This window comes from Orbicella faveolata, unplaced genomic scaffold, assembly GCF_042242905.1.
Source record: "Orbicella faveolata isolate gen_17 unplaced genomic scaffold, um_ofav_v1 contig_13, whole genome shotgun sequence".
NCBI classification, from domain to species: Eukaryota; Metazoa; Cnidaria; class Anthozoa; order Scleractinia; family Merulinidae; genus Orbicella; species Orbicella faveolata.
Window position 1 is genome coordinate 4,792,694 of NW_028301540.1, and position 142,698 is coordinate 4,935,391.

At 40.0% G+C, this 142,698-nt stretch overlaps 7 protein-coding genes and 1 pseudogene across 14 annotated transcripts; 3 read left to right on the forward strand and 5 right to left on the reverse strand.

Moving 5' to 3' along the window:
- The first annotated feature begins 6,604 nt into the window (after window positions 1-6,604).
- On the forward strand, window positions 6,605-8,651 carry LOC149114714 (uncharacterized). Its single transcript, XM_089284184.1, has 3 exons — window positions 6,605-7,048; window positions 7,287-7,602; window positions 8,114-8,651. The coding sequence occupies exons 1-3, from the start codon at window positions 6,907-6,909 to the stop codon at window positions 8,373-8,375; spliced, it is 720 nt and encodes a 239-aa protein (XP_089140310.1). The 5' UTR covers window positions 6,605-6,906; the 3' UTR covers window positions 8,376-8,651.
- Window positions 8,652-11,231: 2,580 nt separating this feature from the next.
- LOC149114715 (uncharacterized) lies at window positions 11,232-13,455 on the forward strand (annotated as a pseudogene). Its single transcript, XR_016205878.1, has 2 exons — window positions 11,232-12,097; window positions 12,354-13,455. The product of XR_016205878.1 is annotated as an uncharacterized LOC149114715 (transcript).
- A 1,709-nt stretch (window positions 13,456-15,164) lies between these two features.
- Window positions 15,165-28,526, reverse strand: LOC110047937 (synaptotagmin-1-like). 3 transcript variants are annotated; one of them, XM_089284192.1, is made up of 7 exons: window positions 28,152-28,526; window positions 22,319-22,562; window positions 21,594-21,763; window positions 20,791-20,921; window positions 19,128-19,482; window positions 17,339-17,471; window positions 15,165-16,023 (listed from the first exon to the last, which is right to left on the reverse strand). In XM_089284192.1, the coding sequence occupies exons 2-7, from the start codon at window positions 22,503-22,505 to the stop codon at window positions 15,608-15,610; spliced, it is 1,392 nt and encodes a 463-aa protein (XP_089140318.1). In that variant the 5' UTR covers window positions 22,506-22,562; window positions 28,152-28,526; the 3' UTR covers window positions 15,165-15,607. The 3 variants fall into 3 exon arrangements, with proteins under 3 accessions (XP_089140318.1, XP_089140319.1, XP_089140317.1); XM_089284193.1 differs by lacking the exon at window positions 28,152-28,526 and adding an exon at window positions 27,106-27,636; XM_089284191.1 differs by lacking the exon at window positions 28,152-28,526 and adding an exon at window positions 24,132-24,277.
- A 1,264-nt stretch (window positions 28,527-29,790) lies between these two features.
- Window positions 29,791-45,946, reverse strand: LOC110047923 (synaptotagmin-2-like). 4 transcript variants are annotated; one of them, XM_020753672.2, is made up of 9 exons: window positions 45,808-45,946; window positions 44,183-44,375; window positions 40,171-40,345; window positions 35,532-35,799; window positions 35,252-35,354; window positions 34,470-34,528; window positions 33,561-34,191; window positions 32,796-32,985; window positions 29,791-32,189 (listed from the first exon to the last, which is right to left on the reverse strand). In XM_020753672.2, the coding sequence occupies exons 4-9, from the start codon at window positions 35,786-35,788 to the stop codon at window positions 31,837-31,839; spliced, it is 1,593 nt and encodes a 530-aa protein (XP_020609331.1). In that variant the 5' UTR covers window positions 35,789-35,799; window positions 40,171-40,345; window positions 44,183-44,375; window positions 45,808-45,946; the 3' UTR covers window positions 29,791-31,836. The 4 variants fall into 4 exon arrangements, with proteins under 4 accessions (XP_020609331.1, XP_089140315.1, XP_089140314.1 ...); XM_089284189.1 differs by having other exon boundaries at window positions 35,252-35,799; window positions 40,175-40,345; XM_089284188.1 differs by having other exon boundaries at window positions 35,252-35,799.
- Window positions 45,947-47,773: 1,827 nt separating this feature from the next.
- On the forward strand, window positions 47,774-54,555 carry LOC110047921 (ubiquitin-conjugating enzyme E2 Z-like). Its single transcript, XM_020753669.2, has 7 exons — window positions 47,774-47,934; window positions 48,582-48,654; window positions 49,870-50,057; window positions 50,833-50,944; window positions 51,309-51,421; window positions 52,063-52,153; window positions 52,905-54,555. Exons 1-7 carry the CDS (start codon window positions 47,789-47,791, stop codon window positions 53,052-53,054), a joined length of 873 nt encoding a protein of 290 aa, XP_020609328.2. The 5' UTR covers window positions 47,774-47,788; the 3' UTR covers window positions 53,055-54,555.
- A 1-nt stretch (window position 54,556) lies between these two features.
- LOC110047938 (tuftelin-interacting protein 11-like) lies at window positions 54,557-74,028 on the reverse strand. Its single transcript, XM_089284194.1, has 26 exons — window positions 73,585-74,028; window positions 71,904-72,026; window positions 71,606-71,645; window positions 71,032-71,089; window positions 70,164-70,295; window positions 69,456-69,542; window positions 68,806-68,853; window positions 68,070-68,126; window positions 67,629-67,728; window positions 66,740-66,839; window positions 65,688-65,810; window positions 65,400-65,502; window positions 64,821-64,865; window positions 64,344-64,498; window positions 63,919-63,981; window positions 62,866-62,983; window positions 61,356-61,434; window positions 61,150-61,262; window positions 60,641-60,746; window positions 60,080-60,174; window positions 59,934-59,986; window positions 59,111-59,169; window positions 58,727-58,838; window positions 57,694-57,742; window positions 57,426-57,497; window positions 54,557-56,259 (listed from the first exon to the last, which is right to left on the reverse strand). The coding sequence occupies exons 1-26, from the start codon at window positions 73,838-73,840 to the stop codon at window positions 56,086-56,088; spliced, it is 2,520 nt and encodes an 839-aa protein (XP_089140320.1). The 5' UTR covers window positions 73,841-74,028; the 3' UTR covers window positions 54,557-56,085.
- A 2,853-nt stretch (window positions 74,029-76,881) lies between these two features.
- Window positions 76,882-85,479, reverse strand: LOC110047913 (glycerol-3-phosphate dehydrogenase [NAD(+)], cytoplasmic-like). 2 transcript variants are annotated; one of them, XM_089284195.1, is made up of 11 exons: window positions 85,337-85,479; window positions 85,000-85,180; window positions 83,401-83,469; window positions 82,772-82,843; window positions 81,906-82,034; window positions 80,763-80,904; window positions 80,097-80,209; window positions 79,730-79,770; window positions 79,451-79,637; window positions 78,822-78,928; window positions 76,882-78,333 (listed from the first exon to the last, which is right to left on the reverse strand). In XM_089284195.1, the coding sequence occupies exons 1-11, from the start codon at window positions 85,462-85,464 to the stop codon at window positions 78,246-78,248; spliced, it is 1,257 nt and encodes a 418-aa protein (XP_089140321.1). In that variant the 5' UTR covers window positions 85,465-85,479; the 3' UTR covers window positions 76,882-78,245. The 2 variants fall into 2 exon arrangements, with proteins under 2 accessions (XP_089140321.1, XP_089140322.1); XM_089284196.1 differs by lacking the exon at window positions 81,906-82,034.
- Window positions 85,480-86,313: 834 nt separating this feature from the next.
- On the reverse strand, window positions 86,314-93,554 carry LOC110047932 (uncharacterized). The gene is made up of 7 exons (XM_020753687.2): window positions 93,229-93,554; window positions 92,848-93,123; window positions 91,233-91,417; window positions 90,496-90,760; window positions 89,744-89,839; window positions 88,677-89,470; window positions 86,314-88,205 (listed from the first exon to the last, which is right to left on the reverse strand). The coding sequence occupies exons 1-7, from the start codon at window positions 93,266-93,268 to the stop codon at window positions 87,987-87,989; spliced, it is 1,875 nt and encodes a 624-aa protein (XP_020609346.1). The 5' UTR covers window positions 93,269-93,554; the 3' UTR covers window positions 86,314-87,986.
- Window positions 93,555-142,698: the final 49,144 nt, after the last annotated feature.

Genomic DNA, 142,698 nt, shown 5'->3' on the forward strand with positions numbered 1-142,698 from the left:
ATCTTGAAAAAGCAACAAGACGATGATTGTTAACGCTGTTTAAGTGTATTTCTAACAATGTGTTTCGCACCACGGATCAGGGTACTACTCGAATTGAAGACACACCAGGAAAATAAAGTCCACGGGATCTACCAGTTGTTTTGAACTAGTTTAATCAGCACAAGCTAGCTAGTCAACTGAAAGCAAAGGCATACATGTGGGTTGACTATAGCAATTCTAAAAAATCGGATCTAACCTAAAAAACGAAACAGCAAAAAACATTCTCTACCATATTGTCGATATACTTACAATTCTGTAAGGCGTAATCCCTTTTAAGACGCGCTATTTTCCTGCTTTTGTACAAAGAGCACAAACACACTGTTTTCGATAAAAGGATTACTTTCTACTGATCTCTTGATATCCTACTCGTACCAATCCACGAACGAGAGCCATAATCCGATTGGCTATTAAAGCAAAAATGGCAGGAATCTCGCGTGTTCGGTTTTATCACTAAGAAAACAAACATAATGTCTAAAAATAAACAAAACTCTCAACGAAGTGCAAAACACAATGCAAGTACAACGCAAGTGCAAGGCAGTCTTTTTCAGTTTCTGAACGTTTCTGACAATCTCTGAAGCTCTCTGACAATCCTTGACAATATGTCTCACTTTGAAGTGCTGCTTACATCAATCCGTTCAAGCCCATATAAATGTTGGCTAGCGAGATATTGGCATGCGAAAGTACAATGACTCCTTTCGCTGTTTAGGACAACCCGCGCCGAACATTCAGGCGGATATATTTTAGCTTGCGATAGCGTACCAGCCCCTGTGTAAACTGCACTAACCACAAGCCAAGTTGACCGAGTCTCGATATTGGCTTGTGCGAGCAAAACAACTCCCGATATGGATACCTGGAGGAATGATGAAAGAAAGCTAACAATAAACAATAAAACTGCAATCAACATTTTCAAAGCCTACACGAAATTAGGAACTTGGATTTTCGATAAACGAAAACAGACATGCAATATCTCTTTTTTTTAATGAGATGGAAAAGAGATATTTCAATAGACACAGAGAATTGGCCAGATGTTTTTAAAATGGCTTCAAAAACATGCAAAGAAAATAAGTTGAAAGAATTTCAATTCAAGTTTATTCATAGGATCGTCATTACAAAGAAAGAACTCTTCAGATATGGGGTAAATACAAACATCTACTGTGGTGAGCCAGACTCCATAAATCACACCTTTATCGACTGCGCATTTCCAAAAACCTTCACATGCAAAGTCATTAATTGGTTTAACACTCAGAATGGTTCAAACTTTAAACCAGATACAAAAGAAACGCTTTTCGCCACCTTTAAACACCCAACATGCATGGAGCTAGTGAGAAAATTCAATTACACCCTTCTTTTCATGAAATTCTATGTGTATGTAAGTAAACTAAACAACAGTTCACTTGTACTAACCGAATTTATTGCTAGAACCAATTATAAATACAAAGTTGAAAATTTGTAAATTAACACCGAAAAAGTACTCGTAACGTGACAATGCTCCTCACAAACTTTACGGACTAAGTTACTTTTAAGAGTGCCTGCCTGTAAAAATCAGACAAATTCTTAATTTCGCGGCAAGGGTCGAAAATTCGATTTCGCTCATATTCTTATGGTAGATAGGCTAGGGCATGAGAAAAACTACCCGACAGTTTTTTGGGCAAAATATCCCTTTATTTCAAAGAAATACGCAAATTACCAAATTCCGTTAAAATCGTCATTTAACGCACCATTTTATTGCACAAGTTTGAGAGCCTCGCATGCAAAACCACATCATTCTTCCGTCTTTAAAACACTCAAATATTTTTGTGCAATGTTTAAATATGTACTGGGTTGGTTTTAGGAAATGTTGCGTTGTCTTTTTGGGTGCAAAATAATTAAATCTCGAAGACATGTATTTCATTCACTTAAAAGTACTTCGTGAATATAATTAATTTTCACCATGTGCGAAACCTTCAAATGGATCAAGCTTCAGGTGGTTGAATAGCAGAAGGATGGTCTACAGATTCCTGTAAAAATTTCTTTGGGCAAATGATTGTGAGCGACGCGAGAGCTTTTCAAAGTACGTCAAAAATGCAAATATTTGACCATCCGTCGTCAAATTTCAATTTACGGGTTAGACGTATATTTTAGCATGCGCCACACGACTTGACCTATAATAAGTTGAAATAGACACAGAGTTGATAATTTCGAAATGTTCTAACCTTATTTGTTGTGAAAGGCAGGTCCAAAGCCGATTTGACGTGTTTCTAGTCGATCTCTCGCCATTCGTCGCACATAAAGCAGAAGTTTGCTATTGTTTACACAAGGTTAACATCCGATGTACTGTACATCGCCTACTGTCAACCTATTATTGGTCGAATACTATGAATCTGTGACCATCTTTCTACGCTTATGAACATCACTGCATCTAAGTCTAAAACGGCTGAGTCATTTGTAGATAGTTGCTTACTTTACGCTTTGCCAAAATATTGCGTTTGATCGATTGCTGACCATTGCTGATAAGCGTGTCGGCGCAGCACAATCTTACAGCCGTTATTTGTTCGTCACGCAATGCTGTCACGGCATATGCTGCACGTTTTGATCTATTTTGTATAGAGTAATCTCAGGATAAGTGAAACCATTTAATCATTGTTCATCTGTTTGTTCATATATATAATAATATGTGTATGTTTATATAATCGTGTTCTATAGTGTACGTGGCGTCGGTCGAAATCACGTTTGTTGTACGTTCTGACGTTTCAGACAACAGCTGATAAAGCTAGTGCCTGTACTCACTAGAATTTTAAGAAAATCGCCATGAACAAATTCTAGATCAATGAAGCAAGAACTAGCTGAAATAAAAATAGGAAATCACAACGTGTCTAATTTGTGAGAAAAACAGACTAAATTCAATTAGTAATTACGTGAGTAAATAGCCCTAGCCATGCCATTTCATTTGGCGTATTTTGTTTGCTTAGTGCGAGGCATTGGTATGTAACAGAAAATAGTGGACTGTTGTCAATACAGTCCAAAATTATCGTCAGTAAAACATTGTAAATAAAACACCTATTGACCGGTTACCTCCGCGGCCACCATTTGGTCATTCCGATAAGGGTTTCATTATTGTCTTTACCCCTATTGAGCGGCCACCCAAAATTTAAGAACTTTGTTTTGGAAAGGGCGATGGCAGATAAGAGTCTGAAATTGAAGGTGCATGACGAGTGATAATTCAAACACACGTCTATCATGATTGTCTTGAACTGACTCCATGTTCACCATGAAATTTATAGCCCGACAGTGAAAAATTAAATATTTAAGGTACACCAACCTCTATTTAAGCGGCTAGCCCCATTAAGCGGTCACCACCCATTTCCCAGAGGGTAACCCACTGTATTACATACTTGTAAACCAACAATAATTGCATAGCGCGAAAAGACCTAGGTATGAGTTTAGCGTTACAGTATTACGCAGGGCATGTAGGTAGCGGTGGTCGAGTAAAAGATTACAACAGGGGCAATGGTAAACTATTCATTCTTTTCATTTCTTAATTCAATCTCTTCCTACTCGACACGATTGTGTGCTCCCAGTGATTTCAAGCCTTACGGAGCCTTACGTATTAGGATAGAAATTGTCCTACCTCTACCCCCTAAAATGGGATGACAGCATTGCGTGACGAACAAGGAACCGCTGCAAGCAAGGATTCAAGCGATCAAACCATGATGATCAAACGTTTGGTTTAGTGCCAAGCAAGCAACTATCTACAGATGACTTGGCCGCTTTTGACTTAGATGCAGTGAGGATCATATGTGTCGAAAGAGGGTCACAGATTCATGGTACTCGACCGTTAAATAAGTTGACAGTTGGCGATGTACATCGGACGTTATGTAAACAAAAGCAAACTTCTGCTTTATGTGCGACGAATGGTGAGAGAAACACGTCAAATCGGCTTTGGACCTGCCTTTTACAGCAAATAAGGTTAGAACATTTCGAAATTATCAACTCTGTGTCTATTTCAACTTAACATAGGTCAAGTCATGTAGCGCATGCTAAAATGTACGTCTAACCGTAAATTGAAATTTGACGATGGATGGTCAAATATTTGCATTTTTGACGTACTTTGAAAAGCTCTCGCGTCGCTCACAATCATTTGCCCAAAGAAATTTTTACAGGAATCTGTAGACCATCCTTCTGCTATTCAACCACCTGAAGCTTGATCCATTTGAAGGTTTCGCACATGGTGAAAATTAATTATATTCACGAAGTACTTTTAAGTGAATGAAATACATGTCTTCGAAATTTAATTATTTTGCACCCAAAGAGACAACGCAACATTCCCTAAAATCAACCCAGTACACATTTAAACATTGCACAAAAATATTTGAGTGTTTTAAAGACGGAAGAATGATGTGGTTTTGCATGCGAGGCTCTCAAACTTGTGTAATAAAATGGTGCGTTAAATGACGATTTTAACGGAATTTGGTAATTTGCATATTTCTTTGAAATAAAAAGATATTTTACCAAAAAAACTATCCAGTAGTTTTTGTCATGCCCTAGCCTATCTGCCATGAAAATATGAGCGAAATCGAATTTTCGACTCTTGCCGAGTTATTTTCCATTTTTATGGACAGGGACTCTTAATTGCATTAAATCAAGATTAGAAATCGTTCCTTTGCTTTTTTTTTTCATTTTGTAATTTTAAGTTTTACTTTCCTTTTATTTTCTCTCTTTCTCTTTTTTTATTTCTTATTTTTTAATCCTGTTTGATTTAGTTGTAGCTAACGTGTGTTGTCAGAATGAATGAATTACTTTATTTTATTCGTTTTCCTAATGTAAGTAAGTAACACCTGCTGTGTATAAATAATGTACATTGTAGTATCGGAGTAGCCATACCAGAGTACTTTGTTGTTGTAATTTGTAATTTGTGATACGTGTAATTTGTTTAAGACGTGTTACTTTAAATAAATAAATAAAAAAAAAAGAAAGAAAACAGACAAGCAATTAAGCGTAAGCTTAAAATACCAAATTACGAAGGATACGAAGATAGATTTTCGATACATGCAAACACACAACGCACCGCATCTCAAAACGAGCTATAAAGGAAAAGAAATCTAATTTGGCAACTGAAAGTTGGGAAAATAAAAATGAGATATCTTAAAACCGATAAATGGTACACAAAAGCGAAGCTGCCAACTCGAAGGAGGCAGGAAATCCACCCGCACAAGCCAACTAGCAACCAATCCTCTCATCTATAGGATCTAAACTAGTGCCCAGTCATCTTAGTATAATTCCGTTCGATCTGACGTGACTCTCGTAAACACACAAACTCTAGCTGCCAACTCGCACACACGGCAAATCATGTTAAGTCAAAGGTCGCTAATGATGACACAAATATGACACGCGGTTCCGCGTCAAATAATCTTGAATCAATTCTGACATAAATAAATATAATGCTTTAGTTTGCGTTAAATTAATTTCAGTAATTTCAGTATTCGTTTAGCGATCTTTCAAAATGACCAATTCGAGATTGATGGACAGATTGAAAAGAAATCCATATCCGTAATGCAATTACAACAAACCTCAAAAACAGGAAATGATATTGGATACATCTTACCTATGGCGGTAGAACTTAGTAAAGCCTCTTTGCGGTTGATTTGTGTGGTTATCGTCTCCAGAAAGGTTGAATTGAGGTCAGTCCCCCATTAATAGCTTTGCAGAGCACCTTGGAACTCCCTTGAATTACAAGATATTTATTACCTGATCCTTTTAGCCTATAGACGGTGCTTTGTACTTGTATATGGCCGTGAAACTATCACCGGAATTGCCAACTACACTGGACAAATCTCCGCAGAAACAAGCACAGACGAATCGAACTCCTTGTTAGTTCAGTTACGCCAAGCTAAGGCTACCTTAGTTATGCGATCTAACACTGAATGTATCGAGTTACTTCCAAAAAAAATCCTAAGCTTTAAAGTTTACTGCCCGTGATTCCACGCAATTCCTACTAACTTTAACGTCACTGCCAAGACAATGTTTCTTTCATCGATCTGGGAAAATCATAGTGTAAAGTTTACAAACAAACGTTAGTTCCGCGTGCAACTTCTTCAGCGTTGTTTTCGAAGCGAAGCAATGAAGCTGTTTATAAAGTGGTTAAAAGGAACTTTAATTATTCCAAATGTATTATTCGACAAGAAATAATCAGTGAATAATGTCTTTCATAAATAGGACTATTTGATAAGTTAATAAAGATGGTGAATTTTAAGCTCGGTAATGAAATGTGAAGGTGAATTAATCAACATGACACGAGCGTGGGACAAAGAAAAATTCTGAGTCCCCGACAGGAATCGAACCCATGACCTCCCGAACACCGGGCGGGCGCTCTATCCACTGAGCTGATTCCTGTCATGTTGATTAATTCACGTTCACAATAGGACTATTTCTTCCGCATTTTCGTAGGGATTAGATTTTATCAGCAACAAGGAAGAGAAATGTAATTTCTCTGGACAAAAACAGGATGTCTACTGACTGAGAATGTTAGGTCACGTAGTTGGTCTTCAAAACTGCTTACGTCTCGACACGTCGTATCTTTACAGGACAATAGAGTGCTGATACCCAGGAGGAAGAGGCCTGCTAGTGCTAATCAATTGTCACGTGCTGTAGACCAATGAAGTCACCATAAACCTTACACGGCCAATCAGAAAATGAATACGAACGCTTTCCGATCAAGGTCGAAGTTGTAGTCACGTTCTCCTTTCAAGAGGACCTACTAGCTACAGTTTAAATGCTTGACCATCTTATTTCTGAGCCAACATCATTATACTTGTAGAGAAGCCAGACAGATTGAAAACTCAACGTTCAGAGACGCCATACGAGAAAAGAGCCATTACCAAGTCGTTCAAAATGAAGTTTATTATCGTGGCCGCTTTCATGGCAATTTATTTGGCGGTTGGCGTGTATTCAGCGTCCATTGCTTACAGCGTTTCCAATGATAAACTAACCTTGAACATTCCCATAGAAGACGTTTGGGACGGTTTGTCTCAGGGTAAGAAAACTGATAGATAATTGATATTCTCAATAATCATGTTTGATAGGCAAGAGTACAATGTCTCCCTCGACTGTCAGTAACTTGTTCATTTCGTGAAAGCCAGTTATCAAGACATAAAAATAAAGAAATCTAGTACAATTTCAAGTCCGTTTTTTCTTCTTCGCTGCATCCCCAGCCTTTACTGAAAACGCTGCCTATGAAATAACTGCACATGATTCTGTTTTCACTCTCGAAGGTCACAGATATCCCATCATTAACAGTGGAGACACTATCGCTCTGCGGTTGGCCTTCACTTCTGGTGGCTACTCGACGCAATGGTTGCACTGCCATAAATCTCACTGCGACAGGCATACCTGCCAAAGCAGAACTATCCTCACCTCCACGGAATGGTCCTCCTGTTCATCGCTAACGTTTACCATCACTGCCAAGGGAAAGACGGACAGAGAGCCAATCAACAGTGGCGATACAGTGTCACTCAGTTCCAACCAATATGGTAGCAGTTACCGACTGTATTGCAACGCGTCTTCCAACGCTCATTGTAGAATAGAATCGTAAGTACATAACCCACTAGTGATGAACAAGAAAGACCATAGCAAAAAACGGCAGTAGAAGTTCGCTAGTAATTTCAGATTGAAACCTTTAATGCTTTGTCTCTCGATCATGACTTTTTTTACTATTTTGTTGTGACACGGTATAATTGCTTGTGTAGATCAGTTTTCAGAGAGCGCACAATATTTCAGGAGTGATTACTATTATTATACCGAAACAGAGCTGTAGCTGAAAACTAAGCGATGAATCACTCCTGAAGTCTGGAACTATCTTATGTAATTAGAATAATACATACTTGGCATAGAAATAAACGGTAGGGCTTTTCACGAAAAAAAATAGTTTTTTGTTTTTAAAAAAGAGACAACATTTACAATGATTGTTAACAATACGTTAGAAAGGATAAAAATAGTAACAAACAATTACTAAGGGCTAAGGCTACATCGTTTATTTATATGTAGGAAATAAAATTATTTAAAATGTACTGGTATAGATTTTAGATCGGTTTGTTTGTAGAGTCACCAGTTCCATGGCAGGACATGACTGGCTGACCTATTCGTACGTCACCTTTGAGATCTACTCCAAGAACGCTGATGATGGGACCCCTGTGCAATATGGTGACGTGGTGGGCCTGAAATACCCGTACAGTTCCAACAGTGCCTGGCTGACTCATTATAGTAACAGATTTTATCCTCGCAGCTGCAGTAGCGGCAGCAAAACATCATGTGCCGCTGAAAACACTCACACCGGTTTTAAGATCTTCAAGAAGTTGTCATAACTGAAGTTTTGAAGAGCTGAAGAACCAAAATCCTCAACCAAAGATTCAAGCAGAAGCTGTAGGGTGGACTAGAGTTGTAAGGGTCTCTTTGTGCTATTATTAACGGAATAAAAGGCTTAAGTTAAACATCGGGAAAAATGCATTTAAATTGTTGTCAAGGGTTTGCTTTGTTTCCAATACAAGAGTTGAGGTTGATGTTTCTTGTGGATCAATGCTTAACAGCTGCACCATGAAAGCATTTCGCTGAGAATGATTAATACAAATCATATTTCAAAATTGTCTCTGAGTTAAATTTCTTTCTTCGGCCATTGTTAAGTGACTCTTTTCATCATAAAAAAATGGAAATCATACGCTGATATTGGTCGAAAAAAACACAAGTCTTAAGTGAAACTCGAACTCCCCCGGTAACTCGAACCGTCCTATTTCCCTTGGATTTGACCCCACTTTTCAGTCATTTTAACTCGGTTAACTCGAACTCGGATAACTAGAATTCACCGCTAACTCGAACTAAATTTCGTTTCCCTTGATAAAAATTTACCCCGATAACTCGAATCCTGGTTCATGTAAATCAGCACGGATGTCATCCAATAGCTTTTCTTGTCCTGTAATCGGTAAAAGCTAACACTGGAGCAATTTGATTTTAATTAGTGCAACCGACCGTTCACATATTTGAAAGTCGTTTCCCGATCTTATGAGTCACACTGGATGCGGTGCCTTTAGCTGTCACTGTATACTGAAGTGTTGAAAAATCAGTAAACTATCAATTATTAACATGGCAAGTTGGATATTCAATTGACCCGGATAACTCGAACTGTTTTTCGTTTCCCTTTACAAGCGAAACGGGTTTCGTGGAAAATGACTGCGGCAAAATTCTGGATAAGACTCACTCAATAAACAATTTTTTTAATCATAATACAAATCATGCCGTATTGTCAGCGTAAATACTCATTTACTCCGAAAAAAAAAAAAACGCGCGTTTAAAAAAAAAATTATTATGTTTTTTTTCTTTTTCAGCATTCTTTTCTCAGGCAAGCTAAGCTACCACAAAATACTGTACTTCATGTAGGCTTAAAAATAAGTTTAAGAATAAGAAACTTAATTCTTGGAAACTTAATTTTAGAAAGTTCCGCTCCAGACTTTGGATCGCGACATTCCCCTACAGAGAGTCAACAACGTAACTGAGAACCCATTCGTTCTGTAGTGGTTATATATGTGATATTCCCTGTACTTTGACAGAAAAAAACGGGAGACAATTATCGGTATAATTAAGGGGATTTAGTACTCATTGTCGCTGGTTGCTGTTAAAAATTCAGGATCGACCGACTCCGAGATGAGGGCTGGGTTGTGAGACGAAATGCGAGTACCGTGTTTACTCTAAAAAGCGCCGTGGTGATTATAAAAAATTGAAATATTTCGACTTGTTGATGCGACGTCTATCCCGGGGTATCCAATCGATGACAATCGATATTAGACAAAACCAATCGATATCAATTAATCGATTGATATTGATAATCGATGACCAATCGATGGCGAAGATTCGTGTGGTTATCGATTGGTATCGATTTTCAATAACAATTCATAGATAAATTGATATCGATTGGTATCGATTTGTTGCAGATCGAAGGAATCGGCGCATAAATATCCTATCTTTGTACGCAGTAATTGTAAACACATTTCAGTTTAATCCTTTGAACGTTAACAGGAAAACAAGACTCTCTTCTTTCTCTTCAACGCCGCGTCCACAGGTATCCGTCTTCTATTGACAACTCAAAAGTTTGTTCACGTTCTTGCTTGGTACGGTTAACAACTTTATAAACGCGTGTCCGCGTTCTCCCCTCCTCTTGTCCGCAGTAAACACTTCACGGACGTTCACCTCAAAACGGCAAAGATGATAGCTTTTGGCGATGCACCTTATATTCAGTAAAGCCTCTTCCCGGACTTCTTGCGTAGACCTATATAATGACACGGAAAGGCGAGGAGCGGCAAGTGGGTAATTGGGGTACACGTGCAATGGGGTATATTCTTTGCGTTGAGAAGACTGGGTCGAAATTATTTTAACAATTTCGTCCGCTAGGCTTCCTAAAAATGGCGGATGATCGAACAGGTTCGAGGTTGCTGTGCCAATCGATAGCAATCGATGGACGGTTTTTGTGTGGTTAGGAATCGATTGATCATCGATTGACCGATACCAATCGATACCAATTAACTAATTTTATCAATTGATATCGATTGATCGATTGGTTTTTCGATCATCGATTTCCATCGACTGCATACCCGGGGTCTATTTGTGGGCGGCGCTAGTAATCGGGTACGGCTTCGTAAAGGATATTTGCTTTAGCTGGAAGCCTGGGCTGGACAGTTCTGCATGATACTTCCCAGAGTGAACTGCGATAAATCCAGGTTTGTTACACTGGTGCTGGTAGGCCATGGGACAAGGAGTGCGGGTACTGGGGATCCCTTTGTTGATCGGTGTGAGTTGGGCCTTGAGAGTCCTTGGACCTGGGAGAAATTAAAGGGCATGCATTCATGAAATGATCAAAACTACTACAGGACTTACAACGGATGGACTTTGGTAGGCCTGTGAACGTGTCTAAATAAAGCTGGAAATCTTGTTCTCCCCAATTCGTCCACACTCGTCCTCAAACTCATTAGGTCTTTAATGGAGCTAGCCTCGTTTCATAGCCACTACAGGCTTCCCTCGCCTCCCGCCATCCTCTCAAACAGCCAGGTAGCATCCATCACGATATGGTGAGTACGTGGACATGGCTGTCCTCTTTCCTTTTCCTCTTTTTTCGTGATCTGAAAACGGGAACAAGACTTTGGCAGCCTGGTAATTACAGCATTGCCAGATAACACTCTCGCTAGAGGATCGTGCATTGGGATTAGCCAACTTGGCGTCGACATCAGAGACCATCATCGCCGAGAGCTGGTCTGGAGCAGTGGTGACAACGGCTGGAGAGTCGCTTTCTTGGAGACGAGCAAGTCGCAACGCGCACCAGTTTGGCTAGGCTACCTGTACGATAACAGGACACAGAGAGTTTCTGTTGCAATGCCCGGATAGTTTACGGTAAAGGTGCTGGAAGATGATTGTGGTGGGGCAGTCCCACCGCGAGTTGTCCGAGGTTTAAGCGTTGTAAGCGACCAAAGCAGAGAACAACTTAGCTTGACGAGTAATTCACAACTGAGACAGGGTAAGAAGCGACGGGATTTACTAAGCTTGGATTGACAGAGAGTTGAGGAGGGGCAGGGCATGCCACGATCACATGCAAGCATGAGTGAAAAATCACTGGGAACTTTGTCATACGAGTTTCCATACAGAAGCAAATATTTACTGTAGTTAGACGTTGACCCCGACCTATTGCACACTATAGCCATGAGTTAGCAGGACTAACTACGAGCCAATAATGCTTTTGAAGTGGAGCAGAGAACCTACTGAGTCACTATTGATTACAGTCCAGATACTTAAACATCTCAGCTCTGAAGCAACATCATTGTACTTGTAGTGAAGTCAGAAGGGATTCAATACTCAACGTTCAGAGACGCCATACGACAAAAGAGCCATTCATCCACGTCGTTCAAAATGAATTTCGTTTTCGTGGTCGCTTTCATGGCAATCTATTTGGCGGCTGGCGTGCATTCAGCGCTCATTGCTTACAGCGTTTCCAATGATAAACTGACCTGGAACATTCCTGTAGAAGACCTTTGGGACGGTTTGTCTAAGGGTAGGAAAAACTGATAGATAATGATATTCTCAATAATCATGTGTATATCGCTTTAACATTGATAGGCAAGAGTACGATGTCTCCCTCAACTGTTAGGAACTTGTTCATTTCGTGAAAGCCAGCTATCAAGACATTAAAATGAAGAATTAAATCCAGTACAATTTCAAGTCAGTATTTTCATCTTCGTTGCATCCCCAGCCTTTACTGAAAACGCTGCCCGTGAAAACTGCACATGATTCTGTTTTCACTCTCGAAGGTCACAGATATCCCATCATTAACAGTGGAGACACTATCGCTCTGCGGTGGGCCTTCACTTCTGGAAGCTACTCGAAATATTGGTTGGACTGTTATACATCTTACTGCTACTGGGTAACCCGCCCAGGTTCTATCATCACCTCCTCAGGATGGAGACAACATTTACAATGATTGTTAACAATACGTTAAAAAGGATAAAAATAGTAACAAATAATTCCTAAGCTAAGATTACATCGTTTATTTATGTGTAGGAAATAAAATTACTTTAAATGTACTGGTCTTGATTTTGGACTCGCGTTGTATTTGTAGAGTCACCAGTTCCATGACAGGAAGCGCTTGGCTGAGCTATTCGTACGCCACCTTTGAGATCTACCCCAAGAACGCTGATGATGGGACTCCTGTGCAATATGGTGACGTGCTTGGCTTCAAATTCCCGTACAGTTCTAACCGCGCCTGGCTGACTTACAATGGTAACAACGGCCACAGATTTTATCCCCGTAGCTGCTGCAACAGCAGCAGCAAAACATCATGCGCAACTGAAAACTCAAACACTGGATTTAAGATCTTCAAGAACTTGGCATGAAGGAATAAGTTTTTAATGCTGAAGGTCCAAAATCCTCAACCAAACACTCAAGTATAAACGGTAGTATTGTAGATTCATTTGCGCTATCATTAACAGAGTAAAAGGCTCAACTTAAGTATTGGGAAAATTCCCCCGGGGGAGATCTCCCACTCCCACGGATGGGGTTGCTCGTCGTACATTTTAGTGGTTAAAAAAACAGCTTAGGTACCTCTTAGGGTACCAAAACCGCCTTAGCCTCCAAAGGTCCACAGCGGGAGTTTTTCCGATACCTTTTAGGGTATTGACCCGGAAAAACTAATATGACAGGAGAAATGTGTTGTTTTAAAATTGGTATCTCTTAGGGGTGAAAACATTTCAGGCCACGCCCACAAAACAGGATCTTGGTACCTCTTAGAGGATCTTTTCAAAATTTCCGACGAGAATTCTCGTCCTTTTTATACGGAAGGTCGCCCCCGGGGGAAAATTAAATTGTTGCCAAGGGTCTGCTTTCTTTCTAATAAAAGAGTTGAGGAATTGAAAACTGTGTGATGCTCATCAGTTGCACTGTTAAAGCATTTCAAATTGTCTCTGAGGTAACTTTTACCCGAAGACACAGTTAAGCGATTCTTGTTATCATCAAAATAGGGAAATAGTCCGCAGAAAATGGTAAAAAAGGACACGAGTAGCAAGTGAAAATGTGCAAACAGAGAATACAGAAAAGAAATATGTTGGCTGTCACTGGGTTATTTCGATTCCGGTCTTTGAAAGTTCAAGAGACTCATAGGTTCAAACAACGAAATTGACGTATTTTTTTTATTTAAAAAAAAAAAAATTATGGTTACTGAAAAAATCTAATCTGTTTCTTCATTCCAGCAGAAATATCTATCCCTCTACTTCCTAACAAATTTCCCTGTGAAAAAAATGTCTCAGCCAGTAGACACCAACTAAGTTAGGTTCCAGGGTCATGTATGTCCACACTTTCGTCTGATGGGGGAGAAAGGAAGGATTTGGGGGGTGGGGTGGGAGTGATTACAAGGCTATATCTTTACTCTCAGTGCTGGAGCAAAGGGATGCCGCATCATGTCAACGCAAAGCTCATTTACTCCGAAAAAAAGGCGCGTGATAAAAAAAAAAAAACACCTATGTTGTATTTGTGTTTTGTTTTCTGTGCGTGATAATTTGCGAGGGTGCATCACGCGATAGAAATCTCGAGCTCATAACGGAAGTTTGGGGAAGCTCCGGGGAGAGCGAGAAAGTTGTGGGAACATGAGCCGACAGGTTAGTGTTTCCACAGCTTTTTCGAGTTCTCCCAAACTTTCACTAGAGTACGACTTGCTTTCATCGATAAAGGTTGGAAATCTGTTGCTGACATCTATGGTTTTCATTCGCTAAGTATGCACTGAATTTTGTCGGGTGGAGTTAATTGCTTGGGAGGAATAATTTCAGTCTCTGCAAGAGTTTGTTCTTGAAATAGTGTTCCAAACAGACTTACAACGGATAAGACCTTGCATTTACACAGTTCAGGCTGCAATTTACATTTTGTTAAGTCTCTCAAACCCCTAGCCGATACCCCTTTCTTCGCTCCAGCCTGGCCTTTGAACAGTACGGTTAAGCTTATCCAAAATGGATGTTTGTTAATCGGCTTTTCAAGGACCCTTCCGCAGTGAAAGAGCCGGTGTGAGGGTAAAAAGTCATCATGCTTTCCCCTGAACGAAATAGTTACTATAATCTAGCTAATGCTATGGAGCCATGCTGAAAAGCAAGGAAACCAGTAGATGGTCGATTAGTTTCCGAGTGTCAGGATTTATCCATTCAGGAAAAGCAGGAACGCTTAAACCGGGCCGGGCAAACTCCCATATAAAAAGGACGGGGATGGTCGTGGGAAATTTTGAAAATAACTAAGAGGTGCCAAGATCTTGTATTGTGGGCGTGGCCTGAAATATATTTCACCTCAAAGAGGTATCAATTCTGTCACAGCAAATTATCTCCTGTCAAGTTTCTTTCTGTTCAATACCCTAAAAGGTAGCACAAAAGCTCCTGCTGTGGACCTTTTGAGGCTGAACACCCTGAGAGCTACCAAAACCGAGTTTTTAACCCCTAAAAGGCACGGCGAGTACCCAGTACTTTTTATGTGGGAGTCTCATGAAAACCTGGTTCACAGTTGCAAGGCAAACATTAATGTAAACTCAAGTGCAGTTGTAAGGGATGTTCCTCACATTCCTGAAGCAAGACACACTCGAATGCATTGAATGTCGTCAAGATGGCGGACAGGTTACACTTTCTTTACTCATGTTTCTGCTTGCATTCGCGCTTGCAATGTTCAGTGTGAACCCTTAACCCAGATCTCCAACGGTCCTACAAACAGAGTGAGAGCTGGTTACAAGAGTAGTAGGCAAGCGCAAATGAGAGTGCAAGCTACGCAGCTAACAGGAAGGAAACGAAATATTTGCTATTGCGCTTGCTTTGTGCTAGTTCACACGTGTTTTTACTTGTCTACTTGCGTGCATTTACGTTAGGGAGGACGAGGACGAGGACGAGGAAGATAATGAGGACGTCACCTTGACGTCATCAATATAGGTAATATTGCCTAGCAACATCTGACTGAACCTGCAAGCGCAGGCTCAGTGAATTTTCGAAGAAGATATACTTCGAGTAGAATTGTTATACATAAGTTTATTTCCCGCTCAGGGCTTTTAGCCCTCATCCTCTGAGGACGTAGAGAAGAACCGTGCAAGTTTCTTCTTTGAAATAACAGATTTATGGGTAGGTGATACGACGCCAGTAATTGTTTGATCTGCCGGATGGTATTCCCGTAAGCTGTGCCACTGCGCAATTGGTTTCTTTGACGTCATAGCCTCTTTCCAGTGCTGCAGTTCCAGGCCCTCCGCGTTAGTCCCCAGGACAACACGGCCTACAACTTGATCAGGAGAGCTTTCCATTTCCTGTTTGACAAAGACTTGCAGACGAACGTCTTCCAAGTTAGCGTCGGCAACATCAAAGGCTAGAGCCTCGTTGTAAACCGGAAATAAGCTGCCTGTTCGTAGAGTTGTTGTTTTTCGCTTGCGTTGTCTCTTTTTGATGTTGATCATCACAACTTCGACGTAAATGGCTAAAATACAAAGAGGACAAAAGGGTTTACTTTAGAGCATGCTTTAATGCAACATTAGATAAATGAGGAGTTAATTCAGTGCAGGTGCATCCTTGCATACGGCCGGTGGGCCTTAAATTTGAATGGACCAATCAGGATTCATCAGCATTCAACCTGTTCTCTCCTCACGTCAAATGTATGTTAGCAGGAAACGTATTGAAGTTTGGCAACTTTTCCTACTGGAAATGCCATTTAGTATTCATGATAAAGAGATTTATTCCAAATCAGAGTGTAAAAAATGAAAAATATAGGAAACATTTTGTGTTTCCAAGCTTTTGATTAGGCGTCAAAAATTCTTGAATTAAGCAGTATAAAAGTCCAAAGCAATTTAAGCACTGTCTTTACATTTGTTGGCTGCGATGAAAAAGAGTATTATTGTGTCGTTTCGGTAGGACAGCTCGGTTTTGACTTTCGCTCATAACGCTGGCGCAGCCACCGTATGCGAGGAGGCGAAAGAAATCGCATTGCTTACAGAGCTCGATACAAACATAATGATATTGGCACTGTAGCTGAGCCCCCAACAAGGCTGTTTCGGATTTTAATTACATCGGTGTCCGGTGATTATTGAAAAATGATGATAAAAGGCATAGAAGTCACGTCATAACGCGCTATATCGTGCTATGTGACGTCATCGGGACTACTCAGAGAGCGCATTTAAATTTTACGAGGGAAGTTCAGGGATTAATCAGGTGAGTGGGCTGGGAGAGCAGGGCAAAGCCATTTCCAACTTGTAAGCATAATTATTCTCTAAAATGCACCATACAAGGTCAAATTAAATATTAATGGCATCAATAACGAAACGAGGCTATGAAATCACTGAGAACCTCTTTTGTGGTGAGCAAATCATTGCTCTTTACAGTCAGTTTTATAAACCAAAGGGAAACAACAAAAAAGAATCTATTTAAGTGCACGCGTAGTTGACGCGTGGAAAGAATAGATGTGAGCGATTCGATCTGAAAAAGCTTAATTAGACAACTTCGTAATTTTGCTCCACTTAGTAAGAAATGGGTGCGCGGGAAATCAGTCAAAACCAGGGATTTTGATATGAAAAACGATCAAAGTTAAATATGGTATCTACAGATTGTAAACAAGTTCAAACTACGCGCTTGAACGGGCGTGGTTTGAATTACCTCAGAACAAGACAATTTCATTGTAAAGAGCGCGACAATGGTTATTTTGATATTTCATCAAAGCACTGAAATCTGATCTCGTGGGCTCAATAAATAATTTATCTACTGCATGTGCCAATATTGATGTTTATTTCTCAATCCCTGACCTGGGAATCCTTCCTTGGCGGGCTTCAAGTGCTGCGCCTTAAAAACTACGATCGTCAGCCGTCTGGTCAGCGGCATAAACATAAGTGAGAACAACACCTGGCCGAAGCCTAGGTCACGTGGCTGATCCTTCACCTGTCATGGAATAAAACATCAAATGAAATGTTACCATGGATACTTTTCGCGTTCGTTTCGTTTAAGCTGGTAGGGTTAACCATAGTCAATCAATCGCTGTGAACTCGTTCCATATATAGCTTGATCCTAACAATAAAAAGCGGTATTGTGTGGTGACATTTGAGCGCGAAGGTGGTCGCCGCGTTTGATTGGTGGAGAAGGTTGTGCACCAGTTCTTTTGGAGGCTCTTTTAATCTTTTCAAACGTGGACGAAGATTCACGCACGACGGAGTCACTTGAAGTTTGCGAGGAGTGCATAGGAGAGACAGGTAAACTAATTCGTCATTTGTTGAACAAGTTCATTTTGAGTAAGTCTCTTAAAAGAAATTTCAATTCTGTCATGTCAATTCTACATACTACTAACCTCTCTGTTCACCTGTCTGATGTTATAATTAGTCTCTGTACTATCTTACAGAGCATCATGTTCTTCCCCTGTAGACAGATGAAAGTAGCATAGAAGAGCGCACATAAAGTGAACCCTCTTCTTTGCTGCTGACCTCTGTTTACAAGACACCCGCTATGGTTTTGGCATTTTTAAATCATAATATTACCTTCTAATTTTTGCCTTCTACGTATCATTTCTTTTGTTGTAGACAGGCGATAGTGAGCTCTTGTCTACTGCTTATAATTATTCACAGGGATCCTTTAAAACTCGTTTTGTCTCACTGTACACAATCATGCTTTCTAATTCTTGCTTTTTTTTTTATCACTTCTTCTGTTGCTGACAGTATTAGGGAGTCCACATTAAATGAATCCTCTCCTATACTGCTGGTGTCTGTTCACAAAACACCTTCCGTAGTTCATGTGCCATTTTCACAAACGGTCCTTTTTTTCCAATTCAGTCGTGCCCAGCCAATGCTACACAACTATTACTATGATAGTATTTTAGTTCTTTTGGGCGAATCATTGCTTCTCAGATTTCGCTCATTTGTATACTATTATTTACGCTATACTAAACTAGACCAACTGAACCTACACTTCTAACATCTTTTTACAGTGTAGATTCTGTAGTCTTAGTGCTCCTCTAGTGTAAATTACCATTTCAAACTCGCAGTTTCATATCCACCTTTTTCTGTTGCAGACACTGTCTGGTGATAGTATTATGGAAGAGGGCGTATGATTCAGTTAATTCGCTCTTGCACTATTCCTTGTCCTACTGCTTCTCTCCCGTCCTTTATTCTGTCTAATTCGCTCCCCGTTATACTACTAAGGTGGGCTTACCACTAAGAGGCCATAGTCTTTGGTGGTACTTTTCTTATTCCATTCCTAGAGTACATTACTATATTACTCTGGTCTGTTTACAAGTAACCTATTGTGGCTTTTATCATGTTTATATTTCTCAGTTTATGATCATTCCTTTGAATTTGCACCTTTTTATATATAACTGATTTTTTTCTGTTGTAGACAGGCGATAGTACCCTATGGAAGACTGCACATTTAGTAATTCTAACCCTGTACTGCTAACATCTGTTTACAAGGCGTCTTCTGTGATCCTTATACTTTTCTATAGACGATCATGTCTTCTAACTCGCTCCTCTCCGTACTACGTAAATCGCGTCACAGCAACCCTTAGTTACTGTAACATTTGTGTATCGCTAACGTCAATAAATGTCTCACCTGCTGTAGTCTTTGTATTTCTCTGCACACAATCATTTCTTCTCGAACCGTTCCAGCTCCTACCATTTCCAAGTGGTCCAAGTGGTGGGTCACCTCCCCTACGGGGAAGGGGTGTGAAAATTTGTCCATGTACATTAGCGTGAAGCTTAAATTTTGTTGTTTGACCACATCGTATGGCAAACCAAATTCGAAGACTTCATTTAAGTTTGGATTGGCGTTTCTTTCGTGAATATCTGTTTTGAGAATCTCCTTCTTCATGGCTGGCACCAGTTTAAGTTCTAGAAAAACATTTGGAGAATCGCCGGCATATTGTGGAAATTCTTCTCCCTTGATGAGCTTCACTATAAGGACAGTCCTGTAGACGAAACGAGATACATTACAGAGGGTCATGGCGTCTCAGGTAATTCTGTTTCTTTTCGCCAATTAAGATCTCTAAACTTCATAATCAATTGTTGACCCCGATGTTTCTCAATTTGTTTGTAACAAAGAGTCAAGTACACAGTTATGGCACGAGAACAGCCAGCAGTTATCGATCACACCATGTATGGGTTATTGACTAAGTGTGGGGTCGAGATGGCTGGATATTGGCCTCGTTCTTTTTTTGTGTGTTTATGGACCGAGACGAAGTCGAGGTCCATAAACTCGATTTATTATATGGCTTTCGGGGAAATTTTTCTTGCAAGACACGGCGGGCAGTCCCGAGCGTGCAAGATAGTTTCATCTTGCCTGCTCGGGTAGCCAATCACAGCGCAGGATTTGATTCATCTTGCCCGCTCACGGAGCTAGCCATGTAATAATGTCGCATAAAGCTTAGCCAATTTACCATACTCTACCAAGGCCCTAAAATTTGGAACTCTGTACCAGTATCTATAACTAGTTTAACAAGCTTTTCCAACTTTAAGAAAAAGTTGGTCACATTTTTATTTACAAAATAGTGAATTGGTCATGCCGCGTCCGCAGAACTTAAGACAGTTATCAATATATTAACTTTTGAGGTGGCCTCCGGTATAAGCCTTGTGGTTTCCATTGGAAGTCTCCTCGCCGCTTTTTGAGTATTGTCAATATATTTTGTTATTATTTACGTGGCAAACAAATGATGATGAAAATTGACAGAATCACGGTGTTAATTTTATTGCCAAACTCACGGCCACGTTACAAACAAGGATGATTTCCAAGCATTATAAATGAAATTTTCATTCCAATTAACATACACTTCAAAAGGTCGAGTCGTCGTTTTTCATTTTTACCCAAATACAATGGGCTTTGTCCGGTCCAATTTTGTTCATCCGTGCCCACTTTTGGTGTTTCCCTGTTTCTTTTGAGTTCTTCTACGGTTTTAGGCCAATATTGTCGTTCATATTTCGGTAAATTCTATGGCCAGTTTGCTAGTATTAATAACAATGGGGAAAATTGTGTGACCAAAGATCATCAGTCGCCCCTCCATACCCACAAGTAAACCTAACCCCCTCCCTCTCCTTCGTGAAAATACTTAGCGAAGAGTTTCCAATTACCCAATCAAAAAGTTGAACGAGCTCTCCGAACGCTACGTCACGGTAGCGCCATGAACATGTTGTTTGGCTAGTTCGCCAAAAAAACGTAGGCTTATAAACTATACACCATGTGATAATTATTACATGATGATCAAATGAAGATTGTGCCTCACCTGACAGGGTCAAATTGAAGCGAAAAGTACACTCGGCCAAGAAAGTCTGCCTCGCTTGGAGGAATGTAGCGCTCCGCGGGGCCTGAATCCGACAGATCGTAAGGCGTCATAGTTTCCCGAGTCGCTGGGGACTGAAACAGAGGAAAACTTGGAACAACTGGAATCAGTTCATATTTACCAGGATCGAGCGAATTTAACATAAGGTAAAAGGTTGTCTGCATACGAACCAAGTGGCTTATCAGGCCGGAGCTTATCCAGGTTTCAGTAGCATGAAGCGACTAGCATTATTTCTACTCATCCCTGGATGGGATGCAGTCCATCGCAGGGTTACCCCCAACGTTAAATTCGCCGGTACCCATTTATACACCTGGGTAGAGAGAGGCACTGTGAGAGTAAAGTGTCTTGCCCAAGAACACAACACAGTGTCCCTGGGCAGGGCTCGAACCCGGACCGTTCGCTCCGGAGTCGAGCGCACTAACCATGAGGTCATCGCGCCTCCCACAATTTAAAATAAAGTGAACAGCTTTTGTTTCGTTGTTAGAGCTCGTTCTACAGCTTTTCGCTGAATTGTTAAGGTATCAGAGGCTAAATAAACGTTGAAACGTACTAGCCTTTGGTAGTTGGTTGTGCCAGATCTCCCCGGACTGCAGACCTATCTTTTATGGCATTACATCTTATTGGAAGCTGAATAAAATCTGAATGAGGAAACGTTTCTATTTGTGTCTGCTGCTCTGTGTATTTTGTTTTTCCTTTTGTCTTAAGTAAGAAGTTAAACGTATGTAAAGTGTACGTGACGTCATTACCGGTATTGGTTCCTCGTCAGAGCTGGAATACGGAATATCGTCATCATCCTTAATTGAGGAGTCTTGGGGTTGAACAGAAACCACACTAACTTCCGGTTTAGGAATCCATGGAGGAGGGGCTTGGGAAGGGTATTGCCGAGGAGGAGACTTCCGCTTCTTCTCTGTGGTATCTTGACAAAAGAACAGTAGACGGCTTAAATAACTCAGTCTATAAGTGTCAGTCCATCTCGGCGTCCTTGCGTCCGTACTGTGCGTCCTTGCGTCCGTGCGTCCGTCAGTCAGTCAGTCAGTCAGTCAGTCAGTCAGTCAATCAGTCAGTCAGCGGTCTGCTAGCCAGCCAGCCACCCAGTCGGTCGGTCGGTCGGTCAGTTAGTCAGTCAGCCAGCCAGTGAGCCAGTGAGTCAGTCAGTCAGTCAGTCAGTCAGCCAATAAGTCAGTCAGTCAGTCAGTGACAGTCAGTCAGTCAGTCAGTCAGTCAGTAGTCAGTCAGCCAGCCAGTCAGCAAGTCAGCCAGTCAGTCAGCCAGCCAGCCAGCCAGCCAGCCAACCAACCAGTCTGTCGTTTATTCATTCGTTCGTTCATTCATTCATTCATTCATTCAATCAGCCAGCCAGCCTGTCAGTTAATTCAATCAATTTCAAAAGCTGCAAAGAAACTCACACAGAGTTGTCATCAAACCTCAAATCATTCTTCTTTTGTTAAGGCTCTCATAAAGCAATACCAACCTTTCTCGTCAGTTTCGTCCTTGTTCAATGTTTCCTTGACTTCCTCAGCATGACCATTACTGATTTCTTGATTAGTTTCGTTGGCCTCTGTGGCAGTTGGAACCTGTCTGTAGTCGAGGAACTGTTCCATGAACGAGAGATTCCTGAACCTCTTCCAACACAGAACAGACAGGACCCCGAGAGCCATGACCGTGACCCAGACCACCACGGTCAACACCAAGGGAAGGAGTTCTGATTGGACGCTCTGGAAAGTAAAATAGATGGGTTATTACCCAAGCGAGCGTGCAATATGGCTGGATATGGGCTAAGTTCTTCTTTTGCGTGTTTATGGTGCGAGAACGTAGTCGCAACCTCGTTCCCAGGGCTTGGGAACACGCAGTTAAGATATGATCGAGGCCAATATTCACGACCACCTCGGCCGAAAAACTTTTTCAAAAAGGATTTGTATGGCATACAGAAAGTTCAAAGTTATGTGTTGAAGATGTAGATTCACTCGAATTCACGCGCATGTAGGTTTATCGCAGCCGAGTACGCTGCAAACCAAACGAGTCTACTTCTGAGAAATTTGAATTGCAGAGGCCAGGAATGTGTTGGAATAACGAGAAGAACAAGACATCACGTCTTTTATCCACATCCGGCGCACTTAAAATGACCTCAAAGACAACAAAAAATTAAAGGTATAAAATCTTTAAACCGCGGTAGTTCGAAATATATTATATTACATTTTGTTATCATTAGCAAAAAAAAATATATATAAATTAATATGGCGGACAACTGATGACGAGGCTCGAGGAGCGAAACATATTTCGAACTACCGCGGTTTACAGATTTTAAATATTTAAGACGTGACGTCTTGTTTGTCTCGTCAAACGAGTCAAGCTTGGGTCCAATTTCGCGCATTCTGCGTAGACGAATTGAGGGAATTGTGAACACGTGACATTTGGTTACGTTACCCACAAGAAACAAACCCTTAAGTTGATGAACGTTCCACGCGAATTTTACATCGCACCATTTATCTTTCAAACATAATAGTAAATCATTTCCTTGTCGCGCCCAGCTGTCCCGTCTGATAAGATGACACTTTGTACGAGGGTGAAATTTTGACGAGTAACACAAATTCTTTAAATGTGTTGACTGCATGAATTAGGTTTGCCGAAATTAGTTTTTAAAGGGACGGAAAAATGTGTTACGAAATGCAGTTTATGATCGAAGCGCTAAAGTTTACATCTTGGTTGGATGCTACACAGAAAAGAAATCAAGAAGAACTTTGATGTCACATTCAAAGTAACTTAAATAAATTCAACAACACCATTAAAGCTCTTCGCAATCAGCTGACACAACTTCGCGGGATTTTAAAAAGACATGACATCTTTATCAACATAAGTTCCCTCACACAGAATCATTTGACACAATTAAAAGTTGTTCTGAGCTACTGAGAAACGAAGAAATTCCTAAGGTTATTACGATAAGTTGTTCGTCTCTCCTCAGCTTTAAACAGAAATGCAAACAAACAACTTGACGGTGATCAAAAGCGAAATAACTTGAACTGATTGAGTTTACGCCGATTTAGTTATTTACGCACTTCTGAATATGACCTATTCAGTTTACAACCACAAAATCCACGTTTATAGCTCTAAAACAGTTCAAAAGGAACATTCCTTCTAAAATCCGTTGCATTTTATAACAAGTTAAACTATTATAACTTATAGAACTGATAATGCGATTTTAGTCAGTTTATGTACCTAGACAGTAAACTTGTTAGATACATTTGTGTTGCAGTCGATGATGAAACCTAAATAATTATTGCTCTTACCATGGTTTATCCTTATTGCATTTCTGTCAGATTGAAAACCTTTCCAGGCATAAAATAGCTTGAGACTTATATACGGCACTAAGGGGTTGCAATCGCTTTGCATTCGACGCGACGCAGAGTGGTAAAATAACAAGCCGCGCGGTCAGCATACATTGTTTCTATTGAAGATGACCTTTCAGTTTCAACATGTTCAACACGCCTAGTTTACATTGCAATACGATATTTGTGTAAATAACTTACTCTTTTGTTAATAACTCCCAGACAGGTTCTAACGACAGAGATATGAAGTCATCAAAGGCCAATTAAAAACGTGTGTTTTAGCGATACGCGAAAAAAAAAGTGTAAAGTACGTTATTTTAAAAAACTGAGACCTTTGGGTCACAAGCGCGGGAAAAGGCTGGGATGTAGACGGAGCACGTGTACTTCACAAAGTTGCGTTACATCTAAGACTACCCACATGGTTGATTCAGTAAAGAACTCTGGAGATAATTTTATATTTGTAAAGCTTTTTGTAAAACACTGGACAATTGTCTTCTCAAACTGTTAAGGTCTCAGGGCTCTCTGTTAACGAGCAAATAATTTTTATTCGTTCTGTCTGTTTAGAAAAGTATTGACCTGGGAATAATTATCGCACAATCTAATTATTCAATTTTGTGATAGGACGGATGCTATTTATAACAATAAATAATTAATTTATAAACGCGACAGTTTCTTGTCTGTGGAGCATACTCTATCAAGATCTTTTTTTTTTCTACAGTACAGGAAATTATGTCAAACATTAATCAGCAAAAGTCAATAGGACGTAAATACCAATTCAAATATTACAAAAGTACGAAAAAGGTTTTCAAAGTTTGAATCAAAGCTTGTATTTTGACAGGAAGCTAACTTACCATTTTATTATATTAAAAATTGAAGATGGCTAATTTAAAATGATTATATACCTGTCTATTTGTATTATGTCATCAATCTTGATAATTGCAATTACTGAGATCGCTAGAGCCAGACCTAACGCACACATAAGACTTCTATTAATGCTGCAATTGGAAACAATAACATATAAATTTTTTCTGTCCCAAGGCCATCAATTAAATTACATCTTGTCAAATTTTAGGCCATAGCTTACATTTTGGATTTTAGCAACGACTTTCCAGGGAGATTTTTGGATGCATTTTAAAAGCGTTTTGCGGTGATCTATAAGTCGAGATTTGCAGGGCCAGAGTTTGAAAAAAAAAAAAAAAAATTTTACCAAATCTTCAAGTACCACATGATATTGAAACTTTCAATTTCAGTGTGAGAGCGGAATTCAGCATTGAAAAGATTTTTGAATTGCATGGAAGAAAAATGCCACGGCCGGTTTAATTTATCTTCACAGAAAAAAATACCTTTCACTGTTGTTTACCATTAGAATTTTTCAACAAAAAGAAAACTTCTCTACCGAATTCTTGAACTTCACAGGGAGTGTTCTTTATTCAAACGACAGGTTGTCTGTTAGGACGAAAAATAAAACGCGTATTTACGGTCAGATAATCTCACCAGGTCAGTGGTCTGCACTATTCGTGATGAACCAATGAAACTGGGAGTTGAGTCTGTCTAAAAGAACTTGTGGGCGCTAACGACATTTTAAATGCAGTTACTAAACTAAAATTCCATATTCGTCGGTCTTTTGTTTGTGGGCAATATTCACCAGATATCAGCGAGAAAGATCAGAGTAGGATCAGATTTTGTTTTGCTACCCTAATGGAAAAAAAATTCACTACTCGTTTTTTTTTCCTCAGAAAATCAATAGTATGCTGTTGTCTTGATGGAAAGAAGTAAATATGATTATCAGACCACAAAGTCGGAAGATATCCAATTTACCATGCGGCGATAAATCAGCAAACAAATCTACTGATCCCCCAACACCAATTTCGCCTTTTTCAGTGCAGTATGTATAAACATGTGAGATTAAAGGTTCGGTGCTCTTATTGTAATGTTGTGTAGCCGCAATCAAGCGGAGACCGAACCACTGATATTGGTAAATCGGATTACTTCAGTCTTAAAATCCATATCATGCTATCAAAATGAAAGCTTTCCAGAGGCTAAATTTTTCTTTTCGTTTTCTCATGAAGAAAAGCCTTCATCTAGAAAGATAGTTTTAACATGTGGGTGAAAAGTAGGCGTTTAGAACTCTACAGCCCATAGTTCTTGGTTCCGACTGGTATAGAATGTTTTCGCACTCAGTTGTTTTCAAAAATTGACTCCAGCTCTGATTTGCTTATCAGCTAGTTTCTTATTTTCCCCGGCGGGTATTTTGCTCTCTCACCAAAACGAAAAATAACGTGTTACTCCAGCCCCTTGCACTTTACTCCTTTCATAATGTCAAACACGTCTGGCATAGCAATGAAATTTTATTTTAAAAATTATATGCTTGGATTTGTCGCTATTTTGTTTATCAGTCCGAGAACATGCGAATGACTTGCATGAATGTTTTAATTTTAAACATGAAGAGATGAGACTATGTTGATTTTACTTTAATAATAATTCTATCAAATCGTACCTTCGTTTCTCAGGCTACGTTAGGTCCGCGCTTAATTATTTTTCCCTTTTTCGCTCGATTTTAAATCTCAGTCGCTGTGTTGTTGAATTAGATTTTTTTTCGTTTAATTTTGGGCCACTGTAGAGACACAGCTGTGAAAGCCGGAAAGTATGGCTGCTCAGAAAAAATTATTGGGAAATGTTTTCATCAATAACATGTCAATATGGATCATTATTTTGCCTCCTCTAGTGAAAACCGTAGGCATGTAGTTTTAATTCAGGTCTACTTGCCTGATAACATTCTCCATGAAAATGCTACATTCTTAAACTGAACAAAATAGACACAGAAAATAGAAATACATATATCCCGGAAGACAACGATAACGCAAAATAAAATCTTTTTTCTTTCACTAAATGGCCTTGAGGTATTCAAATTATTCGGATTGGAAATGTCACTTACCAATTCTCCTAATTCTTTAAGTCGCTCTGGGATTCCGTAAGATTAAAGGGAAAAAAACAGGGTGGATGTTATTTTTTTAAGGCACTAAACTGCTTTCGAAAATCAACAAGAATTTCAACCGAGCGCCTCAGTGATTTGCCAGTAAAAACACAACTGCGCATGCGTTTCGAAGGTGACTGAAAACTTCAAAGCCGGTTATCATAAACACCGTGATTTTAAAATGAACTGGAAAACGTGAAAATGTTTTTAACGGAGGGCATGTTCGAGATAAAGTCAAATGCGTTTCTTAAAACCACTTTATGTTTTCGATTTGAAGGGCGGTAAATGAAAATGTTTTGGCAAACACGAAAATAAAATTTCCTTCGGAAACAAAATGACGTCCGGAACTCAGAATGCTAATGCAATTTCCAACAAGACAAGATTCTATTTTTAACCACGTCAGTACAACATTAAATACGCGAGCACAGAAAATGGCTGTCACGGAACCAGAGTGATACCGATTCACAAAAAGAATCAGTTTTTTCAGCGCTTTGTGTAATTCCGTTGATCTTCCATTTCATTTTCATTAAATATTCGAGAGGCGAAACAAATACACAAATTGTAACCTCTTTACTATATACCGAAGTATAGAGAGAAATATCTCATAGTCTGTTTGTTATCTCGCCGTAAACAAGATATAAGGCAAAATTTTAGCCAAAAGAAAACAGCAAATTTCGGGAGACGGCAAGCGAATTGCAAACGGAGGCTAAATTGTATTGACTAAGAGCAAATCAAGGCTTTACTCTTTACTCGGTAACATGACACTGTATTTATTTTGAGTGATTCAATCCAAATTTCTTTTACTTTTAAAAGAAAATCTTTCTTTTCTCATGTTTAAACATAAGCGTAATTTACTCGATTCTCGATTTTGGCAGTCCTAAGAATTATGCAAACTAAATTTGAAATAAACCGCGCGACACAAGTTTTAATAATTTTAAACTTAACCTGCGCAAAATAGTTCAACAGTATAAATAATGGCAGAAAAAATATCAATAGAAATAATTTACCTTGAACTCAATCGTCCCCGGTTCTCTTGCTCCATCGCCTCACCTGAATTGAGATTATATGGTAATTTGAATTTCGCTGCGACTTAAGCCGAGGCAAGGGATCGAAGAAGGACGATGAAACAAACACCCGTTAAAATATGTATTGTATCTGTCCATCTACTCCTGGTTTTACCGCAGAAATTGCAAATATGGCCAGCGGTGAACGGATTAATCAAGAATAATTTTCTGTCGGTGAAAGGATAAAAACAAAGCGAATTGCATAAATTCGACACTGCTGGAAGGCATGTCCGAATAACAAGTGATTAACAAGAATCGCAAATGAATGAAGAGCGAATGGGGTTTATTCAGTCTTTCGTATGGTCTATCAATTGACCCGCGCGTACAATGTTTTGTGATAACTGCCAACCACGCCAAATATACTAGGCAAACAATGGAAACATTCGACTTTTTTCACCTAAGCAGCATTTTTAATTATTTATCATTCACCAGGGCAGGTGGTTTTTGAGAAAAGCGTTGAACGTGTAAATTTGAGTTTATTCCACGCTGTGCATCTTGTCACCTACTAAGCACCCAATTTTATACCACTGAATTCTCAACACAAAATAGAACCAAACTTGAAAAAAAAACCTCTCTCCAAATTATCAACGTGTCTTGATTTTCCAATATACTCATCTGCGGCTGACTTATTTGCTTTTTTAATTTATAAGACTGATAAAGCATTTTTAATAAAAGAGCTCTATTTTCACAAATCATGTTAACTGACACATGCCATACACACAGTTCGAATTCTTGAAAAAGACCGATTGCATTTCAAAACCATTCAGCAACTTCTGACATACCTTTTCACTTCGTTGTTTTAAATAATTTTGCGTGGGTTTCCTATTCAAACAACCAGCTGCGTGGTTTTTTTTTCTAGCTCCCAGTTCTCTTTCGTCGAAAAGCAGTTACTACGTAGCTCCGTAACGTTAATGACATATACAGGTTAGGTCGCACGAAAATTTCCTTATTTTTTGACCTGCAAAACCTGGCGGGATTGAAGTCGGAAAAACTTTCCAAAGGAGTCCTGAACGGCATAACATGTTATTCAATCATCGTTTGAATGTTACCTCGTTTAGCTGTTAATTTAAGCTTCACCGGCCATTTCCGGGTCATTAGAAGGCTTTTATTGAATTTGCCGGGTAGTTATCGTCTGTGTTGATACCTTACTGACGTGCGGCAGCCAATCACTGAACCCTGTGTTCCTAAATGTACCTGAGATGACTTACACTCTACACAAAGGTGTGTGCTTAAACCTGTTTTAAGGTTACTTTGCTTTGTGCATAACGGCGGATGGTGACATTTGGTGGATGTATTCTTCAAGGAATATGAATTTTTATTTTCCTTTGGCATCTTGCTATTAGCTTAGTACATTCAGCTTTGTTCCCAGTTTACTTTTTGTATTCGAGACACGCTCAGTGCCCGTTGAGGAAAGAGACTGGTTATATTGAAATCCATTCAGGAGCTGAGCCAATACGCTAACAATCTCGTTTCTAGAGTCGTGTCCCCTTGACCAGCGGTCCGGGAACGCGAAGGAGCTTCGCGTTTCCGATCGCTGGTTTTAACTAATTACGCATGCGCATTGAGACAATAAAAAGAAAACGTTATTAAGAGGGTTTTTATTTTTCCAGGGCGTCATGAAAATGACAAGAAATTAATGACTTCTTTCAATCAATAGCTGTATAACAGCGCTAAATCCAGTTATCAGCTTTACAATATAGACATGATGGTTTATTAACTAACCGTCAATAAACGATTTATTGTAGGGCTTTCGGGGAATTCTTTATTGCGGGCAAGATAGAGGTCATCTTGCCCGCTCGGGTAGCCAATCACAGCGCAGGATTTAGTTCATCTTGCTCGCTCACAGAGCTAGCCATGTAATAAAGGTAATTATTCAGATAATAACAGATAGCAAAAATATACCAAATCGGTTACACTGAAATACCACAATGAAACAATATATTAAAAACGTGGTTATAAAACGTATTCCAGTGCAGATGCCAAAAACATCTCTTCTGCTCTCCTTTTAAGAACCCCCCCTTCCCCTCTGAAGACCTCTAGTAAGCTCTACACTCCTCGTTAGAACTTAACATGTTCCATAAAACCTAAGCTGTAAGTTAATATTAGTAGTTGTACAGTTGTAAATTTTCATAGGCATTAGCTGTTATAAATATCATTTAAAACAAACCCTTCTCCCATTAAAAGAAGACGCTTGAAAATAAATACTCTTTCCCCCACCCTGCCACCCACGATACTGAAAACTTAAATGCGCTTCAAAACTCATTCCTTCGTACCTTTCGAGGGGGGCGTGGGGGAGAGGGAGGGGTAAAAAACGGACCCTATCAACCGGCAACTTTCCCTCCCCTCCAAACCTGGGATAATTTGTAGAATGACGAAATCACTCACTTATTAAACCATATCGAATGGTATTTTTTGAATGTGCGAATTCTCAATTTTCTTATTGCTCATGGCCCAAACAGGAAAAGTTGGGAATATTGTTCCAGCAAAAGGGCGTTTTCCTCAAAACAGTAGAAGGTGTAGCAATTACCTATTTTAAATTGTCTCTCAATAGAGCGGTTTTCATTTGAGTTTCTTGAAACTGAACCAAGACCAAAAAAATCAGAAAGAAAGTTAATCACAACCAACGTAAACTACGCGGGGAGCCAACAAGAGCTCAAAATAAATACCCTACGCGCTAAGCACGGGAAAACGCTGGCGACCAAATCTCTGCCGTTGTATCTGATTGGCTCATCCGCTGACGTGAGATGTTTTTTACACCAATCACAGAGCGCAGTACAGGTAAATCAAACCGAGGGCGAATTACTCTAGACCCTCGATGGAAAACCGCTCTAATAAAAGATTACTTGCACTGATCAGTCAGTGCGAGCTATCTTAATCGATTTTACTTAGTCTTTGCTACATAATTAGCTTATTTTTACAGCTTGGAAGTAGAAGTTTTAAAATTTTGTAAGAGAACAGAGATTCTAGGTGAAGTCCGAAGTGACTCGAAAAACAAACCAAATGACCAACACGAAGAGACTACTAGGTCCATAATGCTAATGCGGCAATTATTGTAAACAAACATTCCCTCATAAGTTGAAATCTCGCGCCAATTTTCGGTGAACAAAACGCAAGTGTTTTTAAAATACGGTTAACTGTTTATCTTTTTAAAACCCTCCACTTCAAAAGATTGGTTTTTAACAACAACGAACAAACAATTTTCTCATGTCATCTTTATAACATGTGAACAGAAGGCCAAATCGTAGAAAAATGTACAAAAAACCTTAATGTATACTTGTAGACATAACCATTAGATATCATCAAACCATATCAACTGACAACAAAAGTTAGAGTAAAACGCGACTTATCGCTGAATTTGTTAATTTTAATTTTAATTTTTTTTGGCATCCACTCAGTTGGTTTTCCAAACTTTTCAGCAAATCAAAAAACGGCACCAACAGCGTATCGGCACGTGACTATTTTGAGTGCTGAAAGATGATCAAACTCGTTTTTGATGGGCCAAGCGTTGGGTAAAGCAGCATGATGTCACAGCAACATGTCAAAAAGTTAATCAGGTGGTAATGGCTACCCACGTTTCATTGCGAGCTTGATGTTGGCCATTTGTTATTGAGTACACAACTCAAAAATGTCACGTCGCCTTTTGTTTTGTCGGCGTTTTGCTTCTCTTTACACTTGGCTTTTCTTCTTCTAATGAATGCCACTTGGCAATAGATGTTGCAGTCGTCAGCATGGCGTTCCAGTGATCCACCGCTTCGTCGTTTGCTGTTTGTCCTATCACGACTTTCCCGAGCAACCTCTTTTTCCCTCGCTCAGAAAAGTGCTTCACTTGTAAAAGAACTGAGACTTTGAGCAGGATTCGATGGGGAATGGCAAAACTGAACGCTTCGTTCCAAACAGGGAGCACGTCGTGTTTTTTCACCACTGTGCTGCGTTTCTTCAATTTTTTATCGCCCATTTTAATATACACTTTAACTAATGGATCTAAAAGATGAAATATATATATATATATATACATAAAAAAGTTGGAATTATACAGTTAAAAACACACTCCTGTGTTGTTTGCATTGCCTTACTAGGCAAAATGTATTGCAAGCTAATGAATTTCGTTGGGCTTGGATGCAAGTGGAATGATCAAATTTTGATCGTTGATAACTGATTGAGCGAATTCAGGTTCCTCGACCTTCTTAATGTTTTTGAATGAAGAAATAGTACAGTAAGTGTGTGCTCAGATACAGTGGCGGATCCAGACCTTGAGCTAAGGGGAAGGGGCGGTTTTGTTTTTCTTGCCCTGCCGGCTTTTCATCCTTCTGTAATTTCTTCTTTTCTTACCCAAAATATGGGGGCCCCGCCACTGAGATATCATAAAACTCTAAACCTGTCGTCATTCTCGGATATCATGCAGAAAAGGCAAGCACCACTAGTTGAAAAGTTGCGTTTACGAGCGAAACGACATGGCGTATTTTCTCTTTCTTTAATAGTTATCAGAAATATAATCCTTTGACAGTTTCTGATTATGACACTGAGAAAGGTATAGTTTTATTACTAAGCATAATTTCCAATTAGTTCAATTACAGAAACTCCACTTACCGGGCTTTTTATTTTTGCTGAGTAATTTTAAATTTCGCGCTTTCATCACGATCACCGTGAGTTTCTCAGATGTTTTTAGGTATGCCAGCGACACCAGCAGCGCAGGTCCCATAATTTCCGACTCCACCTCACGGGAAAATGTGACCGAAGGACGAGCTGGGGGGACTGGTTCTGGTGGTTTTTCTTCCACCTATCAAAATGGTATTGGGAGGGAAAAGCAATGGAATGTATTAACGATACCAAAAGCATAAATGTTCGTAGATCAGTACTTTATGCGACAGATAGCCCGCGCCAGACATAGTGTAGTGATATTTAAATGAAACCTAATCTGCATAATGCAACATAAAGTAGTAATTGCAGCGACATTTGCCTGAACAGATATAAAATTGCAAAGAAGTCAACGCAGTGTAATCCACTGAGATAACTAACAGTTCATATTATGTAACAATGAACAGCAAAACAATGACAGAGGAAACAGTGTAACAAAAAGAAAGTACAAAGGCGAAACAAACTCGCGGTAATAAAATGGAAACACTTTTTTAATCTTTAAGTTTTAATTTACATATACTTTTTGGTACATTTGTAACACGTAACAAATTGCACATTGTAATTTAGTTGTGCATCACTTTGATATTCTCCGTTAAAAACGTTATCTATGGTTCGCTGCGTCACGCTACGTCACACTGCTTGGCAACTCAAATAACGAATGCAAAGAACATTGCGAGTGACCTGTCACAATGAAGGCATTAATACCACAACACTTACCTGAGAGGTTTTAGACTGATTGTCTTCAGTTGCTTCCACTTCCTCTTCTTTATCTTTCTTATCTTTATCTTCGGCGTCCACAGTGTCCAGTGCATCCTCAAAGTCATCTGTACCAGTACCTGTAGTGGATGCAACCGTCTCGCCTCCAGTGCTCTCAACCTTCTCTGGTGAGGAACGCCTGGGTTTGAGTTTAATGACGTCACGCAGGATTGTAATCTCAGTATCGGACAATAGCTTCTTCATCGCCACGCTGACTAGAGGAACCGTAACAAATCCTATCAGCGTGGGGGGTGGGGGTGGTGGAGGAGGAGGTGGCGGCGGCGGTGGTTCTTTCTTCTTCTTCTTTTTGTCCTGTGGGGGCTCCGGTGGGGGTGGTGGCTCCGGTAAGTTCGTTTTCATCATGTCAATCACTTTGAATGTTAGCGTCTGGTTTCCAAGGTCGTTGACAGGGATTTCGAATCGGAAGCTCTCGTACATGTGTGGATTACAAGTTGTATGATACACTTCAGACTTGATTTTGCCGTCATGGCCATATTTGATCTCGAACTCGACCATCGGGTCTGGTGGTTTGCCCGTGGAAACCCGCAGAGGAAGGTCACCAAGACGAATTAATGTTAGCGTTAAGGTAGAACTGCGAATTACAAAAAAAAAAAAATGTAGCAATGAGTGTTTCTAGTCATTTCAAGAAAGATGTCTTTTTTGCAAGGTCGCATTGTACCCACTAAAAAGTTAAAATTTTTCTCTGTAAAAGACCAGAAAAGAGACGATAAAAGGTAGAAAATAGACTATTTGAATTGCAAACTTTAGGTCATGAGCATAGATAAAAGGATACATGTAATGACCAATATTTTGCTTTGGCTCTGAAGGGGACTATAACACTAAGTTATAAATGGGAAGTAAAACACTCACCTTAATTGATAATAATGTAAGGTAAATTCCAAACATCCTTTCCTTTCTATTGTTTCCTCCTAGAAATAAATCGAGAAAGAATAATCTGTTTAATGATGAAGAAAACCGGTTATTGAGCTGGACACCGGATAGAGCGGTCGTGGTACGAGCTCCTGCCGCAGTCATTGTGTTCTGTTCTCGGGTAAGACACTTCACCCAATGCCTCTCTTCACCCAGGTGTATGAATGGGTACCCACGAGTTTAATGCTTGGGGTAACCCTGCGATAGGCTAGCATCCATTCACGGGGGTGGTAATGAAGGGGGGAGGGAGGGTAGAAATACTCCTTGTCACTTTATTCTAGGAAAACCAGGGATAAGCGCCGGTGCGACGAACCACTAGGCTTGAACACAGACTTAGCTGAAACACAAGTGGACATGACACCAAATGTGAGCTTAGTTAGCGTTCTTGCCACAGACTAGTCTGCGCAAACGGACTCTTGACAGCTGGCGTGCTCGTCTTATTCTTCTCCCACTCAGGAGACTTGTGAGACTGGACCCGAAAAATTATGTATTGATGACGTAGCTCTACAAAGATCAGTGCAGTGTCTCTGATTGGTTGCTGCTCCCGCGTTAAAACTAATCAGAGAGAAGACACCGATCTCCGTTAGACTACGTCATCAGAATAAAGTGTTTCCTGTCAAATCTAGGACTCCTTACAAGCGATCCTGGGAGAGTAAACGCCCTGGGCTGATTTAGGACAAGCCCTTAGTGTGCTCTTCAAAGAAGGTGATCACGTGACCTACCGGTGGTATGACCGAGGTGGGACTGATATCCATATCCAGGTTACTCAGTAGGTAGTCGTCCTGCTCTTCCTCTCTCAGCGGGGGATACACGTCATCGGGTGACCTGGGAACCAATATCACAACTGAATGACGAAATGACGTAAAATTGTACTTGACATAACTATGCCTCTTGCAAGTGTGTTGTAAGCCCAGTTGCAAGCAAGTGCGTTGCAAGTGTGTTGCCAGCCTAATGAATATGCAAGGTAGTTTTTTGAAAAATGAGCAAGAAAGATAACAATACCTGATTGGTCTTTTAGTTTCAGGTTGTACAGGAATGCTGTCAAAATCCACAAGAGATTCGTCCTGGTACACAACATATGGTTCGCTTTCTGTACGAACGCTCCTCCGTGCGGGTGTACTCTTGGCGACTTTTGCCGCGGTCTTCTCCTTCTCTCGGTCATTTTTCGTTCTGTACGAGTAGTAAATACCGCAAACTGCTACAGTGGCGATCATGACACCGCCTACTATGCCGAGAATTATCATTATCATGATATCCATTGTGCTACAATCTGCAAGGGAAAAAAAATATTGTTAGAGAAAACTTGTAGGATAATTACTGCTAATATTATCAATTCTTCACCATGAAGCGACTAGGGGAAGATACATCGACACCTTTATTTAAAAGTAAAAATCTATAGGTAAATTTTCAGGGTAATCCCTTCAGGGAGCTTACAAAGCATCTCTGCTATCAATAGGAGCCCTGAAGCTATTACCTAACATGGAATTCACAATAATAGGATATGAAAATACACCTACAATGCGAGCTTCCTCTTGCAATTCATGTTTGCAATTGGAAATTACAACTTCTCCCTTCACTAAAAATAAAATGGGAGCAAGTTTCTCAGCACCTTTTTGTCTCACCACCCGGTGAGGAGAGGCGCCTAGATCTTTTTCCTCTTTTCCGACGTATCTGGGAAAAATCGAAGCGACTCTGCTCGGAGGGTAGATGAGACCCTGCGACCAATATGGAAGAGTAGTTTCGATCTTTCTTAGATAACGTGTCTTTTAATGTCGGTGATCTTCCAAATCTTTGGTAATTCTGCAAAGACTGAAAGATTCAAAAAGCTCTTTTTCCGAAAATGTTATATCTCCACCTTTTGGGATCGAAACAGCCTACTAATTTCCCAGCTCATAAATATTTATTATATCAATGCAGAGTTAGCCTTGGAAAGAAAAACGTCTTCTAAACTTTGCAACTATGAACCCTCTTTAAAAAAAATTGTCATTTAAGTAACAGTTAATTATAATAAAACTACATCGCGCCTTTTTTTTGTTCAGCCAATTCTCAGAGCGCAAACTCGAGAAGATTCCTGCGGTTTTCATCATTACTGGGCGTGAATTAACATACAAATGAATAAGAGAGTATTTCTTAGCTGTTTGTTTTTCCACTGCAAGGGATGTCTAAAAATTAACTATGCAAAGGTGATAAATATATTTCCTCATATCGTTTTAATTTAGACTGTATGAAAAGGGTCAGATAGACTAAAATTAGATTTCGCGCATATGAAGCGATTGAGGAAAGATAAAAACTTAAACTTCCCCTAAACAGATAAGTTTTCCTTGTACTTCAGGTTTCTAAGGAAAAGAATGATACAGCTCACCTTCGGTACTAAATCCTTGCAAATAAAAGGCGTAAATCTTTGGTGAAAGATGCTTGAGAAGAATCTTTCATAAGCTAGACTGAAGAATAGACGAACAGAGAGAACTGCGCGAAACGGCAATACGGATTATGGTCTTTCTTTCGTGGTGAAAGTGTTAAATTAATAACAAGACCTTTCCACTTCGGCGTAGAACTCTGTCAAAATAAAGGTCTTAATCTGATCTGAATAATTTTCAGTTAATTACAGCCTGGGCGCTATGATTTGACGGTCTTCATGCCACAACAATTTCTACAAACATCGCGTTTTATCCTTCATGGGTTTATGTGTATTAAATATTAGGCCGTGCACGATATATATCATATCTGACTAAGGGTTGTCTGTATTTTGGCGGCAGATTACACTGCAGAAGCAATACTAATTCGTGTCTCTACTGATTAACTTCTTTTTCTGATGCATTTGCGGCGAGGCAGGGCTAAATATAATGTCAGCATTTCGAAACACTGTCACTTTGAATCGAATTGATTGGCAGAGATGGAGAACAGTGACGAATGTAAAATGTCGGCGGAGCGAAAACCATCTCAGCACCATCCCTGAATTTCCCTCTAGGTTTGGAATTGAACGGCCAAATACAATTTTTGTTCGACGAAGTTCGGTCATTCAACTACAAATAGCTTTCACTTTTTTTCCAGTAAAAAATTAATCACTTTCTCTCGTTGCAATCATTCAACTGCATGAGTTTTCCTAAAGCTAGCCGAAAACGTAAAATCACTTTTCTGAACAGGCCGCAGACAAATCGAGTTTAAATTGTCGGCGTCTACCAGCTATAACTTCTATTTTATCGATGAAATGATTGCCTATATATTTTATTCGCTACATGTTCCCTATAAATTGACGAATCTATTTTTTTTACTTTAAGATGGCTTGTTTTAAGAGCACATTGACAGAAAGGCTCGTGGCAACTGACATTCGAGATACACGCGCGTGATCCCGAAAACAAGAAATAACGCCGTGGATCAGACAATTTTAGGCTGTTTTCAGTTGGAAATGATAAAGAGATTAAATTTAATAATGAGTGAAAGTCATTTAAAGCTGTTGTTAATTTCTAGGTATTTTCTAACGATCCAACCTACTCAGTTATAAGGGAGAAATTTTCCGCCTCACGAAACTAACAAACAGGAAAGATTTATAATTTGTACGCAAGGTAGAGCAAAAATACATGTAAACACATCTCCCTGATTAACAATACAAAACTGAAAACATTTTCGTTTAATAGCGCTTTGCATTTTTAAACTGGGACAAAATGACGTCAAAAGACTACGTACATCGCTCGACGACAGAGTTATATCGATATCAGTCGACGCTTTTCACAGCATGTCGCAACTTATAAAAACATGAAAATTAACCCAATAAACCACAGTTAAGTTTGAGGATTCTCCGCAAATCTCCGAGTTTCTATCGAACTAAGCGCGGGAAGCGCTTTTCTCGGTTGTCGTCAATACTCTCGGTATAGGTTCCAGATTTCTCTCCCCAGCGCCGAGGACGCCTGGGAACTAACTAAGGTGGTGTGAAGGATGTTCGCCGAGTTTTGATATTTTGCTTCCGATTATACTGTATGACATTTTAAGTCAGATTATTTCCGTTTAACATAAATGAAGCATGAATGTCTTATTTTTAAGCAAGTTAATGTTACTGTTTTCTTTTGCACTAAGTTCTCGCCTGCGATAACTAAAAAAAGGATATTTTCGTTTTGAACCCTTCTCGACCAGATCGAGAGTTCCTAAGTTATTTAACGCGGTAAATAGATGTGGTACGAAGATTCTTTCTCAGCTCTAGCTCTTTGTTTAATTAAAGAAAAAACAGTCAAAACAGTGAATCCACAAATCTACCTTTATAATGTGCATGTGAGGCGGGTAAGCCTTAAAGTGGAAACGTAAATTTTGAAACGAAATCAAAACCAAAAAAATTTCATCATTTTATAAGAATTAGAGCTGTTTCAAGCGCTTGTGTACGCCGAACACAAAATGGACCAAAAATTGCGAACTGACAGCCACTAGGGATATGGAAATTCAGATACAGCCGAAAAGCAACAGACAAATATCAAGTGGATTATCATTAACTTTCAGCTTCCCGTACAATCGTATGAATGATTAATCAAGTGTATATCCGCTCTAAATAAAAACAAGGAAACAGACGGGAAAAAGAAAATAATCAAACAAAAAACAATCTTTACCTGAAAATTGGAATCGTCAAGCCAAAACTCGATCAACAATGCTTATCTCGATCTACAACGGAAGACGAAAAAACGACGACGAAATCTTTTGATTCAGGTGCAGCTAACACCTTTACCCAAGGAATTTTTGCGGCGACATTCTAGTTATATTTTCATTACAATATTTATCACAAAACTGTGTCTTTTAGTTTTGAATCTAGTTTGTCATATTTTAATCTTGTAATTGTTAATTGTAAGGCACGAAAATTGCTGAAAAATTAGAGGCAATATTTTTTCGTTTGATCGGCAAGTCTAAATTAATTTATCAGGTCAAAAACTGTCCATAATAGCTAGACTTGCGGCAACGTTATCTAAAAAAATTGAACGTTCTGGCAAGTTCTTTTCCCGAGTAAAGCACGTTAAATATTTCTTCCTTTGTTTCAAGGATATTAGAGTGTTAATAAACTCGAATTTTCACAGAAAAAATTTCCCGTGCCGAGCAGGGCCACTATTAAAAGTAGAAAATGCAAATTACAAAAATTTGAACTGGTTTTGTTTTGTAGCGGATTGTCACTTTGTAATATATTATTCATCACTACCTGAGTTTTTTGTTCAGTTTCACAAATAAACCTTTTCTATGTAATGATGATAATTTTTTCTTGAGTATGCCATCCATTACAACCATGCATTCTGTCTTTTGTAATATATTTCCCGGCTGCACTGTAAAACCTTTTAGAAGCGTTGCATGTGAACTTTTACGCTCTGTTCATGTCCACTAAATTCTAGCCCTTTTAATGGAAGTTCGAGGTAAACCTCACAAATACCCTAGAACCTGAAATGAGATTTATGATCTTCAGATAATAAATCAATACAAGACCCGCAGGCAAAAATACTAACTATTTTTTTTAACAAAAAAAACCGAGCATTGCAACACTAGAGTGGCAAAATTCCTTTTCTCGTTAAGAGTGTTACGACTGATTTTTCGATTTCTTAGATAAGGTGATTTTCCATTTGCTAGTAAGTGTTGTTTTAGCGTAATAACGTGCACACAGAATTGGCTTTTGACTTACCTACTTTAGCTAGTTATTCCGATTTTTAAACTGTTCAAATCCAGGATCTCGCCTCGTGCCGTCTTCTAGCTTCAATGCTATTTTACAATCAACCGCTTCCAGAAACTCAATGCTTTCTCGACAGCGAAATTCATGTCATTGTGAAAGTTTTTGGCGACCCACTCAAATCCGTCACCTGTTTTGATTCAAACACAAGACAAATGATAAAATCAGTGAACTAGCTAACAGCTGCACCAGTCTTATAACTGACAATATCAGTTTCCTTTCTGTTTACACCACACGAGATAAGTTAATTGTGCACTGGTTTCATAAAATAATTTTGGATACAAACAGTACCAAACAATCACAAAAACAGTTCGTTTGAAAGAGCTTTAAGTGTTAATCATCACCTGCATCAGCGAGGACGAAACTTTTTATTGAAATGTCGGTGGCAACTACGAGAATTTCTCTTTGAGAAACCTCGGATATTTTTGCTTGTGCGGGAGAAATGTTTGTTGTGTGTAAAATATATCGTCAAAATATTTTGGTCAGTTTAGCAGTTGTAAGAGTGTTAACATTTAGGTGATAATCTTCACTTGACACAGTGGAAATATCTGCAACAAAGTCAACATCCAAGGATCTCTGGTTGAAAGAATTAAGGTCAGTGTGCGGAGATGCTGTTATTGACTCCGTGAATGATCCATATCAGTGGAGGAACATCGACAGCGTTTGTTCGCGTGCGTGAGTACACAGCGAAAACCAGGAAACAAGTACACGTATGTGGTTAAGATGTTTCACAATTAGTAACGATATGATCATAGTTGAGAGGCAGAGCGCTGAGAGTGGCTTTTCAGGTCTTCCTTGTTTGTTTCATATCTTGTTTGCAGTTTCTTTACAGACAAGTCAACTGTGTTTTTAAAAGGACTTGGAAAATTACGTTAGATCTTTTTCTTTTAGTTTAGCAGGAAATAAATCTCGAACATCGTCAATATTACTTGTTTGCAGTGACAGTGACAAAAGTCAAGAAGACAGGCCAATCTTTCTCTATGTAAAAGAACATAGAAAACGCATTCATTTCTACTCATCTGGGGACCATATCATTTAGAATAAACAAATAAAAACATAAATAAAGTAAGATCTTCCCAGCAGAGGTTTAACTGACGAAGTCACGTGAAAGTGCTAAATCACGAAAAGTGCAGATTTCTTATAATTTGCGTGATCAAATCACAGAAAGCCGTGATAAAATCTTTCTTTTTAAATAGTTCTACAGTCTACAGTGCAGAGTTAACAATTTGATTAGTTTAAATTTGGGTGGTTCTGAAAGCCATTAAAAGGCGCGACAGCATTTTCATATCATTAACGAACGCACGGAAAATCGAAAAATGATAATGATTACATTGACTCATTTAGCGTGTACATAACTTTTCCTCAAGACAGCCCCTTTACTGTGTGCACTGAAATAACGCTCACAGTTTGAATGCTTCGTTAACCAATTGGTTGAATAAAAGCCATGAGCGGCACGAATTGCTCCAATCTCAGGCATGAACTGCATAAATTCAGCTGAAATACTCCTGATTATACGTCACTATAAAACAGCTTTAATTAGTGTTTAGGCATCTACTGAGAAAAAGTGAAGAATTGGTTCATGCTTAGCGTGCGTATATCGAGTTATGGATGCATGCGGGAAGTTTGGAGAGCACGAAAGAAGCGTTTTAGGAGTTGCTCGAGGCGATAGCCGAGAGCAACTCTAACTGCTTGAGTGCTTAGCAAACCTCCCAAGTGCATTCACACTAAGAATGACCAGTTCTTTTATAACGGATACTCTGCCCACACTAGAACGTGTCTTGTCCACACTTAATTCAGCGTTCTCTGTCTTTACCTCAAACGGAGCGATTGGAAAACGCTTTAGAGTGAACATTTTCTAGGAAGCCAATTTCTATGACGATAGTGACGAAAAGAAAAAAAACGTTTTCGGTGCGAAGATGCTGTCAGTTTTAAAGCTGAAATGGATTAGTGCTGGTACAGGACAGAAAGCCTACGTACCAAGCGAACATTCAATTGGTGTCCGTTTCTCTCATGGGACTTAATATGTTTTTTCTTTACATTCCCAAAACATTCTCACAAATTAGTATATTCTTGATTCTTCTTTGATTGATTGTTAGCTCACTAGTTCAAGTTTGATTCGTTCGTCACAAACTGATTGTAGAAACCCGCGAGGGGACTGCCTTCGTGAGGTTAACCTTATAATGGGGAAATGTATATTTTTAAAAAACATTTTCCAAAACTGAAATGTTTTTAATTCTCTCTAAGCTAAATGTTTTAAGCTAAATTTTGTAGTGCGATCCGGCGTATTTCTAACGTATGCCTGACACTTCACTACAGAACCGTAAAATTTAGCGCCATACCCTTCATTAGGCTTTCAATGAATATAAGATCAACTCCCGGTATGAATTATTCGCTCCATAAATAACTTAACATTCAAGGTACAAAACTCAGGAGTACCGTATCTATATCCCATAGGTCAGAGAGCTATTTGGCATTTTTTTTATTTGCGCCAAATGTAATTTTCAATCTTGGCAATTGATAAACATCAATTTTCAGTCGTTTACGTTGAACGCGCGAAAACGTATAGTGAGTAATTTTTCGCGCGCTATATAAAAACAAAGAATGAACAAAAGCGCTAAAAATTTGGTTGAAACCCATAGATCTTTTGCTTTTGTCGCTTCCAATCTGATTAGTATTCAACATGTACCACCGTAAATTTCTTTCGCGCAACCTTTAACCAATAATCAATAGTTCACCTCGACACTCAAAGACTTAAAGATTACTGAACAAGGATGGGCGATTTAAATATAAATGCCTATTTACGTTCCTACGAATTAGACACCCTTCATTGCCTGCATTCAATTAAAGATCATTAAATTCATAAATTGCGCGCCTTTTTTCCATTTCCCAGAATGTAAAACCTCGTGTTTAAACATCCTTTCGAATCCTTGGAACATTTCTCCTCTTATGATCAGTAGAATGTGCGAAACGTCCCAAAATATATTTCCGAGAATGTCGAGGAATGCTTGTCGTAAGAAACAGGCCTCATTCTTTCAACCAAATAGACAATTGAGTAACTGGAGCGAATCGAAACGAGACGCGCAAAATATGACCAGTAGAGCCCGATTAGAACCAATACACGACATTTAACCCGCACAGAACAACCCAGAAATGCAAGCTTTCGAAGAAGATGACGCTAAATGACTGCCAAAGCGCCTAAGCTGCTTCATGTAGAGGATGGCGCCGAAAAAGCGTGGAGCAGAACATATTTAGCATTAATTATCCCGAATATTCTTGGCGGGGTGTTCTTCATAATCAACAAGCAGAAACGTCGTAAATGTCTTCTTGACAGAAGCTCTAAGTAGTAAAAGTTAAAGTAGAAATGAAGTGTTAAACGTAGCGTTTGACTTAAGATACTTTTAAAAAGAGTTCGTTCTCTAAACGAAAGCTAACGAACCTTTTCGTGCAGGGATTTTAAAGTAGCGGCTAATTTATGCGATTTACGCAAGTGAATCCCCATTGTAAGGGCGAATGTCCATTACTCTTCGACTGTCAAGACAAACTGAACGAAAGCAAACTTTGTACTACACATAACCAGTAAAAAGACAACGAACTAGATAAAACTCCGATAACCCTTCGATTTGAAAGACGTGTGAGGGTCTGTTTACAGCGGAAAACACCCTCAGAGGAAACTCTTTATGAGTAGCTCAGCGACATAATCTGGACTTTTGAAAAACCTTTAACTCGAAAATAATCGGTCGCTTTCATCAAGATCGTAAAAAAAATCCCCCAAAGACACAAAAGACAATCTTCCACGACGAACTATTTTCCTAGAATCGTTTAAAAAACCTTGATTTACCATTTGAGTGCGGGTTACTCAGTTTGCCCTCGCGACAAAGGAAGAATAAACAACATGCTTCCTCTGATGAACTACAAGAAATAAATTAACACAACCCAGAACGCGACTAAAAGATGAACTTAAACCAACCTTTCACATTTCTTCAGCTCTTCTTACATCTTTAAATACTCTCTGGGGCAGTGAAAACGTTGTAATTCTTCCTCCAAGCGAAGAGCTTGCTAGAAAGCAGGATTACGTTAAAGGGACTGAATCAATTCTCCACACTTCGCTTCACCCAAAAGCTTTCTTCGGTCTTCCTTCGTTTGAACTCCCTGGGGTGACCCTGAGGCGATGGAAACAAAACAACTTATTTTCAATCATTGCTATGAAACTAGTTCAAATGTTTTACAACTGCAAAAAGATGGGCGAATTATTTTTTGAGAAAAACGAGTTGCAGACTTCTTTTGACAAAGAGTCGATCTGTTTTGTTCGGACGAAAGACATTTGAACTGAGTTTACAGAATTTCAAACCTTGTTTTATTTTGAGCGCTCATGCAATTTTAAAACGCACAGAAAAAATAAATTATCTAATAACAAGAATTGTTATCGAAACAAACTGAGAGACACACAAAATTTTTTCCATCGACCGAGAATTAATTTGCGATCAATATAAATTACTAAAATGAAGAAGAAAATTTAAAAAATCCATAGACCAATTACATTTTCATCCGCAGAATAAAATTGAATAAAGGTGACAACTATATTATTGTTCTATTTATATTCAATGTCCTTTGCCGTTTGTGATAACTTAACAATGAAGTCTGCAAATTTAATCAAGTGACACGAATGCAAATTAATTAGAATGTAATAGTTTATTGATCTGAATGCAGTACATCGTAATTTTTTGCACCGAGTATGTTGGATGTTCTGCTAATTATTGAAGTCGGCAGCGAGATACCAGCAGACGATCAAGGCCCTATGTAACTTCATGAAAAATAAATTGCCACAAATTTTGCAGTGCGCCTTTTTTCGATATCAATATTGGCGGGAGAGTATATGAACTGTTGTTTCTTTGAATTCTAATGATCTTAAGCTAGCGCTCTGGAAAGATAAATACATAAACGACGACAATGTGTGGCATAAGTTGCAGATCATATCGTCTGTAACTTTCCAAAGCGACCAGGATTTCGCTGACGTTGCTAGAAGGGACTGGACCAAGGGTTTTGTCACAAATTTGAACTTCAAGAGTCTGCAAGATTTTGCATAATAAAACAGCAAACAACGGCAAAGTCAGTATATGGCATTAAAAAGAAAATTCACACAGATTGAGATTCACCAAGTGCTGATTATTGCAGAACTGAGCCAAAATATGAAGCACTTTTTCTTACTGTAAACTAAATGATATAACTTTAACCAGTAAAAACGACGCTGAAATCGGTGCTTATGAATATTTTTTTTAATGAAATACCGTATTTACGATAGCTAGGGTTTATTGTAGTCTCTTAGTTTTTGTAGATCACTCGGTGTTGATGCAAACCAAAAAGGAAGCGAACATTTAAGATTCACTTGAACAGATCTAGAGGTGTAGGACGAGCCCAAATTTCGAAGTGCAACCGACTTCGATAATAATTCATGCATTACAAATTGTAGACGGAGTCAGTTGAAAAACTTTCCAAAATCGAACGCAGTTTCCAATCGGTTAAGTTTGAAATCCATTATTTAAGACTTACTAGCATTATAGCGAAATTGTAAACGTAACCATTTGTAATCCTTACCTTTAATGCTCTATCCAAAGGTGTTACTCGTAAGCGCGCTTTTAATCAAAGACTTTCAAAACTGGCGCCATAGTTCAGACCTCGAGCCCCAATAGCCTCGACATCGCGTAGGTAACGCTTCACTGAAAGTAAACAAAACAAAACAGCTGATATAGGCTTTGTTTTCGTCGATATCAGTCAGAAAGTTAAGCACTGAAAAACCTGAAAACTCTGATCCGCTAATAAAGCCCGTGACATGAAAGCAATTATGAAACTGCAAGAGGAAAACAAATATAGGTGTAATATTGAACGAGATTAGGACTTCTCTTCCTTTTACTTTTGTAAATATCCCGCGGGTTGAACAACAACTAATTTCCTTCCTGACTTACAGGAAGGAAATTGAAATTCAAATTTGGCACGATAACCAAGTTATAAATTATTTTTCTGGTGCAGATATTTGTCACGTTATCAAATCAATTTTTATATTTTAATATATTTCAACAAACTTATGTAAACTGTCTATGGCTATGATCAACTTCAAGTGTCTGATTTACGATGGCAAAATGCGCACGTGTTATCCTTCCTGCTTCAAAATTTAGGATGACGTCGAATTTTTCAATTGCACGAAGGATGCCTGCCTCCTTCGTTAGTTTGGCTGGCGAGATCTGCGTAATAGTGCCATCATTAACACTCAATATATTGGCTAAAGTTTGAAACAGTCAAAACCGTTGGCTTTTTTTCATTTTTAAACTTAGGCAATAAATAATATATAAATAAATAATAAGCCAGCGATAAATTATAAACGCTTCCCTTGAGGAAAAAATAGGTGAGATGAAGTAGTTATGGTTGATTTTCATCTCCTCTTGTGAATTCTAGTCCTTTCTACCTTCACTAGTGAAAGCTTTTGTTAATAAAACAAGAAATTCGAATGAACTAATTCTCTTTTGAAAAGAACTAAAAGCAACAAAGGACAAGCAAAATTATCCTTACTAAATGAACAGTTTCTGCATTGATGTAGTATTCTGGAAGCAAGGTCATTTTTGATAATCCGAGCGCACATGGCCTATGGCTCAGCGACGAAAGAGGCGACAAGAAAAAGATCGAAAAAGAAATATGGTTAGCGAGATGGACTCTGAGTCAAGAAGTCTGTCCGTTTTCTCTGTTATTTTTTCTGAGCAGTCTGTAATTAAACAGGCTCTCGGCGAAGACGAAAAAAAAAAAAAAAAAAATTGGCCAGCGAAGCGAGCCGAGCGCCGATAGGAGCTCCCCGCCTTTTTTCCTCCCCAGACCGCTCTCGGATAACTCCGCTCGCGTTTTTTTTTTTTTTTTTTTTACCTTCCTATAAACTGTACCAATCGGGAAGCTGTTCACAAGCTACTCTTAGCTTGGAGAGGAGATTTCAAACTGACAGTACATGCTTCTCTTTCACCCGAGAATACCACAATATAAATGTGTGCTAGCAACCGACCTAGCAACTCTGTGCTAGTGGGAAATTCCCAGGGCTCAGAGGTAACTCGGAGCGATGGACGTCCCTAGGCACTCCGGGATAAGCGTAACCTGTGCTCGACCGCCTTGGCCTGGGCGTAGATGTTGCTTTTTCTCACGTTTACACCATTTTCTTTTCTCGTTGGCTAAGAGCGTACAATTATTTTGAAGGAAATCAATGTGTCAAGTCATGATTTCCAAGAGTCGGCGCGTGGTAAAATATGCAGTGATGAGTTTCGCAGAAGGTCTAGATTAGAGTGCTGGAATTTCAGTTATTAGTTAAACTCTCAGTTATCAGTCAAAATTTCAGACCATATCTCAGCTGTCGATAAATTTTTCAAATCTCAGATCTTAGCTACCTCTTCATGCTCTCTTTCCAAAGCGAGTCAGCTCTCTGCCGAGCATCCAAACCCTCTTCAGTCTCTTCACGCAAAAAGAAAATGGAAAGATCACAGCTTCCCAGAAATTTCGGCGTTCGTTACCCTGAACAACTCAATGATGACGTCATATCATTTTAATGCGCACTCTCGAATGTCAGTGTTTCAAGATGGCGGAAGAAGATGTGTTTTTGGCAGCGACGTCCAACGCGCTGTGGGATCCTCATCATTCCAAAGATTGGGACAAAGAAAATGTTACACCACAATGCGTTTTGAGAATTAAAAGGTAGGATAGTGTTAACGTTCTTTCGAATTGGTACACGGCTCGGTTTTCCTCAGGCGTATTGCTAAATTGATCATTAAGCAAATTCTGATGAAAAATGCACCCGGAGAAATTTCTGAGCTATTTCACTTTGTAAAGGGGTTAACGTTTCTGGGGCAAAATTAATATTATTTTTTCCTTGCCCACACGTAATCAAAAATTGAGATCATTTCCGACAACATTCTCGGCACAGTAAATTTAAAATGGCTTTTTCTTAAATGCTGAATTATTTGCTTTCTCTTTTGACAAGCCTTTGTTTCGACTGCGAATTTATTGCTTGCCCTTTCGAGCCTGTTTCAAGGAGACACCTTCTAAACTGTTCTCTGAATTACACGGTATTGTTTTGTGGATCAAACAACGGCTGGCATGTTTAATATCACTATATTTGAGAACAAGATGTGTTGTTACATTTATGTGTTGTGTATTAAATGTTGTCATACTTACAAACCGGATGTAAGTAAATACGTGATACTCGGTATTAGTCGAAGCCTCATTTTGCCTGAGGCCGCGTTTTGCAAGGAAAAAAAAACTATTTTTACAAGACATCATGTAGATGTAAAATTTCTTGGTCAAGCCGTGAGGGCCAAATTTACTTATTTTTTTTTTTCCAGGGATATAATGAGTATATACAATGAACCACCACCTGGTATGTGCATCGTGCCTGACAAAGAGGACATCACAAAGGTCTGTATGCTGTTGATAAGTGCCATGATGAGATGTATTGGACCATATGGGACAGCATAATATTGCAAAAAGGCATATCATTTCATATTATTTTTAAATGAAATGCATGTGCCCAGGTTGGGTTTTACTTGCTCCAAAACAACTTTATATATGCCATTGCAGGCTTCTGATTTATGGCCTTTTATATTCCATATGTGGTAAAACAAGTTTTACATATCAAAATGGCCACCAATTTCTATCAAATGATCTTTTGAAAAATCACTCACAAAAAAAAGAGAAAACTTCCCTCACTTTTGTTCCTCATTTGAGATGACATCCAAAAGTGATATTAATTCCATAACAATTATGTGAGAAAAACTATCTTTAACAGGACTCCTCAAGTTGTACCTGCTGCGTTGGAAAGAAGATAGTTGATGGCAATTGGAATCATGTGTGCTTAAAGGCACCTGTGGTTGAATATCAATCAATAACCTTGATTGACCCTTAAGAGACATCTTGATTGACATCTCGATTGATACTCAGTTGACACTAGATTGATACTCAATCAATGTCTTGAGCAACACTTGATTGACACTCGATCAACACTCAATTGAGACCTGATCAACACTTGGTCAATAGTAGGTAGAGTGTTGGCCTTCTCTTATGTACCGTTCGACACTTGCTGGCATACCTGTGAAAATTAGTCGGCTCTCAACCGACTGTCAACTGAGATGTCTATTGACTGTGGATACCTTTAATACACATAATCCGCAAATTGTATGTCAAACTGATTATGAAAAGACAAAATATCACAAAACTGTGTGATGGGTAGGCTGAGAAAATCACCCGGTGCTTTATATGTTGCAGCACTGGACACACAAGAGTTTCTACCAATGTTGTGAATGGAAAAGAGCTTCCTTACCGTTTACAAACAAGTGACAAGTTACATTTTCTTTTTTAAATTCTCTTCTCATTTGTGTGTTTTGTAGATGCACACAAGCTTCACTGAAATTTTTTTTTCATAATTTAACATTTGAGGAACAGCTGATTGAAAGTATTTAATGTAAAACAAGCTCATTATTACTAGCCAAATGAGTTAATAATCTTTGACTGGATTAATACATAGTTGTAAGAAGCCAAATACCTATGTCCAATACCATGTATGGATTAAATCCATGCAGAGGCTAGCAATAAAGTTGTTATTTTTTAAAATGATTTATTATCTATTGTTTTCAGATTCATGCTCTAATCACTGGTCCATTTGACACACCCTACGAGGGAGGATTCTTTTACTTCTTGATTCGATGTCCCCCTGACTACCCCATTAGACCCCCCAGGGTCAAGTTAATGACCACAGGAGGGGGGCAGGTCAGGTTTAACCCCAACTTGTACAGAAATGGCAAAGTGTGCCTGAGTATACTGGGGTAAGTAACTTTACTGGTTCTTCTTGTGAACTATTTGATGAACAACATGAAAATATCAGTGGGGTGTCAAATAACAAAACATGGTTGCTACAACAGTTAGCACATTGGACTACAGATTGAGTAGCACATGTAGGTTTGAGGACTGGCTAATGTCCAAGTGTCCTGTTCTTGGACAAGACAATTGAAAGGCTGTGTGCAAGAACGTCCCCTGGATTTTTTGGCCATTTTGAAAGTGTTCAAAAATAGCTGAATTTTGGCATGGAGGCTTCGTTGTACCTGAGAAACATTGCTCTGAATTTTCTCAGGTGAAACGAAGCCCACATGCCAAAATTCAGCTAGTTTTAAACACTTTCAAAAATGGCCGAAAAATCTAGGGGACGTTCTTGCATGCGGCCTTTCAATTGTTGTTACTCTCACAGTGCTCCCCTTCATCTGGAAGCATATTAAATAGTTTCTGATGAATTATCAGGGCAATCTGCGATGGATTTGCATTTCATCCAGGTGGGAATAGAATATTCTTACTACATCAAACAACAGAAGCTGAAGATTAGCGTCAGTCCCAGTGAGGCACTTGGTTCTCTGATCCATTGAATCAGAATAGACTCTATGCCTAAGAGTATGAAAATTGCAAATGGGTTACTAGAGTGCACAAATGTATAGAGCCCTAGTTTAATGAGGGATCAGAGAATTTCACCTGGTAGGTTAATATCACAAGATCAGTAGGATTATTTGTTTTAAATCGTACAGCGTTTTGATTTTTCATGTTTGGTTACAGGACATGGTCTGGTCCGGCTTGGAGTCCTGCCCAGTCCCTATCTAGTGTATTAATCTCCATTCAGTCTCTTTTAAATGAAAAACCGTATCATAACGAGCCAGGATTTGAACAGGTGTGTAGGACTGTGGATAATTGTAACTAAATAAATAGGCTATAGAATTTTCTTAAACCACTGTCTAAGATTTGTCACAAAACTTAAAATATTGTGAATGGATTCTGTAAAATGTTTAGGTGCTGAAATTTGTAACCATAATAAATGTTGTTCCTTACTGATTGTGATGTCAATAACAGTAAGGCAATATTAGATAACAACATGGAATGTAGGCATGTTCAATCAGTCCTGGATTGCTTATCATCAAATGAGCTACAAGAAATTTTACTCACAGTTAATTAGGATATCTACCAGTAAGGAAAAAGGCTTTTACCATTGGTTATAATTAAATTAGTGAAGAACTCATTCACATATTTTATTTCAGGAAAGACAGTCAGGGGATTCAAAGCGATATAATGAATGTATCCAGCATGAAAGCTTAAGAGTTGCAGTCTGTGACATGTTGGAAGGAAAATTGAAATGTCCCTCGGCACTCAAGTAGGTACTTCCCTGTGTTATATACTTTCCTCGGAAACAAATGTTTCTTGGCAAAATGGTAAATGTACTTAGTAAATGTACAAGTTGTTTGGACTTATCTCCCCCCAAACCCCGCTCCTGCCAAAAGGCTTGCATCTTTGGTGCACATTTTGGAAAACCACCTTTCTGACAGTCTTTATCTGCTTCTGCCATGTAAGCTGATTGTGGAACCCTGTCAAGCTATGGATAGGTAATGGATTTAATCTTAAACATGACCACCTATCATTTCTACATATGATGTCGTCAAATTTTATTTTTTTGTCATTATTTTGTCTTGATCTAACACTATATTCTCAAAACTTACATTAAAAAGGGCAGTCTTATCAGTAAGGAGAATTCATATTCTAAACTTGTTTGATTTAAGAGGTCTAGTTACATTTTTTTTGTTGCAATCAAAGGCCTTTACATGGTGATAGTGCATTTTATGGGCTCCTGTATTCTGCTGTTTGCTGACCTCATTTTTGCACTGAACTCAATGGTGAAAGATAGCCTCAAAGGGGAAAACTTAAGAATGACTACAGAAGACTCCTGAAATTCAGGCCCCACTTGTGTTGAGGTTTTGATAATTTCTGTTGATTGTGTTTTTCAAATCATTGTTTCAGAGATGTAATGGAGAAATCATTTCCAGAGTTTTATGATTACTACCTGTCTGTTATCAATGACAACTCTCATCAAAATGGACAGAACATGATGGTAAGCACTGAACACCAAAAAAAAAAAAATTGTTTTGACACAACAGTAGTTTATCTATGACTAAGGGCTGTGGATTTGAGTTGTTCTGTTTTGTTCCTGGGCAAGGCTCTCCTCCTCCTTAATAACAAACTTGTAGACACACTTAGCTAAGGTTTAGTGCACCGCACAAGACCAGTTTATTTTAACGCATGCCCTAAATAAGGTAATTTTCCAAAATAATAACCTCTCACCGACCAAGCGTGAGGGCCGTACTCAGGAATATTGGCCCGAGATCATGACAGCATGAACTGAGTGCAGTGTGTAGTCTGTACAAAAACGACCAAGGGCCAATATTAACAGTATGGCTTGAGCAAACTAGGTTGGTAAGTAGTCAAGTATATTGCACTCTAGCCATGGTTGTTTATTGAATTTGCCAGCTTTCAAAGAACAAAAACACAGTATAGCAAAATCCTGACCCAGAAAAAACCAATCAGAAGACTTCAATTTGCCTCAAGACTACCTTGTCATAAAATAAGACAGGATATTTGATAAAACAGGTCTTCTAGGTTAAAACTTACAATTTGACCAGACTATTTCTCTAAACAATTTAACTTGCATCCCATCCAGGGTGAAGTAGCTTTATGCTATAGAAACTTGAGTAAATTGCCAACACTGTTGGGGTATCTGGCTTCTTCTGATCAATCAGACTGGCGGCCAGGTCAGACTGTGTCTCACTGCTCTTTGAAAAGATGTTAATTGCATTCTGTTATAGGACCCTTTTGGAGAGAAGCGGGGAACATTTGACTTTGTATCCATTAAACAAAGACTAGAAGCAATCAAGAAGAAGCTCGAAGACAAGAAGACAGCGGCACATGGTTCAGATGCCTCGTCAAGTGATAATGAGAATATAGAGGAATCTTAACAGAAACTGAAATATTATTTGTACATACACATAGCGATATAATTTATATTTCTGTTAGGGGAACAAGTTCTAGTTGCCTATAAAGTCTATCTCATGTGATTATATGTGAATGAAGTTAGTAACAAGCATGGGTTATCCAACTTTATGGTATTCAGTGTTCCCCTGATTTATTTTGACCTCCATTCAGTGGGAAGTCAAAACAGGTTGCTCTGCAGCCAATGGAATAATGTAAAAAATATCCAATATGTAACATTAATGTTAGGAGTTGTATACTGTGGGTTACTGTAAGTCCTCTGTGTAGCCTCTGCCACACCCCCCCCCCCTCCCCCAATCCCCCAGAAGGGACATCATGAGCCATATCTAAGTCACTGTTTGCCTCAGTTTCAAAGTGAGTTCTTAGTTCAAACCTAAGTCCATTTAAAATGACTTTTTTACTCTAATGTTTCCTTTTATGCGAACAAACTTGGAAGTGATCTACAAGGTTCTCTCCTCCACTGTGATATGCCTTGTGTTACTTAAGTTGTGTTGTGTTATATTAACCAAACTCAAACTTGTACTGTAGAACTTTTAATCAAGTATTTGAAGCCTGAAGGGAATCCCATATAAAAAGGATGGGGTTGCTTGTCGTACCTTTTAGGGGTTAAAAAAGTGGTTTTGGAACCTCAAAAGGTCCACAGTGTGAGCTTTTGTGGTACCTTTTAGGGTTTTGAGCCAGAAAAATATGCCAGGATATATTTGATAATCAACTTTACAAGTAGAAGGTATTCGAAGCAATCATCTTTAACGCTGTTAAAGATTATGAAAGTATCAGTTAATGTGTTGTTTTAGAATTCGTACCTCTTAGAGAGTGAAAAAAATTTAAACAGGATCTTGGTACCTCTTAGGGGATTCTTTTCAAAATTTCTGACAAGTACCCCATCCTTTTATATGGGAGTTGCCCCCCAAGATTTGAAAAGTAGTATGTTATAAGTGATGGGACTGTGCGATGGTTTGATTAACACTTAGCTCTTAACTTTCTATTTTCGGACAATTACTTGTCAACTGAATCATACTCTCCACCTCTACAGTTCTTTAAGCCTTCTGGTTCTTTACAGGAGTTTCATTAAGGGCCAGGCACCAAATTGACCGCGATGATTTTGTCCCCCTGGTTTGACCATCTGGAAGAATAAAGAAGCTCAGTTCAAAAAGTTTTGCTCCCCCTGTGAAAACCATTTGCCCAGTTGCAGAAAACGTTAAAGAAACCCCTGGAGTTATTTAATCTAGGATTTGTGGTAATCGTGTTAGTGTTCTCCGCAGAGCAGAAAAAAACAAATGAATCAAAATGATTAGTCAACCATCAGCCACTGGCAAAAGTTGAGAAGTAAGGGGGTGGGAGTTCAATGACATGTAGAAAACGAAAGACGGTCATCGACAGAAGGTAGTTGAAGCACTATATAAAGTTGTCTTCAGTCATCACATCAAAATGTTCTTAGTTTGTTAAATATTACATCAAGGAAAACTGGTTAGGTCTACGTTTGTTTTATTTTCACCACAAAAATAGCATCATCAAACTGCTCAACATCGATAAAACATGGTTCCGTAGGTGTATTTTTTACCGTATTTACCAGATTGAGCACCTTGGGGCCATTTTCTACTCCTCCCTGGAAGGGATGCTAGTCCATCCTAAGGCCCCGTTCGGGATGGGAGTGGGGTCGGCCAACATTTCCTAAGTCAAATGCGTGTGTTTTTCGTATCCATACTACCCAAAATTCCGAAAAATATTCGACGACTTCCAAACATTACCGAAGACTTCCGAACATTGCTGAAGATTCCCGAAGATGTCCTGATGTGTTGCCGAATGTAGCGGTGTGAAATGCTAAATCTGGGCACCATCTTTAGGTTTGTTATTTAGGACTCAAACGTGACTTTTAGCGCTGTTCACCGACCTATTTGGGTGGACAATGAATTCAGTTTTTCACGTTACTGAAAACGTCCGGAGGGCCATGCGTGTGAAATTGTCCTGTTTGCGTGATGCGTGTGAGCGACGATTTCGATTCTCAGGCGTGTGACACATGCATTATCGTGCGATTCCGCAGGCAAAAGATGATGGGGGCAGTAAACTACTCTGAGAGGATGCCAGCGTGTTAAAGCCTACGCCCTATATACTTCTTACATTTCACGATTTAAAAAGCTTCTGTGTTCTCAGACATTAGTGATTAGTGTGCCGACACGTTTCACTCGGCTACTCTGACCTCTTGGGATGGTCTTAGTTGATTATCATCTTTCCAGGCTTCTTTCCTCTTGATAACCGTTCACACAGGAGTGAGAGGACTGCAAAGAAATTGGCGGGGGAGTGGGCTGGCCCAATTTGGAATCGATTTCGTAATGTCACCATCTTAACCTTTTCTTTTTTGTCTGTTATTAAATCAGAAAAACAGAGCTTGAGTCAGATATTTTCTTTTCGTTGAAACGTTCATTTCCTAAGGTTCAAGCAAGCAGGTAAGTTCTAAAAAGGACTCCTTCAAGTCTACCATCACACTGAGCGAAGTAATGTAATTAACAGCATGTCCTTAATACTCACCAACCATCGTTCTGTTTTCATTTGATACTAACAACGTCAAATATACGTCAAATTGCAATGATGTCGGATAGTATTAAGACTTCTGCTATGTTGGCTCTTCGATATGATACACAGACGCCTTTGACTTGCGATCAATATTATTAAGACAGCATTATTTCTAACTGATTTCGGCTATCACTATCTGTCTCGCTCTCTATCTCCCCTTGTCACACTCTGGTTCGTTTTTACGTCTGTCCATGTTACACTAATGGCGAGAAACATTCCGCGAGGGCGGGAAACCCAAAAGGCGCGAAAATTACTTCTTGTCTTTCCGCCGACGCCGTCTGCCACACGCCGAAAATCGGAAGCGCATGGCAAACTCTTTCCTTCAGCTGTGATCTTTTTTGCTAGTATCCGGCACACTGCAACGAATTGGAAAGGACTTTTCTTCGAGAATTTTTTCCTTTATCTGTGCTTCCCTCGAAAACTCGATTACTTTGCCATAATCATCAAGTCCTGTAATGATACTGGTTTCCACACGCCCTGTGTTTGTGCAAACACAACTCCTCTGTCGATGTACAGCGTTACTTTGCCCAATGAGTACAAAGCTTTTCCCTCGAAACGCCGATTAGGAATTGGCATAAACAGCAGATTGTTCTCTTCAGCCTGAAACAGAGCAAAGGAATACGTGCGATGATACTTTGCTGTGTCTCTCCAAGAGAACGGGAGGGGAGGGAATGAGAAAGGGAAAGAGGAAAATATTCAACGTGATTAAAACTCCGGGGGGAGGGGGTTCTCCCTTACATGGGCTATGTAGGTATGTGAGGCCCCAAATTGCAAAGGGTATGGTTTTTCAGCTGTTTTGGTCATAAATAGGGTATAGCACTCTAGCCTTGAATTGGGTAAGTTTTTTTAGAAGAAGCTACTTTTTTATCATTACCAACAAGACCATCAACATAAGCCCTTCATAATTTATGTTTAGGGCAACTTTAACAGCTGCAACGGTCATAAATAGGGTATCGAATTTTTGGTCAGGTCATAAATAGGGTAGGAAAACTACAGATTTTGGTCATGATTCAAGAATTTTTTTTTTTGTTCTATTTGCACTACTTGTTTGTTTATTAGTGTTGTTAATTAGCACAACAATGCTAAATCCTCAGTAAATGGTTTGAATCCAGGAGTATCAGTAGTTCGTATAGTGTGATCGTCCGGGTGAGGGTAGTTCTGAAAAGAACTGTTGTTGGTGACTGACGTTTCGACAACCTGAGCGGAAATCATCTTCAGAGTCAAGTGAATGGTGTTTGTCAGTTGATGATGTTATAAGTCTGGTCCGTTGAACGTGATTGGTCAGTATAGCCATGATGGTATTGGGTATACGAACTAATGCTAAATCCTCCAACACTTAAGCCGCATCCGCACTACGCCGGAGGAGTTTTAAAACGAGGGTTTCACTCTGAAAACGCATCAAATGTTTTCCGTCGACACTACAATACGCCGGAGAAATTTGAAAACGCAACAATAACCGGTCATTTTGGATTTGTGTTTGGGGAAAACTCGGTCAGGGAAATATAATCACATTCCCATCGCGATGTCATCGTTGTCAAAAAGCTCCATTTTCAAAATGTTTTCCGTCCACACTAAAACACAAAGTCAGCGTTTTCATATTTCACCGCTTTGAAGAGCGTTTTCGAAAAGCTCCGTTCTCGTGACGGATTAGTGTGGACGGTAGGCCTAACCGCAGAAATAAAGCTGCGTTTTCAAATTTCTCTGGCATAGTGTGGACGGGGCCTTCAATGAAGTAATTATTTTGTAAACTGTACAAAAAAACTCACCAAGTTCTGTATCAAGTCTTTGAAGTTGGAAGGAACGTTTTGAGAGGCCGCCACTTGCCGAGCAGCTTCAGCCTGTGGTACAAAACAGAAATGATCAACATCTGATTTCTCTTCACTCTTTCAATACTTTATCAAGTAGGCAGGTTAGGAGAATATAGAAATTCATAAGCCAGTGAATATTGTCTTGACGTGCAACCAGATTCTCAGAACCAAAAAATAAAAAATTGTCTGGTAATGTATGAGGAGAATTCATATATGGATCAGTTACCTTTTGTTTTTCAACTGCCGCCGCCATGGCCGCTGCTTCAGCTTCTCTTCTAGAAAGAACAAACAAACAAACAATAAAAATTGAGCGTTGCATGGCAATGTTACGCAATTTAAAGTCATTTCACCACTATAAAATAGCATCTTTTTACTTCAAGGAACCTCGATGTATCATTGTTGCAACAGACCTCACTTTTCAAAATTCCCATACTTTTCCCTGATAAAAATAAAATTCCCTCTCCAAATAAATACAAACTGTCAGATCTAGTAGCGGCTTCTGGCCTCAACTTAAAGCCCGCGTCCTTTATACTCATATTAAGACTAATAAGTTTAAAACAAATATTCTTTTTTCATTAAGGTAAAATATCGTTGAGATCACAGTGACCCCAAATGTTTAATTGTATTAAATCAGCCGTGTTAAATTATTTCAATTTTCCCTGACTTTTCTTCAAAATGTCACTTTTTCCTGACTCAAAATAAAATTCCTTGACTTTTCCCTGACCTTGAAGAATTTTCTTTCCCTGATCATTTCCTGACCTGTGGCAACCCTGTGTATTAATTTATTGCGGAAAATATGGCCAGTCCCCTCTCATATTTTCCCTTCGCTCGCACCAAGTCCCCAACAGCCTGGAACAAGCTTCAGTAGACTAGGCGACCTGCACTATTTACAAGGTTGTTCATAACTGGTGCAACGAAACAATAGACAAAGAACACAAACAAGCCCCTAGCCCTAAGAACAAAAGAGGTGCAGATTAACAAGAACGAATCAAAAGACGGTTTAAAGTCACGTAGATCAACCGTAATAGATGAGATCAAGAAATGTATTGAGGTAGAATGACACGGTTTTCTCCAATTGATTTACGATAACTCAGATTACAATGCATATTTGAAACCCTTTCGTAGAGGCAACTAGCAATAGGTTTGAATCCCTCGCCCCTCCCCCCCCCCCCCCCCCTCCCGCATCCCCACTCATTAACGTGCCGTGTTTCTAGTCTTTACGGGTAAGACATTTGATCGGTTCAAGATCAAAAACTGACCTTCTCTCAGTATTGGTTAGATAAGCAATGTTCTCTTTGGCTCCCGGCTGCAGAAGGCCACCTGGTGACGTCACAGCCTGGTTCATGACGTCAAGTGCTCGGTTAAACTGGACTGAAATTCAAGAAAAGAAAGTCCCGTCAGCATTTTTCCTGTCACGTTTAGGCGCAGGCATTCTGTATTAGTTAGAATTCTTACATGTTGTACTACCAACTACTCCGATCATTTTGCATTAGGTTTGTCCTATAGTCTTATCTGGGTGGTCACACAACGTGATATATTGAGATTGTTGCGTGACATCACATTCTACATAATGGCTGCAGTTCGCCATTTTGTTATCCTTTGCTGCTGTGTTTTACAAATCTATCTTGATGACCGCGACCAACCTTTGATGCTTGAATTGTTGAGTAAATCCTCACTAAACATGCCCTTCCAGCCTGAATACCTAGCGAGACAAAAATAGTGTTTACAAATAAAACGTCTGCAATCAGTGACCTGAATATACAAGGCTTAAATTGGCAGGTCAGTGCCATTCGAGATACTTCTGTGATCAATGTCTTTCCTCGATCTATATGTTAGCTTTCTCACGGCTGAGCCAATCAGAAACCAAGCTAGGTTTTGAGGCAAAAAAGTCGGAGAGGCCACGTGCCGATAAAGTTAAGACATGTTGAGAGGACACGAGGAAAAGGAACTGTTGCAGCCGCCCTTTTTCTCGTGTACCATGCCCGTTTTGGCGAAAAGGTCTGTTGCGGAGCCAAAATTTTGTCCCCGCAACATGCTGCATGAAATTCAACTTGTTTGAATTCGAGCGTCATGAAGCAGGGACAAAATGACCTCAATTTTCAATGTCGCATCTTGTACACTGCTCTTCCTCTTTTCCCCGGTACAACATAGAAATGAACCAATAACTGCTTCGTGTGCACAAGCTTGCGTACTGTCCCGACCCTACAAAATGCGTCCTATGCGTACACACGAAAGGGGCTTGACCCCGCTTCACGTCCCATAGTCAAAGAGAGCGTACTGTATGGCGTGTTTTACTGTAAAACTGAAATACAGTTGAACCCCGCTTTTTCAAACTCTGGGGGAAAATGAAAAATTGTTGGAAATAGCGGGAGTTCGAAAAAGCCCATAGTTTTGAGTTCGAAATAACGGGTAATTCGGAATAACTGTGTTCGAATTAGCGGAGTCCAACGGAATCAATTCACTTACCACTGAATAACTTCATCGTAGTTAGGACTTACACTCAGCCAGCCGCGAAGAACCTTTCAAGAAAAGAGAGATAACAAGCAATGACAACTTGATACTGCATTCAGGAAGGAGAATGGGCAATTGGGAAAAGAGAGCTGACCACAAACCTGAATCCAACGTGGAAAGAAATGTTTTTCCAGCAAACTGATAAAATGTTGTTGCGTTATAATGTCTTTCCACTCCATGACCCAATGGAAAGGTTCTATGAACAAAACCAGGAAATTATCAGAATCAACATGAAAAAGAATATAAAAATATAAAGAAAATACAAGATACTGTGCCTGAGCTTCTACAACTTCATAAGAGGTTTTGGGTGGGCTTTTAAACGGGGAAGATTATATCCGGGTGGATGGGTGGGGGGGCTTACAAGCGGTGTTCAAAAAGTTTCAAAGTAAGCTGACGAAACCAGCATCCAGCCGTATAAAAAGATGTTTTATGTTCTTGGGAACAAGAAACACAAGGCACAATTAAGGAAACAAGCACGCGAAACACAAAGGTACTGTATGAAGCTTTCTCATAATGGCAAATACCAGCCGTTGAGGTACACAAAGTGAAGGGGCCTTATATCCGTGGGGGGGGGGGGGGGGGGGGCTCACAACCGATATTTTACGGTATTCAGGGAGAAAATTATATTTTGAGTTTGGAACTGGAAGCGTTACTCAACATACCTAAGTGTTGTTGATGAGGGTTGATGATGAACTCTGACAAGCACTGAGACAACTTGGGGTAAATAGAACGAAGAATAAAGGCGTCCATTGTACCTTTGGAGAAAACCTGTCAACAACAACATCAACAAAATACCGAGTCAACAAAAACAGGCGATCTGATAACTTTTAAAGCTACAGTTCGAGTAGCCGGCGTGGCCGAGTGGTTTAAGGTGCTGGATTTGAAATCTGTCCCTTTTCCAAATCCACCCTACGGCTGTCTGGGTTTGTTCTCGGTAGTCCTGAGTTCAAATCCGCGACCCCGTTATGTGAAAAGGCAACTGGTCAGCCCTCAGGATTCTTAAGGTTTATGTTCTATTTGAAATGTTTGTTTATTTAGTTACAACAGCGTTAAATACATTTAACACTTAAATAGAGTTGTTTTCTTTTTTTTTATCTTTTTGTTGGTTTTCCACATTACTTGACCAATGAAACCTATTTCATCTGGTGCTGATAAACATTTAAAAGAGTACCTTGGTCCAGGGTTCCAGGATCATCTTTGCTGAGGGATCTGATGGATGCCAGTTGGTCAGGGCCGATGCTAACTTGAATCTGATTGGTGCGTAGAGGGGCTCAAGCTGATCTCCTAAAAGAAAACGTAACGTTAAAATGTTTCAATACAAATCTTTGGACATAAATTGTATTTATTCACTTCTTTATTAAGGAATGAAGAACATACCCATAATAGGAAGCCAAGGATGAATCCAGGCATGGACAGGAACAGTGTCTGTTAGTGGATTCCACGCATCCACTTCTACCTAAAAGAGTCAACAAGAGCAAGCAGTTATTTTGAGTTATTTTGGTCGCGTACAAAATTATCTTTAAATTGAAGGAAACCTGAAAATGAAAGTTTATTAAAATAGAAAAACACCAAAGAGATAACAATACACCATAAAGGAACAGGGATGGTTAAGGATGGAGAAGATTAACACTGATTGCAAACGTAATCCGTTTTCAAGATGTACAAACCGTGACGTATGGGTCACTCCTTTAAAGAATGCTCTCCAGCATTTAAGTCACGATGGACATTTGTCCATTCCACCACACTCGTAGCACAACAAAATCAATCTAATCACAGAATATTGCATCTCTATACTGTCCAGCCTTTATCTACTGACTCTTAAGGGCACACTGCAGAACCCGAGTATCGGCGGCGACCATGGACAAATGTTGCCTCATCTGTATCGTTAAAAGACAGTGGTATTCCCCTTCCTGGGATCAGAGGTTTTTTTCTCAAAAACATCGCTGTCGGCTGCAAGCCCAGCATCATTTGACAGGGTTAGGAAATCCCACCGGGGAGCAGTGCTACTTCTAAAGATATTGGGTGGGGGTGTGCGGTACGCTTTTTGAAATCCTCACTCCATTTCAGACCAAAATTTGCGATTTTCGCAACTCTATTTCAGATCCGACCCAAAATTGGATACCCTATTTCAGTCCTGGCTCTAAAATGAATACCTTGTATCAGACCTGCCTTATAATCAGTTCCCTAGTACAGACCGATGTAAAAGGCAATGATGACATTAAGTAAGTTCTCCTTGTTGACGGTCTTAATTATAATGATAAAGGACTAGCTTCTTCTAAAAACATACCTAATAGTTGTTATCGCAGTTTCAACAGTTTGACATGCAAACAAGGCGAAAGGGTCCATTCTCCTTTGCACTGACCCTTTCGCCTCGTTTCTAAACCATTTTAAACAAAAGAATATTTGACACTGGAATTTAACAAATTGACGTCAGTTTTTCATGCGTCTGTCCTGTTATTGATCATGAATTTCGTCATAACATTGTCAAAGTAGCTGTGGGTCCACGAGGCGATAGCCGAGTGGATCCGCAGACTACTTTGACAATGTTACGACGAAACTCACTGTCAATAACAGGATAGACGCATAAAAAACTGACGTCAATTTGTTTTTTAGAATAACAAATTGTCAAATTGTCCGCTCTCGCTTGTTGCCGCATCGTATAAATAAGAAATAAATGTGTCTGTCCGCTTATTGACAATGAAAATTAGCCAATGAGCGTGCGAGAATTTCAGCAATTATCGTAAAAAACAGTTATTGAAGACCAGCGTGCACATACCATACCCTATTTCAGACCAAAACGGCTCAAATATCATACCCTTTGGCGGCGCACATACCCAGCCCCGGAGAAATCGTACGGGACAAGTTTCAATCTCATTCTAGAACTGACCTGCAGACGAGGCAGAATTAACTGCTGTTTGATATTGTCCGTGATCCACTGAGGGAGGATTGGTGCCCAATTATTTATCACGTTCAGCATTGCATCATAATTGCGACAATGCCATGAACTGAAAAAAACAGGTGGCTCATATAAACAAAAAATAACAAAATAGGGCAAATAAACACCTACACGGTTACACCATAAATACAAGAATATGCTCAAGTCGAACACATAGAAGAAAGAAAAAAAGATAAAAGCAATCTTGAATCCTACCCTCGCTAAAAAACGGAAAATAAATGGCTGTCACACAATGAACCAATCAGGACCCGAAGTAAAATCATTCAACCCGCGCCAAGAGCGGGAAAACTCACGGAAGCTAAGTCCTCATTGGTTTAAAGCTTTTTATCTTTGCTTCTGATTTGCTAACCCGTGAACAGGATCCCTGCCCAGACCGCTCTCGGAAAGCTCCGCTCGCCCTTGACTATCTTCGGCTAGCTCCGCTCGCCATTTTTCCTCCCCCTATAACGTAGTCAGGAGCCTGTTCACAGGCTACTGATAACAGAAATTTTCGAATGCAAAATTAACCAAAACCAAAATAACTTTAGCAAGACAAGGTGTCCTTATTATAAAGAAAGAGGGCGCTTTCTATTCAAACAAAATATTCGGGACTTTTGAAATGGAGGCAAATGGTAAAGAAATTCCTTGGAAAGTTTCCAGAAAATCCGAGAATTGTTGAATGTCCAAAATGCAAACCATTCAACTGAAAACTCCAGAAATTCTCGAAAAAATCAAATGGAACGAAAATTCTCAATTAGAAAATTTTCGGAAATTTAAGTATACGCCACGAGGTTGTCCTCTTTTCCGGAAATTCTGAAAAATGCTGTTCCATTCGCCACTGGAATTTCCCGACATTCAAGCCGGAATTTTTGGCCGAATGGAAAGCGCCGAGAAACTACAAGAACATTGGTTTCTCTGGGAACAAGTGAGCAGTCCTCAAGAAAGAGTGGAACTGTACAGAAGGTAAATAGGTAAATAGCCAGAAGAGTGGAAACTAAATCATACCACACTGCGGTACGAAGGAACGGCATCCAAACTTCCCACACAAGTCGGTCATACATCTTCATCCTAAAAAAAACAACAACAATGAACAACTAGTTTTGTCTATTTCAGTCAAATTCTACCATTGTTATTTATGATAAGAATAAGGTGCGTCTGTTCGAAAAATTTCAATTAAAGACCCTTTAAAATAACTAAATGACAGATTTCCCTACATTTTCGTATACCTCAACTTGTGAAATCCCTTCCCTTTTTTATACCTGAAGCCTGTGCAAGAGACCCCTTTCGGGTGGAGCCGCCCCCCCCCCCCCCGTATAGGCCATTAAAGGGAGTACCCCTCCCCCTGGGAACGAAATTGAATGCTATCCATTGCAAGTTGAACACAGGTGCACACAGTTTCAAGCTAAATGGAAAATTTCATTCCCACATACTTTTCCTCTCCATGCGCCACTCCTCGAGACAGTGTTAGAGTAAACGCAGAGTTTTCAGCTTCTTTCCTCTGCAGTATTTCCTGCCATCGAACCATCACCTCCAAACCATGAGTGGGATTGAGAATAGGATTCCATCCTTGAAAATGATTCCTCAGCTAACAAAAGCAGAACAACCAATTGCATAAATGTCAACACTGGCGTTAACTGCTACAGTTATAACCATATCCCATTCAAAATGAAACCAATTCCAGAAAAGTAAAGCAGCTGACCAAAGGTAGTCTTCCTTCTCGTCCCCAGGATTTTGCGCGGCCATTTTTTGCTCGCGATTTTCTTTTGCTTCATGCAGACCGACTAAACGGAAGAGGAACTACCCACTGTCTATTTCGAAGCTGATACTGGGATCTAGTGTAGCCTTGAAGACATACTTCATCTTCATCATACGTTTGATGAAATTTGCTTACCAAGTAATTTACTTACCAAAGAGAACACAAGAGGTTCAGCTAGGGATGCTAAGTCATACATCTACAAAAAACAAAATGAAAATCTGATTTAATATGGGTAAAATTTTGCCTGAGAAAACTTTATCTTGTTACCTAAATCTTTCCAAAACTCTCAAGTCCATCTAATGTTTCATCAAAGTCTTTCCGATGAAGGTAATGTCTGACATGACATTGTTTAATGTGTAAGCCATTATTTAAGTGCTCAATATGCAGTTATTGTATGGTTTAATCAATGACCCAAGCTCAACTATACATGTGGAGGTGCAGTGGTCTCATGGTTAATGCTCTCGACTCTGGATTGAGCGGTCCACGTTTGAGCCCTGGCTGGAGACATTGTGTTGTGTTCTTGGGCAAGACACTTTACTCTCACAGTGCCTCTCTCCACCCAGGTGTATAAATGGGTACCGGCGAACTCAATGCTGGGGGTAACCCTGCGATGGACTGGAATCCCATCCAGGAGGCAGTGGAAATACTCCTAGCCACTTGATACTACTGGAACCGACATACGCTCCGGCCTGATGGGCCACTTGGCTTGTATGCAGAATCTACTTTTTACCTTGAATTCTTCATAGTAGTCTTCTTGCAAAGTATTAAAAATCTCTTCACACTTATCAAGAGTAAGCGCATCATCTTCAGAGGACAATGACTGTTGTCGACAACTATGGGGTTAAAAATAGGAAGTCAGTTATTTCGAGTACAGTAAAATCCCATGTGTAAGAACCTAATGGTTTAAGAACCTGCTGGCAGAAATTTGCCATTTTAATATCCAAAAATATAGCAATGGGTGGTGGATAACAAGTGCTGAGTTACACTATAAGGGCAGTACAAATGTTTCTTGTGTTACCTGTCAATCATATTAATAACCTCCATCAATCTTTTGATGTCTTTTTCCTCTCGTTCTAAGACTGCCGTGAGCTTCTCTTCTTCATGTTTCAGGTTCACCACAAGATCTCGCTCAAATTTCAATCTGGAAAGATGACAAAGATTCATAAAAACTGATGATTTACTTCAAAGCGGTCTCAGTATAGACCCTTTTCATAAATGGCTGCCAATTTAAAATTCTTTTGTATACATTTAAATTAGCCTCTCTAACCTCATTTGAGAGTAAAAATTCTTTTGAATTATCAACTTAAAAATGAGGTTAGTCAGGCTAATTTTAATAATTACAAAGGAATTTTTATGTGGATATCAGGGATGTCATTAAGGGCTGTAAACCGTAGAAACTGTTACAGCTGAGTATGCTTGATTTTCCCTTGATACTGTGGCTGAAAATACCTGTTGTTTACAAAATTCACCCACAAAGTAACCAGTTGGTTATGGGTGTGGAGAACAACGCTACAAGTGACTCAAAACTTGATGACAGCCCTGGACATATGTGATGAAAAAAAAAAAAAAAACCAGTTCCGTTAGTCTAGATCAAATAACTCAACCTGACATATCAGTTTCTTCTCATATTTTTCCTGAACATTTAACAAGACAAATGTTCAACTTGGTCAAGACACTCCATTCCAGTGGATACATGAGTAATGGTATCAACAGTACTGAAAAAAACATTCTCTTCAAATGTGTATCATTAACTACTCATTAACTGAGAGTGGCGTCTTTACAGGACATCTCAAACCAAGACCTATCCATATTGATTGAACAATAGCAAAGTCAAGGTTTAAAATTTCCCCATAAAGACCAGATGTTCAATTGAGGTTAATAAATTGTTTATTTTATCAAAAATGGCTTTTTGCTTCATTTCTGCAGGCCAGTGATCAGCCAGTGGGCGTTACAGGAGAATAATGCCCCAGAATTAGCCAATCAAAGAGTGTGTTTTACTGGCTACAAACACTAGCCTTATAGCGAATATTAATGAATAGTTTCCACAAACAAACAAATATAACAACTTACTGTCTGTCTGTTTGTATGATGTCAGTCTCTGCCATGTCAATAAGGAGGTTCAAGTTGTATGTTAATTCTGGCATAGAAAATGAAGCCTCTGCATCTCGAACTGAAAATAAACAAATTTCTAATTCATATTTAATTCCCAAGAGTGAATAAAAAGCTAATTCCTAAATAATCAAGACTGCAGTAAAAAGGTTATAACAAATTTGTCTAATATTAGACAATATTATTTTTTCATGAGTGGACGTTGGATATGAGATCATAGCCTATGTGGCAGGCCATAGAAGGGGAGGGAAAGGGTCAAAATGAATGTGGGAGGATCAAGCACGCTTCCATCATGTGCTTTGCACGCTCAATCCTCCTGCGCTTCGTGTGTTCATTTTTCCCCTTTCCCTCCCCTTTGGGTGCCTGCCACACAGGCTAATGAGATGATAGATAGCCAACAAGATGCATAGCGCTAAGTTAGCTATAATCATCTGATATCCAACAAGTGCGAGTGGAATAATACATAATTGATTAATTAAAAATGCCCCACAAATATAGGAAACTAAAATAAATTACAAATAACACACCCCAAAACATAATGTGGATGGCTTCCCATATTTTTAGAGCATGATATAGTTACCATGATGGCTACGCCAATGAAAGTCTTGAATTACATTATCCAATGATCCAGCTTTTAGTACTAAATAATTGTGCGGTTCCAGAAAATATCCATACTCCCCCCACAGAAGGGATTGGAATTTCCTGGGGGGGTGGAGGACCTTATGAGACCAAAAAAATTAAAGAAATGTATGGAGCTTAACTGGAATTTCCAGAGGGGTGGGGAGGTGCTAGAAAAAATCTCTTCCGTGGGGGAGGTATGGATATTTCTGGAACTACACAATAAATTAACCTAATGTGGTTGGAGGAACTTCTCCTGGCTTTGCATGCTGTTGGGCAATGGAGCCGTAACCTGTCAGGATCTTGGTTTCAGGTCCAGTCATGTCGACAACCTACAAAGCAATGAGCAGGTTAGAATAAAGGTGCATACATGAGGGGTTTTACTAAATTTCTGAACATCATTTACCAGGCCTGTTCTGGGACAACATTTTTTGCTGAAGGTCAGCAACTTGTGCAGTCTCATTCCCAGGGTCTCCCATCTTACCCCCCTCCCCCCTGTGGAGCGAGAGAGGAGATGAGAGGCCCTGGGAATGAGGTTGCAAACTTGTGGTCTGTGGTTTTGGTTTGGCAAGAAGTCTGCATACAGCATTGGTCTAGAAATTACTGCTGCATTATATCTCTCTCTCACTTCTCACATCTTATGCCAGATATGTTTCTTAACTTTCACAATCACCTTAATCTTGCTGTGCTTTAGAGATACTGATGGTCCCTTTTTGGTTCCTCCAGAAGCCTGCCAGAAATTGTGAATTTAGACAAATCAAAACATTATCCACTATTACGCATTTTACCATAACAGGTCAAGAGAATGGGAAAATACTAGCCTATATTGCAGTGTAGAGTAGTATTTTGTTTCATCATTTCCATGTCCATGCGATTGATACAAATTTTCAGATGATGCAAGATATATTCTGAAAACTAGAAACTAAAATACTAGAAAGTGGCATAAAATCCTTATTTAATGGTTTATAACATGTGGACATTTTGCTAATATATGCTTGCATTTTCCTCATCCCTTTGGGCCTCAGATAAATACTAAACAACTTGCAAAATATTTGTGCATATTATATGTTAAACAATCAAATAAATGGTATATATTTTGCTAAACCACACAACATCACTCTGCTAGGTGCACTAAAAAATATTTCTATTGACCACTTCCTTAAGAAAAAAACTTACTAATTTGATACTTTTCTAGAAAAAGAAAACATGCTACACTAGCCTGCTGAGCTTTACACCATTTTCTACTATCTACTTGATTGTAAAATGCTAAAAATATTTATTTTTTGGCTGCAACCATTGTAAACATGGGATGATTTAACCTAGACTGGTAAGTTATCTCTTTTAGAAAGTAACCAATCCTTCACTTCCTACATGTAGTAAATACATTTCATCTACATGAAACACTGTACCTTGACTTCATCAGCAGTTTTGTAAACATATTTAGGTTTTGAATATCCCTGAAAAGAAAAAAAAAAAAATTTTAATTACAGTAACAATACAATATTGATTAATGATGTTCTCATTTTAAGTTACTTCTCACTTAGGCACCCTACATGCATATACATAAAATACATAGGTGGACTGTCAAAGCATTACTGGAAAGTTTTCTAGAAGTAGACATAACACCACAAATTCACATAATTTGTTAAAAACATTCTCTGAATTATTTTTGGGGACCTTACATACATACAATAACAATGGAAAGGACAACACCTATCAGAAAGTCTAGATTTTACTTGTGAATTTTGCAATTATCTAGATATTTCCATTGTGTGCGGGAGGGATAAAACCTTACCCCTACTGAATATGCTACAAATGCATTCATATCCAAAAAGAAATAAGAAATATTAGCCGTAGTGGTTCACATTCTCCAAAAACCTTGGAAATTAGTCATTTTAAGTTGTCAATTTGCAATGAACAGCTGCAAAATGTACAAATGTGCATAACACACACGAAGACCCATTGTTCTGCTCATTAAGCATTTTGTTTGCCAACGTTCTCGTTGCTGTTGCCATCATGTTTTGCGTAACACCTCTATTATTTTCTATCAGTTATGCACCTCATCTCGGTCTGTTTTCTTCCACTGTTGTAGTTGCTCTTTAAACTTTTCATCTTCCTCCTCTTCCTCGTCATAGTTAGGTCGTAACTGTGTACAATAATTACAATACAAATCAATGAACCTGTACACGTAAGAGGTCTTTGCCCCTGTTTAGCAGGCAACATTAAACACAAGTCAATAAAAATAAACGTCACCTTTATTCAGTGTTGATCCCTCTATAAACAGATGTGGTTGCCTTTTACAATTTACTACTGGTGTAATTTACTACTTTGACCCTAGCCTGGACGTTTAAATCATAATGCAATGCACAACTCCATAAGCCACTATGGCAAAACTCTGACACAAAGGAAACAAAAACCTTAAGTTTTAATTCCAGAATAACATTAATTAACATTTTATTAACTTTTGGGATCGTCTGCACTAAAGGCATCTGCGGTCTAGTGTCAATCAATACCCTGGTTAATGCAGTGGAATCCTGATTTTTTTTTTGTTTTAAAACTTCCAAGGGAAACAACAATCGGTTTGAAAAATCGGCTAGTGCGAGAAATCAGGTATAAAATTACAGTGTTACACTCAGTTGAGGAAAACTACTTTTGGTTAGAGTTATTAGAAGGTTCAAGAAATCTGGATTCCACTGTATATGACCTACTCATGCTCAGGGAACTCAGCAGTTTTTAGCAGCTTCTGTGTGCTGTCAATATTACATACCTCTTGGGCTTTCTTGGTTCTCTCCGGACCATAACTGCCCAATGCTCCACGACCTTCACGTTTGAAAGCTTCCACTGGAAACACAATGCCTTGTCCTTCCTTTCCCAAACCTTTGCCAGGCTCATAACCCATCTAAAATGTAAAACAACATTATTATAACAACAAATTTTTAATGCAGAATTCTGATAAAAGGTTGATTACTCTTAAAACTGCCTGGATGAGAATTTTAAGAGTTTCTCCCTTGAGTGGTATAGCTACCACATAGTATAATTTGGAATTATCCTTTTTGTTAATAAAGCCATTTTCGTCTTTAATATTCACAATGATTCTGGGTAATCAAGGATTTAATTCACTGAGAGACATATGAGTGCAACTGAAAGTTCACAACATAAATAGCTTACTAGACCAATGGGATTTCAATTCTTAAGGTGTGGGGCAAAATAATAATAATGATGATAATGATAATGATAATGATAATGATAATGATAATGATAATAATAATAATAAATTTTTTAAACAGGATTAACCCATCAGTACTTGAAAGTACTGTTATCATAGGTTTCCTGTAAAATTTAAAAATTAATAAGGCAAAAATACAAAAAGTTTTAAAATTCTAAAAAGGCAAAAGTACAAGGGAAAAACATATAAAAGCTTACGAATAAGAATTACAAATAAAAATATTTGTCAGCCTTTTGCCTAAATAAAAGTGTAGAGTTCAGATGAAAAAATCCTAGAGTTCAAATGAAACAAGCTTTAGGTTTTCCTCAATTAAAACAACTCTCTTTGACTTCCATTTTGTATCATTCATTACTAATAAATATTATTATTACCAAAAGAAATTATCATTTGATTATTCATGTTATTTCACCTGCTGGAGCATTTTCATTCCAAATCCTTTTGTGTGTTTTTCAAAAGCTGCAAATTCTCTACAAAAAACAAACAAACAAACAAACAAACAAACAAACTGTCACTTCATGCAAAGGTCTTGAGGTGAGATAAGATGTGGTGTGGAAAGGAGAGTCGAGGCAGGGTGATGTGAGATGCAGAGATCAACAGTTCAGTTTAGTCAGTCATTGTACTATGTTCTTGGGAAGGCATCCTTGGAGGCCCAGGGACTGCTAGCCAGGATGAGGTGATATTTTTGGGCGAAAATATTGCAACATCCCAACTAGCGGCCCCTGGGTCTCTGAGGAAATTGGACAAGAGACTTTTATCACTCACAAAGCCACTCTCTATCTAGATGTATAAATGGCTACTGGAATAATATTGGTGGGATGTGACAAAATGTGAAACTCCTTATGCCAAACATAGCCACAGAAGCTCATGCTCCGGGTTTTCTTGGGCACGTAAATTTAAAACATACTTTGTACTTCTTGTGCTAGAGTAAGAACCTTTATCATAAACAAAATAGAGTACATTTATGTTTATCAACTTTTCCTTACTTTCCAGTCTTCCGAAGCTTGTTAGCAAACATTTGTGACCCTGGAAAAAAGGAAATCACATATTCATTTAAATTTTAAATTAGTAATCTGGATAGCAAGCAACTTGCCTTTTAAACTAATCTAAATTGTGCAGTTCCAGAAAATATCCATACTCCTCCCACAGAAGGGATTGGGATTTCCTGGGGGGGTGGGGGAGGTATGGATATTCTCTGAAACTGCACATTGTAATTTTTTATGAATATAAAATCTCATTCTTTATAAACATTCCTGACCTGAGAAATGATGTTACTAGACTTACCAAGTGAGCCAACCTCTTTTTTTACTCCAGTGCTCTTGAACAACTTTTTATCTTTGACCACGGGAGAGTTTCTGCCTGATCCAGGTCCCTTCTCACTGGCACTGCTTCCAACACTAGCAACATCTACAATAAGAGAAGATTCATATCACTGACAATGACTATTATCATTTACCTGAACTTCTCAACCCATAATCTGGTTCTCAGGTGCTGCTCTAGTGCTCAATTGCTTCAAATATACAGTTCTTTGCTGTATCCTGAAGTGTAGCTCTTATATTGAATTGAATGGCAGTAATATTAATCAACATAACTGTAATATTAATAAATAGTAATATTAATTAATGCAATTAATGACTGTAGTAATATTTCCAACATCCCATGCAGTACTTATTCAAGACGGATGCTTCAAGAAGTAAATATGGTTTACTGCTAGTCATGAGTTGATCATGTCCTGTCTTTTTTATTTGTTTCTAAAAACCAGAAAATGAGTTATTTCAATCGCTGTTGGGAATGTTAAAAGTTTAAGACAGGCACACGCTGGTGGGAAGTTATACAAGTACCACTGAGGTACAGGAGACTAGCTGGAGCTTTCCACATTGACTTCATAACATGTCTGACCAATGTGTGAAACCTGTCAAATGCTTCACCCCTGTTACCCTGTCAGACAGTGATTTCCTTCTATTGGAGATGCCAACCTTAACAGTTTGAAATCCGGGAGATTGCCAATTTTACCATCTTGGTCCTAAAAAATAAGATGTTCAGAGTGGAGCTCTGCCAATTCAACCACAAAAATGCATCAAATATCAAAAAAAAATTTCCCAAGAAATGTCAAAAATCAGCAAAATGTCTGAAAAAAATTATTTTATTTTTTTTCCTATGTTTGGTCTATGAGATTTATTGACCTGTATGAGAGACCAAGAGATTTGGTCTAGGATAATCCAGGAGACTTGGCATGGACGTTCTCTTTCTGTTCAGTGAGAGACAAGAAGAAACCTAACTGCTCATATTGAATCAATCATTTTACTGGCCACTGTCCATGTTTCTCCCCAAGCAAAAAGAGAAGGGAATCTCTGTCTTGCAGGGTAGACTCCTGGGATCATGTGCCCTAAAGACATTTGCAGTCGAGTGTCAATTGATACCCTTGATCAACCCTCAATCAAAACTTGATCAGTACTTGACTGACATCTCAACTGACACTTGATCAACATCTCAATCGACACTTGATCTACATCTTAATCGATATTCAGGCGACACTTGGTCAACACCTGTTCCACAATTAATAGACAGTCAGTCAATAGTCCACTGAGTGTTGACTGACTCATATGTATCAACTGACACTCAATGGTGTGTCTGCAAAAATTAGTCAACTCTCAACCGAGATGTCAATCAAGTGTCGATTGATTGTTAACCAAGGTGTCAATCAAGTGTTGATTGAGTATTGATTGGGTACCGATCAAGGGTTGATAGAGGGTAATGATCAACACTCGCCTGTGGATGCCTTTAGAGCACATGATCCGATTCCTGTTGGCAGAAGTCAGAATTTCTGAGCTGTTTGTGTAACTAATGAACATTTTCCTAAAATTTCCACCAAGCTATATGTGTACCATCATTTCTTTCCTCCTGGTTAAATTTATCACTGTAACTCTTTACTCCCATTATTTGCAGTAGCAAAAAGCAAGCCTACCATCATCTTCAGCGTTTTTATCCTTTCCTTTCTGAACAATGCCTCCACTGACGAAATTCAGCGGTTTGGAATAGTCTTTCTTTCTTTTCCCCGAAAACCCACTCGATCTTTCATCATCATCCGAGTCTTTCTCTGCCCACATGCCATAAATTGCTTCTTCCTTGGTCATTCTTTTTTTTCTGAACCCCAAGCCGAAGCCTTGCATAAGGTCATAGTCTGTGATCTCAAAATCTTCGACTTCCACGTCGTCGTCCATTTTTAAAGATTCAAAACTCTCCAAGGGTTAAATTAAATAGTGCTGTATAATAAGTAATGATTCAGGAAGTGTAACAGTGCCGGATCAAAGCCATAAATGGTTCAAGAAGAACATGAAAACTGCAGGAAAATAAGCGTTGTCAACGAAGACCTCGTCCGCCATCTTTTGCGCAAAAATTGCGACGCTTACACTTTAGCATTTGTCCGCTGTACATGTTCAAGGGCTCAAGTCTTGCAATCAGCATGAGTGTTCAGGGCCGGGGAAGGGAAGCTAAATTCATTTTTGCCACTTCGCAGCATTTAACTACTTAGTCTCCTACTTACTTCGTAGGAGACTATATGGAAAGAGAAAGAGCCGGAGCCTGTTCATAGGCTAAACGAGAACAAACATTACTTGCCCTCCAAACCCTTCTCCCTTGTATGGCGGGTTATATAGGTATGTGCGGCCCCGAGGGGTAGGGTTTTCAGCCGTTTTGGTCATAAACAGGGTATCAATTTTGGTCATTTTGGTCATAAATAGGGTATGGGTTTTGCACTCTAGTCTTGAACTGGGTATGTTTGCTACAAGAAGCTACTTTTTGAGGTCATAAATAGGGAAGGGAAAATCGCAGAATTTGGTCATAAATAGGGTAGGGTGGGAAGCAGGCCGCTTACCCCCACCAAATTTTACTGGGAATCTCCCCTCCCTCTTGGGCCCTCCACACTCGTTTAGACAAAAAAATTACCCTTCTGTTAAAAAAAAAAACGTCTTGCAAAGACTAGAAGAATAGGAGCCAAATTATAACTTCTCCAGTGATATGTTACAACAAGAACCTTGCAACTTCACATGCACAAGGTGTTTGGATACATAACATTAGCGATCGAGGGAGAAAAAAACAAAGAGCTATATGAGCAAACCGAGGTCGACTGCATACATTTCATGGATATATTTGGTGCGATAAAAAGTGCGGGTTACAATTTTTAATGTGCAAAGACAGAGTGGGCCAGTTTCATTATGGCCGGCAGGGGCGACGAACTTATTTATTTATAGTATTTCTTTCCTGGCTTGCCGGCTTTCTGGTGAGTGATTCACCTGAACGTCAGATACAATGATTTTATTTTTTTTCTGCTAAGAACTGAAAGAAACAGCTTTATACCTGAAGAAGCCTATCATATTTTGCCACCCTCTTTAAAACTCTGTATCATGTCATTATTAGTATTCCAAGGTACTTGTTGCGGGTTTTCTCTAACATTTTGAGCCAGTGAAGCCATCTTCTTCAGATCTTGAACCTCTTTTTGTGTCCGACATGGTAATGTTCTCTTCTTTTTGTCCTGAATTGAAGAGTGGTTCTGGCAATCTTTTATATATAGCTTTTATCACTATGGTTTACGTCACTGTGTTTAAAATAGAATAGCTGAATGGACATTTTAACAGCAGGTTTCAAGGTTATTCCAGGAGGAAAGATAACTTGGCTTTTCTTAGAAAAAAATCTAAAAATAGATCTTGAGCACTATGTCATTTATTGCTAGTCTCAACACCTTTTTCTTTGTTTTTTCTTTTTTTGTACGTTGTAAACCAGTTTCTACCTATCATATTTAATATTTTTATATTTAATTGTTGTATACTTCTTTTGCTCAAAAGGAAAATGAGGGGTTCGATTACACAAGGAAATTGGTTAATTGATTAGTTAGTCTACGGGTATTCCCCCTAAAAAATTAAAGATGCAATGAGTCACGGACGCTTAAAAAAACGGAAACCTCAGTATTTACTCGAAGATTTAACACAGTGGCTCCTATGCCCAGCGTTACGGACTGTGGAAAAAGTACCCTTAAAATTGCCATGTTTGTAGTAAGCGGCCGCAAAGTTTGTGGTTCTCGCATTGTTCTATTTTAATAAGGGCAATATATGGCTGAAGTTGTCCGCCATGAAATAGAAAATTGAAACATCACGATCGATTTATACAAGGATTGGGTCCTGTGCCCGGCGTTACCGGCTGCGGGAAAACCACATTTCAATTTCCCAGGCGTGTCGTAACCGCGACGGCCTTTCAATAGCATATTTTTTTAAATGCCATCACTTCTCTCGCTGGAGAGTTTGGGGTTCTCCTATTGTTTTATTATTGATAAGGGCAATGTATAGCTTGTCCGCTATGAAAAAGTAGCTTGTGTATCTCCGCCCCCTCCTCTCCAAAAAAATTGGGAAGAGGGACGTCTGTGTAGCGGCGTCGCTAATCCGCGTGTTCCGCATGGTTTTCCTGGAATCTTTAGAAAGTACGCTGATTGCTTGTTATACTAATGTAATGTAATGCTTGTTTTATTTGTTACGTACGATATTTCCTGTCTTTTAATTGGTACATGGATCATTTTCTCCAAATACCGCTCGGGTACCAGAAAACAGGCATTTTCGATCCGCCTCAAGGGTACACACCACGAGAAGTTTGTGCCAAGCCACGGAATGTCTTACATTGCGACAGTAACTACAGGCGAACGGAAAATTAAATACCAGCAAATGAAGGCCGGGTGGGCGACTGTTTTTCGCAACTGATCATATGGAGATTGCTCATGGCGGCACAAATTTACAAATGCCTTCTTTCTTATAAGCAAAAATAACCTTTTTTGGAGCGATAGCTAAAGAATTCGCAAAAAAATTGTTTCGTTCGACTGCTTCCATCCTCTGAGGCCTAGGTGCAGTTGGTGGCGGCAAAGAGAAATTGAAACGGTGCGGGAAAAAATTGGCAAAGAAACAATGGAGAAAAAGAGGAGCGCAAGCGACAGCCGCAAACACGTCCGAGCAAGAAGCGAGTCAACGGATTTTTCCTGGCCAGCTGTTGAACTCTCATGTGTTTGTTTGGTACTAGATTGTGAAAATTCTCAGCTTAAAAATCTCACTTTTGCTGGAGTGACTACTTCTGTCTACCGACAATGCGCTGTGATGTGACCTTTTCAGTGAGGACTGGGTTGGTGAGGCGGGAGGGCGGGGGGGGGGGGGGTGGGCTTCTTCTAACAAGGGGCTAAATCTTATGAAGGCAGGTTAAGAGTTTTCTGCACTGAATGACAGAAAAATACAAGGATGTAATTTATTTCCATTGTGACAAAAATAAAACAACATCAAATGCGATAGACTGCGAGCAGTCCCTCTTTTCCTCTAAAATCCGTGGGGAAGAACGCAAAGCAAGTAAGCGTGCGAGCGTGACATGCGAGTGGAGAGTGCTCGCGGCATCACCGCTCGCCGCTCGCACGTCACGCTCACAGTCACGCTCGCACGTTTTGTTGTTTTGCGTTCTTCCCCACAGATTTTCGAGGAAAGGAGAGACTGCTCGCAGTCTACAAACGCGTAAAAACGACTACCTATTTACAACCATTTCTATAGTATTTTCTTCCCAAACTCTAGATCTGGAATATCTATACAATTTCAGGAAGAAGGCCTACCGTTTATTTGATATTTTGAGTCAAATTAAATACTTCTATAACCTTTATCTGAGCAAAGTTAAGGCGACTTTCAAAATTCACTTCGAAAAGGTTGCAAAACAATATCAACACAATAATAATAATAATAATAAAAAAAAAAACAAGAGCAGACATCACTCCATCCACCCAACCACTCAAATCCTAAACAGGCCAGGTATCTTTTAATTAACAGGACTCTAGCACCCAACGAGTCTAAAAGACCACTAGCTGTTATGTTACTTAACAGTCCCACAAACATAGTACATATGTGATGTAACACTAGTCAAAGAATGGTCCAACCTTAACATGGTCTAACTAGTGTAACCAAATTCAAGTAAAATGGCGTGACATACGAATGACCTACTTGTAAAGGAACTCAGTCACAGAAGTTTGAGTTACTTTGGTCACATACAAAATTACCTTTAAATTGAAGAAAACCTTAAAATAGTAGATTACTAAGATAGAAAACACCAAAGAGATAACAACCAACCATAACAAAAAAACAACAAAAAAAAAAAACTATGGTTAAGAATGGGGAAGATTGACACTGACTACAAACGACAAACTTGAAAAATTTCGGCTAAACTTTTAAAGATGCGCAAACAGTGATGTAACTCCTTTAAACATGGTATACCAACAGTGTGACTAAGCTTCACTGATATGATATGACATGACACTTGAATGACCCAGCCCACTTCAGTGTTACTGCATGGTACTATCGTGACATTATCCTTCACCATGGGGTTACACAAAGTTCCATGGTAATACTATCCATACTACTTGATGCTCATAAACACCACAGTGCAATAATGTGATGAATGGTATGTGATTCCAAAGCCAACACCATTGGATTCTTTCCTTATGGTCTGGTCTAATATATGACCATAATAATTATATTACACGTATATACCAAGGTATAGAAAATCACTGTAAAATTGAATAAATATTTGTTTACACCACAGGACCACTACTTTTTTTAACTAGAAATGTGTCTTGAGGACTTCTATCATCTCTGAGGGTGGATGCTTCTCAAAACACACATTGTAAATAGCAGTGAAAAGAGGGTACCTGAAAAAAAAAGTTACAAAAATAGTTAAGGATGAAAGTCATCTTTGCAATAATAATTATTATAAAGTTACTCAAAAACTCTAACTAGACCTCCAAAAAAAACTCAAAGTTGAGATAACATTTTCCCATTTTTGAGCAGTGATTGCTAGTGTTCAAGAACATTTCAAACAGACCTGGCTACTCAGCTGGGTGTTTTATGCATAAGTATTGCACCAACAAACACAAAATTGAAACTTTAAAATTTCCTTCTATTTCCAATGCAAAGGACAGCCATACTCTGAGACCATCCCGAACAGAAGTGATTTGCACTGGTTCATGCACATAAGTGGACAGTTAAAATGTTATTCATTTACATGTATGTCTCTACACTCATCTGATATTATTTTTGAATTAAAAAAACAAGTTGTTTTTGTGGTCTGTGAGCATATGGGAAATGCTGGACTTTTACTGCTGCAATAAGAAGTTCTAAATGTAATGGTTATGCTTACTCAGCCAGTAAGTTATTCTCTTTAAGAAGATGATAAACTTCATAGACTGTATGAGGTCCTTGTAACTTCTGTCCTCCCAAGATATACTGCTCAACTTCCTCAAATGTCTGAATCAAAATCGTACAACATCCACTTTTAAAATAAACAGAATCAAACTAGGAAAAACTGTTCATGTTGATACCATTAAAGTATTCCTTTGAATTAAAACAATTGAAGTTTCAAGCATTACTTAGCTATTTTGCAGATGCAAATTTATTCAATAAGGCTGTGTAAAGTGAAGCTTCCTGGCACAGATGTTCTAAAGGCTCATAACACACGCCCCCAAAGATTGCGTGACAAGCACAAAGGATGTCTGTGTAGGTGGCTATGTCAAAAGGACAACGGATGAGAGAAAATAATTTGCCTGTAACTTAAGTCATACTGTCTTGAGCTACCAAGTTCTTCTAATAGATGGAAATTAAGCAAAATCAAAAGAAAGTTAGTTATGTTGGCTAGTTTTTATTTTCAAGATCTGGACTGGAATGAGTGAAAGTCCACTCACTATAAAAGTACTTCCTTGGAAATTTAAAATATAAGTACAAAATTATTAATCACCAAAATGCCATAATACAACACTGGCCAAGTCTTACCTTCCCTTTGACAAACTCCTCTCCTGCAATCCTGTTTCTTCCACCATAGCACGTGGTAATTAAATCAGCCACACCACAGGATTCAAAAAATGTCTCCAACTGGACATCATCATAGAATCTATTGGCAAACGCAATCATCTCCTTCAGTCCAATCCGAATGACAGCAGCCTTTGAGTTGTCGCCATAACTGGGAAGTGATAACAATTCATATTTATAAGCTTGATGTAATGCTATAAATTTATCTCAATTAATCAGTGAAATAAGCAGCAGCTTTCCTACCCTAAAGCATCAACAACTCCAGCTCCCACTGCTACGGCATTCTACAGGGTAAAAAAAAGAAAAAAAAAAAAATTCAGGCCACTTTGCAGGGGTATTGTTAACGTTTTCAACAGGAGGGCAACTGGTTTTCACAAGTGGGCAAAACTATTAGAACTGAACTTCTTTGTAGAAAAAGCTTTCCTCTAGATGGTCAAACCAGCCAGGCAAAATTGTCCTCAGAGCCAGTCACTTTGAACAGTGTACTTGCCCTTAATGAAACCCCTGCACTTTGTTCCTTTACAAAGTCTCAAATAAAGTATTGTTTTTCAGCATACAAAATGAATTACATATGCTTCCATAAAAGTGTTTGACTGTGTTATAAACAAACCTTCAGAGATCCACAGAGTTCAACTGTATCTGCATCTGACACAACATTTATTTTGAAGTAATCAGTGTGAAACAGTTCCTTCAGGATAGGACCATGTTCCTCTGTTCGACATCCTGACACACACAAAAATGTTCTCATATTATAACTGCTATTTAAAAAGGATTGATAAATGATTTACTACAAAATTATTTATTACATCCATGAAAAATACTTCTTCTGTCAGTACTTATTTCTGGTCTCTGTTTTCAGCTGTAAGTTGTATGGTGTTCTCAGAACATTTTGAGACATGTAAACCCATTAAGAGTAAATTTAAATCTGTGTTTGAGCCTAGTGGCTCATCAGGCTGGCACTTATCTCTACTTTCCATGACACAAAGTGATAAGGAGAACTTTCACTCCCCACTGGATTGGAAGCTAGTTCATCAGAGGGTTACCCCTGGCATTAAATTTGTCAGTTCCCATACATACACATGGGATGGGGAGAGAGAGAGACTGTGAAATTAAAGTGCTTGAACCCAGGCCAGACTGCTGAATCTGGAGTCCAGCGCACAGCATGCCTCCTACTCTGTCGAACCACTGTGAATACATCACTTGCATGTAGCTTGTGCACACAAAAGTCTGTCTGTTTAAATATGTCATACCAGTGGTCCTTATTTTGCCGTCTTACCTATTGTTGCCTCTCCAAACATCTCTCGAGCTACTTCTTTGGCAAGATTGGCTCCCATGAGAACACTGATGTCAGAAATTCCCAAGGCTTCTTTGATCATGTTTGAGACAAGGTTTAAACCAGTGCTGGCATGGTCAAGACCCTGATCACATGGAAATAAAACACCAGAAGTAATAACTCAGAGCAAAAATATTAAGTTTTTGACTTTGTTGATTGAATTTACAAGTTGATTAACACTAATAGCTTTATTCTCATGAGACAAATAAACTTGGCTTGAAGTTTTATAATATTTTAAATAGAGTAAACACCAATGTTCCCTCCCCCTAGTGGAAAATATCCCTGAGGGTTAATAATATCAGGGCAAGTGCCTTCTAAAGTGCTACCCAAATTTATATCATACCAGGCAGGTGAACTAGTGCTAGGCAATGGAGAATGGTGATGCCAATGATCATGATACATCATCTTAATTCTCAAAAGAATATTAATTTAGTTAATTCATGACTCAAACATATCTACTAGTACTTTTTACACCACTCATTCACAGAATTGTGGGACAAAAATATTTTCTGCTTAATTTGCAACTCAGCCTACAGGGAACAATGCTCTAATAAGTAATTTTAAAACAGAAACTTGGAATATTGTTGTAAATAAAACTGTTGCAATATGACAGAACCTTGTACATAAAACAATTTCCTTTGACTACACCGAGTTACTAATCAGAAGTGATCTTCAATCAAAGGTGTACTATTAATTTCATTTGTTAGAGAGTTAACCAAAAATTGACACCTGATTTTCTACTCAGGCTCTGTTAACATGGTGGGAGGTTATCTTTTTCCAAATGACGCGTGGACATCACACAAAAATTCAAATAAAAAAATGTGTGTTTTGGTTTTTGTTATTGTCGTTTTTTTCAACAATCAGCTGCTGACAAGCCCTAATATAAAGATCAAAGATAACATGTTCACTTGTAAACATGAAGCGACCTGCAATAGACCAGCGTTCCTTGTATGCTTAACACCCTCAAGCTTTTCCAAATTCCTGAGGAGGCCCATGGAAGACTACAGGGTATACTCTAGGCAGTGCTGAGATCAACTCCCACCATGTAAACAGCCCCGAGATCTACTGATTCTAAAGGTCACTTGCCCTGATGCTGGCCTGCCGTCTAAGCATTGCAGTTCGGTCTATGCTATTCTTTCTGCACTCTTTCCAGGTCAAAATGTGAGTCTCATCGGCAATTCCATCAATTCTCATGAATTTACAGGGAATACCATACTGTTAAAAGAGGACATAGTTTCACTAGCAAGCCATCAGGACCCCATCTACCGAGCTCAAAAAAAGTGTTGTCCGGTCATCCGGGACAAGTAGCTTTTCCTTCTGGGTAAGTAACATTTCATTCTTACTTGCCCGATGGGCAAGGGATCAGGCAAGTCGACTACCAACTAAATCATTAAAAGAGCAAACCAAGACTTGCCCAGGGCAAGCAAAATTTGAGACATACTTGTCCTAAGGGCAAGCTGGAATTCAAGATTTTTTCAAACCCTGATAATTTTCTATACTCCATATGTAGGTGTATTTTCTGATTTGACTTCAATCAACAGGGGATTGAAACTACCAGGAGCAAACAGATATAGCTCTTCATTAGGTTAGCTTCTACCATTTGAGGTTTCAAAATTCCATTCTGATAACATGGTTCTATAGGGATTTGTTCTATCTCCCACATCCTGGTTACTTGCTGTCTATCCAGAGGACGTATATCCTCCATAATTACTTTATTAAGACCCAAAGGTTTGAAAATTTATTAGGCACTGTCATAACTTAAGGCCTAAGGGCCTGCAGAAAATTTTGGGACCTCCACCTCATAAAGAGGTCTAGAACCACTGCTATCTTGTAGGGCTGTATGTAATATGGCATTTTGAATTGAATTTAGCAAGTCTCTTGAGTAGAGGGATGCGCAGTTGCAGAAATTGGAGGAGGATTGGAACTCAATGTGTGGAACAACTGATTATTACCTTTATGAGTGAAATTGCAATGACACCAGGTTTTATTACATCTTTCATCTTTGAACAAACATTCTTCACAAACTGATAAAGACAAAAATATAAAAATAACATTAAGCTATACTTAGTCATTGACAAATTGAGAACAAACCTTGTATCAATTGAGGGATGCAAGTCATTCCAAGGTACATATTTATCAGGGGTTTGATTATCATTTTCACAAGCAGGCAAAACTTCTTGAACTGACTTCTTCATAAGAAAAACTTTCCTCTAGATAGCCAAACCAGGTGGGCAAAACCATCATCTCAGCCGGTCAATTTGCTTGGTGCCCGTCCCTTAATGAAACCCCTGAATTTACTGTAGGTCATGAAATATCATAATAACTATTTGCACATACAAGTTGATCTAAACTTTGAATGAAAGAATGGATCAAATAACCCAACAGGTGAAAGAAAACCCATGCAGCTGTGCAACTGTGACAAAATGCCCAGAACTATCTACATCTTACAAAATAGGGATTGAGACCCCAATGTACCGTGGAACCCCTGTTAATACAGTCCCAACAGGCCATGAAAATTTGCCTGAAATAACCAGGTGACCATGAGGCGGGGTTCCACTGTATAAAAATAAAAGTTATTCACCTGGTGAGGCACAACAAACACCAAAATATCTGCATCCTTTGCAGCTGTGACTACATCTGGGGTTGCTTTCTACAATAAAAGAGACACAAAGGGTTAGTAAATAATTATTTTCAAGGTTAAATATTAAATTATATCAGAAATGTATTTGTTATAAAAGGAATAAATTAATATAGTTCTCACTGCCCAGTTGACAAGTGTTTTCTAAAATTACCTTAGTTTACTGCATCCTCAATTTGTTAGAAAATTGTAAATTTTAAAAGAATAATGTGTTGGTAAATATAGGCTTGACCCACAAAAATAAAATATATAAGAAGGGGCAGCCTAACTTCTAACCAAAATTTGAAATAAAATGAAAATTGATATTGAAATAGAAACCTTGTACTTTTCATTTTCCAACAACTCAGAATAGTTAATGCCCCTCACGGGGTGAACCATTAGATTTTTAAGGGGGGCAGAGGGGGTGTGATTTTGACAAAAAACTATCTTGCAAACATACGTGTACCAAAAAAATCATGCATGTGACCAGTCACTGCCAAAAACAGCCATGCACATTCAGTAAACCAAAAAAGTATGTTATGCAGAGAAAAAATATCATGCATACACAATTCCTGAGAAAAAAAAATTGTAGTTCATGTAATTGTTAAAAAAGTCATGCCTATAGCAATAACCCACACACCCCCTTGAAAGTCAGATGGTACACCCTTAGACCTGTGGATTACACGGCCATAAAGGTTTCATGTTACAAGATAAGAATTCCTAATAAACGAAAGAACTCTAAATCATAATACCATTATTTCACAGATAAAATTTACCATTTTGGTGCAAAATATCAAAAGCAAACTTTATATAATATTTACAAGATATAAGTCAAATAAGCTGAGTTGGCAGAATTATAGTGAATGATGATGAAATCTTTGCTGCCTGGTCATGGCTTTTTTGACAAACCGAGTTTGTTTAGACAAAAATACTGTAAGTAGACAGGAAAGTCAACCATATTTCATGCAATAAACCCAAGCCTAGATAATCAGCTGGAAATCCCAGAATTGCAGGTAATTTCCTATGGCCTGTGCAACAGAAGTTCCTGCATGATGTTCCAAATATGAGAAAACTCTTGCAATTCAGGATGGAATTTAATCAATTAAACCAAATGTTGGACCTTTCTGTCGTTGTATGTTTCTTAATAGCAACAAATAAGATTTAATTAACACTTTTGATAATAAATTGATTAACACATGGAACAATCACTTGTCTCAAACTAACTCATCTGTTATCCAGCAATACAAACAAATACTTATGCTTATGCAAATTAAGTAAGACTGTTTACACAGTACAGCCCTTGACACTAATTTATACCCGTCTGCTTGAACAACAACCTTAAAATAGCTCCTACTCAGACGTTATGTTGCTTGCTTCGGGTGGACAAGCACAACACCTTCATTTTCGCATTTACTAAGCAGGATTTCATGTGTTACCAGCACATCCAAATGCAGATTTGTTTCTGAATTACACAATTTTCTGGTGACATAAATTTTATTCAGTACATTCCATTGACGAACTCTCTTGATCTTTTGTAATATTAATCGATCTCTATGAACTTACGATGTTCTCCGGGAGCTTAAACCCTTTCAGGTACTTCACATTTTCGTGTTCTGTGTTGATAATCTCTGTGAGTTTCTTTCCTTCCACCAGCTCTTCATAAACGTACATTTGAACTTCTTCCTGGAATAGATTCGGATGGTCTTTCACATTGGCACCGACAATCCGAGATATCACAGAACCCCTAAACAAAGTTAATTAACACAAACCAGTTAAGTTCAAGCCCATACCGGTAAACTAAACGTGTTCCAGAACCACTCGATCAAGTCGATTCGAAGGTAAATTTCTCTGTTACTGAGACCAGAAATAGTGAGTTCGAATCTCTAGTGAATTAACTTACCAGTTTCCAGAGCCAATTATCGCGACTTTTCTTGGAGCCGCCATTCTTAAACCGTGCAGAGCTCGAGTAAAACAGCTCATGCTATCATGGTGGAACTGATGTGGTAAACAAACAGCATCATGGGACATGGGGCACACACCGCCACAGGCCACAGGAATACCAACATCTCGAGAAAGCCACGCGCGAGACACGAGGTTTCCTCGAACATCGAACAAAAAATGCACAGTATAAGGAAGTATGTCATATGCATCAAATTCAACTGATAGTTTATTAAGATCTTGGAAAGAAATTGTCTTCAAAGGAAATAATGCCCTGAAAGGGTAAAATATTAAAAGGAGAATTTATCAAGATTTTGAAGAACCAAGGTTCCTTGGCACCGACTTAGTTTCTGCAGAAGAACTCAGTTGTACCACACGTGTGCGGCGGAGGAGAAACCACCCTGCCTGTCTTCGCTCTTCTCTATCTTTCCTTCCTTCATCTCAATTTGTATTCATGCAAACGATGTTATTCTCCGACTGGTATTTCGCGTTATGTTTAACGATTCTATTTCCCGGTCAGTAGCGGAGAAGCCTAAACCTTTAGGGGAGTGATCATAATCGGCAAGAGAAGACGACTGAAATTTCCGCTATTCTATGAAAAAGCATGCAAACAGTACAAAACGTTTTCGGCCTTGAAATATTTCCGAGGCTTTTGAGAAACGCGAACGCCTTATCAGGATGTCTACGGTCACTTTTCGAAATTTCCGGAAACTTTTTTCAGTTTTCCCGCGCTTTCTGGTGAAAAATGCATGTTTGGTCATTTTGCTCGTGAAGTGTGCGATACGAACCTACCACGAGACATACGTCCATTAACTTTTCATTGCATGTAAGTTTTCAAAGAACAAACCTTTGTGTTTCTGTATTGATTACCTTGCAATGAAAGAAGATCAGTACACCTACATTTCCAATTTATTACGGAATATCAAAATCAAAATTCAGTCCAACAAAGAAATCATTTTATTGAAATCACAAACTTATCAAGATTTAAGCTTACAGCTCCAACGTAGAAATACAAATTTGAAATCCATTCAGTTTACATACTCAGGTACCTGCCATTTGTCAAGTTTAGTTTTCTAAAAAGTTGTATAAAATCAAAACATCATAATTGGGTTTTTTACAATCATGGGCTTTTGCCTTCTCAATAATTGTCAATGAACAGACCTTTTAATTATCAAATATCAAACTTGCGATCTACTTTTAAGTTGATTACAAAATCAAACTTTTCAAAATACGTAAGTCGTATAATCAGGCTCTGAACTTTAACAAAGCTACCTTATTATTCCAATCTGAAATAACAAATTTCAATATTAAACTGACCTAACATTTAACTTTTCGGAAATCTTCAATACTAAGCTAAAAAAAAATTAAATACTATATTGTTTTAAACGACACCTCGGCTTGATATCCGGAACCTTTCGTTCCCAGAGGTCGTGTCGCGCATGGTTTGGTCAATGTGCGGGCGCGGTTGGTTGTTGTCATAGAGAGTTTAAGCATGACGTTTACGGCAGACGGCAAAGATTACCTCTGAATTTTTATTCTTTTTTTTATCCGTAATAAATCACACAAAAATAGAAAAAAGTCTCCTACCATTTACCGCAAATACAAATATTTTCACTCTACTGTACAGACAGCTGAAGACAGACGGCAAAAGTTTCATCTTTGCCGTTCGCCGTAACGTCATGTTTAACCTCTCTTATACTTAAGCATGACGTTACGTCAAACGGCAAAAATGAAACTTTTGCCGTCTGTCTTCAGCTGTCTATACAGTAGAGTAAAAATATTTGTATTTGTGGTGAATAGTAGGAGACATTTTTCTACTTTTGTGTGGTTTATTTAAGGATTAAAAGAAAATATTAAAAGTTCAGGGGTAATCTTTGCCGTTTGTCGTCTGCCGTAAACGTCATGCTTAAACTCTCTAAACTCTCTAATTAAAGCGAACTTCGAACGCCATAACTTACTAAACCGGATAACGACCTTCATGCATGGCGAAGTCGCAAGTTAGTCGGGTAAGCGTCCCCTCGAGCATCCAATCATTACAATTGGGCTTCTGTTTGTGGTTTCCGTTTAATTTCAGATATAATTGAGGCTCTGCTATTCACTTTACAAGTCCTAAGTTCATGAAAATCGTATTGTCACCAATCACACCCTTTGGACAATTTTGCTCTATGTCAAAATAACTTTCTTTAGATCTATAATTTAGCAATTCATCACCTTGGATTTGTACTACCTATGAGGAACTTTTTTTTATTAACTACTCTCTTATACCTCTTAATATCATGCATGATGCAGTCACATAATTTTCTTACTGTCTTCCCACTTTTGTGGTATGTCCATTACACTATTAATGTCTTTATTTTGTGTTTTTTCCTGGTCATAGTCATCCCACACTGCTCTGTCACTGCTCTGGTATTGCTCTGCCGCTGCTCTCCCACTGCTCTGGGGAAATAAGGAGAATACCAAGAAACACATACAGAAGATTGCTCAACTAGCCAAACTAATGTGAACAGTAACGCTCCAAAGAAATTACAACACTTCAAGCTTCAACACTCCAAGCTTGGATCAAGTTACAAAGTTGGAATTACTAAGTTGGAGCAATCTCTTCAGACAGGAGCTTAAGCAGACTGCACAACAGCTTCCTGGCCTGGAACAACTTCCACAACATCCATAGAGGCATTGTCAGTGGATGACTCTGAGGCCATCTCAACATCACCGTCATCAGCAGCTTGTACTTCACCATTAGCATTATTAGAAGTGGCTTGTGTTTCATCAACAGCATTCGCAACTTCATTCCCTGCTTTATTTTGATTAGCTGATGTTGTTGTGCTTGTCTCCTAAAAAGATTTTAAAGCAAGGTGTAAGTAAATATCTTATCAGCTCTAACAGCTGCACTGTACACTGGTATTTGATAATATTTAAATAATTTAAGAGTTCCTGGTCTCTTCTGCTTTTACTTTAGAATCCTATCATGTTTTCCTTGTAGAATGTAAAATTAACCACGACATTAAAAAAGTAAGGGAAAGGGGAAGATCCATACTGAAACAAAAGGCAGTGGCCTGGATTGAAATAGTACCAGAAAAAATAATGTTGGCCTACCAGCCTCACTTTTACATAACAAAGTTGAGGCTCAGGCCTCCTGGATCTGTCTCGGGATAACTATGTTATCTTACCGTTGCAGTTAGGTTTATGAGAAAATGTTTGTACAATTTGAGGTAATAAACTAAACAACTTTCCAATACTATGTTTTGACACTTTTTGAATTGATAATTCTGCACTGTCTTCTGAATCACATTTCTCTCACTCACCTTTCCAGGTAATGGCTTATCTGGGTGATTCTTACGAGCATGCTTCAGACGGGCACCTGGCTGGGTGAACGTCTTATCACAGTGGTCACACTTGTAAGGACGACTACCAGTGTGAGTACGGATGTGGCAAACCAAGGTGAATTCAACCGTGAAGGCCTTGCCACAAATGTGACATTTATATGGGCGTAAACCAGTGTGGATGCGGCTGTGACGCTTGAGATCATTGGTCTGTGTGAAGGTCTTCCCACATTTGTCACACTTAAATGGTCGTACTCCAGTATGGATCAATTCATGCCTGGACAGGGTGTTCCTGTGTGTGAAAGCCTTCCCACAGGTATTGCACTTAAAGGCCTTCTCCTGACTGTGCGTCCGCATATGGGACAGCAAAGGTGACTGCAATGCAAATGCCCGACCACAGATCTTGCATGAGTAAGGCTTCACTCCAGTATGCGTGCGGCTGTGTGCTTGCAGACTGCCCTGCTGTGAGAATGCACGACCACAAAGGTGACACTTGTATGGCTTCTCCCCAGTGTGCACCAGTTGGTGGCGCTGTAGATGTTTCAGCAAGGTAAACTCTTTGCCGCACTCTTCACACTTGTGTTCTTTGATGCCAGTATGAATCAACTTATGGCACTGCAGCGTGTAGTTGCGGATGAATGCTTTGCCACATTCGTCACATTTGAACTTCTTCAGCTTCTCATTTTGTTGGCGAGCATACTCTTCGGTAACTTTGATCTTGGGAATAGCAGCACGAGGGCCAACAGGTTGAGGAACAAAGATGCTTCTCTGTTGTCCTGAGAGAGAAAATATCAGATTAGTAACTTAGAAACACAACTGTAACAGTAAGGTCTTGTCCATTCATGTCAACAGTCACTGTGAGAATCAAGTGCCTTGTCCTTGAACACCACGCCATGACCACATTCAGGACCGAAACTGAACTGCTCAATGTAAAGATCAATTAACATGCTAATCATTTATTTAGCTTCATGTACCTCACCATACATTCATGCATAACTGATTTAAACAAATTAAACAAAAGTATGATATATTTATTGAAAATGTCTTACCTGTGTTACACTTGTATTTGAGATGACCGATGAGAGATGCAGGGTTACTGTACATCTTGCCACAGTTCTTGCATGCAAAGCTTTCATCGTTACCTTCTACAGCAAAAAGAAGAAATAGAGATTACTGATGGAACATGGGAGGCACTTTGTAAAATTACATGTAGACAATCCTCCCTTCCAAATATAAGGCTGTCAAAATGTTGGATCATGTGTAATAAAGGCATCCACGTTCGAGTGTCAATCGATACCCTTGACCGACACTCACTCGACATCTCCATTGATACTTGGTCAATGCTTGATCAACATCTTGGTTGACAGTCTGTTGAGAGTAGACTAATTTTTGCAGACATGCCATCAATTGTCAATCGATATGTATGAGTTGGTTGACACTCTGCCAACTATCAACCAACTGTCGATTGAGTGTCAATCTAGTGTTGAGCGAGTATTGACCGAGTATTGATTGAGATGTCAATTGAGGGTGTCAGTCGACACTCAACTGCATATCATGCCTTTAGTACACATAATCCAAAATGATTCTTTATCTTTGTCATAGCGAAGTTGAAAATGATCAATATTTAAATTCTCATTACAATTTCAATACATTTTCCAGCAAGCAAGTGACAAGAATAAAAAAAATCCATCAACTAGGGTATGTTCTTTTGATACCACACCAAATTCTCAAAAATAACAATACCTGTAGCAAACAACAAGGAGATCTGAAATTACTTTTGGAATAAAAAGCTGTTAATCACCTATCTCCTTTGATGCCTTTGATGCTCCCTTCTTGGAAGTTTTAATTCCAAGAATCCTGGCAAACTTTTCACCATAAAACGTTAACAGCTCATCACCAATCTCAATCTGTTTGGTAGCCATGTAGTAGATATTTCCATCATACTGAACAGCACGGATGTTCTGATCTCCAACACTCTTGGAACAGTTCACATAGCGCAGCCAGTTGGACTGAAAGGCATCACGGCCATCAACCAAGTGCATCAGTTTCCCGTAGTCATCTCGCACCTAAATAAACCAAATTAAATGCAAGGAAACTTAGTGTTAAGTACTTGTTGTTCTATTCTTGAGGTAGCAAGAAAGACACAATGGTGAGAACCTTTGCCTCTCAACAACTGGATTCCTGTACCTGGCATCATAAGTGGGTGAGTTTGTTGTTGGTGTTTGCCTTACTTTGAGGGTTTTCTCCAGGTCCTCTGGATTTTTGTTTCCTATCAAAACCAACACTCCAGACTCAAACTTCATTCTGGAAACAGTGGACATAGGACCTTCCTGTGGGATGTTCTGCTGCCAATTCTGATTTATTGTACCATTATTCATTACAACAAGTCTTTTCTCCAGCAATCTAATTTATTAGGTTTCCTCAACAATTTCATCAGCCTCAAACACGGTTGTGATTTCCTTGACTCAACCTAAATGTCCTTGGGGGAATTTTACAAAATGTACAACAATACTAAGGAAAATACAAGACCTAACTTACCTCCCATACATATGGCGAGTCTTTATACTGCTTTGCCTCCTCTGCAGTAACCTTTTTACCAACAAATGGACCAAAAAAGTCATGTTTGGGAATAACACACTTGGCAAACACCCCTCGACCAGCCTTTGGAATATTGGATTCTTTCACTTCAAGTCCAGGAGGAACAATGACCTCTGCTTGTGCAACTGTATGACAGAAAATTAATAAAAACAACTGTGAAACCATTCATTACTTAAGCTTTACATTACTTGCAAAAACTTTCACACATTTTATTTTGGACTTATAATTTTTAGACACTTAATCTCATTTTGAACAAGTTTCTGACAAACTTTTGGGCACTTTGCTGAAACATAGTTTGCGCGTGCCTACAAAACACAAATTAGACTGAAACAACATCTGTGAAAATGATAGTTTTACTACACCCTCAAGGTTTAACAGATACACCAGTGAGAAAATAACAGAAATTGTATCAAGCTGTTACACATCTCAAGTAGTGTCTCAACTAGAGTTCACTCCATAAAGGAAACTTAAAGCATTGGAGCTAATTAAAAGTTTGATGCTGTAAATATTTCGGAAGGTTAAAATTTTGGACACTTAAAAATTTCAATGATTATATTTTCAAATAATTTTTGCCCAAAATTAAAATCGTCCAAAATTTCTTGCAAGAAATGGATATTAGAAATTTTTTCCCTTCTGAAGTGTAATACATAAGAATTTTTATTAAGCTGAAAGTTGTTTTCCTCACTAAAGCACATGTAAGTTTGAAAGAAAATGAGCTTTAATTAAATTTGATCACTTAGCTGAGAACAGGCCAAGAAATCGTGCAGAGCGATCGAAGTAAGTCGAGCAATAAGTCCTATATACCCGAGCTCCAAACGCGCCGAAAATGAGGTCACATATTAATGACAGGTAAAGGAAACCAGTTAGCGTTGCTTCCTACACTTGAATGGTTTTCTGAATTGATAAATATCACGCGTGGAAGTGACATGTAACAAAATTAGCATTTTCTCACGCGAAATTTTTGCCGAAATTTGGACGGGTAAAAAAGCAGCTCAGAGCGATTATAACATCGGGTTTCGCTTCGTTTTTGTTGACATCTCGGTGGTTTCATTCGCTTGGCTGTAAGTGTAAACCAATACGTGAATATGTAAATACGCGCACGGCATCCAGGGCGCAAGGTTGGTTGCTCTCTGAAAGTGTTTATAATACACATTTATACAAATTATCGACCCAAGACATTTTTAAACTAAGACTTATACTTCATTAACCTGGCTGCTGGAGATAGATAAGTTGTCAAAAGCAAACACAGGTCAGTTTTAAGCGGCCATTTAGTCCTGCCTTGTACTGTATGCAATGACTATGAAGACGCGCATACAAATGAAGTTGAATTCCGAGATCACTCGACTCGCGCTGGAATTGTATCATTTTCGGCTCAAAAATTCTTTCCACTTATTCCCTACGAAGCTAAGTTTAATCCCGTTCTGGTATAGCTTTCTTCGAGAGTGGCAATCATTCGGGAATTATAAGAATTATTTGAAATAAAACTCGGAATCTAATTGCTAATTTATGCAGGTTGACCATGTGCTTGGGCTAAAATTATAAATACCAAACTCACGCTTGCTAAGCTCCGCATCAGGCAAATCTTCTCCAAAATAATACTTGAGCTCGATAATTTTACGGCGCACTGGTTTGGAGGAAGTTCCCCGATCGACGCTCTTTGTATGGCCATCTTCTCCAGCTTCTTCATCTTCGCTTTCGCTGCTTTCCGAACCCGTTTCTTCGCCATCGTCTTCTTCTTCGAAATCATCCGCGTCTACGCCAGTTATTTCAGGGTCTGTCTGTGTCTCAGCGTCCACTTTATTCGCCATTTTTGCCTGCAGCTCCTCTTCTTCTGAAATCGAAATAAAAGTTTCAACAATTTGCTAGTAAGCTTGTAAAGGAATGTAATAAACAGCTCGCGTTCAAAACACACGCTTCTGTAACAAGCGAATGTTACCTTTGCTCTTCTTCGCAGAGGATCGCGTTCCAACCCCCATTTCTACGACTCGCCGGCACGCCGGAGTTCTGCGCGTTCAAATTCTGGCGTGACTTCAACTCTTACAGCCTTTCTAGAGCCCTGTATGACCTGTAATAATCGCACTCACCAAGCACCACAAGTCTTTCCAGAGCATGTAGAAACGCAAGCAGTGAGTGAACTTACTTTCCGAGCAGTTCACATAGTCCACTTTCGATCTGTCAATCACAATAGCTCTACAATGGCTTCTGCATTCAATTGGCTTGCAGCACACAATTGGCTTTCACAGCTTTCCCGCCAGTTCTTTTGTTATGAAATACTTTTAAATTCTTGCATAGTAATAAGTAATCGTGAGCGTTGAGTCTTGCATTAGAATATCAAATAACGATAATATTCTTTTAAAATGAAATCTTATAAGTTTCGTTCAAATTCTTCTCGCAGCGTGACTTGGTCCGCCAGCAAGAACATTTAACTGATCTAATTGATTTTCCACGCTATTGCAATGTTTGCCGAGGCAAACCATTATTACATTATAAAATAAATTGAAGACAAACGTCTCACTGTGACAGACAGTAAACATATTTCAGGTGCCCTGATCAAATTCACAGGTAGATCAAAAAGTTGTGACCTGGCACACCCTGTTTGCGTGACAATTTTCAATCGCAAACACTGCTGGTGTCAGTGCGTGTCACGCTAGGTTTCGCGAACTGTTACAAAAATATATTCTAAAATAATAATAATATAAAACAACTGTTACATCGCCGCTAGTCTAACAACACATTTTTACATCTTATTAAGTCTATTAATCAAGCGCTGATCAACGTTTCTCAACTCCTCACGTCTGACGAAAAAGCGTGAAAAGAAATTTGGAAGAGACTGAAAGAAAATAATCTTTACGCTAAAGGAGAGGCCCATGTATGGGGGATATGTTCTCTTGGATCATATTCTCAATCTCGTCAGAAAACTGACCGATAAATATACAGCATCATCTGGAAAAGTTTAATACGGTTCTCATCCAATTCTTGAAAAGTTATGAAAAGTTAAATATTGGCCCTCTGAAATAAATTTTTTTCAGTGAAAGTGTTTAAGTCAAAATAAGTAAATTTTAAAATTTGGCCTTTGTGGTTGGTGTTCTTCAGATTACGCAGAATTTTGTGCTTTCACGTCGTTGATGTTTTCATGGCACGGACGGCAAAGAATGTGCCAAGACTGGGATCTAACGCACCTGCAAAGCCATTGCACTCGTAAAGCATTCTGTTTAGTGGCGTTGCCGTTGCCGTTGTGGTTTGCTAAAACTCCCATATAATTAAAAATACATATATATTGATCTATCGTCGATCGCGCTGTCACATAGGTAGTAGGAATACCACGTTAGGCTATGTTCATGCGGTTTTCTCTCGCGTCACACCCGACGGACTAAGCGAAAGAGGGACTACGCGTAGTCTAGGTGCCGAGAACGATTATCGCGCGCTGGGCCTAAGGCTGTGTTCACACCTGGTGCCCGAACACTGTTGTCTGGACATTCGACATGAAATAGTGTACTCCAAGTACTCAGGTACCGTTTAGTAAGGTCGAGACCTTGTACCCGGTGCACGGGCACTGGGTCCAAATTCTGGTATGAGTGTGTGTGTGTTCACATTAGTACCCAATAAAAATCGTACTCGGCAACTTTAAACACACTTTTTTCCAACTGGGCGGGGGCATGGAATCCACCGCGAGAAAATCCTGCTCTTGAAGACACTGAACTCCCCATGTTACGCAAATGACAGTGGAGAAACATAAGTCGCATTGGAAGACTAATCCTGCTAGAACTTCATGAACTGAAATTCAATCCGTGTGTTAAAATTCTGTCCCAGACAAACATTTTTGGGCTTGTTCAAGCTGATACGCTTTGACACTTGAATAGGCTGATGAGCTATCATATCGCAAAGTCACACAAAGCTTTATATGTCTATTTATAGTAGATTTAATCATCGCAACATGATGACACTATGTACAGTTTGATTTTGAGGTCATTTGAATTAACAAAAATATCAAAGTGGCTGTGAGACACTGAACTTTTAAAATAAATTATAAAAGGGCAAACAAAATGAAAAAGTTCAACGTTAAGAAACTGTTTGTTACTCAGGAACGGCCTACACGTTTTACGTTACGTCTTCCTTGTGCTGTAGTCAAAAACGGTAAGATCATTTTGTTTGGTCAAAAGTGAGGTATGGACTGAGCGAAACACTTGAGCCTGCGGTACGTAAATAAATAATTAATATTTTGGCCCTCAGGTAGTTAGCGCAGTGTAATAAGCGAGACATTGGGAGTTCGAATCCTAGTGGTGACTACTGATTATTTTCCCTTTTCTTCTCCATTCTTTTTTTTTTTTTTTTGTCAAGAAACACTTTGATTAGGATAATAGATTATCGAGTTAAAAAATACTTGGATCAATGCCAATGAGACCACATTACAGTTGTCTGTTCAGTGACCTGGCCTTTGAATGGCAGCGAGGCTGAAGGTGACCTTGTTTTGATAAAGACCTCTCTGCTTTCGTTGTGTAAATCAAGTTGCAGACCACAGTGTAAATAGTATACACTGCATGAATCATCTCCCCGTTAGTATTGGAACCTATCAGTGGAACTTTTTACTACCGGCACTGAGCTACAAAGAACACCTGGTGAGCTAGATCATGTTACTCGGTTCTACAAAGTCCAGCGTCACGTTTATTTCAGTTAATTCGCCAGTGTTAGTGTCCTTTTTTGACAATTTTCAATCAGGGTGGGGACCTTACGAGATCAGTAAGGAGGTCTGCAAACAAATGGCGCATTTGATTATGCGCCATACTGAATTCTCAGTCGCTTTGCAGTCATCAAAATATGAAAAATATGCGGGCTGAAGTAACGTTAGCAACAAATATGAAGTCGTAAACTTTTTCCTGTCTTTTTCTGCTTGTGCAAGCGTAGGCAGAAGCTTATAAATTATCTGGTGATGGGGTGATAAGCCTCTGGCGTGGGGTAAGATTGCTTTTTACAAGACTTTTGCGAGAACATTGAACAATTTTATTCTTTAAATAATTCATATTTGCACGTCTTATGTAAATTGAGAAGAAAATCATTCCTTCTTTCCTGAGGCCAGAAGCCTGACGTGAATTCTATGAGGATATACGCAACATTTGTTTAAACTCGATCTATAGACTTCTTGTCTCTTCACACTCGTCTTCTCTTTCAACTTCCCTATTTGTCTTCATCAGCACACGAATCCTGGATGCCTTCAAACACTAACGGCTCGTCTAAGAAACCAGCAAAACATACATTAATAATACATACTGCGAAGACTAGGTGATCACGAAAAAAAACAGAATATACTTAGAAACAAAAAAGTGTCTTTGCAACTGAAAACTGAAAGCCGAAGACACTACAAGTGGACGAAGAACGATGGTTGAATTTCGCACCTGTTCCAGCCATGACCGTTGTACCCTCTGTGAGGAATTCGTACGGCTTCATGTCCCCACCCTGGAGAGTGAGAAGTACTAAGGGCAAGACACTTTCATAGCCCAGAACAATACACTGATCATCACCCATGGGACATACCGCTGTGACCTGCGAAAAAGAAATAAGGATTATCAGGTTCATCATGTTTCGATTTCGAAAACTGAAAACCACATTTTCGCCAGTCGTATTCGAGTACAAATACAGCGGTTTTACCTGTAAAACTTCGGGAAAAAATCGCTACTTGATATAGGCCCCACCCTTGTAAATTATTAGGATTCTGGAAGCAATTTTACTTCTTCCATTATGAAGATCGAGTTGTTTTGTAATTTAATTCATTTCAGGATGCTCAGAGCCTTTTTAAAATATGTTTAAAAAGTTCCACCGCTCAGTACTCAGTTCTTTATTTTTCACAACAAAATTACCTTGAAAATATAAGCCCGACCCTAAAATCAATCCTACTGCCCAAAAATAAGCAGAGACTTCAGAGAAAAGCGACAAGATGTATTTCTTCCTACACCTCCCCTGTCCTGAACAGGCCATTTCCAAGTTCGCTTATGCCTCAGTTTCAAAAAGAGTCTTCATGCAAAACCTTTTAGGCGAAATGAGTTCAATTTGCATGAAAATGAACCTGTAGCGCGAACATATTTTCATATGAATAGTCTCGCACGAAGACTCGTTTTGACACAGGGAAAAAGAAACTCGAAAATCCGGCCAATTGGGTTCTAGTGCATGCAAGGGTTACCCAGTATTCAATTCGCCCGTACCCATCATATACCTGGGTAGACTAGGCAGACTAACCTGAAGGCCATTTAGTTGTTGGCGCGGTTTCGTGAATAGAGACTTCAAAAATTAATGCTACATCCAAGTCTTCCACCTTATCTGCAGTGAAGGTAGCTTTCTGAGCGGCCGCTTTCATGTCCCACATGATCAGTGTCTTTCCCTCATGGGACACCACCTCTGACGCGATGACGTCAATTCGAAGATTGCTGAAATGGCTACTGGGAAGGATATGAATGGCGGTCCCTAAAAAGCGTGACAAAACATGAATAAGTTTGGTAAAAGAAACACATTACCGTGTCTAACCTTCAAAGATTGTCCGTGAGGGAGAACCAAGAGGACTCGCCCCAGGGTAAAAATGCAGAGGCTGTCTGTTCGGCTCCAGGGATGTTGCTAAGGCCCCGTCCACATTCCGCCGAAGGAATTTGAAAACGCAACAATCACCGGTCATTTTGTATTTGTGTTTGGGCAAAACTCGGTCAGGAAAATCACATAATTATCGCGGTGACGCCATGGTTATCGAAGAGCTTCGTTTTCAAAATGTTTTCCGTCCACACGAAAACGTAATGCCGGAGTTTTCAACTTTCTCCGGTTTAAAGAGCGTTTTCGAAAAGCTCCGTTTCCGTGACGGATTAATGTGGACGGTAGAGATAAAGCTGGGTTTTTAAATTTCTCTGGCGTATTTCAATCAAAACAAAGGCTTGGGGTAACTTATGGCCATTGGCAGTCTATTTGCCCAGAGCCGGCCCTTGATAAAACGCTTCGTTACGTTTGGGATGATGATAGAGAAATGGATAAAATTTAAAATTGTCCCAGGAGCCCACTAGCAAGTCTGATGTTACTCTAGTGCCATGCGTTAAGAATAAAACAGATTTAAATTTGTTACTTGTACTTGAGAACTTTTGTAATGCCTAAGAAATCAAATCTTCTGGTCGTACCTTCTAAAATGTTCCAACAAACTAGCTGTGACGGCTTACAAAGACTTGCACATAGTAGTATGTTCAAGTCCTTGTGAGCCGTCACAACCAAAGAAATGGCGTCGGTGTCATTCGCATTCCGCCAGTCATGCGCAAGCTTTCCTAAAACATCAAGACGTCGAGCGCGAGAGCGACCTCTACTTTTTGCCTTTCCCCAGCCCCACCCCCTTGCGTTTTGGCTTGTTCATATCCCACGCGCCGGGTTAATATTTTGCTGAGCTTGCGATCACGACGAATTCAAGACAAAATAGAGGGTCTGTGGACATACTGGTCTCCACACACAGTTATAGCACTATCTAGAGTTCTCTTTATGATGTGATGTCAAGATTCTCCTTACAGTGTCTTCTTTTCACTTAAATTACCCTCCAAACATCAAACCACAAACCACAACCTCAAGCAAACAACTTCCCCATCCAATTTATCGAGATATCGGGCAAAAAACGAGCAAAATTTAAACGCGTCCAAACGTTTGGGCTTTTGATCATGATGAAGTACACTTATAATGGCCTCTAAGCTCAAAACGAAAACACTGTGCACGTTTCTCAAGCGGTATTAAGTGCCGTGAGTCCCTCATACGACTGTCGAACAATAAAAGACGACGACATCAAAAGACCCCAAAAATATAAAGCGAGAAAAATAGCAGGTACAGGTACACTTAAAGAAAAAAATGCAACTTGAGCTTAACTGAATGCATCTTACCTGTGAAGTATTTCACCAGTTTCAAATGAAATCACCACTATGCCTCGTTTAAACGAAGCCACGCTGATCTCATTGTCACAACAACACATGATCATGCCAATCTCTTCTCCAGCTTCCGGCACGGTCAGCAATAAGGAGCCATCGCTCATGTCCCACGCTTTCACCACACCGTCCTCTGCGCCTATAACAAAATGGCCGCAGTCAGGAGTCGACGCTCAATTCACCCATCAGACACGAGAGAATTTTGGCGCGAAAATCGCGGCCAATCAGAGATTACACGGATCTCTGAAGGACTACGTCATCAAAAATTTTTCAGGTCGAATCGACCGGACGAAGATTTGAGGGTGGAAGAGTTACGGCTCTGTCGAGTCTGTTTAAAGGGGAATCTTTTTTTACAATATTTGCCTCATTAGCGTAAGTGAACAGTTTTTGATGGAGTTACATAAACATTAGCTCTGAATATATAAAGGACACAGCACAATTAACCGTCCTAAGGAATTTTTGCCCGATATATTGAAACTTTTTGTGCGAGGCGGGTCTAAAATCTCAAAATTTTACGAAGGATGTACGAGCTTATTAGCGCTTCTGTTTACCAGGAATTTTGCAATTTTTGAAAGCCAATTTCTCCTCGAATATAACACCCAAAGAGCCCAATCTTTTGCCAGTTACTAAGTTTTACAAGCTCTTTAAATGTTTGTAGTCAGTTCGTGCCTATTGCGATGCCTTCTCTACGTTAAGTTTTATGTTAACGAGGAAAATGTAAACAATGACGTCAGAAATGATTTTCGCCTATTCAGATTAATTACAAAACAAAGCAACAACAGCTTTTAAACTGTAACAGTGTTATCCAAAAATTACCTGTAACAACGTATCTACGGTAACTGGTGGCAGCGAGTCCATGGACTGTGCTGGCCGAGTGTCCAACTAACGTCTGTATTAACTGTCCGCCAGGAGGGGTTAAAAAAGCTCTCAGGGGGATGGGATCAGTGTGGGCTCTGGTGGGCTGCGAGAATCCTGGACAAGCTTAGAAAGTATCTGAAGTTAGAAAAGGTGATGGTTAGGCCAGAATTACAGCACACTTGGCGACCACCAGTGAAATAAACGTTCAAGACCGCCCAAGTAACAGTAAAATAGAAGTAATTGATTGATTCATAACTTCATGTAAGGAAGTGTTGTCTTCATATTCCGACAAGAATCCTTGTTTGAATTCCGTGACTTTTCCCGCGCTTGCCGCAGGTTATATGTTTTGTGTAATACTCGAGGAGAAATGTAACCCGCGCTTTCCGCGGGTTACATTTTTCCCGCAATTTCTTTGGGGTTACAATCTTTCCCGCCCTTGCCACAGATTACATGTTTACCCGCGTTTGCTACCCGTAACAAGCTCTTCTGCGCTTGCTGCGAGTGCTAAAAATACAAAAAAAAGTTTCATTCCTCGCAAACCAACACTAGATCAATCTCGTCACCCTACAAATGAAACCAACAAGTTTCAAAACAAAACGCAAAATCGCCCAACCGGAACTAAGCGCGGGAAACACGACGCCAGTTCGAATTAGTTTACACACGAGTTTAGATTAAAATACAGACTCACTATAGTAGTATACAACAACGCCTATACTTACTGGTGATAGGATGAATGTAATCACGTGATAGGCATTCTGAACCTTACACTGTCAAAATCAAAGTACAACAAAAATAAACAATTTTAAGACTAAACCCAGTAATATGACACCATGTCAAATGTTACCTAAAAGGCGATTTAAAAAATACTATTGTTACTAGGGCCGGTTTGTTCGAAAGCCGGTTAACGCTAACCCAGGAATGAAAGTCAACCGAAGTATTCATTTTTCTTGTATAAAAGTGTTTTTCACTGCTTATGTTTTGTGTAGCTTAGAATTATTTAAACTCAAAACTGAAGGACAGACAATATTAACAGACAAGCACAACCAGGCCCAGAAGTTTCTATGCCAATCCTGAATCAACTGATCTTACTTTGAAAAGCTGGGCTGACGCACTTTAAGAATAACGAACAAGAAATATGCGGGGAAAATCCTGAATATCAGATAACAGGAAAGAAAACATCAAACTGGTGTGAACCTGGTAGAGCCTCGCTACAAATTGCGAAGCGAGTTGTTCAGGGTCGCTGAAAATGGCGTCTTGGACGAGCTGAAGCACTCCCCCAACAGCATCAATGTCAGGGTGATTCACAACCTTCATGGCGGCATGGACATTATCCAACACAGACCTGTGAACTGACACATTTTAAGAATGACGAACAAGAAATATGGGGAGAGATACTGAATATAAAAGGAAAGAAAAACATCAAACTGGTGTGAACCTCGTAGAGCCTCGCTACAAATTGCGAAGCGAACTGTTCTGGGTCGCTCAAAATGGCATTTTTGGGAGAGCTGAAGCACTACCCCTACAGCATCAATGTCAGGGTCATTCACAACCTTCATGGCGGCATGGAAATTATTCAGCACAGACCTGTGAACAAAAGTAACAATGTTTAGTTCAGAGACAAAATAAATGGAAGCATATCTGACCAGAGTGTACGTTTAAAAGAAAGGGTCAACTGCTTAAGGGGCGGCATTCAAAAGCTACACATTAAAGACGTTCTCTCCAGTTAAACTGCGCAGCTTTAAAAAGTTTGTATGAACGCTCTTGTTGTAAGTAGTTGGTACTTCAATGAGCTGCCTGGATTTTTATTCACGTGGGTGAAGTTGTAGTAGGTTGTAGCATGTTACCGTAACTTGCAACACGGTTGGTAATTTAAGGGAAACAGCACTTTTCAACATGAAATGCGACATTTTTGCACCCTAACTTGCAAGATAATGTTGTTCTCATCAGTTCCACTTAACTTACTTAAGTTATTACTACAAAAGCCAAAAAGGCTGTTACCCTACCTAAGAGAATGCGCTGTTATTTTTATACTGAGCCAAAGTTACACAGCACTTCACTTTTTAACTCGTCCCATCTTTCGCTGCGCATCAGATGAACGGGAAATTCGTGTGGTTTACTCAAATTGTATCTGCCTTTAGACAATATCAGAGGTTGTCCTGAAATACTCGCCAAGCGCACGTATTTGCCATGAATGAGAGTCGACTCCTTCGTATTCTCCGCTGCACAAAAAGGAAACAAAATTGTTCTAGACCTGCTAATTCTGTGCGATAATCGCTTTTTCCACTGTTTCTAACAAAATGAAGCCTTTTCGCGACCTGCTTTACAAAAGTTACATTTGATAGTCGATGCTGCCACCTAACACGATAACAATAAGCGCTTCTGCCTATCTTAAATCTTACTTTTGAGAATTTGGCGGTTGATCAATACAAATTGTAACCCTAGCTGACGAATTCCTTTAATCTCAACACCTTCATGCCTAACAATGTAATGATATAAGGAGAAATTAGATGTTGAACAATCTCGCTTACCAACAAAAATTTATTCCCAAGAAATAACCAGCAACATTGCACTGTGCAAGCGCTTTCTCTGAGACGAATCTGGCAAGTATCTAGCATAGGCGGCTTGAAAAAACTGACAGGTTTTTACTGTAAATGCGGGAAGAAAATTTAGGGACTCAAGCTGGTGTCCGCTTAATAAACGGTGTCCGCTTAATGTGGGGTGACGCATTTTAAGAATGACGAATAAGAAGTATGGGGGAAAATCCTGAATATATGGGGAAAGAAAAACATCAAAATGGTGTGAACCTCATAGAGCCTCGCTACAAATTTGCGAAGCGAGTTGTTTATGGTCGCTCAAAATGGCGTCTTGGGCGAGCTGAAACACTCCCCCAACAGCATCAATGTCAGGGTCCTCTCCAACCTTCATGGCGGTCTGGAAATTTTCCAACACAGACCTGTGAACAAAAGTAACAACGTTTAATTCAGAAACAAAATAATGCAAGTATATCGGACCAAATTAAAGTGTACGTATGAAAGAAAAAATCAACTGCTTAAAACGCTGCATTGAAAAGCTACACATTAAAGACGTTTAGTTCCCCTTAGTCGAACGGTTAAGATTTAAAAAGTTTGTATGAACGCTCTTGTTGTAAGTAGCTGGTACTTCAATAAGCTGTATGGATTTTTATCCTCGTGGGTGAAGTTGTAGTAAGTAAATTGTACCATGTTACCGTAACTTCAACATGGGGGTTGATTTCAGCGAACCAGCACTTTTCAACATGAAATGCGACAATTTTGCGCCCTAACTTGCAAGACAATGTTGTTCTCATCAGTCCTACTTAACTTACTTAAGCTATTACTACAAAGGCAAAAAGGCTGTTACCCTACCTGAGGGGACGCGCTGTTATTTTTATACTGAGCCAATGAAAGATACAGAACACTTCACTTTTTAACTCGTCCCATCTTTCGCTGCGTATCACATGAACGGGAAGTTCGTGTAGTTTCCCCAAATTGTATCTGCCTTTAGACAATATCAGAGGTTGTCCTGAAATACTCGCCAAGCGCACATGTTTGCCATGAATGAGAATCGTCTCCTTCGTGTTCTCCGCTGCACAAAAAGGAAACGAAACTGTTCTACACTTGATAATTTTGTGCGATTATCGCTTTTTCCACTGTTTTTAACAAAGTTAGGCCTTTCCTCGACCTGTTTTACAAAAGTTACATTTGATAGTCGATGCTGCCACCTAACACGATAACAACATATAAGCACTTAATGACTGGCCCAACAGGCAATACTGAGTTTTGTTTCCCCGAGACCCTCAAACATTGAGCGTCTCGGTGAGTATTGTATTAATTCTGCCTACCTTAAATCTTAGTTTTGAGAATTTGGTGATTGATCAAGGCAAATTGTACCACTAGCTGACGAATTCCTTTATTATCAACACCTTCATGCCTAACAATGTAATGATATAGGGGAAAAATTAGATGTTGAACAATCTCGCTCTTACCAACAAGTTCTTCCCAAGAAATAATCAGCAACATTGCACTGTGCAAGCGTTTTCTCTCAGACGAATCTGACAAGTATCTAGCATAGGCGGCTTGAACAAACTGGCGGTGATACCAGTAAGCGACCCGGGCATCATCTGCTCCCCTGTCCACCAGGTATGAGGCAAGATCCGCCCTTATTCTGATCCACAACAGGGGGGTAGCCTACTGATAGGTGGGGTCCAGTACTGGAACACATCATGGAGGGCCTCATCACACGACAAGATGTCCTCGAGCTCGTTTGTGGTCAGACCGTGAGAAGCTAGCTATAGCGGAACACAACAAAAGAAAAATATCATTGTGAACTTTCTGTGGATTAAACCCTGGGTAAGACCATTTGAACGAGAGCTTTAACGGATGCGTTCATTGCCTTGTACAGAGTGGTTCCAACATTTTAGTCTGTTTGGATATCCTGATGAAACAACGTCTCTCGTGTTTGGTATATTACATAATAATAAATAAAAAACTTTTTCTGTAATGAATATCAAGTTACAAACTAATCTTTTAATGCTAGCATACTTTAAGTGTAGGAATACACTTGTACTCTTCACTAGGCAAAGTGGACACAATAAACTTCACATGAAGTGGAAGTTTATTGTGTCAACTTTGCCCAGTCAAGAGGGGAGGGTTGGTCGAGAGAGTCGAGAAGGATCACTAAGGGTTGTTTCTTTGTAGCACTCGACAAAAACACGGGAAACTGATCAAACACACCCTTAATTGACTGAAAAAAGCAAAATGAAATCAACACAGTGTGAGAAACTTTTGCTTTTAATTTGTGCATGGATTAGGGCTTAATTCTATGAAACCTGTCCGTGGGTAAATTGTTGGAAATGCGGCAAGCGAAGCACAAACGAGTTTGTATGAGAATTCCAGTTATTTCGATGTCAAACAACTTTAAATTTACAAAATTTCACTTTTGTGTTATTTCAGAGATCAGGTAATTATAAACTCACATGTGGAACTCTAGCAGTCAACTTGTACACGTGTTTGATCTGCCACATGATTGATTTGAGCAATCGACGAATTGTTGAACTTCTTGGTGTTGTACCAAGAAACCTTTTGAGGCAGTAAAGGACACAACATTTCTTTTTATTCTTGGAAATCCAAATGTAAATATTATTTCAATTAATTAGATTCTGTCTGCCCCGTCAGTCCTCCGTACGTCTGTCTCTCTGTTAGTCCATCCGTCTGTCTGTCTGTCTGTCCGTCTGTTTGTCGGTCCGTCCGTCTGTCCGTCTGTCTGTCTGTCCGTCCGTCCGTCCGTCTGTCTGTCTGTCTTTCTGTCTGTCTTCTTTCTGTCTGTCCGTCTGTCTGTCTGTCTGTTTGTCTGTATGTGTCTATCAGGAAACATTCAACCATGAGAGAACCAACCATTAAACACACATACCTGAGACAATCACAACACTTTTTATCCATGTATTAACTTGTTGCCTTGGCCGCCAGGGCAATAACAGCTGTTTTGCCGCACCCAGACTTCCCATGGATCACCAGAGGATATTGACTTGGGCCTCTAACGTACTTTTCAATATCCTGAGAAGAAAGAACAACATATTCTTTCTTAAGGTAAATACTGAAAAAAAAAAAAAAAGCCGCAACCACTGACCCCCTCGAAAAAAGCAATCGGAGAAGTAAAAAAATATAATCCCTAAACATATTATATATACCGATGGGGTTATATTGAGATTAAACGCTTTCAAAGATGCAATTTGTTCTAACAAGAGGCAACCATTGTCAAGTTTGAATTGCTTTCCTCGTCGTTATACAACACTGTTTTCAGAGTCGGCGTTGTTCAAGAGTTTTTTTTCAATGCAATCCGCTTATACGAATGTAAAATGTTTCAGATGTAAAAATAAGCCCAACCCATATTTATGCAGCATGCAAATCCCACGATGAAAACACTAGATTCCTTCAATACATGGCAACTAAATTAGGGCAACAGCATTAAGTATCTTAAGTACGTCACTTACAGTATTTACTCGATTAAAGGGCCACCTCCAATTAAGCGCCGCATATGAGAGCAAAATTATTAGGGCGCTGTATGCCCTCGAATAAGGGCCGCATTCATTCACAACAATGCGGCGCTTAATTGCAACATATTGAGAGAAAATCGTTCCAGAAGTTCATCTTAAAAGACAAGTACAGTACAACTCAATCTAAATTAAGCTTGAAAATTTATTCTTCTGAATAACAAGGTTTTTCAGTTTGAAGTGGCTATATTTTGTTGTGAACATTTAATGCTTCTCATCGTTTACCAATGTTAAGCATGAAGACTGCCATCCCTGAATGAAAACGCTAAAAACATAAAGCGCGTTCAATCGAGTAAACTAAGGTGCGCTTGTCTGCCAACTTGCCAGAACAACAATGTAATGTGTACGTTTAATTAAATATATCAACATGCTAGCTGGTATCAAAGTACTGTGCACTTTTTTACGCAAGCTAATTTGAGCTGAGTACCTCGAGTGTTGGTTCTCTTCCGTAAACAACTTCAATTTTCTTCTTACAAAACAATGTATGCTGCACCACTTCATCATACAGAAAATTATCTGTTTCCGCCGTTTTATGCTCTGCAATGCTCTCTGTCGTCATATCCTTCAATTTGTTTTCAAAGTCCTCGTTTTTATGCATGCCAACACTTGGATCAATACCTAGAAATATAAATGTTCAAAAAAATTGACTTTAATCTCGCTCTTTCATTGAAGAATACGTGTTTTCCTTGGTAAGGTTTCCATTAGGAACTGATGCCATGAGGCAACCAGGAATATCTCTACTCTCTTCTAGATGGGATGCCGGTCCATTACAAGGTTCCCTGAACAATGACTTAGAGTAAAACCATACATTGAGAGTAAAACATTGGCCGTTCAATTTAGGGACCTGGGGCCCGTTTCTCGAAGGTCCCGAAAGGTTTTCTCGCCCGGAAAGCTGTAGCAACATCTCAAACCTTATGATTACAGAGCTGTTTTATTCACATATTCTTAAGAGAGGTTCTCTTAATACAAAAAGTTTCAGGCGTTAGCACCTGTTGTTAGATAGAGATTAGTTAAAAATGGCTTTGCGGGCCCGAAAAGTTTCCAGGACGTTCGAGAAACAGGCCCAAGGCCCGGGTTGTTCGAAAGGTGGATAAAGCTATCCACCGTGTAAATCACTATCGAGCAGATAGCGCGGTTTGTTTTGTTAACACTTATCCACTGGATAGCGATTTATCCGCTGGTTAGCGTTATCCAGTCTTTGGACAACTGCGGCCTGCACGGTAAGCATTAAGTTACTGCACCTCGTTACTTAGGCCGCGTCCACACTACGCCGTAGAAATTTGAAAACGCATGCACAGCGTTATTTTTACGGATAGGCCTACCGTCCACACTAATCCGTCAAGAAACGGAGCTTTTCGGAAACGCTCCTCAAACCGGAGGAATTTGAAAATGCTGGCGTTTCAGCTTTTCCAAAACGATGGCGTCAAGATAATCATGTGATTTCCCTGACCGAAATTTCCTTAGCCTGTGTACAGCCGATACCCTCCCCCCCCCCCTCAAAATAATCGGAGAGAGAGACTCTCCCTCTCCCCAAATTTTTTCGAGGGGAAGGGGCGGCCGTACACGGGCTAAGTTTTCCTCAAACAAAAATCCAAAATGGCCGGTGATTGTTGTGTTTTAATTAAATTCTTACGGCGTAGTGTGGACGGAAAACATTTCATGCGTTTTTCAGGAGAATAGATTTTCTACTGGTCAGGAATAAGTCTTCAAGATAACTATATCTCACCTCTAAATATCCAAGGGGTATCATAAGTGAGAATATTTTCTATGTGCATGACTTCCTCCATTTTCTTGTTTTTTTTTTTGTTTTTTTTCTTTACTTAAAAGTGAAAACGTAAAAGTGCTTGTGGATGAACATCAACTCTGTGACACAATAATCACGAAACTTTAAAACTCAAGATTTTTAGCGTGTGTGCTTGTGGCACCATCTCTAACGCCCCGTTGCATGTCCACGACCTGAAAACAGCCAGAATCAGTTATTAGGGGCAAATACTACATTATAACAGCCAGTATATTGGGTGAATATCACATAGATGGGAACTCAGTGACCTTCTCAGACAGTACTGTTGTAGGACTCTGCCTTGCCGCCACCTTGTTATAATGGCCACTTTTACTCACTCACCCCCATCCCCCCCAAAAACATCGCCTGTTCGGTTGTTTCATTATTTTACGAAGTCTCTTTTAAAATTAAAATTAAAATGCCTCCAACCATGACCACAATTTTATAGCCTTAAAGGTGGTTGTCAAAGAAAAAAGGCCGACATTAGGATATGCTTTCAATGCGGTTCCGAGCAAATTTGGTTAATGATATCGATGTTTATTATCAGAAGCATATATGTCTTTACGGGGTTCTCTGAAAAAGGAGAAAGACAACCCAGTCTCAAACGGAACCGTCCACTCACTGTACGTGGTATTTCTCCTCTGAAAAGGACAAAAAAATATTAACACGTGTTCCGATGGTAAACTCAGAAGTGCAATTCAAATGTCTAAGAAAATATGTTGGTCAAAACATAGGTAACTAGGAATAAAATGAGACATTTGATGATATTGTTTGCTGTAAAAAATATTTTTTTGTCTGCTCTTGGCAGTCAAAACAATAACAAAATGCTTGACATTTCTCAACTCGATGTCCAAAAAAAATTAGTGTTAAACGTGTACCATTAAAGCTCAATGCCTAGAACTTGGGAGGGTCTCACCTGTATCGGTTACCCGTTGGAATAAAATTAAACAAAAATATCTTGTTGAGGAAGTATAAAATTACATGAACTTTATGCAACGCCGCCACGGCTAGCAATAAAACATCTCTCTATTCCATTAGTATTTTAAGTTTTATCGACTTCTATTAAAACCCCAAGAGAAGCTAGTTAATATAATGGTGTACTGTCTAAAATACTACTATAGCTAGCTACTTATCACTACCCCTACCTGAAAAACACACCCGTCATATCACGATGTGAATCCGTACTAACCTCGCGCTTGTGGTCGCCTGCTCCCCTTGGGACGTCTGTTCGCCCTGGGAGGTCTGGTCCCCAAGGGAGGTCTCGTCTGGATACTCATTAGGGGAGGTATTTCGCTGGGTGCGGGCACACCTCGTCCGTTGCCATTGTTCCCCAAAGGCCTGATGCCATTGTAGGGTGGCGGTGAGGTCTGAATGCTCATGAGAGCGGGAATCGGTGTTGGTGGTGTTGTTTGAGGCGTTAGTTGTCTAACAGGAGGACCTCTATGTGCGGACGATGTGTTTCTGTGAGGTCGCGACGCACCAATATCCCTGGGCATGGGATATCTATGAGGCGTCGGAAACCTCGGGCCAAACGTGTATTCGTTCCAAAATGGTGGGGGTGTGACCACAATACTCATTAGCGGCCTAATAACAGCACTTCCAGATACACAAGTTGGTGCCGACGATGTGGCTTCACACGCATAAGACCCTGAAGCTGGGCTTGGATCGGAAGGCGGGGATTCCGTGATAGTCTTGACTACACAACTGCCTTCAACGTTGGTACTGCTGTCACAAATGGCATCAGCCAATGTGGTGGGAGTGATTTCAATAGTCGCACTGTCAGGTGCAACGTTGCATGATGTTGTTGACTGGCTTAGTTGAATAGGCGATGAAGTTGGCGGTCTACTATGACACTCCGAACGCCCTGAAGAGATTGCAGAGGATAGGCCTGGAATACAGGACCACAAATCATTCACGGTTTTCACACTTGAATTGGACTGGGCGTCCAACGGTGGCGCTGACGAAGAGTTTTCCTGTATGGCTGGGCTGTTCTGTTCGGCAGATGAAGGAGCAGCAGGCGATGTCTTTTCAGAAGATTGTAAGATAGCTGAATTGACAGGAGAAAGCAGAGTTAAATTGTCGGCAGATTGCGGAAGAGTCCTCTGGTCAATAGACGAGGAAGGTGTTGTCAGGTTAGCAGGTGTGTTGTTGCCCGATATGGTCTCACAGGCATAAGACCCTGAAGGTGGGCTTGGATCGGAAGGCGGGTATTCCGCGATAGTATTAACTACACAGCTGCCTTCAACGTTGGTACCGCTGTCACAAATGGCATCAGCCAATGTGGTGGGAGTGATTTCAATAGTCTCACTGCCAGGTGCAGCCTTCCATGATGTTGTTGGCTGGCTTAGTTGAATAGGTGATGACGTTGGCGGTCTACTGTGACACTCCGAAGGCCCTGAAGGGATGGTAGAGGATGGACCTGGAATACAAGACCGCAAATCATTCGCGGTTTTCACACTTGAATTGGATTGGGCGTCCAACAGTGAAGCTGAGGAGGAGTTTTCCTGTCTGTCTGTCTTGTTCTGTTCGGCAGATGAAGAAGGTATAGGAGGCGATGTCTCTTCAGCAGATTGTAAGATAGATGAATTTTCTGGAGAGAGTAGAGTTAAGTTGTCGGCGGATTGCGGAAGAGTCCTCTGGTCAATAGACGAGGAAGGTGTTGTCAGGTTGGCAGATGTGTTGTTGCCCGATATGGGCTCACATGCATAACACCCTGAAGCTGGGCTTGGATCGAAAAGCGGGAATTCCGTTATAGTCTTAACTACACAGCTGCCTTCAACGTTGATACTGCTGTCACAAATGGCATCAGCCAATGTGGCGGGAGTGATATTAGTAGTCTCACTGTCAGGTGCAGCGTTGCATGACGTTGTTGACTGGCTTAGTTGAATAGGTGATGACGTTGGCGGTCTACTGTGACACTCCGAAGGCCCTGAAGGGATGGCAGACGATGGACCTGGAATACAGGACCGCAAATCATTCACGGTTTTAACACTTGAATTGGACTGGGCGTCCAACGGTGACGCTGACGAACAGGTTAAATGTCTGGTTGTGCTTTTGTGTTCGGCAGACGAAGAAGGAGTAGCAGGCGATGTCTTTTCAGCAGATTGCAAGATAGATGAATTTTCAGGAGAGAGCAGAGTTGACATGTCGGCAGATTGCGGAAGAGTCCTTTGGTCAATAGACGAGGAAGGTGTTGTCAGGTTAGAAGGTGTGTTGTTGCCCAATATGTTTTCACAGGTGTAAGACCCTGAAGGTGGGGTTGAATCGGGAGGTGGGGATTCCGTGATGGTATTAACTACACAGCTGCCTTTAACGTTGGTACTGCTGTCACAAATGGCATTAGCCAAGGTTGTGGGAGTGATTTCAATAGTCGCAGTGTCCGATGCAGCGTTGCATGATGCTGTTGTCTGGCTTAGTTGAACAGGCGGACATCCGGTGGGAAACATGGCGTCATTAGTTGATGGCGTTGGCGGTCTACCTTGACACTCCGAAGGCCCTGAAGGGATGGCAGACGATGGACCTGGAATACAGGACCGCAAATCATTCACGGTTTTCACACTTGAATTGGACTGGGCGTCCCACGGTGACGCTGACGAACAGGTTTCCTGTCTGGCTGTGCTGTTCTGTTCGGCAGATGGAGAAGGAGTAGCAGGCGATGTCTTTTCAGCAGATTGCAAGATAGATGAATTTTCAGGAGAGAGCAGAGTTGACATGTCGGCAGATTGCGGAAGAGTCATCTGGTCAATAGACGAGGAAGGTGTTGTCAGGTTAGCAGGTGTGTTGTTGCCCAATATGTTTTCACAAGTGTAAGACCCTGAAGGTGGGGTTGGATCGGGAGGTTGGGATTCCGTGATAGTATTAACTCCACAGCTGCCTTTAACGTTGGTACTGCTGTCACAAATGGCATTAGCCAAGGTTGTGGGAGTGATTTCAATAGTCGCAGTGTCAGGTGCAGCGTTGCATGATGCTGTTGTCTGGCTTACTTGAATAGGTGGACATCCGGTGGGAAACATGGCGTCATTAGGTGATGGCGTTGGCGGTCTACCTTGACACTCCGAAGGCCCTGAAGGGATGGCAGACGATGGACCTGGAATACAGGACCGCAAATCATTCACGGTTTTCACACTTGAATTGGACTGGGCGTCCAACGGTGACGCTGACGAACAGGTTTCCTGTCTAGCTGTGCTGTTCTGTTCGGCAGATGGAGAAGGAGTAGCAGGCGATGTCTTTTCAGCGGATTGCAAGATAGATGAATTTTCAGGAGAGAGCAGAGTTGACATGTCGGCAGATTGCGGAAGAGTCCTTTGGTCAATAGACGAGGAAGGTGTTGTCAGGTTAGCAGGTGTGTTGTTGCCCAATATGTTTTCACAGGTGTAAGACCCTGAAGGTGGGGTTGGATCGGGAGGTGGGGATTCCGTGATAGTATTAACTACACAGCTGCCTTCAACGTTGGTACTGCTGTCACAAATGGCATTAGCCAAGGCTGTGGGAGTGATTTCAACAGTCGCAGTGTCAGGTGCAGCGTTGCATGATGCTGTTGTCTGGCTTAGTTGAATAGGTGGACATCCGGTGGGAAACATGGCGTTATTAGGCGATGGCGTTGGCGGTCTACCTTGACACTCCGAAGGCCCTGAAGGGATTGCAGAAGATGGACCTGGAATATAGGACTGCAAATTATTCACGGTTTTCACACTTGAATTGGATTGGGGGTCCAACGGCAAGGCTGACAAAGAGTTCTCCTGTTTGGCTGTGCTATTCTGTTCGGCAGATGAAGGAGTTAACTTTTCCGGAGATTGCGGAAGAGTCATCTGGTCAATAGACGAGGAAATTGTTGTCAGGTTGGCAGGTGTGTTGTCACCAGATGACGAAATTGACGACGATTGTTTGCCAGTTGACAAAGAGCATTTCTGACAAATGAGAAATGACAGGCTTTGAATTAGTTTCCTTCATGCAGTGTCTGGTTGACAGAAGAGGAAGGAGGACATTTCTTTGGCGCGATAACAGAGTGAAGATTGGTTTGATCATTCCTCGGCAGATGAGGAAGGGGAAATGCCTGGTTGGTAGTTGGCGAACGGGAGATGCTCGTCATCTCGCTTTAGGGTATAAATCAAGTATTCTGGTCTCACTTAGGGTGTTATTGACGTAATGCCACTATTTTAGCTGTCAAAGTATCTCTTAGGGTGCACTTATTTCCGTTTTTGGCCTCGATTTCCGCCAGTCTTCCGAGTACCGAGTTCCAAACTGATAAAAGCTTATGGCATTTCGCTATCGTCAAGTGAATGGATAAACATGCAGTGGAATTAACGGACGTGCGAATTTTTGAAATGATTAGTGTTACTGATTTGATTTTAAGGTAATTCCCCTGGAATAAAACTGCACATAGATTTTTGTTTAAACTTTGTCCAATGATTATTTATCATATGAGAACTTTAATTGTAAAATAAAAAAGGGGGTGCCCATGCTCCTTAAGGAGCAGTGAGGCATTGAAAATGTCCCATTTTATCGTCATTTAATGCTTATTACAAGAACACATTCCAATTCAGTTACTGTAAACTCTCTGTGAGCCCAGACTCATGAAAACACGCCTCAAACTACAGTCAATACTTGTGTCGGACACAAATAAACTTTTTAAGTTTGATTTTGACAGACAGCTGAATCCTTTTTAAAATATTGGAACCAAATTGTTTGCCACGGCTATCAAACTGCAAAATAGAAAAGACTACAGTGCGGTTGCTATTTTCCTTATTTATTTTCAACAAGTTTCAACAATAGAAATCAGATCAGTCTTTTCATACGCAAAGCTAATGATTAGTTGATTAAAATGACTGGAAAACAATTTGGGGGGCCCGAGCTCGTTAGTGAGCTATGGCCATTTTTCAACTGACAGAACTCAATATCAAGGCAAATCCGCCATGTTTTCAATGTGCGCGTGCACGAACGCGCGCTAATGACGCCATAAATTATGCGCAGTAAGGATGCGCAATGCAATACTGGGGAATGACCTTAAATCTACTGTTCGGTTTTAGAATCTTTTTTATGTTGTTTGGAAATCAGTCAAAACTTTCATTCAAGAGATCAGTTACTACTAATCAGCTGAAGGCTTGTTTTCGCAAGCAAGGGAGCCGGAATCGTAATCACAAGCACAGAGCAATGCGATCAAGTCAATGAAAATCAGGCCAGCGGAATCGAGAGCAGAATACCGATTTCACTTATGCCTCCGTCGCAAACTAGCTAGTGAGAACTACATTCCCGGAGCCGCGAGCAAAATCCGAAGAATTTAACCTATCACAATGATTGATTCCAGGCATTGTAGTTGGTTGGTTCTTGTACTCCTAAATGTAGTTTCATAGGATCATAAGCGACGGAGTCATAGGTAGCATGGCAAGAAAATAGAAAAGTTGTCCTGATTCTTCCGACTTCGATTCCGTCAAGTTTATATGAGTCCGTCGCTATTGAAAACTAGCCTTTGATGAGTAAAATCGATTTCTAGTTGACAAGCAACGTATATTAAACCAACCATCTGCTTAAGTAATTTTTTCAATGTTCTTTAAATTTCCGCTTATCGGCCTTACATGTGAAATAATTTCTTTCCACAAGAAATTTCACTCATGTTTTTTACGCAAAAGCTTATTGTCGGTTGTAGCTTTGAATGGGTTCCGCGGTAAAATTTGAAATCCGCTTTGGTTTTCCGGTCGGTCGCTTTCCTGTAAAATTTCCTTTCTCCATGTCTGTTCTGTACAGCTCTATTTCACACGGCAGGCTTCTTTAATCAAATAAGTTAAAAAAATTCCATTACATTACTTGTTTGTTTGCCGCTTTTCATGTTACGTCATTTACACGAGCGCTTGCTTCAGCTTATACTGAGCATACCTTGCATTCCAGATAAAAAAAACTCTCCTATTTAAAAAAACAAAGCTAATTGAATACGAGCGACTTACCTTTACAGTTTTAAAGCTTCCTTTCTTCTTTTTTGATGACTTTGCGCTGTAAAAAAAAACCGCACATTTGTCAAATTGGTTTGGTTTTGGTTCGTGGTTGATTTTTATGGTTCCAATCGTGAGGCTTTATTTTCATGTATTTTGCCTAGTTTTCCTCTTTCGTTGCACGATTCACTTTTCTTACGTTCATTGCCATCTGATCGTCAGTTAGTGTCCTCTAACATGATTAATTTAAAATTCGTTTAACTGAAGACTCGAAAATCTTTCACCTTTCAGTATAAAAGTTTTCTTTCGTCACTCCTTGTATTTTAGCACACGAGCGAACCTCTGTTTTTATGGCTAGAGATCAAATTTTCAAAGTTTGACTTACCTTTGCCTTCCAGATACGCAGTTTGTCTGGCAGGCAGAAGACCCTAAAGGTGGGCTTGGATCGGAAGGCATGGATTCCGTGATAGTATTCACTACACAGCTGCCTTCAACGTTGGTACCGCTGTCACAAATGGTATCAGCCAATGTGGTGGGAGTAATTTCAATAGTCGCAGTGTCTGGTGCAGCGTTGCATGATGTTGTTGACTGGCTTAGCTGAATAGCTGATGACGTTGGCGGTCTACCGTGACATTCCGAAGGCCCTGAAGGGATGACAGAGGATGGGCCTGGAATACAGGACCGCAAATCATTCACGGTTTTAACACTTGAATTGGACTGAGCGTCCAACGGTGACGCTGACGAAGAGTTTTCCTTTCTGCCTGTGCTGTTCTGTTCGAAAGATGAAGAAGGAGTAGCAGGCGATGTCTTTTCAGCAGAGTGTAAGATAGATGAATTTTCAGCAGAGAGCAGAGTTAACTTGTCGGCAGATTGCAGAAGAGTCCTTTGGTCAATAGACGAGGAAGGTGTTGTCAGGTTGGGAGCTGTGTTGTTGCCTGATATTTTCTCACAGGCATTCGACCCTGAAGGTGGGCTTTGATCGGAAGGCATGGATTCCGTGATGGTCTCAACTACACAGCTGCCTTCAACGTTGGTACTGCTGTCACAAATGGCATCAGCCAAGGCTGTGGGAGTGATTTCAATAGTCGCACTATCAGGTGCGGCGTCGCATGATGCTGTTGCCTGGCTTACTTGAATAGGTGGACATCCGGTGGGAACCATGGCGTCATTAGGCGATGGCGTTGGCGGTCTACCGTGACATTCCGAAGGCCCTGAAATAATGGCAGAGGATGGGCCTGGAATACAGGACCGCAAATCATTTACGGTTTTCACACTTGAATTGGACTGGGCATCCAACGGTGACGCTGACGAAGAGCTTTCCTGTTTGGCTGTGCTGTTCTGTTCGACAGATGAAGATGGAGTTGCAGGAGAAGTCTTCTCAGGAGATCGTAAGATAGATGAATTTTCAGCAGATAGCAGAATTGAATCGTCGGGAGATTGCGGAAGAGTCCTTTGGTCAATAGACGAGGAAGGTGTTGTCAGGTTTTCAGGTGTGTTGTTACCAGATGACGAAATTGACGACGATTGTTTGGCAGTTGACAAAGAGCATTTCTGAGAAAAGCGGAGAAATGACAGGCTTAGAATTAGTTTCCTTCATGTGGCGTCTTGTTGACAGAAGAGGAAGGTGGACATTTCTTTGGCGCGATAACAGAGTAAAGATTGGTGTCATCATTCTTTGGCAGATGAGGAAGGGGAAATGCCTGGTTGGCAGCTGCGGAAGGGAGGATGCTCGTCATCTCGCTTTAGGGTATAAATCAAGGATTCTAGTCTCACTTAGGCGGGTGTTCATGAAGTAATGCCAGTATTTTAAGGTGTTAAAGTATCTCTTAAGGCGCAGATATTGGTGGTTTTCAGTGTCACGCCATAAAAAATAGATTAAAATAAAATTCAAAACCGCTGAACAGATAAAGTCCAGAATCTGAGAAAAGAAAGAAGGTAAATATGCCAAGACTCTCGCCAAGATTCGGGTCACAACAATTTTTCTTATGCAAGATATGCGGAAAAACTTTTTACCTAAATTTACAGAGATTTGTATGGAGACGCCATGTTGGTGCCCATCCGGATGGGCACCAACATGGCGGCCGGAAACCAACAGAAACATCTGTCACTGAGTTTTGCTGCAAAAGCGTGCATTTATCCCTCGAGGAACTCAAAAACATTAAAATAACACTTTTTCTTATACAAGAATTGTTCAGATAGCCAAATTCCCCGCAATAAGTCCCTTTTTTAACCAACATGACAGCTCTCTTCGCGTCATGTAAATGCCGCGTCACGCAAAAGCTTAGAAATTCAAGCGCAGTCTATCACAAAACCAAGAACACATTCGGAGCAAAACCTTCTATGAATATTAGTTTTCAGCTGCTCTTATACATCATTAAAGTAAAATCTCAGGAAGATCAATAGTTTTGTCGTTTGAATTTTAGTGACGTCATGTGAAAACCGGCAATTTCCCTTTTCCGCCTAGATTTCCGCTGGTCTTCCGAGGTGGGTCCGAGTTCGAGTTCCAAACTAATAAAAGCTGCATTTCCCTATTGTTAAGTGAGTGGATAAACGTGCAGTGAAATTAACAGACGCGAAAATTTTTGAGAAAGTTAGGGTTAATTTGATTTTAAATCTACTGTTCGTTTCAGAATCTTTTTTATGTTGTTTGGAAATCAGTCAAAACTTTCATTCAAGGGGTCAGTTACTGCTAATCAGCTGAAGGCTTGTTTTCGCAAGCAACGGAGCTGGAATCGTAATCACAAGCACAGAGCGATACGATCAAGTCAATGAAAATCAAACCAGCGGAATCGAGAGCAGAATACCGATTCCGCTTATGACTCCGTCGCATACTATCTAGTAAGAACTACAGTTCGGGAGCCGCAAGCAAAATCCGAAGAATTTAACCTATCACAATGCTCGATTCTAACCATCGTAGGTGGTTAGTTCTTGTACCTCTAGATGTAGTTTCATAGGATCATAAGCGACGGAGTCGAAGGCAGAATGGCAAGAAAATGGAAAAGTTGTCCTGATTCTTCCGGCTTGGATTCCGTCGAGCTTATATGAGTCCGTCGCTAGTGAAGACTAGCCTTTGATGAGTAAAATCGATTTCTAGTTGACAAGCAACGTATATTAAACCAACCTTCTGCTTAAGTAATTTTCTTCAAGGTTCTTGAACTTTCCGCTTATCGGCCTTACATGTGAAATAATTTCTTTCCACAATAAATTTCACTCATGTTTTTTACGCAAAAGCTTATTGTCGGTTGTAGCTTTGAATGGGTTCCGCGATAAAATTTGAAATCAGCTTTGGTTTTCCAGTCAGCCGCTTTCCTGTAAAATTTCCTTTCTCCATGTCTGTTCTGTACAGCTCTATTTCGCACAGTAGGTTTATTTAACCAAATAAGTTGGAAAAAATCGATTACATTACTTGTTTGTTTCCCGGTTTTCATGTTACGTCATTTGCACGAGCGCTTGCTTCAGCTTATACTGAGCGTACCTTGCATTCCTGATAAAAAAACTCTCCTATTAAAAAAAAAAACCTAATTTAATACGAGCGACTTACCTTTACAGTTTTAAAGCTTCCTTTCTTCTTTTTTGATGACTTTACGCTATAAAAAAGAAAACGCCCGTTTGTCAAAGTGGTTTGGTTTTGGTTGGTGCTTGATTTTTATGGTTCCAAGCGCGAGGCTTTATTTTCATGTATTTTGCCTAGTTTTCCTCTTTCGTTGCGCGATTCAGTTTTCTTGCGTTCATTGCCATCTCATCATCTGTCAGTGTCCTCTAACATGATTAATTTAAAATTCGTTTAACTGAAGACTCGACAATCTTTCACCTTTCAGTACAAAACGTTTTTTTCGTCTGTCTTTGTGTTCTAGAACACGAGCGAAGCTCTGTTTTTATGGTTAGAGATCACATTTTCAAAGTTCGACTTACCTTGATCTTCCAGATACGCAGGTTGTCTGGCAGGCAGAAGACCCTAAAGGTGGGCTTAGATCGGAAGGCATGGATTCCGTGATAGTCTTAACTACACAGCTGCCTTCAACGTTGGTACCGTTGTCACAAATGGCATCAGCCAAGGCTGTGGGAGTGATTTCAATAGTTGCACTGTCAGGTGCAGCGTTGCATGATGTTGTTGACTGGCTTAGTTGAATAGGTGATGACGTTGGCGGTCTACTGTGACACTCTGAAGGTCCTGAAGGGATGGCAGAGCATAGGCCTGGAAGACAGAACCGCAAATCATTTACGGTTTTAACACTTGAATTGGACTGGGAGTCCAAGGGTGAAGTTGACAAAGTGTTTTCCTGTCTGGCTGTGCTGTTCTGTTCGACAGATGAAGAAGGAGTAGCAGGCGATGTCTTTTCAGCAGAGTGTAAGATAGATGAATTTTCAGCAGATAGCAGAATTGAATCGTCGGGAGATTGCGGAAGAGTCCTTTGGTCAATAGACGAGGAAGGTGTTGTCACGATGGCAGGTGTGTTGTTGCTCGATATTTTCTCACAGGCATTCGACCCTGAAGGTAGGCTTGGATCGGAAGGCATGGATTCCGTGATAGTCTTAACTACACAGCTGCCTTCAACGTTGGTACTTCTGTCACAAATGGCATCAGCCAAGGCTGTGGGAGTGATTTCAACAGTCGCACTGTCAGGTGCGGCGTCGCATGATGCTGTTGCCTGGCTTGGTTGAATAGGTGGACATTTGGTGGGAGCCATGGCTTCATTAGGTGATGGCGTTGGTGGCCTACCGTGACACTCCGAAGGCCCTGAAATAATGGCAGAGGATGGGCCTGGAATACAGGACTGCAAATCATTTACGGTTTTCACACTTGAATTGGACTGGGCGTCCAACGGTGACGCTGACGAAGAGCTTTCCTGTTTGGCTGTGCTGTTCTGTTCGGCAGATGAAGATGGAGTTGCAGGACAAGTCTTTTCAGCAGATCGTAAGATAGATGAGTTTTCAGCAGATAGCAGAGTTAACTTGTCGGCAGATTGCGGAAGAGTCCTTTGGTCAATAGACGAGGAAGGTGTTGTCAGGTTTTCAGGTGTGTTGTTACCAGATGACGAAATTGACGACGATTGTTTGGCAGTTGACAAAGAGCATTTCTGAGAAAAGCGGAGAAATGACAGGCTTAGAATTAGTTTCCTTCATGTGGCGTCTTGTTGACAGAAGAGGAAGGTGGACATTTCTTTGGCGCGATAACAGAGTAAAGATTGGCTTCATCATTCTTCGGCAGATGAGGAAGGGAAAATGCCCGGTTGGCAGCTGGCGAAGGGAGGATGCTCGTCATCTCGCTTTAGGGTATAAATCAAGGATTCTGGTCTCACTTAGGGTGTTATTGACGTAATGCCACTATTTTAACTGTCAAAGTATCTCTTAAGGTGCACTTATTTCCCTTTTTCGCCTCGACTTTCGCTGGTCTTCCGTGTTGGGTCCGAGTTCGAGTTCCAGAGTAATAAAACGTATTGACTTCTCTATTGTGAAGTGAATGGATAAACGTGCAGTGAAATTAAGGACGCGTAAATTTTTGAGAAGGTCAGTGTTAATTTGATTTTTAAATCTACTGTTCGTTTGAGAATCTTTTTATGTTGTTTGGAAATCAGTCAAAACTTTCATTCAAGAGGTCAGTTACTACTAATCAGCTGAAGGCTTGTTTTCGCAAGCAACGGAGCCGGAATCGTAATCACAAGCAAAGAGCGATACGATCAAGTCAATGAAAATCAAACCAGCGGAATCGAGAGCAGAATACTGATTCCGCTTATGACTCCGTCGCATACTATCTAGTGAGAACTACATTCCCAGAGCCGCGAGCAAAATCCGAAGAATTTAACCGATCACAATGCTCGATTCCAGGCATCGTAGTTGGTTGGTTCTTGTACCCCTAAATGTAGTTTCATAGGATCATAAGCGACGGAGTCGAAGGCAGCGTGGCAAGAAAATGGAAAAATTGTCCTGATTCTTCCGACTTGGATTCCGTCGAGCTTATATAAATCCGTCGCTAGTGAAAATTAGTTTTTCATGGGTAAAATCGATATCTAGTTGACAAACAACGTATATTAAGCTAGCCTTCTTCTTAAGTAATTTTTTCAAGGTTCTTTAAATTTCCGCTTATCGGCCTTATATGTGAAATAATATTTTTCCACAAGAAATTTCACTCATGTTTTTTGCGTAAAAGTATATTGTCGGTTGTAGCTTTGGATGGGTTCCGCGATAAAATTGGAAATCAGCTTTGGTTTTCCAGTCAGTCGCTTTCCTGTAAAATTTCCTTTCTCCATGTCTGTTCTGTACAGCTCTATTTCACACGGCGGGTTTCTTTACCAAATAAGTTGGAAAAATCATGTCGACTACATTACTTGTTTGTTTGTCGGTTTTCATGTTACGTCATTTGCACGAGCGCTTGCTTCAGCTTATACTGAGCATACCTTGCATTCCTGATAAAAAACTCTCCTATTTAAAAAAAACAAAGCTAATTGAATACGAGCGACTTACCTTTACAGTTTTAAAGCTTCCTTTCTTCTTTTTTGATGACTTTACGCTGTAAAAAAAAAAAACGCACGTTTGTCAAATTGGTTTGGTTTTGGTTCGTGGTTGATTTTTATGGTTCCGAGCGTGAGGCTTTATTTTCATGTATTTTGTCTAGTTTTTCTCTTTCGTTGCACGATTCACTTTTCTTACGTTCATTGCCACCTGATCGTCCGTTAGTGTCCTCTAACATGATTAATTTAAAATTCGTTCAACTGAAGACGCGACAATCTTTCACCTTTCAATACAAAAGATTTTTTGTGTGTGTCCTTGTATTCTAGGACACGAGCGAACCTCTGATATTATGGCTAAAGATCAAATTTTCAAAGTTTGACTTACCTTTGTCTTCCAGATACGCAGGTTGGCTGGAAGGCATAAGACCCTAAAGGTGGGCTTGGATTGGAAGGCGGGGATTCGGTGATAGTCTTAACTACACAGCTGCCTTCAACTTTGGTACCGCTGTCACAAATGGCATCAGCCAATGTGGTGGGAGTGATTTCATTAGTTGCATTCTCAGCTGCAGCGTTGCATGATGTTGTTGATTGGCTTAGTTGAATAGGTGATGACGTTGGCGGTCTACCGTGACACTCCGAAGGCCCTGAAATAATGGCAGAGGATGGGCCTGAAATACAGGACCGCAAATTATTCCCGGTTTTCACACTTGAATTGCACTGGGAGTCCAACGGTGAAGCTGACGAAGAGTTTTCCTGTCTGGCTGTGTTGTTCTGTTCGGCAGATGAAGGAGTAGCAGGAGAAGTCTTTTCAGCAGATTGTAAGACAGATGAATTTTCAGCAGATAGCTGAGTTAACTTGTCGGCAGATTGCGGAAGAGTCCCCTGGTCAATAGACGAGGAAGGTGTCGTCAGGTTTTCAGGTGTGTTGTCACCTGATGACGAAAATGACGACGATTGTTTGGCAGTTGACAAAGAGCATTTCTGAGAAAAGAGAAATGACAGGCTTAGAATTAGTTTCCTTCGTGCGGCGTCCGGTTGACAGAAGAGGAAGGAGGACGTTTCTTTGGCGCGATAACAGAGTAAAGATTGGCTTCATCATTCTTCGGCAGCTGAGGAAGGGGACTGAAATATCTGGTTGGCAGCTGCGGAAGGGGAATGCTCGTCATCTCGCTTTAGGGTATAAATCAAGGATTCTGGTCCTACTGAGGGTGTTATTGACGTAATGCCACTATTTTAGCTGTCAAAGTATCTCTTAAAGTGCACTTATTTCCGTTTTTCGCCTCGATTTCCCTTGGTCTTCCGTGTTGGGTCCGAGTTCGAGTTCCAAACTAATAAAAGCTTATTGAATTTCCCTATTGTCAAGTGAATGGATAAACGTGCAGTGAAATTAACAGACGCGTAAATGTTTGAGGTTAGTGTTAATTTGATTTTAAATCTACTGTTCGTTTCAGAATCGTTTTTATGTTGTTTGGAAATCAGTCAAAACTTTCATTCAAGAGGTCAGTTACTAGTAATCAGCTGAAGGCTTGTTTTCGTAAGCAACGGAGCCGGAATTGTAATCCCAAGAACAGAGCGATACGATCAAGTCAATGAAAATCAAACCAGTGGAATCGAGAGCAGAATACCGATTTCGGTTATGACTCCATCGCATACTATCTAGTGAGAGCTACATTCCCGGAGCCGCAAGCAAAATCCGAAGAATTTAACCAATCACAATGCTCTATTCCAGGCATCGTAGTTGGTTGGTTCTCGTACTCCTAAATTTAGTTTCATAGGATCATAAGCAACAAAGTCGAAGGCAGAATGGCAAGAAAATGGAAAAGTTGTCTTGATTCTTCCGACTTCGATTCCGTTAAGCTTATACGAGTCCGTCGCTATTGAAAACTAGCCTTTGATGAGTAAAATCGATTTCTAGTTGACAAGCAACGTATATTAAACCAACCCTCTGCTTAAGTAATTTTTTCAATGTTCTTTAAATTTCCGCTTATCGGCCTTACATGTGAAATAATTTTTTTACACAAGAAATTTCACTCATGTTTTTTACGCAAAAGTTTATCCTCGGTTGTAGCTTTGAATGGGTCCCGCGACAAAATTTGAAATCAGCTTTGGTTTTCCAGTCAGACGCTTTCCTGTAAAATTTCCTTTCTCCATGTCTGTTCTGTACAGCTCTATTTCGCACAGTAGGTTTATTTAACCAAATAAGTTGGAAAAAATCGATTACATTACTTGTTTGTTTCCCGGTTTTCATGTTACGTCATTTGCACGAGCGCTTGCTTCAGCTTATACTGAGCGTAATTTTTATTCCTGATAAAAAACTCTCCTATTAAAAAAACAAAGCTAATTGAATACGAGCGACTTACCTTTGCAGTTTTAAAGCTTCCTTTCTTCTTTTTTGATGACTTTACGCTATAAAAAAGAAAACGTACGTTTGTCAAATTGGTTTGGTTTTGGTTCGTGGTTGATTTTTATGGTTCCGAGCGCGAGGCTTTATTTTCATGTATTTTGCTAAGTTTTTCTCTTTCGTTGCACGATTCACTTTTCCTACGTTCATTGCCATCTGATCGTCAGTTAGTGTCCTCTAACATGATTAATTTAAAATTCGTTTAACCGAAGACTCGACAATCGTTCACCTTTCAGTACAAAAGTTTTTTTTCTGTCTGTCCTTCTATTGTAGCATACGAGCGAACCTCTGCTTTTGTGGCTAGAGATCAAATTTTCAAAGTTCGACTTACCTTTGCCTTCCAGATACGCAGGTTGTCTGGCAGACAGAAGACCCTGAAGGTGGGCTTGGATCGGAAGGCATGGATTCCGTGATAGTATTCACTACACAGCTGCCTTCAACGTTGGTACCGCTGTCACAAATGGCATCAGCCAATGTGGTGGGAGTAATTTCAATAGTCGCACTGTCTGGTGCAGCGTTGCATGATGTTGTTGACTGGCTTAGTTGAATAGGTGATGACGTTTGCGGTCTACTGTGACACTCCGAAGGCCCTGAAATAATGGCAGAAGATGGGCCTGGGATACAGGACCGCAAATCATTTACGGTTTTCACACTTGAATTGGACTGGGCGTCCAACGGTGACGCTGACGAAGAGCTTTCCTGTTTGGCTGTGCTGTTCTGTTCGGCAGATGAAGATGGAGTTGCAGGACAAGTCTTTTCAGCAGATCGTAAGATAGATGAGTTTTCAGCAGATAGCAGAGTTAACTTGTCGGCAGATTGCGGAAGAGTCCTTTGGTCAATAGACGAGGAAGGTGTTGTCAGGTTTTCAGGTGTGTTGTTACCAGATGACGAAATTGACGACGATTGTTTGGCAGTTGACAAAGAGCATTTCTGAGAAAAGCGGAGAAATGACAGGCTTAGAATTAGTTTCCTTCATGTGGCGTCTTGTTGACAGAAGAGGAAGGTGGACATTTCTTTGGCGCGATAACAGAGTAAAGATTGGCTTCATCATTCTTCGGCAGATGAGGAAGGGAAAATGCCCGGTTGGCAGCTGGCGAAGGGAGGATGCTCGTCATCTCGCTTTAGGGTATAAATCAAGGATTCTGGTCTCACTTAGGGTGTTATTGACGTAATGCCACTATTTTAACTGTCAAAGTATCTCTTAAGGTGCACTTATTTCCCTTTTTCGCCTCGACTTTCGCTGGTCTTCCGTGTTGGGTCCGAGTTCGAGTTCCAGAGTAATAAAACGTATTGACTTCTCTATTGTGAAGTGAATGGATAAACGTGCAGTGAAATTAAGGACGCGTAAATTTTTGAGAAGGTCAGTGTTAATTTGATTTTTAAATCTACTGTTCGTTTGAGAATCTTTTTATGTTGTTTGGAAATCAGTCAAAACTTTCATTCAAGAGGTCAGTTACTACTAATCAGCTGAAGGCTTGTTTTCGCAAGCAACGGAGCCGGAATCGTAATCACAAGCAAAGAGCGATACGATCAAGTCAATGAAAATCAAACCAGCGGAATCGAGAGCAGAATACTGATTCCGCTTATGACTCCGTCGCATACTATCTAGTGAGAACTACATTCCCAGAGCCGCGAGCAAAATCCGAAGAATTTAACCGATCACAATGCTCGATTCCAGGCATCGTAGTTGGTTGGTTCTTGTACCCCTAAATGTAGTTTCATAGGATCATAAGCGACGGAGTCGAAGGCAGCGTGGCAAGAAAATGGAAAAATTGTCCTGATTCTTCCGACTTGGATTCCGTCGAGCTTATATAAATCCGTCGCTAGTGAAAATTAGTTTTTCATGGGTAAAATCGATATCTAGTTGACAAACAACGTATATTAAGCTAGCCTTCTTCTTAAGTAATTTTTTCAAGGTTCTTTAAATTTCCGCTTATCGGCCTTATATGTGAAATAATATTTTTCCACAAGAAATTTCACTCATGTTTTTTGCGTAAAAGTATATTGTCGGTTGTAGCTTTGGATGGGTTCCGCGATAAAATTGGAAATCAGCTTTGGTTTTCCAGTCAGTCGCTTTCCTGTAAAATTTCCTTTCTCCATGTCTGTTCTGTACAGCTCTATTTCACACGGCGGGTTTCTTTACCAAATAAGTTGGAAAAATCATGTCGACTACATTACTTGTTTGTTTGTCGGTTTTCATGTTACGTCATTTGCACGAGCGCTTGCTTCAGCTTATACTGAGCATACCTTGCATTCCTGATAAAAAACTCTCCTATTTAAAAAAAACAAAGCTAATTGAATACGAGCGACTTACCTTTACAGTTTTAAAGCTTCCTTTCTTCTTTTTTGATGACTTTACGCTGTAAAAAAAAAAAACGCACGTTTGTCAAATTGGTTTGGTTTTGGTTCGTGGTTGATTTTTATGGTTCCGAGCGTGAGGCTTTATTTTCATGTATTTTGTCTAGTTTTTCTCTTTCGTTGCACGATTCACTTTTCTTACGTTCATTGCCACCTGATCGTCCGTTAGTGTCCTCTAACATGATTAATTTAAAATTCGTTCAACTGAAGACGCGACAATCTTTCACCTTTCAATACAAAAGATTTTTTGTGTGTGTCCTTGTATTCTAGGACACGAGCGAACCTCTGATATTATGGCTAAAGATCAAATTTTCAAAGTTTGACTTACCTTTGTCTTCCAGATACGCAGGTTGGCTGGAAGGCATAAGACCCTAAAGGTGGGCTTGGATTGGAAGGCGGGGATTCGGTGATAGTCTTAACTACACAGCTGCCTTCAACTTTGGTACCGCTGTCACAAATGGCATCAGCCAATGTGGTGGGAGTGATTTCATTAGTTGCATTCTCAGCTGCAGCGTTGCATGATGTTGTTGATTGGCTTAGTTGAATAGGTGATGACGTTGGCGGTCTACCGTGACACTCCGAAGGCCCTGAAATAATGGCAGAGGATGGGCCTGAAATACAGGACCGCAAATTATTCCCGGTTTTCACACTTGAATTGCACTGGGAGTCCAACGGTGAAGCTGACGAAGAGTTTTCCTGTCTGGCTGTGTTGTTCTGTTCGGCAGATGAAGGAGTAGCAGGAGAAGTCTTTTCAGCAGATTGTAAGACAGATGAATTTTCAGCAGATAGCTGAGTTAACTTGTCGGCAGATTGCGGAAGAGTCCCCTGGTCAATAGACGAGGAAGGTGTCGTCAGGTTTTCAGGTGTGTTGTCACCTGATGACGAAAATGACGACGATTGTTTGGCAGTTGACAAAGAGCATTTCTGAGAAAAGAGAAATGACAGGCTTAGAATTAGTTTCCTTCGTGCGGCGTCCGGTTGACAGAAGAGGAAGGAGGACGTTTCTTTGGCGCGATAACAGAGTAAAGATTGGCTTCATCATTCTTCGGCAGCTGAGGAAGGGGACTGAAATATCTGGTTGGCAGCTGCGGAAGGGGAATGCTCGTCATCTCGCTTTAGGGTATAAATCAAGGATTCTGGTCCTACTGAGGGTGTTATTGACGTAATGCCACTATTTTAGCTGTCAAAGTATCTCTTAAAGTGCACTTATTTCCGTTTTTCGCCTCGATTTCCCTTGGTCTTCCGTGTTGGGTCCGAGTTCGAGTTCCAAACTAATAAAAGCTTATTGAATTTCCCTATTGTCAAGTGAATGGATAAACGTGCAGTGAAATTAACAGACGCGTAAATGTTTGAGGTTAGTGTTAATTTGATTTTAAATCTACTGTTCGTTTCAGAATCGTTTTTATGTTGTTTGGAAATCAGTCAAAACTTTCATTCAAGAGGTCAGTTACTAGTAATCAGCTGAAGGCTTGTTTTCGTAAGCAACGGAGCCGGAATTGTAATCCCAAGAACAGAGCGATACGATCAAGTCAATGAAAATCAAACCAGTGGAATCGAGAGCAGAATACCGATTTCGGTTATGACTCCATCGCATACTATCTAGTGAGAGCTACATTCCCGGAGCCGCAAGCAAAATCCGAAGAATTTAACCAATCACAATGCTCTATTCCAGGCATCGTAGTTGGTTGGTTCTCGTACTCCTAAATTTAGTTTCATAGGATCATAAGCAACAAAGTCGAAGGCAGAATGGCAAGAAAATGGAAAAGTTGTCTTGATTCTTCCGACTTCGATTCCGTTAAGCTTATACGAGTCCGTCGCTATTGAAAACTAGCCTTTGATGAGTAAAATCGATTTCTAGTTGACAAGCAACGTATATTAAACCAACCCTCTGCTTAAGTAATTTTTTCAATGTTCTTTAAATTTCCGCTTATCGGCCTTACATGTGAAATAATTTTTTTACACAAGAAATTTCACTCATGTTTTTTACGCAAAAGTTTATCCTCGGTTGTAGCTTTGAATGGGTCCCGCGACAAAATTTGAAATCAGCTTTGGTTTTCCAGTCAGACGCTTTCCTGTAAAATTTCCTTTCTCCATGTCTGTTCTGTACAGCTCTATTTCGCACAGTAGGTTTATTTAACCAAATAAGTTGGAAAAAATCGATTACATTACTTGTTTGTTTCCCGGTTTTCATGTTACGTCATTTGCACGAGCGCTTGCTTCAGCTTATACTGAGCGTAATTTTTATTCCTGATAAAAAACTCTCCTATTAAAAAAACAAAGCTAATTGAATACGAGCGACTTACCTTTGCAGTTTTAAAGCTTCCTTTCTTCTTTTTTGATGACTTTACGCTATAAAAAAGAAAACGTACGTTTGTCAAATTGGTTTGGTTTTGGTTCGTGGTTGATTTTTATGGTTCCGAGCGCGAGGCTTTATTTTCATGTATTTTGCTAAGTTTTTCTCTTTCGTTGCACGATTCACTTTTCCTACGTTCATTGCCATCTGATCGTCAGTTAGTGTCCTCTAACATGATTAATTTAAAATTCGTTTAACCGAAGACTCGACAATCGTTCACCTTTCAGTACAAAAGTTTTTTTTCTGTCTGTCCTTCTATTGTAGCATACGAGCGAACCTCTGCTTTTGTGGCTAGAGATCAAATTTTCAAAGTTCGACTTACCTTTGCCTTCCAGATACGCAGGTTGTCTGGCAGACAGAAGACCCTGAAGGTGGGCTTGGATCGGAAGGCATGGATTCCGTGATAGTATTCACTACACAGCTGCCTTCAACGTTGGTACCGCTGTCACAAATGGCATCAGCCAATGTGGTGGGAGTAATTTCAATAGTCGCACTGTCTGGTGCAGCGTTGCATGATGTTGTTGACTGGCTTAGTTGAATAGGTGATGACGTTTGCGGTCTACTGTGACACTCCGAAGGCCCTGAAATAATGGCAGAAGATGGGCCTGGGATACAGGACCGCAAATCATTTACGGTTTTCACACTTGAATTGGACTGGGCGTCCAACGGTGACGCTGACGAAGAGCTTTCCTGTTTGGCTGTGCTGTTCTGTTCGGCAGATGAAGATGGAGTTGCAGGACAAGTCTTTTCAGCAGATCGTAAGATAGATGAGTTTTCAGCAGATAGCAGAGTTAACTTGTCGGCAGATTGCGGAAGAGTCCTTTGGTCAATAGACGAGGAAGGTGTTGTCAGGTTTTCAGGTGTGTTGTTACCAGATGACGAAATTGACGACGATTGTTTGGCAGTTGACAAAGAGCATTTCTGAGAAAAGCGGAGAAATGACAGGCTTAGAATTAGTTTCCTTCATGTGGCGTCTTGTTGACAGAAGAGGAAGGTGGACATTTCTTTGGCGCGATAACAGAGTAAAGATTGGCTTCATCATTCTTCGGCAGATGAGGAAGGGAAAATGCCCGGTTGGCAGCTGGCGAAGGGAGGATGCTCGTCATCTCGCTTTAGGGTATAAATCAAGGATTCTGGTCTCACTTAGGGTGTTATTGACGTAATGCCACTATTTTAACTGTCAAAGTATCTCTTAAGGTGCACTTATTTCCCTTTTTCGCCTCGACTTTCGCTGGTCTTCCGTGTTGGGTCCGAGTTCGAGTTCCAGAGTAATAAAACGTATTGACTTCTCTATTGTGAAGTGAATGGATAAACGTGCAGTGAAATTAAGGACGCGTAAATTTTTGAGAAGGTCAGTGTTAATTTGATTTTTAAATCTACTGTTCGTTTGAGAATCTTTTTATGTTGTTTGGAAATCAGTCAAAACTTTCATTCAAGAGGTCAGTTACTACTAATCAGCTGAAGGCTTGTTTTCGCAAGCAACGGAGCCGGAATCGTAATCACAAGCAAAGAGCGATACGATCAAGTCAATGAAAATCAAACCAGCGGAATCGAGAGCAGAATACTGATTCCGCTTATGACTCCGTCGCATACTATCTAGTGAGAACTACATTCCCAGAGCCGCGAGCAAAATCCGAAGAATTTAACCGATCACAATGCTCGATTCCAGGCATCGTAGTTGGTTGGTTCTTGTACCCCTAAATGTAGTTTCATAGGATCATAAGCGACGGAGTCGAAGGCAGCGTGGCAAGAAAATGGAAAAATTGTCCTGATTCTTCCGACTTGGATTCCGTCGAGCTTATATAAATCCGTCGCTAGTGAAAATTAGTTTTTCATGGGTAAAATCGATATCTAGTTGACAAACAACGTATATTAAGCTAGCCTTCTTCTTAAGTAATTTTTTCAAGGTTCTTTAAATTTCCGCTTATCGGCCTTATATGTGAAATAATATTTTTCCACAAGAAATTTCACTCATGTTTTTTGCGTAAAAGTATATTGTCGGTTGTAGCTTTGGATGGGTTCCGCGATAAAATTGGAAATCAGCTTTGGTTTTCCAGTCAGTCGCTTTCCTGTAAAATTTCCTTTCTCCATGTCTGTTCTGTACAGCTCTATTTCACACGGCGGGTTTCTTTACCAAATAAGTTGGAAAAATCATGTCGACTACATTACTTGTTTGTTTGTCGGTTTTCATGTTACGTCATTTGCACGAGCGCTTGCTTCAGCTTATACTGAGCATACCTTGCATTCCTGATAAAAAACTCTCCTATTTAAAAAAAACAAAGCTAATTGAATACGAGCGACTTACCTTTACAGTTTTAAAGCTTCCTTTCTTCTTTTTTGATGACTTTACGCTGTAAAAAAAAAAAACGCACGTTTGTCAAATTGGTTTGGTTTTGGTTCGTGGTTGATTTTTATGGTTCCGAGCGTGAGGCTTTATTTTCATGTATTTTGTCTAGTTTTTCTCTTTCGTTGCACGATTCACTTTTCTTACGTTCATTGCCACCTGATCGTCCGTTAGTGTCCTCTAACATGATTAATTTAAAATTCGTTCAACTGAAGACGCGACAATCTTTCACCTTTCAATACAAAAGATTTTTTGTGTGTGTCCTTGTATTCTAGGACACGAGCGAACCTCTGATATTATGGCTAAAGATCAAATTTTCAAAGTTTGACTTACCTTTGTCTTCCAGATACGCAGGTTGGCTGGAAGGCATAAGACCCTAAAGGTGGGCTTGGATTGGAAGGCGGGGATTCGGTGATAGTCTTAACTACACAGCTGCCTTCAACTTTGGTACCGCTGTCACAAATGGCATCAGCCAATGTGGTGGGAGTGATTTCATTAGTTGCATTCTCAGCTGCAGCGTTGCATGATGTTGTTGATTGGCTTAGTTGAATAGGTGATGACGTTGGCGGTCTACCGTGACACTCCGAAGGCCCTGAAATAATGGCAGAGGATGGGCCTGAAATACAGGACCGCAAATTATTCCCGGTTTTCACACTTGAATTGCACTGGGAGTCCAACGGTGAAGCTGACGAAGAGTTTTCCTGTCTGGCTGTGTTGTTCTGTTCGGCAGATGAAGGAGTAGCAGGAGAAGTCTTTTCAGCAGATTGTAAGACAGATGAATTTTCAGCAGATAGCTGAGTTAACTTGTCGGCAGATTGCGGAAGAGTCCCCTGGTCAATAGACGAGGAAGGTGTCGTCAGGTTTTCAGGTGTGTTGTCACCTGATGACGAAAATGACGACGATTGTTTGGCAGTTGACAAAGAGCATTTCTGAGAAAAGAGAAATGACAGGCTTAGAATTAGTTTCCTTCGTGCGGCGTCCGGTTGACAGAAGAGGAAGGAGGACGTTTCTTTGGCGCGATAACAGAGTAAAGATTGGCTTCATCATTCTTCGGCAGCTGAGGAAGGGGACTGAAATATCTGGTTGGCAGCTGCGGAAGGGGAATGCTCGTCATCTCGCTTTAGGGTATAAATCAAGGATTCTGGTCCTACTGAGGGTGTTATTGACGTAATGCCACTATTTTAGCTGTCAAAGTATCTCTTAAAGTGCACTTATTTCCGTTTTTCGCCTCGATTTCCCTTGGTCTTCCGTGTTGGGTCCGAGTTCGAGTTCCAAACTAATAAAAGCTTATTGAATTTCCCTATTGTCAAGTGAATGGATAAACGTGCAGTGAAATTAACAGACGCGTAAATGTTTGAGGTTAGTGTTAATTTGATTTTAAATCTACTGTTCGTTTCAGAATCGTTTTTATGTTGTTTGGAAATCAGTCAAAACTTTCATTCAAGAGGTCAGTTACTAGTAATCAGCTGAAGGCTTGTTTTCGTAAGCAACGGAGCCGGAATTGTAATCCCAAGAACAGAGCGATACGATCAAGTCAATGAAAATCAAACCAGTGGAATCGAGAGCAGAATACCGATTTCGGTTATGACTCCATCGCATACTATCTAGTGAGAGCTACATTCCCGGAGCCGCAAGCAAAATCCGAAGAATTTAACCAATCACAATGCTCTATTCCAGGCATCGTAGTTGGTTGGTTCTCGTACTCCTAAATTTAGTTTCATAGGATCATAAGCAACAAAGTCGAAGGCAGAATGGCAAGAAAATGGAAAAGTTGTCTTGATTCTTCCGACTTCGATTCCGTTAAGCTTATACGAGTCCGTCGCTATTGAAAACTAGCCTTTGATGAGTAAAATCGATTTCTAGTTGACAAGCAACGTATATTAAACCAACCCTCTGCTTAAGTAATTTTTTCAATGTTCTTTAAATTTCCGCTTATCGGCCTTACATGTGAAATAATTTTTTTACACAAGAAATTTCACTCATGTTTTTTACGCAAAAGTTTATCCTCGGTTGTAGCTTTGAATGGGTCCCGCGACAAAATTTGAAATCAGCTTTGGTTTTCCAGTCAGACGCTTTCCTGTAAAATTTCCTTTCTCCATGTCTGTTCTGTACAGCTCTATTTCGCACAGTAGGTTTATTTAACCAAATAAGTTGGAAAAAATCGATTACATTACTTGTTTGTTTCCCGGTTTTCATGTTACGTCATTTGCACGAGCGCTTGCTTCAGCTTATACTGAGCGTAATTTTTATTCCTGATAAAAAACTCTCCTATTAAAAAAACAAAGCTAATTGAATACGAGCGACTTACCTTTGCAGTTTTAAAGCTTCCTTTCTTCTTTTTTGATGACTTTACGCTATAAAAAAGAAAACGTACGTTTGTCAAATTGGTTTGGTTTTGGTTCGTGGTTGATTTTTATGGTTCCGAGCGCGAGGCTTTATTTTCATGTATTTTGCTAAGTTTTTCTCTTTCGTTGCACGATTCACTTTTCCTACGTTCATTGCCATCTGATCGTCAGTTAGTGTCCTCTAACATGATTAATTTAAAATTCGTTTAACCGAAGACTCGACAATCGTTCACCTTTCAGTACAAAAGTTTTTTTTCTGTCTGTCCTTCTATTGTAGCATACGAGCGAACCTCTGCTTTTGTGGCTAGAGATCAAATTTTCAAAGTTCGACTTACCTTTGCCTTCCAGATACGCAGGTTGTCTGGCAGACAGAAGACCCTGAAGGTGGGCTTGGATCGGAAGGCATGGATTCCGTGATAGTATTCACTACACAGCTGCCTTCAACGTTGGTACCGCTGTCACAAATGGCATCAGCCAATGTGGTGGGAGTAATTTCAATAGTCGCACTGTCTGGTGCAGCGTTGCATGATGTTGTTGACTGGCTTAGTTGAATAGGTGATGACGTTTGCGGTCTACTGTGACACTCCGAAGGCCCTGAAATAATGGCAGAAGATGGGCCTGGGATACAGGACCGCAAATCATTTACGGTTTTCACACTTGAATTGGACTGGGCGTCCAATGGTGAAAATGACGAAGAGTTTTCCTGTCTGGCTGTGTTGTTTTGTTCGGCAGATGAGGAAAGAGTAGCAGGAGAAGTCTTTTCAGGAGATTCCAATATAGATGAATTTTCAGGAGAGAGCAGAGTTAACTTGTCGGCAGATTGCGGAAGAGTCCCCTGGTTAATAGACGAGGAAGGTGTCGTCAGCTTTTCAGGTGTGTTGTTACCAGATAACGAAGTTGACGACGATTGTTTGGCAGTTGACAAAGAGCATTTCTGAGAAAAGAGAAATGACAGGTTTAGAATTAGTTTCCTTCATGCGGCGTCTTGTTGACAGAAGAGGAAGGAGGACATTTCTTTGGCGCGATAACAGAGTCAAGATTGGTTTCATCATTCTTCGGCAGATGAGGAAGGGGACTGTAATGTCTAGTTGGCAGCTGCGGAAGGGGGATGCTCGTCATCTCGCTTTAGGGTATAAATCAAGGATTCTGGCCTCACTTAGGGTGTTACTGACGTAATGCCACTATTTTAACTGTTAAAGTACCTCTTAAGGTGCACTTATTTCCCTTTTTCGCCTCGATTTCCCCTGGTCTTCCGAGTTGGGTCCGAGTTCGAGTTCCAAACTAATAAAAGCTTATTCCAATTTCCTATTCTCAGGTGAGTGGATAAAAGAGAAATGACAGTCTTAGAATAAGTTTTCTTCAAGCGGCGTCTGGTTGACAGAAGAGGAAGAGGACATTTCGTTGGCGCAATAACAGAGTAAAGATTGGTTTCATAATTCTTCGGCAGATGAGGAAGGGTAAATATCTGGTTGGCAGCTGCGGAAGGGGGATACTTGTCAAGGATTCTGGTCTCACTTATGGTCTTCAAAGCGAAATGCCACTATTTTAACTGTCAAAGTATCTCTTAGGGTGCACTTATTTCCGTTTTTCGCCTCGATTTCCGCTGGTCTTCCGGGTTGGGTCCGAGTTCGAGTTCCAAACTAATAAAAGCTTATTGCATTTCCCTATTGTCAAGTGAATGGATAAACGTGCAGTGAAATTAACAGACATGTGAATTTTTGAAATGGTTGGTGTTAATTTGATTTTAAATCTACTGTTCGTTTCAGAATCTTTTTGATGTTGTTTGGAAATCAGTGAAAACTGTCATTCAAGAGGTCAGTTACTACCAATCAGCTGAAGGCTTGTTTTCGCAAGCAATGGAGCCGGAATCGTAATCGCAAGCACAGAGCGATACGATCAAGTCAATGAAAATCAAACCAGTGGAATCGAGAGCAGAATACCGATTTAACTTATGACTTCGTCGTATACTATCTAGAGAGAACTGCAGTCCCGGAGCTTCGAGCAAAATGCGAAGAATTTAACCAATCACAATGCTCGATTCCAGGCATCGTAGTTGATTGGTTCTTGTACCTCTAAATATAGTTTCAGTGGATCATAGGCGACGGAGTCGAAGGCAGAATGGTAAGAATATGGAAAAGTTGTCCTGATTCTTCCGACGTCGGTTCCGCCGAGCTTATATGAGTCCGTCGCTAGTGAAAACTAGTTTTTGATGAGTAAAATCGATATCTAGTTGACAAACGACGTATATTGAATTAATCTTCTGCTTAAGTAATTTTTTCAAGGTTCTTTAAATTTCCGCTTATCGGCCTTACGTGTGAAATAATCTTTTTCCACCAGAAATTTCACTCGTGTTTTTTACGCAAAAGTTTATTGTCGGTTGTTGCTTTGATTGGGTTCCGCGATAAAATTTGAGATTAGCTTTGGTTTTCCTGTCAGTTGCTTTCCTGTAAAATATTTCTTCTCCGTGTCTGTGCTGTACAGCTCTATTTCACACGGCAGGTTTCTTTAACCAAATAAGTTGGAAAATTCGATTACATCCTGACTTGTTTGTTTGCCGGTTTTCATGTCATTTGCACGAGCCCTTGCTTCAGCTTATACTTAGCGTACTTTACATTCCCGATAAAAACTATCCTATTTAAAAAAACTAATTTAATACGAGTAACTTACCTTTACAGTTTTAAAGCTTCCTTTGTTCTTTTTTGATGACTGTACACTGTGAAAGGAAGCGCACGTTTGTCAAATTGGTTTGGTTTTGGTTCGTGGTTGATTTTTATGGTTCCGAGCGCGAGGCTTTATTTTCATGTATTTTGCTTAGTTTTCCTCTTTCGTTGCACGATTCACTTTTCTTGCGTTTATTGCCATCTGATCATCTGTTAAATTATCTCTAATCTTTCACCTTTCAGTACAAAAGTTCTTTTCGTCTGCCCTTGTGTTCTAGCACACGAGCGAACCTCTGCTTTTATGCCTAGAAATCAAATTTTCAAAGTTCGACTTACCTTGATTTTACATTTGTTTTGTTTTTTTTCAAATCACTTGGGAAAAAATAGCGACTAAGCGCCTGTGCAACGAGGACGCTACAATATGTAATGGTAAACATTTTCACTTCTTTTCGGAGAAGATCCAACTTTCCTTTGTTTCGTCACAAAACCTCATTATCATATTAAGCATGATGACGAGATTTATTAAGTCGCGCACGCAGTGATCAGATCTATCCATCCTGAATCAAGGTTACAAGAAACAAGAAAATAATAATAAATATAATTTAAAATATTTACTTAAAGGGGCAAAATGCTTCTTCTCTCCAGATATCCTTGAAGACCTTCTGATGTCTCTCCTCGTCTCCAGGACCTGTGGATTCTTGGTTGAAGCACTGTGCGCGTGGAGTTCTGGGCCTGTTGGAATCGAGGAAGCAGTTCCGTGTTTTTCGCTTATTAAACATAGGTTGTTTACCACTTACCTAAAAGAATCCGGAGATTTCGGATGGAATGTAAATGAAAACTGATTAATTTTGTCTCCCCGAACGGGAATTTTCTCGGGAAAACGGGATTTATTGAAAGGCAGACCAAAAACGGAAGTTCCGAATAGAAAATGTGCGTTCTAATTTGCTAGTTTTTACTAGTTCCAGGCTCGCTCTGTAATTTCCTATCTTCCGGGAAAAAGTCGTGAAGATGAAGCGAGCGCATCCCCGTGAAAATTACCATTCGGGATTTGACGCGTCCCATTTACTACAATTGTCGACCAACCGGTTTTTTTCGAGTAAATGGTAAACAACCATAACGCCTTCAGCTGCCATTTTGCCGCCCTTTGCCTGGAGGCAAAATAGGAAAACGTCCATGTTAACTTTATATTGAACGGCCGAGCGATCAGGGATGCTGACAAGTATCACTCCATATAAGGTATTGTTACGACCGTTATGCAACGCTAGTTTGACAACGCTAGTGGACAACATTGTTGGTACCACACCAGAATTCGGGCACAGTTCCCGTAGCCGGGTACAAGAGACCTTGTACTTGGAATCCCAGTGTGTGAATACAACACTATTTTGTGCCGGTGCCAGAGCGTGTGAAAAAGAGCTTGTAAATTGAGCTCCTTGTCTCAACCAATTTCCTCCCCAATCCCCTAATAACCGTAACGATGGTGACGCGCTGTAAGGAAGCCCTTTCACTGCGCTTCCACCAGCTTCAAAGAGTATCATTTTCAAGGCCCTGTTTACATGAAGGCAGGGTGCCCCGGCTAATAGGGATACCAAGCTAGGAGGGTTAAAACATAACCCGCCTTTGCATGCAACTCACCTATAAGCGGGATAGTCAGTGGGCTATCTTTTGAGCGCCACTGAGCACAACAACTAAGATGGCAGACATAAGAAACGTTTGGGCTTTTTTTTTGTTATCGCTTGTTCCGCTAGCACCCTCTTTTCAGTGTCTTAGGCTATTATTATGCACTCTACTAATTGAGCGTAGCCACCAGTCAGTTAACGTTAAACGCTGCCTTGGAATATAAGAGGGTCTCAATGGGTGCTAGCTTTTAAGGCTAACGGATGGCGTTTTAGCTTTCTCATGGCTAACGATGAATTCATTTTCTTCAGTTAGGGTTAACAAAAATCTTAGAAATTACTGCTGGTCTTAGGACCATTTCAGGATGAAAAAAAATATTATTATGAGAATTGCTGCCGAATCTTAAGTCCCTGGGCTTTTCTCTCTACTACCATGCCACAAGACAGGACACAAAAAAAATTTCGCTTGACAAGAGATCTTGATACTTTCACTTTCGACAAACCGCTCTCGCTTATCCCGCTAACCCACCTGTCATGCAGGCTAAGTTTCTGAGTTTCTGGATTAGGTTCAAACCCGATATTCCAAATAGGGTCTACCAAGTATTCCAAATTGAAGGAAAAAAATTTCGTGGAAAATAAAGTATAGGTAAAACACAAGTTATAACACAGTTCTTCTGAGCTAAAATATTTTTTTGTATTTTCGACTAGAAACGGTATACTCGCAGGCGTTACAAAGAACGGAATGTCTTCATTTTTGTTGGCAAGTCGACCAGCTTTTCTTTCCTGTTTACTCTGGTCCCAATAGCTTCGTCCCAATAGTTTCTTCTTTCCTTTACTGAAGAAGGGACGCCAATTTAATTCAATCTGCGAACAGTTTAACGGCAAGATGTGATATTCGAAATAGGAATGCCATTGACATGAGATCCAGTTCAACACACTTCAACACATACGAAGGGAACCATAATTTGAAAACAAATTTTAAAAAAGTTGTTGGTTCATTAAAAAGCGGTACAGGTCACCGCACGCATGCGCAGTCGTCTTTTACTACTTTTCTTGGCCAGTTTTAAAATGGGACTATTTTTTCTGCTTAAAGACTGTGCTGTATCTAAAAAACACTAAAAGAAACCGTAGAAACGTCCAAAGGCGAGAGATTGTGGCTGATAATTGTCTTGCTCAACCATAGACTGGTAAACCACGTGTTCTGCTGTCGTTGTTGTTCTAAAAGCGCGAATCGCGAAGAACGGCATAATGTGGTGAACGGATGGTTGCCTGGGGAAGATTTCGTTTACAGCACTTTGTATCTGCCAATAGACTGCGGACCACGGAAGGACCCCTGGTGAGACAGAAAAACAAGAATTAATAAAGCAATTTCTGTTTTAAGGTCGTCTGTTGCCACGATAACTACGCCCAGCTTAAAATGGTCTTTGGATCACAGAACAACCACTTGTCTAAAATATCCTCAATTTAGAGAGATTGATAAACCTGGTCACTTGAAAGCTAATTTATGCTAATTCAAGATGAAAAGCTAATCCAGGGAGAAGTTTTTATCGTATAAAAGTCTTTTCCTTAGTGCTGTTTTGGAGCATACTTTGAGATGAATCAAAGTCATAACAGAAACGAAAGCAATGGAAAAAGAACCCTTAGCTGAAATGTTGCAAAAAGTGAAATGAAAATTCCCTCTTATCCTGGATCAGCTTTATCATGCTTTGAGCATTCTTTAGTTGCGGATAGTATGAAATGAAGGAGTACGTGCAGTTGTGGTACTGTCGTCTTGATAGCTCTGTTATCACAGGAGCAAGAGATAAGGAGGTCTAACGATTTCGTTTTGTGGGAAACCGCAGGAAATATTATCTCCCCTTCCACGTATCATGGTAACACCGTTTCTATGGTTTAATGTTCCCAGACTATGAAAAGTTACAACGTGCCTACTCCCTAGCTCTGATCTTAGCCTCCCTTGCCTGGACTCAAAGAAGGCTTTTTAAGAGACAAATGATGTTTGCCTCGTCACCCGGTCTTTTCACTTGTTGGAAGGACAGATAGTGTGACAAGTAAACACAACCTTTGGTATGGTACTGACCCTAATCCGTCCCCACCCTCCCCTCTCCCCTCTTCTGTTCATCCCCCTCCACCTGAGTAGAGGGGGCAAGTATCCTTAAATTCCTTACCATGCAGTCTTATCATCTCTTCTTTGACGACACGTTTTATTTCCACTTTAGCTAGATGGATGGAACGTTCAGAAGGACCTGGAAAAGAATCAAAGGACAACTTGAGCTAGAGTCTGGAATCCAGTCACCGAGCCTAGCTCCGTTGCTCATGCGTGGGCTTACTAATCAAAAGATCACTTCTCTTGACAGGAAACAAAGATAACAAAAATCATCAATAAAAGAATAAATTGCGTGACCAGGAGGCGTCACGTAATATAGTTCTTCTCAGCTATCAGTTAGTGAGGTCAGCGGCTTAAAAGAAAAACGAAGCAACAGCTTCATTTCAGTATTGAATTGATCCACTGACCTCGCTTGCATGGGTGTAAAACCAAACTTTTCCAGATGCAGTTTGTTGTCACGTAGCGCTGACAGAGGCATTGCATGACAAAATTTGATACTCACAGTAAGAGCAGTGACAGTTCCTCCTTTGATAATCTGACTGGCAGCTTGCTGAGTCGGGTCCGTGTTCTGTGATAAACAAATAAAATCATTTATTCAGATGACTCACTAGAACCAAATAAACGCCTTCGATTCCCAGCCTCGCCACTTCTATATTAGTCACGACCCTCCTATTCCCGAAAGAGCTCATTCAAAATAAACGAATTGGTTGTTCTTTGTACTCACGTTTGTTCCGGCGATGATCTTCTGGTTGATTTTAGCTGCGATGCTTGTGGCCAGGATTAGTTTAGCTGAAACACGAATAAGAACAGCATTGCTACCAAATATTCACCCACAACTGTATTACACTATAGTCAGTCTGTTCGTTGCTTAACTTTCGTAACAACTGTTGCTAGGGCTGTGGCCAGCCCTGGATGGAATGCTAGGGATGCTATGTCTATCTTAGGATTACTTCTCCCCCACCAGCACTTTATGAGGTTGCCATAACAACTTGCTAAAAATGAACCGTCGACTCTTACCTTGTTGTTCGCCTTTGATCTGTTCGCCTTCTACTGGCGCCGCATTCTTGATGTGCGGTTTTCCTTTACTGAACACAGCATCCAATTGTTTGTCAATCTGATGTAAAAATAACAAAAGCAACAACACGTTAAACAAACCAGCCTCCTACACAGACATTCTTTGGATTCATCACACAATCTTCCTCGTCGTGACGAGCCCAAAGACCGTCTGCATGGGATGCTAGCAATAAACGGCCAAAATAAATACTGGCGATGGATAAATTCCGAACTCAGCTCCTCCACAGCCTTCTCTTCAGTTTGAGCTTCGTCATCAGCATCTTGAAGACCAAGAGCCTCTAAAGAAACGGAAAAAGTCGAATTTTATCCAGAGGTAAAAGGATATAAGAACTACAGAAAACTACGTTACGGTAAACATGCCGTTAGATATGCAGGACCTTTATTATGGTCTAAACTAAGTAAAGATGTTACAGAGACTGGAGTCCATCGCGCCGCCCATCAGGCCACTTTTGTAAAAGAAGACGGTCGCTTAATAGAGCTTCCACAGCCCGTAATGTTGAACTTCTACTCCAAGGGCGATATTGGGGTCATCATTGAAGTGTGTCGGGCGACGATCAAAATGTAGAATGACAAAGGAATTATGTAAGTATGTGAATATCGATTATTATATGGCTAGCTCCGTGAGCGGGCAAGATGAGCCGAATCCTACGCTGTGATTGGCTACCCAAGCAGGTAAGATGGCGCTATCTTGCCCGCTCGGGATTACCCGCTGTCTCCCGCAAGGAAATAGTGTTCTTTTTTCATGTAATAAATTTCATATTAACCAAGCTTGTGCAGTCGAGATGGCTGGATATTGGCCTCGTTCTTTTGTTTCGTGTTCAAAAACGTGCAAAACAATCTTGACCTCACGCTTGGTCAACAACCCAGATACCTCACCTCCAAGGAGAGATAAACAAGGATAAGACGTTCTCAGAAGATCTTTAAACAACATGTCAGCCTTTTCTTGCTTTTTGACCAACACCAAAGCGCTACCTTAAATAGCACCAAAAAAAAACACTCAAACTACTTACTAAGCTACATTTAAATTTCAGTAGTCCACTCTGCAATGCCAATCGGCGAAAGAGACTTTTTACGACAAGTTTCTAACACTTGCTTGCAGCTAATTACTGTTTTCATATGAAAACGAACTGCACAGGTTTTACCCAACAACACCCCTACCCCTCCCCTAGGAATAATCAATTTTCGCTGAAACTTACTGCTGTACTTGGATCAAGCTTAACATTTAAAATGTTTTACTACAATTAATTCATGAAACAAAACCAACCTTGGTTACGTTGTCTTTCACTATGTCTACAACATATTCTCCAACGTTTCCAGTTGAAAGCAAAATGTTTACCTTGTTCCTGGTAAATACAAAGCAACTCCAGTAGCTTCAAGAACTTGTCATCTTCTTCAATAACAATCTAAGAAAGACAAATGTTCATATAACTTGTGTGAATGACTAAGAAATATTTACAAACCTTGCCTTCCTGCAGCTTCCTGGATAAATCTGGCTCAGTGAATTTCGCGGAACGAAGTTTCGAAATTTAACCTTAAGCTGCCATGAACAGTGCAATTCAGTCTCAGAGCAGTGTTACCAAACGGACTCGAAAGTAACTGCAAGTTGAACTTCCTTATAGACTTCTGTTGAGTGGCCAAATGGACTCGCCATGTTTTCTCGCCAGTACACACAAGTCGCAAAAAATAGACATTTCAACGCTACATATTCTGTATTTCATTGACTAATAGGCTGCTATGACAAGGAATCAGGACGTCACTTAACTTGGTTGACTTGGGTTGGGTGGCCAAACAGTGAAAAACATGCGCCAACTAGCGTACAAATTTGACCTCGACCAGAGTGAGCGCAAGTCACTGCAAGCCAATTCAATGCTATTGCACGTAAGGCCTGGTCAAATGGACTTGCAGGTAGACCGAAGTTTTCAACTTGCCCGTTTGGCCAGGGCCTAACCTTCTTCCACTCAGCTGCTTTTTCTCGATGAAAAACCGTTTCACTGGACGAAAAACTTCATGCAGTACAAATGGTACGCGCTTTTAAGGCCTTTTAAGCTTAATATAAAACAAACAAAATTGTATCAGACTCCAATACATACAACGTTTGTTGGACATCTGAGCAAACAATACTTCGTCCACCAACTTGTATCTAAAACGACAA

What these genes read in the sequence shown, in the direction of transcription:
- LOC149114714 (XM_089284184.1), top strand. Translation starts at nt 6,907, where the DNA reads ATGAAGTTTATTATCGTGGCCGCTTTCATGGCAATTTATTTGGCGGTT. An exon ending in TTGGGACGGTTTGTCTCAGG is followed by an intron (nt 7,049 to 7,286) that starts GTAAGAAAACTG and finishes TCACTCTCGAAG; the next exon opens with GTCACAGATATCCCATCATT. An exon ending in GCTCATTGTAGAATAGAATC is followed by an intron (nt 7,603 to 8,113) that starts GTAAGTACATAA and finishes GTTTGTTTGTAG; the next exon opens with AGTCACCAGTTCCATGGCAG.
- LOC110047937 (XM_089284191.1), bottom strand. An exon ending in CTTCAATTTGACCCTGTCAG is followed by an intron (nt 19,483 to 20,790) that starts GTGAGGCACAAT and finishes TTTCGTCTACAG; the next exon opens with GACTGTCCTTATAGTGAAGC. An exon ending in AAATACAAAGACTACAGCAG is followed by an intron (nt 17,472 to 19,127) that starts GTGAGACATTTA and finishes ATTCCATGACAG; the next exon opens with GTGAAGGATCAGCCACGTGA.
- LOC110047923 (XM_089284190.1), bottom strand. Translation starts at nt 35,788, where the DNA reads ATGGATATCATGATAATGATAATTCTCGGCATAGTAGGCGGTGTCATG. An exon ending in CCACCTCGGTCATACCACCG is followed by an intron (nt 34,529 to 35,251) that starts GTAGGTCACGTG and finishes ATTTATTTCTAG; the next exon opens with GAGGAAACAATAGAAAGGAA. An exon ending in TTACATTATTATCAATTAAG is followed by an intron (nt 34,192 to 34,469) that starts GTGAGTGTTTTA and finishes TGTAATTCGCAG; the next exon opens with TTCTACCTTAACGCTAACAT.
- LOC110047921 (XM_020753669.2), top strand. Translation starts at nt 47,789, where the DNA reads ATGCGCACTCTCGAATGTCAGTGTTTCAAGATGGCGGAAGAAGATGTG. An exon ending in ACGAGCCAGGATTTGAACAG is followed by an intron (nt 50,945 to 51,308) that starts GTGTGTAGGACT and finishes ATTTTATTTCAG; the next exon opens with GAAAGACAGTCAGGGGATTC. An exon ending in AAATGTCCCTCGGCACTCAA is followed by an intron (nt 51,422 to 52,062) that starts GTAGGTACTTCC and finishes TCATTGTTTCAG; the next exon opens with AGATGTAATGGAGAAATCAT.
- LOC110047938 (XM_089284194.1), bottom strand. Translation starts at nt 73,840, where the DNA reads ATGGACGACGACGTGGAAGTCGAAGATTTTGAGATCACAGACTATGAC. An exon ending in AGAAAACAGACCGAGATGAG is followed by an intron (nt 68,854 to 69,455) that starts GTGCATAACTGA and finishes TTTTCTTTTCAG; the next exon opens with GGATATTCAAAACCTAAATA. An exon ending in CTAACCAATACTGAGAGAAG is followed by an intron (nt 57,743 to 58,726) that starts GTCAGTTTTTGA and finishes TGTTCTTTCTAG; the next exon opens with AAGAGAAGCTGAAGCAGCGG.
- LOC110047913 (XM_089284195.1), bottom strand. Translation starts at nt 85,464, where the DNA reads ATGTCCCATGATGCTGTTTGTTTACCACATCAGTTCCACCATGATAGC. An exon ending in GACGGCAGGCCAGCATCAGG is followed by an intron (nt 80,905 to 81,905) that starts GCAAGTGACCTT and finishes CCATGTGATCAG; the next exon opens with GGTCTTGACCATGCCAGCAC. An exon ending in GTTTGGAGAGGCAACAATAG is followed by an intron (nt 80,210 to 80,762) that starts GTAAGACGGCAA and finishes TGTGTGTGTCAG; the next exon opens with GATGTCGAACAGAGGAACAT.
- LOC110047932 (XM_020753687.2), bottom strand. Translation starts at nt 93,268, where the DNA reads ATGGGGGTTGGAACGCGATCCTCTGCGAAGAAGAGCAAAG. An exon ending in CAAATACAAGTGTAACACAG is followed by an intron (nt 89,471 to 89,743) that starts GTAAGACATTTT and finishes TTTCTCTCTCAG; the next exon opens with GACAACAGAGAAGCATCTTT. An exon ending in ATAAGCCATTACCTGGAAAG is followed by an intron (nt 88,206 to 88,676) that starts GTGAGTGAGAGA and finishes AAATCTTTTTAG; the next exon opens with GAGACAAGCACAACAACATC.